We start from the raw sequence: 122,894 nt of genomic DNA on the forward strand, positions 1-122,894 counted from the left end.
AAAAATTTTAGGATCTGCTGAACGCGTAAATGATCTGGGATTCCACAAGTTTCTTCTATCATGGATGTATAAAAAATACAGTAGAATCAGATGTATTTGATAAGTTGACACGATTTGGAATATTCGAAGAAGGGTTAAAATTTTGGGACATGTGATTGAAATACAATGTCATAAAACGGGTTTGAGAATGAAGTTCGATTAACCTTTCAATATTTCCAATCACAAGATAGTTCAAAACTTCACATTTGATAAGAATACGAGAAGACAGGCTCCAGAAGCGGTTTTTCTATGGTAGAACTTCAGCTGAGACGTCCAAACTCATCGTATGGATCAACTGCATGCAACCTAAGGCGATACGCAAACAACGATATTGTATTCGCTCCAGTTTGATCAAATGTGTGTTTACTGCGGAGCGGAAGCAGAAACACCCGTACTCAATTATAGATAATATCGTTGTTTGGTAAAGCCTTATAAGTAGGGTACCCTTTTGGTCGGAGTTGAAAATCAGGATACCTTTTTTTCTGGCACAAATTTGATCTAAGCTATTTTCGTTTTTTGAGACATCAATAAATAAAACCACAATCTGAGATTTGCACTGCAACATACGTCAAAACACTCATTCATTTATTTAACGTATTTCTCAGACGATTCAATTCTGCAACTTTGATTCATCAGGCGTTAGTAGATACACATACATAAGACATACGTAACACTGGCGTTTTTTTTTCTAGAACACGTTGCCCCATAGAACTCCGTACCTCATCCTGTCCAACTGCTCGACAAACAATGAACAAAATGAATTTTCTTTTTGAAGTAGAATACTTCTCTCAGGAAGTTCGGCTACATAGGGATGTGAAATGAAAATCTAAAACTGAAAAAAGTGAAAAATATGTCCAATTTCAAATGCTAATAAATCGGTTAGTATTCGATGGATTTCCTTCGTTCTTGCAGCAATAGATTGGAAAATTTTCTAAGATTCTTCCCAAAATAAGATAATTGTAATTTTATTATTCACACTATTGTACTATTGAAAATAGTCAAGCATTGTCAAAACGAAAAATTCGACCTCTGATTGGTCGTTATATGCTTGCTTCCCAAGCACGGTCGACAGGATCATATACCTTGCAATTGAAAACATGCTATTTGGCCTATATAAGAGCCTGTTTCAGCCGGAGCCGCTCATAATAGTTCTAGACAGCGACAACAGCAGTCGTCCTTCCTTAGCAGCAGCACTAGCCCTGTGGTTGGTCACCACGTCTCAGGAGCAGCGCGGTTTTTCTCAAAGTGTGTCGCCAGACTGCCATTATTCCCCCACTGTCGGGGCAACATGAAGATTGCCATCAGGAAATCCAATTTTGGAAATCATAATGCCTTTTTCAAGGCAAATAAATAAGTCATTGAAAGTTAGTAATTTTTGTCAACGCAAGCAAGCATTCTGTGTTGCATCCTAGCAATTTAAATTTGTCGCACCCGTCGAATTTACTAATGTGAAATAGCTTCCACAGTGCATGTTGTCCGTGTATCTTAATTCCCCCAATGTTAGGGCAGCTCAAAGGTTGCAATTTGCAACCGATTTTGAACCGCAAAATGCTTTTTTCAAGGCAAATAAAATAATTGAAGGTTAATAATTCTCTGGCATCAACACAAGCAGACATTCTGTGCGGGATGCAATCAAATTCTGTTGTAGTTGTCTAATTTTTACTTTATTTAGTAAACCCCCCACTGTAGGGGCAGCACAAAGGCTGCGATCAGCATAACCGACATTGAATAATAAACTGCCCTGTTAGAACGCATTCACAAAAGCAGTTAGTTCGACTATGCAGAGCTAATATGAAGTCGATTCAATCAATCAGCATAAACAGAATTTCGTCGTCTCCCAGCTGCCAAGTTGCAACATGATGCAACACGCAACAGCGAGCAAACGAAATCGTTTGATGTTACAAACCGCAATAAGATACGGGTTAAAACCGTTGCGTGTGTGAGAGCACCATCGGTGTTTATTCGCTGGATACACTATCTACTGTCTACTGAACGCAATAATCTGCTTACATGCGACACGGGGACGGGAACATTTTCTTCAACCAAGCTGCACAACACGACACAAAACATGTTATTTTGTTGCTTCAATGAGAGTGCTATCGGTCCGGCTCGACAGAATGTTCACAAGAAATCATTTTTGTGCATCCGTGCTACGAAACTGAGGAAAAACTTTAGAAACTAAAAAAAGAGGAGGAGCTTGTCAAATGATCGCTCTGAGCCAGAATAAGTCACACATATTTTTCAAGTTATATCATTCCACCACGTACGAAAAATAATTCATTCCTATTTTCATCCCTATATAAGAGCCTGTTTTAGTCGAAGCCGCTCATAATAGTTCTGAACAGCGACGACAGAAGTCCTCCCTTAGCAGCAGCGGGAGCGAGCAGTGGGTACCATCGATAGCGGATAGCGGCCACAACTGTGGCATGGCTGCGGATAAGCGTAGCAGTTTCAGCGGATCTCATCATCGATAGCAGCAGGGCCAGCAGATGCAGGTATAGCGGATACCAATGGCGGCCACAACTGTGGCATGGCTACGGATAGCGTTGCAGTTGCAGTTGCTATGCATAGCGTAGCTGTTGCAGCGGGTATATCAGCATCGATAGTAGCAGGGTCAGCTGATGCAATGACACTCCCTTCACTAAAATGCTGTTTCAGTGTGGTAGCGGGAAGCATCAGCAGCAGGCTTGCATGAAGTGAATACATCAGCCAGCAACTTTCTCTAAGGCCTCTGCCATAGTAGACGCTTTAAGCGGCGCGAACCGATTCGCTCGGCCGTAGGTAAATGTGCAGCTCTACTGATGGCTGTACATTAACATACAGCCGAGCGAATCGGTTCGCGTCTATTATAGCAGAGGGCTTATGGGAAAGGTGTATCATTTTGTTCAGAAGAATATTATTGTCGGTAATATTACAGAGATGCGATTGCGTGAATCCGATTTTGAATTGAACAATTGTTCTTTTGAGAACTAATAACACACTTATTTGAAGAGTTAATAGCTAATAGCAGTAAAGTGACAGCCTCAGCGGTAGATGCAGATGCAGCCGGTACTTCCCTGAGGCCGATGTGGAAGTAAATGGGAGCAGCCGGCGAAACTGTTCGGGTAATGCTTAGACGCGCGTCATTTTTCGTTGTTGATATTCCCCACATGAAACGACGCGCTTTCGTATGATAGCGGTGGTATTAGTGGTAGATGCATTTGCCAACACTTCCTCCAGTAAAGCCGTGTCTAGTTTTCAATGTGAAAACACCTTTCTCATTGTGTTGACCGTGCGCCTTAGTCCTCACTATCAAGGTAACACAGAGATGTAAGATAAACACTACATCCTATGATAAATTGAACAATTGTCCTTATAAGGACAACAAATGAATTAATGAAGATTTAATTTTGAATTTGAATACTTCTCTCAGGAAGTTCGGCTACATAGGGATGTGAAATGAAAATCTAAAACTGAAAAAAATGAGAAAAATTACAAATGCTAATAAATCGGTTAGTTTTCGATGAATTTCCTTCGTTTTTGCAGCAATCGATTAGAAAATCTTCTAAGATTCCTACCAAATGCATGAAATTGCAATTTTATCATTCGAACTATTGTACTATTAAAAACTCTTAAGCCTTGTCAAAACACAAAATTCGACCTCTGATTGGTCGTTATACCGCAAGCTTTCCCAAGCACGGTCGGCAGAGTTATGGACCTAGTAAATTGGGAATGCATCATTTGGCCTATATAAGAGCTTCATCAGATAATAAACAAACATTTCATCGGATATTAAATTGAACAACTGAAATTTGAAGAACACAAATGATTATTTGAAGAGTTAATATTTTATCGTTCTGCGCTATAATCCAAAGTTAATTATCTTCATCTACATGCATACTCTGACTATTATTGCGTGTTTGCGTCGCTTAGTGTTTGGCTACGGTCATGCAGAACGCAAATAACGGCGCGATGCGATTCGGCAAGACGAAATCTGTTGAAATGTATAGCTCTACTTCGCCTTAAAAAGAGCTATACATTTCACCACGGTAAGGCGAATCGCATCGCGGCGGCATTCGCGTTCAGCATAACCGTAGCCTTTGTTCCGTTCCCGTTTAATGATGTCGCATTAAATGTGCATATTACAATTCGGCAGCACTTCAACTTCTCATTTGCACAAAATTCAAAAATATTCAATGAACTTCATTCAAAATATCAGACAAAAAGAAATTACAATACTGCCAATGAACGGTCAACGTTTATTTACTAGAAAAAATGACTGACACGCAAGCAGTTATTTTTCTTGTAAAAGTATTCTACTTCAACCTTGCGGTCGTGGCTTTGCATACAACCTTCTTGTGATTTTTTTTTCGGCTTTATCGAGTTCCAAAGAAAATCCCATAAAAAACTGTCAAAAAAATCTTTACAAAATCAATACAGCATTTTTCGAGTGGGAACGAGGTTCAACCAAAGAAAAAATTCGTTCAAAATGAGTCCGTTTCTATCCGGGGTCAAGATGAGTACTGAACAATCTTCACCATTTCTGAATATCTGGCATCATTCAGAAAAATCAGGACAAATGCAAAATATGAAAAATAAATCAGGACGCTCTAAACGGGTCTCAAAATCAGGACATGTCCTGCTAAATCAGGACGGATGGTATCCCTACTTATAAGGTCTCCTGAGCGGGCTTCCCAGCATGATCCGGTTATTGTACGAAGAAAATTTACTCTTTGTTGGCATTTTTTCATCGGGTACCTATGTTGACAACCCCAGGTGTCTTTAGAGTCGAACCAGACACCAAGATACTTGTGTACCAAAACCTGAGAAAAAGTTTAATTGCATTAATTGCGGCTGGAGCTGAGGTCCTTACAAATCAGCAGCGTTGGCTCCTGTAACAGAGACCACGCTGTCGTCTGCAAGTTGTCTTATCGTGCATTTACCAGAATTTCGTCGATGTCATTCACATAGAAGTTGTAAAGAAGGGGTACACACTTAGTTTTTTTTTACCGAACTCAGTAATATTTTTAACGAGTTCTCAACAGCTGAGCCATAAGCAATCTGTTCAGTAATTTATTTATTAGTAATTAGTGATGTCCGATTACTTCTCGATTAATCGAGTTAATCGATTATTTGCGAAAATATTCGATCAGTTTTTAATCGATTAACCGGCTTTCCGATTATTGAATAATCGAATAATTGACCCCGATTATTGTTCGATTATAGTTCAACTTTGTCCAAAAATGGGAAAATTGGTTATGCCAGCGGTGACGAAAATACAAGAGATTTCGAAACCTCTGTTCTCACTTATTTTATATTATCTATTTAGTTGAAAATTGTAGTTGTTGACTGGCGACAATTGATTTTACTCTCATGCCGCACATTATACCTTATGTCGCAAATAGTGCGCTGTATAGCGCATCTGATGTGCTATACAACGCACTACTTTCTATTTAAAGTCGCGATTTCGATTTAGTGCTGCGACGTTAATATTTCATACAAAATTATAAAAATGCGCGCACGAACGAAAACTAAACTTCGCGACTACGGAGTTGAAAAAAATTTTAAGGGCTGTTCGCACTTACGCGAACGCGAATAATTTTAGTTAATATTATGCAAAAAAATTACTAGGCAGTGTAGAGAGGAGCAACCTGAACCAGTCAACATCGGACCAAGCAATGACCTGTGGGCTGCCCACGGTACTCTTGCTAGAGAAGCATCAAAATACAAAAACATCGACCATATGGGTGAATTACCCGGGGAGTTACGGCAGTATTTGCATGGTGGTTTGGCACCAAGAAATTCTGACCCAATTTCAGTATGGAACCGAATTCGAGGACAGATTCCAACGCTTTTACCTAGAAATGTTCCTAATCTAACAGTCGATAGGAGAGAATGCATGGTTCCACTGTTCCAATGAATTATAAATATATTAAATAATGTGATTTCGAACCGAATGAGCATGAGCATGATTGACCGCCCGCGGTTGCTACTCCGTTATTGCCAGATCAGCTGTAATTACACAGAGAACCAATGGATGATGCTTGGGATTAACATTCATCCTCAATGTGTAAAAACTGGTGACCTTAATCTTTTTATTAGGCAATACCAGCGCCGGCCGCATCCGAATGCAGGTCAAAGAAGGAGTGTATATAGGAATATGTTGACGTGATACTCGCTTTATTGGAAGCCGAGAACACCTCTGCACTTCTACGAGAAATCACTGGGATGTTGGAGAAAAGGGTAAGGTTTGCAGCAGATTTCGTTTTGGTAAACGATGCGCTGAGTTCTAATACCAGGTTCATAATACCAAATATCGCGCGTACGAGTTCATTATATCTTTTACGGGAATCATAACGCGATCCGAACTCATTCCGGTTGATGATGTAACCCCGCAAAAATAAAGCGCACGCAAATAATGTGATTTCGAACCGAATAGCCATAAAGTCTCTTAGAGAAAGTTTTAATATGTTGTAAAATTGTACAATATTTTTTGCTGCAAAAAAGCAAAGTTTAGGTGTTACACTATTTTACACAGAATTTGCAGTAGAGATTCGATCATAGGCTTGTTCGATGAACCAACTTCGTACATCGAAATCAAGAGGTAGGCCACGGAATAATGCTAGAGCTTTCTGCCAGATTTGTCAGTAAATCTAGAGATCAAGTTTATTGGTAACTGACTGTTGGTCAGCACTATTGTGCATGCAGAAAAAAATCGTAAGCGACGAGTCGCTCGTCTGACAAGGATTTTCCAGCGAATTTCGTAGTACACTAAAGTCGCTTTTTACGCGGGGGCACCCGCGTAAAAAAACCGCGTAAATTCCGGAATCCGCGTAAAAAAACCGCGTGCATTCCGGAATCCGCGTAAATTCCGGAATCCGCGTAAAAACCGCGTAAATTCAGGAATCCGCGTAAAAAAGCGTGTAAATTCCGGAATCCGCGTAAAAGAAAACCGCGTTAAAAGCGACCTTGGTGTATTTTAATATAAAGTAGTCTTTTATTCAACATAAAGTGTCCCAAAATATGCGACTGTATTATTTTCTAATAGTTTTGATTGTTTTCTAGTCGCAAAACTATGTCAATTTTATCAAAGAACATTGAAACTGCATTGTACTGTGCGAGAAATAATCATGCAATATAACATCGCTAGAAATTTTCGCGTCGCTGGATTCACCAGCGAACTGCAGAGTAGCGCTGCAGCGACAATAACATTTTATTTTTGAACGCAGGGCTCACGCAATCAGATAATCGATTATCTCGATTAATCGAATATCTTTTGTCAGCTAATCGAGTCCGATTAGCGGACAGGAACAAAATAATCGATTAACAATTAATCGATTAGTTGAATAAATCGGACATCACTATAATTTTTCATTCTCGCTGAAACGTCAAAAAGTGAAAATTTACGAAGCGTCCATGAAAAATTGCTGCACACGCTCCTTTACTTTAACTCTAAACTGAGTTAAAAATCACTCCGTTTCGTTAAAAGTGGACGGACTCTAAATAGAGTATTTGTGCTATTACTCATTTTTGAGTAACATGTCTATTACAGACGGTGTTATGAACAGATACGCAAAGAGTGAGGTCGAAAACTCCAAGTGAACCGTCAAATCGAGGCTCCAAGTGTGCAGAGTAAACAAACTCAGGAGTGTTACTTTTCGTACAGAAAGTGTATTGCAATCAGTATAATTGTTGTGAACCACGTGCAATTATGGTTTGAACGGAAAATGTGTTTGTTATGCTTGTATTATGAGTGATGCATTGAAAATTAAAAAAATTTATAAACAAGCTTTGAAACTCAGTTATATATCCTTACAAAGTTTCGGAATTTTATTACACTTTCTAGTGCGTATGAAAAGTCATGCGAAATTAAATGTTGTTGCCAGAATTGCTTGGAAAAAATATTAGCAAAGGGTTGCCATATTTACTGCTTTTCTTTTTGCGTATCTCTTTATAACACAGTCTCTAATGTCTATCTGTCAGAAACTGAGTAAATTTTACTCTGTTGCTATTAATCACAAATCAACGAAACTTAGTGAAAGTTACCCAAGTAATTTAAATATTTTTAAAGGAATTATTTCTGATATCATTTGGAATGAAAAACCATTAATCAAACGCAAATCATCAATTGTTTATTCATAAATGATAAAAAGTAGTCCAATTCACATAGTTCAAACAACTTTATCATCTTTTGCCTTGGCGGCTTCTTTTAAAACAGCAGCGATACGATTAACAGTTGCTCGGGAACTTCTATGTAAGGTACTTGACATAAAGTCCATAATCATGTGCAAATCTGTTGAAATTTTGATTCCAAACATCGATTTTAAACTGGTACATTGAAGGAAATCTACCTGGTAACGACAACGAACATTCAACATGTTTCGAAAGGCCTTCCAATACAAGTAATGTGAGGTTGTTCTTTCTCGAGGGATGCCACGTACATTTTGAAATCTTCGACGCCGTCAGTGGTTCGGACTCTAACCAATTTAAAAACAACTGATAAAACGTCGAATATTAGCATCAGAATATCTACTGCTTTTACTACTTGAAAATTTTTGACATTCGCTTATATTACGCAAAAATGAGTGAATACGGCTATGGAGAGAATCTAAGTAAATATTACTCAGTTTAAAAAATCAGTGTTACTCAGTTTTTGACGTTTAACATAGAAATAGAAAACAGAGTAAATAATACTCAGTTTAGGGTAAAATTCAGGGAGCGTGCATGCACTCACTCTGGATAACCCAAAACTGAGTCAAAACCTAATCAGTTTCGCTAAAACCGTACACATAAATTGGGTAAATTTTGACTCAATTTCGTTAAAAGTGGATCTACCCTAAACAGAGTAACCATGTAGTTACTCATTTTTGAGAAGCATAGATAAATGTCAAAAACTGAGTACTACTTACTCATTTGAAAAAAAAAAGCATGAATTAGCCAAACTGAGTAACTGTTACTCAGTTTCGGTAATTTGACTTCCCTACGCAAAAGAAATTTTGAAAATTTGAAAACAACATAAGAAAAATCGTTAAAATGTTGTAGATTTATTTCCCATCAAGTTACCTAATTATCAATATTTTATATTATTACCATCTTTTGGATTGCTTCGCATAAAAAAGCTACAACTCAGTACAAGTATCATGGAGACAAAGCCCAAATGTGGATAAATCAGCGCTGTGTTTATTGTCCGGTGTTAGAGAGGTGCCCACGTATTTAACTTCAAGATTGCTTCCATCCGAGCTTCCATCGTACAAGGAACGAATTCCTTCTGGTATTATAAGGGCTGTTCCCACCAACAACCTAGCACAAAACATATACACATTTTTAGTTTTTCCTCTAACAGCATCACGGTTGAAAGTATACTTCCAGCTATACAGGAACCAACTAGTATTACAAAAAGAATTAGCATTACCGTCTCATCCATGATTCAAGAATATGGATCTGACCACTCAAATAGCTTGATCAATATGTTACAAAAACAATGTAACGAAAACAGAAGTTATTCGAAAAAGCGGACGTGTCCGATGTTTTTATGCACTCATTCTTCGCGTTTCGTTCCCTCACTACTGCAGCACACACTTATTTGACTTGTGGCTCATATATCAAAGAGCGGATTATTATTTTATTGTAAACTATTCGTTGCAGTACTTTCAAAACTAAATCCATGTACGAATAAGCGAAACAAACAGGGAACTGTTAAATGCCTAGCTTTTGTTTACAGCAAACTGATATAAAATGAACGGTTACCCAAAAGTGAGCAAAACAAAAAAAATACGCAAACTGGGTGGAAGTTACTCAGTTTCGTTAATCAGTATTACTCATTTTTTGACATTTTGAATCAAAATACGAAAGTGAGTACTTTCTAAACAATTTAGAGTAAAATTGAACGAGCGTGTATGTACTCTAAATTGAGTAGAAGTTGTTTTAGTCATTTTTGAGTACCACCGAATGTTATAAAAATTGAATAAATATTACCCATATTATACCTGATGCGCGATGCGTAAAAGTTACTCATTTCGACTCAAAAATGAATACTTTAAGCTTCAATGAGGGAATTTTGGAAAAATTATCATTATTGACTCGATATTATTATATTTTTCCTTTTCAATGAATTTTATTTTAAAAAAGGCTTATTTCAAGAAATTTACCGTTCTTCGCCGGGACACGGAGATCTTTGAATTGATTCGCCGTATATCCAACCAAAGAGTCCTGGTGAAAAAGAAAAATTGGCATTAGTTGCAGTCAATTATTTCAAATTATGAATTACCTACCGATAACAACTAACTTCAAACATTTATATTTCTTCCTTTTTTCAGACGGTTTGCTTAATTTGCTGTTTGCTTTTAATTGCTGAAAAAACATACAAAAACAACACGCAAGTACCAGTTACCCAATTTTGAGGAAATTTGCCACCATGATCAATTTAATTCTACTCATTTTTTGACGTCTTCGAACAACTGAAAAATATAATTAAAATTCAACTCAGTCGCTGAGTAGCCCAGAGTGAGCGTGTACTCAATTTTTGACGTTTTAATAGACAATGTAAAATTGAGTCAAAATTGCTCAATTTAGAGTAAAATTAACGGAGCGTGTACGCAATCGTCAATTTATGTGTGAAAACAAAAGCAAAAATAATTCCCTCCTTAACTTTCGAAAGTAAAAACCTAACCAATATCAACAGAGTCGTCAGGGCCAATATCCAAAACATGGCTCGATCTGGTAAATATAGGCTATCATTCTGGCTTTCATATAAAACACCATCATACGAAAGTATCGGAAATACTCATATCTCTTTTTGTACCAATCAATTCAAACTCTCGAATGTCCCCTTATTTATTTAATTGAAATAGAATTCTTTGAATCGAATCGATATTTTCTTTCGAATATTAGATATAGCCGTAAACGAGAATAGAGGCGATAGTGTATTAAACATGATATGTATTTTCTATTGTTTTGGTTTTGTTCCAGAGTATAACAACGTTCAGGTAAATGGAGCAACTGATTCATTTAGACAAATTCTCGTTGTTACCGACTCCGATGTAACCGATAATGAAATATGTGACTATAGCACAGGAACTAATTCGATTCGAGGTGTCGAAATAAACGAAAAGCCTCCAGATACAATCATGAAATCTAATTGCCGAATAACCGAACGTACTAAGGATAAAAATTCGTCACAACCAATGATTATTTCGCCAATGCAAGCGATTGAAACTAGTGAGGTGAGTAGACATGAAATTCAATAGTTCCTAGCATAATACGGAAAGCCTACATACAAGATTTGTTGGCAGATCGTCAAATCGCTCCAATGTTTCGAAACTTCCTCTAATAGAGCTAATGCAGGAGACTATCAATTAATGAAACTTCCGGTTGCCAAATCTCACAACAATGACACAAATTCAAAAAGGAACAATACAGGAGCAATAATTGCAAAAATAAACGTTAACATTCAAGTCGCACAAGCTAATTTTTTGTCAGATTCTGACTTAGAAACTGCAGATTCACACCAAAGGTCTATAGCACAAGATCAAAGTTTGTCTGATAATAATAATACCTTTATTGATAACGACATGATGATTATACTCTCGAATATTTATGGAGACGATTGGCGCTCAGCCAAAATGATAAGTTATTGTAAATTGAACTCTAAAGGTAAGTTTTAGAGATGTTTTTTTTGTATAGTACCAATCAATTTATGAAAAACTCATCAATCTTTTTATTTCAGTAGAAAGCTCAAGCGCATAATATTCGATTTTCTGTAAATCGTACTATTGATCAAGGTTGGAAACACAAATAGCAACCTTCAAGGTGAGAAAAAAATGTCTGAAAATCCAAATTTATACATTTAATCCATTTACAGATGAACCCGTGAACAATTTAAAAAGTACTCGGGCAAAAAATCGTGAACACTCGGTACAATCTACGTTTTTTTCACTGTGTTTAATTTTTCACATCGCTTGCAATCGAGGATGCCAGGTCAAATGTCTTCCGACTCCGCGGAAATATGTGACTTCACATTAGCAATTCTAGGAAAATTTTACCAAGTGAACACGTAAAAACAACGTAAATTTACGTAAACCTGGATGTTTATACTGTAAAAAATACGCATGAAAATTGGTAAAAACAACGCATCGTTCTGGTAAGTTACTTTACGATATATATGGTAGTTAGGTTCCCTCAAATTTAGGTGATTTTAGATTATGCATGATTATTCTTACCTAAAAGTTATAGTCACTGTATACTTTACTAGTCTGGCGGACTGGATTTCGGGAACCAGTGTGAACTGTCAAAACGGGAACCAGTCGATAGCGCGTCGATTTTCGCATTTGAAGTATTGTAATCGTGCCGTAAAAAGATACAGAATAAATTAGACTCAATAATTGGACTTATTGTGACAATTGCTATTTTTTTTGAGAATAGTTATTGTAATGAATTAATGATATCACAATAATGTTAAATTTATACATGTGAGAAAATCACAAGGAATATTTTCTTTCGTCGCATCAATAACGTGCTCTTTCAATAATTAATTGTTTATTGATAACATTATACTGCCATAGATTTGCTGTCCTGTCGCTTTTCACGCTGTACTATTGTACGGGAAATGCTCAATCGAAACAAAATGATTTTTTTCATAATTTTCTCTTTCAACGAATAAATGAATTATCAGGTAACTCGCAAAATTTTAGCCATTTTCCTCTAATCTCCGCATTCTTTGGAAACCGGAGTAAACTTGTTTGTTTCTTTGTCCTTCGCCAATTGCTGTTACATTTGTTATAAACGCACTTCATTTTCACCTCAAATGTTTACTTTCAAAGAAGTCATATGCAACATGAATTATATCCAGTGGTGTCAGGATTTTAATGTGAAAAAGTGGGTTGCCAGTTGCATGGTTCCCCACTCCGCCAGACTAGAGACTGTGTTATAAAGAGATACGCAAAGAGAAAAGCAGTAAATATGGCAACCCTTTGCTAATATATTATTTTAAACAATTCTGGCAACCACATTTATTTTCGCATGACTTTTCATACGCACTAGAAAGTGTAATGAAATTTCGAAACTTTGTAAGGATATATTACTGAGTTTCAGTGCTTGTTCATACAATTTTAATAATTTCCAATGCATCACTCATAACATGAGCATGACGAACACATTTTTCGTTGGAACCATAATTGCACGTGATTCACAGAATTTAAACTGATCGCAACATATATTCTGTACGAAAAGCAACACTCCTGAGTTTGTTTACTTTGCACACTTGGAGCCTCGATTTGACGGTTCACTTGGAGTTTTCGACCTCACTCTTTGCGTATCTGTTCATAACACCGTCTGTACGCCAGACTAGTAAAATACAGTGACTATACTAAAAGTGAGTGAAAATGTTTGACGGCTACATTTTGATTAGCAATACTCAGAGGGAGAGATATGCGAAGAGAATGTTGTGAGCCAAACGAACATGTCAAAATCCAATCCAAACGAACAAGAAAGGTTACACATTGAGAGGTATTGATACAATAATAGGTACAATAAAGAATATTTTTATTTTCACACGTTTTCATGTTCTTTTACTAAACAATGAATTGAGAATGCTCCAAAGTTGCTTTATCACAGTGATTTTTAACTGGTGGTTCACAAACCTTTTGTATGGTCAACAAACTAATGATCAATTATGGTCAAAGTATATAAAATTGAACCTAAATATAAAATTTAACACCTTCACGGCATTCGTGAGACACTTTATTATTCCCCAGGACTTCTCTGAGTATCTCTAATTTTGATTGTTGCCACGCATACTCTACACGCTAATTTAATTAAACTCTAAACTGAGTTAAATATCACTTTCTTTCGAAGTGGACGTACTCTAAATAGAGAAAGCAAAGCAAAGCCTTGGTGCTACATTCCGATTCGGAACTCGACGTTCTTTTTCTTATACACAGATAGTGTACAGGACAATTACGAGGCTAGCGCTACGATCCTACTGACACTAACAGTACCCCCCGAACCGCGACTCGAACCCACGACAACTGGCTTGTTCGACCAGCATCGTACCCCGAGACCAACTGGAGTATTTGTGCTATTCATCACTTTTGGGTAACATATCTATCTGTCAGAAACTGAGCAAATTTTACTCTGTTGCTATTAATCACAAATCAGCAAAACTGAGTGAAAGTTACCCACTTTTGCAATTCAAATATTTTTAAAAGAATTATTTCAGATTTCAATTGAAATGAAAAACCACCAATTAAACGCAAATCATCAATTGTTTATTCATAAATGATAAAAAGTAGTCCAATGAACATAGTCCAAACAACTTCAACGCCTTCTGCCTTGGCGGCTTCTTTTAAAACAGCAGCGATACGGTTAACAGTTGCTCGGGAACTGTTGTTTAATCTTTTATATAAGGTACTTGACATGAAGTCCGTAATCATGTGCAAATCTGTTGGAATTTTGATTCCAAACATTGATTTGGATCTGGTACATTTAAGGAAATCTACCTGGTATCTACCTGGTGTTTCGAAAGGCCTTCTAATACAAGCAATGTGAGATTGCTTTTTCTCGAGAGATGCCATTGTAAAATTGTAAAATTTCCGACGCCGTTAGTGGTTCGGGCTCGAAGCAATTTATTGAGTAACACTTTACAAATAACTGATAAAACGTCGAATATTAGCATCAGAGTATATACTGCTTTTACTACTTGAAAAGTTTTGACATTCGCACATATTACGCAAAAATGAGTAAATACGGCTATGGAGAGAATCTGAGTAAATATTACCCAATTCAAACAATCAGTGTTACTCAGTTTTTGACGTTTAGCATAGAAATATAAGACAGAGTAGATATTACTCAGTTAAGGGCAAAATTGAAGGAGCGTGTAGGCTACTCAGTGGGAGAGTTGATTTTACTTATTTTTATTCAGTTCCATTGACCCTGACACAAGTAAAAGAGATTTTTAAGGCTGTTCGCACTAGAGATATTGTCCTTTCACAAAAAAATTAGAATGTAGGGTATTTTCAAAAAAAGAAGAAGCAACACCCGCAACTGACAGACATCTCAAACACTGGTAAAAATGTGCTGTAAAAATAGCACTCGATACACGTTCAACTGGGGATAATGAAATGTTCATAATTGAAATACGAAAATATCCGAATAAGTTTAATTTTCTACACCTCATTAATTAATTATGGTCTATTTGTTTGTTCCTTAGGTTTTCGTTTGTCCTGATCGAGCAAAGAATACAGTCACCGTTCGATAACTGCAAAACTTTTAACTGCAAGACCGATAACTGCAACAGCAATCTGATGTTAAAGTCATATTTGACATTGAAGTGACAAATCTCGCGGGGGGATTCTAAATGCATTCGAAAATGAAAATTGTTGAATTTCTTGAAAAATTTTAATAGGACTCATTTCTCTCGACTTTTTTTTCGTCTTCGTTTACTTGTTGTCTCTCCATTCTAATTGAGATCCGTAATTATTATAAAAGAAAAAATATTTGTGCATTGTTTGGCTAGCTTTCAATACTCAGCGAGGCAGTGCATAGTAGATCACAAACAATATTTTGTGACCTAGCGTTAAATAGATCATTGATCCTGCTGACATTGATGTTGCTTTTACTTACGTTATGTAAGTGGTTCCGAGCTTTCTGTCAAATTTCATTCATGAATTGAGTTCAGAAACGTCAAGTGCACACACTTAATTTATCTCGGCAAACAGCTGATGGAGCTCGGCGAAATTTCTAACAAATGTCAGCAATATATTCCGACGAACATTCAGCAAATATATCGATCTACCGTAAACCAGCAGGTATTAAATTTCGTTTGCCGAAGTTCTTGAAAATTCTGCCGAAAACTTGTAGAACATTTCGCTGAATTTATCAGCTGTTGAGTTCTCGGCAATAAAATCTAAGTGTGCCTAGTAGATCATAAACAATATTTTGTGACCTAGCGTTAAATAGACCATTTTACGAACTGACAGGTGTCATGGATCCTGCTGACATTGATGTTGCTTTTACTTGCGTTGTGTCAGCGGTTCGAGCTTTCTGTCAAAATTTCATTCATGAATTGAGTTCAGAAACGTCTTGTAAAATGGTTGATTGTAGTGATGAACTTCATCTTCGCCTACATACTGGTTATGTGAAGTAGTTACTAAAACGCAATAAATTATGATGCGGAAATATGAATATCAAATTGATCAGTCGAAAAGCTTGCCTATTTAAGTTTTCTGTAATTTTTGGCCTCTATTCCATTAAAAAAATACATTTCGACATCATTGAAAACAAAAATGGTAGTGACGGACCCCCCTCTAAATTTTGGCATGTTTCAAGTATTGCAGTTATCGAACAGCATTCGATAACTGCAATGTAAACATGTTGCAGTTATCGAACGATGACTATCATATTCATCATCAAAGGCATGTACGATTTATTGCCATCAGTGATGGGCACCATTTCGCCTATTTTTAGATCGGTTAGCGAATATGATACGACAACATCGGGTACGGGTTTGTTAAAGTTCGCATGCATTTGGCGATTTGATGTATTTATCACAACAAAGCCATGATTTATAAAATTAAAGTCGTGGGACAACTATGTCTATAAAGCTCAACTTTGAAGATGCAGGAGACAGACATAGAAACGATGCGCTGTACACTTTTGCGGTACTGGAAAACATTTATGTTATCTCAGGAAACAAATTAAAAAAAAAAGATTTTCTGAAGCATAGAAATTCTCGAGCTGGAACCAACAGAAGTTTCGGGGAAATTAGGCCTTCGAATTTTGTTTAGCGGTAGAGCTCAGAAGCTTCGGTTTTTCGAAAAATGTCCTCAATGGTGAAACTAAATTAAAGCTGAGAGAGTTTCCCAGCTGAAAAATATATAAATATTTTTTTTACCACAAAAGATCAAAATAATGGTCGCAGTGGTCCAAATCTTACAAAAAAAAAAACACTATTTTAACGTTTATTGCATCTCTAAGAAATTTAGCATCACAATTTTTTTGTGCTATCGAACATTTTTCATTGGTAAAAAAGTATAATTTTACCCGCACGACTTCCCGAAGTTTGATTGTGTTGAAATTTAGAATAGTGACTTCTTTCGAGAAGACGAAACTTTTGAGCCGTTCATCTAAATCTCTGAACGAAATTCAGAATTCTTTTTCCCATATATCTCATTGATGCATTTTTTTGTTGAAGTTTTAACCGGCGGTCATTCACCAGTCAATGAAAACTATGTTATGTTGCATACTGTTTAAGCAACATCAAATAATGGATTATAACTAGTTTATTCGTAGAACATTCTGATTGCAAACCATATCAATGCGGCTCTGCTGCATAGTAGAGGGCAAGCAATCAAGGCGGCTTTAAGTCTATGCTATTCAATTTCAATTGAAGTAAATTAAGAGTGCATACGCTTTGACAAACAATTTCTTGAGTCGCATTTTTGTCAGTGCTGTCTGAAATTGTCATTTTCGGTTGTCAGTTAGAGCGCAAATTCCAATTTTTCTCTGAAATCACAATATTAAATATGAAAAATACAATAGGGGTCATCGAGGTGAGTGAGTAATAAGAGAAAGAAGCCAGATGTCTCCCCTTAGGTCAAATCGTTCGTTGCGAACTACATAAATCAGGGGAGTCAAAATTTTGTCTGCCGATCATGAATTCATCATGGTGTCGAAATTTCATTTAAAATGCGCACATAAAATATCTTATTCATTGAAAGTGCACATTGTATTAAAAACAAACGTTGAGTGTTGATTTTTCACATCTCTAAACGTATTTTTTCGAGAATAAGTAATGAACAATCATGGGACGTTGACTCTATTTCAACTGTTTTAGGGCAAACCAACCAAAAAGTGGGTACCAGAATCGCTAGTACCAGAATCAATGAGTGGTACACGCTCGTAAATAATAACTCATGAACTGAGCAACTCTGACTCAGTTTAGAACAATGTTCGTAGACGTCAAAAAATGAGTAGAAGTCCTTTTTGATTTTGAGTAACTTTGACTCACTTTTTGGGTTCCCTTCATATAACTTCTTTCTGAGTAACGTCGCATATAACGACGTCCATTTTGAAAGATGATTACGATGTGCTTCAGTTTGTGACATATGTCTTTTAATTGTGTGCGCCTCACAAGGCATTATAACTGTTTACTTTTATTATAAGGTAATTATTGATGAACATGTGGTGTCGTTTACTGGCCGTGGCGGATTTCTAGCCAATAATGAAACTGAACTGTACCCAAAAAATGAGTAATGTCGTACTCAAATTCTGAGTAATAACGACTCATTTTAAAGACGCCTAGTGTTACTCAGTTTTGAGTATTTGTGGAGCTACTCAATTTAAGAGTTGTTCCACTTTTTACGAAAATGCGTCAAATGTTACTCATTTTAGAGTTATTATTTACGAGCGTGTAGATGAAAAATGTATGAAGTTTGACAGCCACAAGAACCCCCTGACATAAATCGAAACAATAAAGAATGTTGTTCAGCAACACTGCCAGCAAGCCTGATGATAAATTTTAACGCACTCGGGGTTTTCAATTTCAACCAATCAGCGAGTGGTTCCCAAAGTGGATGCAAATCTATACCCATGTTGTCTCCCCTTAGGATTTGACAAGCCTGACTACACGCTCGGAAATAATAACTCTCAAATGAGTAACTTTTGACGCATTTTCGTAAAAAGTGGAACAACTCTTAAAATGAGTAACTCCACAAGTACTCAAAACTGAGTTACACAGGCGTCATTGAAAATGAGTGATTATTACTCAAAATTTGAGTACGATATTACTCATTTTTTGGGTAAAGTTCAGAGTCAGTACTGGATATAATCCGCCTTGGCCGAACCTTTGGCATCCCTATACCGAGCAACAGTGAATGACAATGAACTCATGTCCTGGGCTCAAATTAATTTGTGTCCGCTGTCAGCAGTAAGTGGTCCCCGTGGTTCTGTGGTTAGCGATGTCGGTCGGCTAGCTCTCCCACACGGTTGTGACATCGGGTTCGATTCCCGATCAGGTCGAGGATCTTTTCGAGCTGGAAATTTTCTCGACTCAGCACTGGGGCACGGTGTGTCGTTGTACTTATCCTACACATGCAAAATGTGCCAAAAAACAATATCGATAACGAATTCTCTCAACTAATCTAGTTGATCGAGACCACATAAGCCCCCCAGGCTTGCGTGCGTTATTGTTTGTTTTTGTGTTTGTCAGCAGTAAGATAAAGATGTAAGAGAAGAAGCGGTGATATGCTATCTCGTTTATATGTTGAGATGTTAGCCCTTGAAACATGGCGTGATGCCAAAGGGGTGACCTTGGCCAATGAACGACACTAAATAATCATCAATAATTATTGCGACTTTTGCGCCAGATTAGACTACCCCGAAATACATTGTACGATTGTCACGCAGTCGAATCTCGCACACGATTTCGCAGTTTGGGTGATAGGTATCGATACTAGCGATATCGAAACGCTTGACAGAAATATTTTATTATATAGACAAAAAAATCTCTGTCATGACTGCTACCTTGGTAGGTTAATAAGAAATCACTCCAGCAATGGTCAGTGCTTGATATTTACCTATATATATTAACAAAGTATACTTGAAACCGTGAGGTCTGGTATCGATACAATGACAATTGAGAAAGTATCGATACTCAGTATCACCCAATCAATCATAGAACACTTATAGCGAATTTCTTTATTCCAATTTGTGCAGGCAAAACTGCCGGAGAATAATTAAGACGCGGATAAAGAAGGGTTTTGACAGCATTTAGTGCGCTTCAAGGTCAAAACGAGGTGAGTTGGTGGAATAAAGAAATTTGCTATAAGTATATATTTTTGAGCAGCTTTAGTTGAAAATTAGGTTGAATATCAAAACAAAACTCCCCAGCTGGTCTCGAGCTAAGAGAAGAGTGGCCAAGATGATACCTCGTTTTGCTCCAGGTTTTTTCCCAAGAAATAATTTGGAAGCTGTTATGAGAGCAAATGTGGAACAAAAGCAGTGTTGAAGCAATCGATGCTGAATAAACAACACGTTGAACTATTTGTTGAACAAACGTTGCAGCATTCTTTGTTTATGTACTTATTCAACAGTGGAACTCTAGCTTAACAGAAGTTGTTCAAACGTTTGCAAGTGATTACTAGCAGCACTAAGGGCATCCTTAACAGTGCGCTTCTATACCCCGTTTGGCAGCGCTTTATCATCACTTCACACCGTACCGGTCGCTGCTAAACGCGCTAGAGAAATAGTAGCCGAGCATCCGGGAAGCATCGCGCTCTTAAATTCAGCAGCCCGATAACAGCGCTGCTAAATGTTTATGCTGGATGAAACGTCAAACTGAAACGATAGCAACGACCGGTGTGAAAACGGGTGAGTAAGCAAAATAGCCGCGCTGTACACAATCGCCATAACAACTTGAATAGTAGCGCACTGTTAAGGATGCCCTAATAAATATGTGCTGCGTTGAAGCGCTTTGGAGGTCTCCATTTATCAGTGGCGTTCTCGCCCAATAAAAGCAATTTGAACATTTCAAACGGCACCTCCCCAACTATTATTCTGCACGTGTTGTTCAAATGCTGCATACATGCGTTTGAAGTCTTTCAAAGAACATCTCTTTAGCTCTTATAGACGCGAACGCTAGATCACCGGTTTAATAAAACATCCTTCTGAACGCGTCGTATAGTTGATTTATTGCAGTATAAACATTTTTTTAAACCGCTCAAAGATTTAGCAACTTGTGGACTTTCAAATCAACGTCAGTGATGCCCCGAAAGATTTTTTTTTATTCTCGGAAACTGAGGAACTCTATGAAAATTTGAACAGCATTTTACAATTATTGAATAATTTTGATTAGACAACAGTCGAACAACAACCGAAATGGAAAATAAAAAATTTCTGTTCAATGGTTGTAATTTTCCGGCACACAGTTGCCTAGAAACGGCGAAGAGGGTTTTAAACAACATCAGAATATTTCATTTAACACTTGTTAAACCAGCGTTGAATAGATGCACCGCAAAAAAATTATTAGGCTACTGTTCTGTATGTGTTCGACCTGCCGAATAAAATATCAATGAAACATTTGCTACACACTTAGATAATATCACCGAGTTCGGTAAAATGAATTACCGTGATTTCAACAGCTGAGATCTCGGTGAAAATCTACCGAGATTCTGTAAAATCAACAATTGACAACTTGTCAAACTTCAACGAGATTCTCGGTAATATTTTACCGGGACTCAGAAATTTCGACTGTCGAATTATTACGAAAATTTCGGTAAAAATTACTCAAGTACGCATTTTGCGATTTCTAAGATAAATCCAGGAAATGATGAAAACGATCAATTATCCGTATAATTTTATTAATTATTATGTCAAATTATTCAACTTATTACAGCATTGGTAGAAACAGGAGAGTTGTGTTGCTTCCTGGAAATAAAACCACATCCATCACTGCAACTTCATCCTGCGAAGCGAGTGATTAATTTACAAAATTGAGTAAGGAAAGAATTAATCGTTTTCTTTTAGTATTATGTTTGCAATAAACACAAACAAGATCTGAGACATAAACACTTAAAACTGGATCTCGAGCTCGGCAAAAAAACATCCGAGTTCACTCGGCAACTTTGGATTCAACCGGTATTTCAGCAAAAAAATGCCGGTTGCCGACAGTTGTCAGATCATTTTGCCGAGACTTCGTCCAAAAAACTAAGATTGACGAATCTCGTCCCTATTTTTTGTCGAATTTATCGTTGAACACTGTTGATGCCGAGGTCAGCAAAAACATTACTGGTATCTCGGCACAAATTTTACTCGTTGCCGTGTTTCGGCAATACAGCTGTCATTCTCATGAACGAGCTGCCGCCTTTTTTCTTAATGCAAATTTATGCGTGTTACGGGTGAGCAAACAGGAATCGGATACAAGTTTGGCTGAAATTTGTGCAAATTACAAGTGTTTACAATCCGGTAGCCGAAAAAAATGTAGTACAGTTTGGTGGGAAGTGGCTGGAACTCAAAAAGTGTAGTTTCAAATCGTGTGAATACAATATTGTATTTGTTTTAGGGATAGGCATTAGACATAATTTTAGATTAGATGTTTAGCTCAATGCCCTACTGGCGAGCAAGGTAAAGATAAGTATTCAAGATTTAGTATGAATAAATTTCTTTACTTACTAAAACTCATCGAGCTTATAATTTATCTTTTGAAAGAAAACTACCTGATTCACAGAAAAACTGTTTTCTGCGATTGGATTCCTCTGTAAAAACGGCTCTTTACTGTGCGAAACATTCAGCTTATATAACCGAAAGGTCGTTAGACTGGTTTGCCGCTTCTCGGCTGGATTTGCCGAGAGCACAGTCAACTGTGTACCGCGATTCTCGGCATAAAATGACATCTGTCAAATATTGGTTTTCCGAAATTCTCGGCAAAAGAGATTCAGCCGAGATGGTTGCCGAGCACTCGGCTGTCCAAATCTCGGCACAAACAATACCGAGATTCGGCGAAATTTTTTAAGTGTGTAATATTGTATACTTACTCAACATTTTAGGTTAGTCTGAATATTACAGATTTCTCCAGAATGATGATTAACCGCGAAACCTGTTCCTTTCACATCCAAACCGAAACACGAACAAAACTGATAGTAAAGCCACAGACTAACAGACGTAACACTGGAACCTAGCTCCATCGCCACAAAAAACGATCATTTCAAATTTCCAATCGAATAACAGTCATCACGCGATAACGCCGTCTGGGGCGCTGTCATGCAGTCTCATACATATTTTGTGGTTCCCCATTTGACACATGCAGTAACGCTAGCGCTGATGTCCAAATACATGACGCAGCGCGAACATGACAGCAGATGGTGCTAGTGTTACTAACGTAAAGTACTGGTATCATCCGAACGATGACTTTATTGAAAATTTGTTCGAAATGTTATGTCTGTTAGTCTGTGGTGAAGCTTTCGTTATTTTGACAGTTCTATTTTTCGGAATCTCGGTGAGAGCTTTTTTGCTTCAACGAAATCTCGGTTAAATGATGTCAAGCTTCCGAGATTCGGTATTTTAGTTTACTGAACTCGGAAATTTGCAGTTTTACGGATTTTTTCGGCAAACAAATTTGCGGTATTCCGGTAAACCACATTCGGTTTCCGATTTCTCAGTAATTTTGTTACGGAACAACAGTAAACGAAAATGTTTTCAAGTAGTTCGGTATTTTACTTTACCGAGAAAAACATTATGCAGTTAAGTGTGTAAACCGTTGCTCGACTGTTGAAATGCTCTTGTTAAATGCGTGTTCAATAATAATGTTTGAAATCGTTTGTTTCGCGTATTAGAATATACTTATGCAGCTCACGCTGCACACAGGTCGAACACATACAGAACAGTAGGCTAATAAATGTTTTCTGGTGCATCTATTCAACGTAGGTTTAACAAGCGTTGAATACAATATTCTGCCGCTGTTGTTCAAAACCCTCTTCGCCGTTTCTAAACAACTGTGTGTCGGATAATTTCTCCAAATTCAACTGAACAATCATTTAACAGAAGTTTTTTATTTCCCATTTCGGTTATTGTTCAACTGTAGCCTAATAAAAGTGATCGAGTAAATGTTTAGGCAAAAATAATTGTTACTTAAGATTGCTCCAAACGTGATTGGCTGATTTTGACAGCACGCGTGTGTGACAATATTCAAAAGGGGTTCAGTTTGCCGTGTTGCCAAACAGCTGGTGTTAGACCCAATCATTAAGTAAGTAAAAGTGAAATATTGTGGACGCAAATTTGTTTTCGTTGCGTCAAAAAAGCAAAAAAGAATTTGAATGTACACACTTAACTGCATAATGTTTTCTCGGTAAAGTAAAATACCGAACTACTTGAAAACATTTTCGTTTACCGTTGTTCCGTAACAAAATTACTGAGAAATCGGAATGTGTTTACCGGAATACCGCAAATTTGTTTGCCGAAAAAATCCGTAAAACTGCAAATTTCCGAGTTCAGTAAACTAAAATACCGAATCTCGGAAGCTTGACATCATTTAACCGAGATTTCGTTGAAGCAAAAAAGCTCTTACCGAGATTCCGAAAAATAGAACTGTCAAAATAACGAAAGCTTCACTATTAGTTTTGTTCGTGTTTCGGTTTGGATGTAAAAGGAACAGGTTTCGCGGTTAATCATCATTCTGGAGAAATCTGTAATATTCAGACTAACCTAAAATGTTGAGTAAGTATACAATATTATGTCTCAGATCTTGTTTGTGTTTATTGCAAACATAATACTAAAAGAAGACGATTAATTCTTTCCTTACTCAATTTTGTAGGTTGATGACTCGCTTCGCAGGATGGAAGTTGCAGTGATGGATGTGGTTTTATTTCCAGGAAGCAACACAATTCTCCTGTTTCTACCAATGCTGTAATAAGTTGAATAATTTGACATAATAATTAATAAAATTATACAGATAATTGATCGTTTTCATCATTTCCTGGATTTATCTTAGAAATCGCAAAATGCGTACTTGAGTAATTTTTACCGAAATTTTCGTAATAATTCGACAGTCGAAATTTCTGAGTCGCGGTAAAATATTACCGAGAATCTCGTTGAAGTTTGACAAGTTGTCAATTGTTGATTTTACAGAATCTCGGTATTTTGATATATTACCGAGATTTTTACCGAGCTGTTGAAATCTCGGTAATTCATTTTACCGTACTCGGTGATATTATCTAAGTGTGTAGTGCCAAGAGTTTGGTTGTAAAATTTTATCGATTTCCCAAGGATGCGTAAAATCTATAAAAAGTCCGGAGAAGTCAGAAAAACAAAAAAAAAGTTTGGCAGTGGTAGTATGATGATATAAATATGGACGAAGTTTTGTTGTTTTGTTTTATATGTTGTTTGTAATCTAATTTTCATTGTTGTGTTTTTTGTTAAATAAAGATAGTTGATAAATTTTTCTGGTTGCACTGGATTTTGCGTGAGGCAGACGAAAACAATGTTCAACCGGGGATATGTTTCATAGCAAAGAAGAAGAGAAAGAAGTCACTTGGCCACTCTTCTCTTAGGTCTCGAGGTACGATGCTGGCCTTACATGCCAGTCGTCGTAGGTTGGAGTCTCGACTCGGGAGAGACTGTTAGTGTCAGTAGGATCGTAGCGCTAGCCCCGCAATTGTCCTGTACACTTAACGGTTGGCTGCGAAGTCTGTGTATAGTAAACAGAAGGTCAGATTCCGAAACGGTATGTTGCACCAAGGCTTTGCTTATCGAAACAAAACTAATAGCGAATTTCTTTATTCCACCAGCTCACCTCGTTTTGACCTGGAAGCGCACTAACTGCTGTCAAAATCCTTCTTTATTCGCTCGATTTTGACCCAGTTTTGACCTGCCATGCTGCCCGAAGCGCACTGTAAAATTTGTTAGCTTCAACCCACCACAGCACGTGCTAAGTTCGTTAACAATTATCTGGCATCTCTTTCTTACTTGCGTCTTAAATGCACATCCCTGTCACGAACGTCATCCCCATACATTTCGCTTGAAGCCGCTTTTCTCTGGCTCTCTGGCTTGATTATACGTCAAAAGGCTGTCAGTGCTTGCGAAACAACCAATTAAGCACCGTCCATTCCAGATCAATTGTTGCTGCTAGTGGTTTGAAGAAATACAGAAAGCGAAAAACGATTGTTTTGTTTTGAACGTTTCATGGATTTTCTGCAGGACATAAATGGTCACGTTCAAACATGTTTCAACACGTTCCGAATAGCCCTACATTCAATATATAGCGAATTTCTTTATTCCACCAGCGCACCTCGTTTTGACCTGGAAGCGCACTAACTGCTGTCAAAACCCTTTTTTATTCGCTCGATTTTGACCCAGTTTCGACCTGCCGTGCTGCCCGAAGCGCACTGTAAAATTTGTCAGCTTCAACCCACCACCGCACGTGCTATGTTAGTAAACAATTATTTGGCATCTCATTCTTACATGCGTCTTAAATGGCGATGACGTTTCATTATTCCTCGACAGTTTTGCCCGCACACAGTGTAATAAAGAAATTTGCTAATAGTTAGAAGCACGCAAAAAATCCGTACAGTAACACATGCGGCACAATGAACGGAGCTTATGACTATATTTTCAACAGTAGCGCCATCATCATTGGCGGTGGCTTCAGGAAACTGTTGCCATGACATCGGTCTGCTTAAATGGCGATGACGTTTTATAATTCCTCGGCAGTTTTGCCCGCACACAGTGGAATAAAGAAATTTGCTAGTGTTACATGATTGATTGGGTGATACTGAGTATCGATACTTTCTCAATTGTCATTTGTATTTGTATTTCTGTCGAACGTTTCGATATCGCTAGTATTGATACCCATCACTCAAACTGCGAAATCGTGTGCGAGATTCGACTGTGATAATCGTGTATTTCGGGGTAGTCCAATCTGGAGTCCCGCATAATCAATAGCCATAAAACGTGCCTAACAACTAGTTCGGGATATAGTCCCGACTGTATGGGGTATCGTGAAACAATATGGATTATCATCCGTTTATGGTTATTAATTATGCGGGGTAAAAGTCGCGATATCTTGTGGGTTATTGTTGTTGATTTCATTTAAATAAAACCCGGAAAACAGTCCCTCACAGTGTACAGAATCTTGAAATCAAACTTGCACTGAAAATTTTCTGTAGCTCTTATTCAAGTCAAAAACCGGAAACAGCGATGAAAGCCATCTGATATGACAGCTTAGCTGTCAAACGTGTTGAAAGCTCTCTTTCCGGCATCTTGTAAGGTTAGTGACGGAACGCATTGATTGTGCCGTGCGTGAATTTTTTAATTTATTCATTGTAACTACAACTTATGGTGAATTTGAATGCAGACAATTGAAAAAACGGTCGCATCTTGATATCGTAGAGATATATTTTTGCATAAAGAAGTGTTAGAATGGTCAAAATAACGCACTGAAAAATGATCACCAAACCAAACGTTACACGCAGAAGGAATACTAATAACAATCGCAAATCCGTTCCTTCACGAGAAATGAATTGTCCCAAAATATAATCTGCGATCCAGCTAAAGTTTATAAAGCGTCAAATTCACCTTAAATCAGTTCATTATTTTCATTTTGTTTTGAAAATCATAGGCTGTTAACCTGAATGCTGATGTTTACATTCGTTTTACTTTTAGGTTACAATTCAAGATGGGTCGTTACGCTAAGGAACCAGATAATCCCGCAAAGTCGTGTAAGGCTCGCGGATCAAACCTTCGTGTGCATTTCAAGGTAAGTTTTTGTTTTAGTCATCAAATTGTCAGTGTCGCTATAATGTTACAATCCTCTCACAGAACACTCGCGAAACGGCACTAGCGATCAAACGTATGCCTCTGCGTCGTGCCCAGAAGTTTCTCAAGAACGTCTGCGAGAAGAAGGAGTGCGTTCCGTTCCGTCGCTTCAACGGTGGAGTAGGTCGATGTGCCCAGGCCAAACACTGGAACACGTCGGTCGGTCGTTGGCCGAAAAAATCCGCCGAATTCCTGTTGCAGCTGCTTAAGAATGCTGAGGCAAACGCTGACTACCGAGGGCTGGATGTGGACCGGCTGGTCGTTGACCACATTCAGGTGAATCGAGCACCCTGCTTACGTCGTCGTACGTATCGTGCTCACGGTCGTATCAATCCCTACATGTCGTCGCCTTGCCACATCGAACTGACACTTACCGAGAAGGAAGATGTCGTGGCAAAGAGCGCCGAGGCTGAGCCAGCCAAGAAAAAGCTTTCCAAGAAGAAGCTCCAAAGGCAAAAGGAGAAGATGATGCGAAACGAGTAGTTTATTGCTTAAGTTGACGGGAAGTGTTAATGGAAAATCGAGAATATAAATTCAACGGGCGTATGAAAAGTAAGTTTTACTTTGCTGTGCTATCTTGAGAAATGTTCCTATAGGTTTAATGGTCGAGAAGTAATTCGAATTCTTAGCTGAGTGCGTAACCAATGTTTTGTTAAAGCTACTTATGGAACAGAATTTTTGACTGTTTTAGTTGTGTATAAAGCGTCCACCAGCTGTAATCATTGGATATCGAGTTCTACAAGGAAAAAGTTTATTGCTCAGAATAATTTAATGCACCAAATTTACTTTTTTCATCAAAATATTTTATAGTACACAAAAAAAACAGGAAGCGATTATTTTTTTTCGGTAAAAATTTAGATCTCATGGAAGTTGATGAGGAACTGTCCGTCAATTGTTGCTTCCAGATCAAATTTTAGAATACCCCTATGTTTTTATTTCGACGTGAATAAAAAAAATTTGGCAGCATTTGAATAGAAATAGTATATGGTTGAACAATGTTGAGTTACTTCAATCTATCGATTTTTGTCCCAAATCTGTTGTAAATACTCCAATTTTTACAGAGTATATTTGAATCGTTGACCAACAATTCTACATACGAAAAATACCGATGAGCGTCAAAAAGCTCAAACTGTAGGTCTTGAGTAGCCTGACAACCCAAAACAAAATCAAACGTTAGTCAACACAGCTTTCTTTCAGTTCATGATTGTCTAGATGTATGTTCTGCTGTGTTTTCGATTCTTCAAATCAAGGTTGTAAATTACCACTCGCGCTCTTTTATTTCGCTAGCCGATATCTCATTCAGGATTCCACTTCCAAACAACTTTGTATGACGAACTAGTAGTCCTCAAGTGGTACTAACTTTGTCGAAGAGAGTTATACTCGTATTCGAACACCAGAGCCGTGAGACCACTTTCTAATAAATTATCGCCATAATTATCACTTGCAGTCCTTTACTTGCATGTTTGCAATGTAAAGTTGTTCAGAATTGTGCTGTGACGGCAAGAATGGTACTGGTGAGCGAAGGGAGAAAGTAGGGCCCTCTTTATTACGATCCTAATGACACTAACAATACCTTCCGAGCCGAGACTCGAACCCACGACTGGCTTGTTCGACCAGCATCGTGCCCCGAGACCAACTAGGAGGTTTTTTTTTTAGTTTAAGATAGTTTATTTGACACGGCACGATACATCTTATGTTTTACTGAGCCAAATACAATTCTTATTATGTCTAAGTTAGCAGGAGAAAGAGGGAGGCACTTTTTTTACTTCTCGCGGCCGACTACGAGCTAGTGGGGATTGAAGGTGAGAGGAGGGGAGTACAATCTTGACTTAAAACTATTTTAATACTTTGTTTTTCAACTGGTAGAGCAGTAATAGTGATGTGGCGCAGTTTTGGAAGTGTTTGCGTAAACATAGATGTTGGTTCCGTTTTCGTGTCTCCAGCATAGTGGTATTCTGACAAGTAGACAAAATAATTTTAAATTTGAATGTCGGCAATTTTCAAAAAACAGTATAGCTGTGTCATGTACTGAAGATCACCGCTTCTCAGAATGTCTCTAAGGGGAACGTTCGGTTGTTTTCCTCGGGCCCGGAGGGAATCTATAAGCTCGGACCTAACATCACAGAATTCGGCACACGACCAAACAACATGCTCGATGTCATGGTAGCCATCGCCACAAACGCAGTGATTACTGTCTACAAGCCCTATACGAAAGAGGTGCGTGTTTAACGTGTAGTGATTGGACATAAGTCTGGACATCACGCGAATGAAGTCCCGACTTACATCCAACCCCTTGAACCATGCTTTCGTCGATACCTTAGGAAAAATGGAATGTAGCCACCGTCCCAGTTCATCTGAGTTCCATGATGATTGCCAACTGTTGAGTGTTCTCTGACGCAAAATGCTATAAAATTCATCATAAGCAATTGGTCTTACATAAATATCGCCAATAGCACCCACCTTAGCTAAAGCGTCAGCCTTTTCATTGCCCGGAATGGAACAATGAGAAGGGACCCACGCTAAGGTAACCCGGTAATTTTTATCTGTTAAAGCACTTAAAAATGCCGTATTTTCCCCAGGAAATACGGGGTGTGCTTCACAGTCTTCATCGATCGCAGAGCCTCAATGGCACTGAGACTGTCTGTGAAGATGAAGTAGTGGTCTATGGGCAGGGTTTCGATGATCCCAAGAGAGTACTGAATAGCATCAAGTTCTGCGACGTACACGGAAGCAGGAGCATCGAGTTTGTAGGAGGCGGTAAAATTTTCGTGAAAAACACCGAAGCCAGTGGACTCATCTAGATTAGATCCGTCAGTGTAAAACATTTTATCACAACTAACATGTTTAAACTTATTGGAAAAAATCTTAGGGATCTCTTGCGGTCGCAATAGATCCATGATACCAGAAATGTCTTCTTTCATGGTGGTGTCGAAGAATATAGCATTATAAGAAGTATCTAAAAGTGCGACATTGAAAGGAACGTATGAAGAAGGGTTAATATCTTGAGCCATATAGTCAAAATATAAAGTCATAAATCTCCCCAAACATGTGAAAAGGGCCCATGTGCCATATGTAAACAAGCCAAATTTTCTCGTTTTTTGATCAATACAAGCGAAATCTGCTCTTACCAATAAGATTTATTGATAAAAGAATTTACTCTTAATCAAACAATCTTATTTGTACGAGTAGATTAAGCTTGTATTCATTGAAAAACGTGAAATTGTGGCTTGTTTACATATGGCACTTGGGCCCTTTTCACATGTTCAGCGAGAAATCTGGATTGAGATTAAAGGTCGACCAACCTCTCGAAATTTTCAATTACTAATGGGCAGTGGTGGGCACCATTCCGTTAATTCGCTAATTAGCGACGCTAAAATTCAGTTAGCGATTTCGCTAATTTTTGAGCTGGTTAGCGAAACTGTTAGCGTCGCTAAAATTTTGGCCTTCGAAACGCTAATCGCTAATTCGCTAAATTTTGTAGAGAAGCGACAATAGAAATATTTAGAAAAACTGTGAATTGCTGATGGCGTACGTAAATTGCTTCGAAAGATGAACATACTTTATTGCGAAAGTTACTTTTGTCAGTTTTTTACCCTAGAATGGAGTTCCAGTTATCGTACAAGCCCCAGGAGCATTTTGAAGAACAAGCACAAAGTCTAGATTGAATTTTCGGCTCACCAAGAACTTTGGTAAATTGCAATGCGCTTGAAATTATGACAACTTTGGTTCTACTTTTTCGATTCAGATAATAATTGAATTTTTATGAGAACATTCCATTCCTTTGTTATTCTTGTTTTTACAAAACTAAATGTGAATACCGTTTCGTGAACCTCTTACTGTAAATAGCTTTAAAAAGTATTTGTTTTCGTTTGTTTAACCTAAAAAGATCAAAGTGGTCCAAATCTTACAAAACACGAGCAATCAATATAGCGATATGACTACATGTTAAAAAAATTAGCGATTAGCGAAAGTTCCGCTAATGTGGGTTTAGCGTTTAGCGATTATCGAGCTAAATTTTTCGGTTAGCAACTTAGCGATTAGCGTCGCTAAATTTTCGATTAGCGGTGCCCACCACTGCTAATGGGTTCACAACTGTGCATCTAATTAGCAACCGGTAAGAGAGATTCCAAAAACGATGTTTTAACGGAAGAATACCCGCTAGCACTTCAAGACTCATCGTATGGGTCGACTGCATGCAGCCCAGGGCAATACGCAAACAACGATATTGTATTCTTTCTAATTTTATAATGTGCGTGTTCGCGGCGGAGCAACAAAACAACCGTATTCAAGAACTGACAATATCGTTGTTTGGTATAACCTTAGAAGGTCTCCTGGGTGAGAACCCCACCAAGTTCCGGTAATCGTACGAAGAAAATTAATCCTCTGTTGGCATTTTTGTTTCAGATACCTAATATGGCAAGCCCAGGTGCCTTTAGAGTCGAACCAGACCCCGAGATATTTAGCGACTAAAACCTGAGTGATCGTTTTACCCGTTAATAGTAGCTGCAGCTGAGCTGGGTTGTGCTTCCTAGAAAAAACGACCAGCTCAGTTTTCTCCGGGAAGAATTCAATACCCAGCTTAAGAGCCCATTCAGACAAATTGTCTAAGGTATCTTGCAATGGTCCTTGCAGATCTTTAGCCTCGCTTCCAGTAATGGATACAACGCTATCGTCTGCAAGTTGCCGTAGCGTGCATGAATTTGCAAGACATTCTTCGATGTCATTGACGTTAAAATTATATAAGAGAGGGCTTAAACATGAGCTCTGGGGAAGACCCATGTAACTAATTCGGGAAGTTGTCGAATCACCATGTGAGAAATACATATGCTTTTCTGACAACAAATTGAGCAAAAAATTATTCAAATTCGGTGAAAGTGCCTCTGTTCAATCCGCACAGATGGAGGAATATATATCGAAGCAAGGCAAATGTCTTTTCCATTCATATTCGTTTGAATGGCAACGACTTCAATATTCGAGAGTGAGGGGAGGTCGATTCTGAAAAAGGAATAGCACTTTTTGATCCCTAAAAGTACCCCTCCACCGTGTGAGTTTCGGTCTCGACGGATTATGTTAAAATCGTGGAAATTGGGTTGGTCATTTGAATTAAGAAAAGTTTCACAGAGTGCAAACGCATCACAATTGCATGTGCTTATCAAATGTGAAAATAGATCGAATTTGGGGACGATACTTCTGCAATTCCACTGTAATACAATAATAGAATTCCTAGCTTCTTTCGATGTATTAGTCATCGAAAGATATGATAGCTGAAATGAGGGGCCAAGTTGCTGCTAGTTGCTTTAAAAAGGTTTTCACTGTAGGGAGAAGGGCAAGAAGAATGTTTTTAAGGGGATCTGTTATGTTGAATATTTTGAATATCCAGTCCACAATATCAGAGAAATTTATGAACCCTGTTTCTTTTTCATCATCTAATCGAAAAATGGGTGCACGAGGGGTTTTTGGTGCCCCGGGGAGCGGTGGATACACCTGGTTTGATTTGAAATTAAAACCGGGAGGTACTTGCTTCGGCTTTTCTTCACCGCTTCCTTTGTATGTTGATTTATTGGTCATTCCGCTAGGGGTTATCTAACGACCTTTGCGTGAAAGATTAGAAGAGTTGAGCATTCTCCTCTTCCTAGATCCTTCTGGCAAGGCATAAAAACACCCTTCGCCGGGATCGTCGGATGTCCCCTCATCGGTTGGCAGAAAGGAAAATATGCTTCCTGATGAGGGTGGCTCAGCCCTCTTAAGCATTTCTGCAAAAGAGCGCTTTGATCGTTCCTTGAGGGAACGCTTAATTTTCTCCTCGCGCTGTTTATACGCGGGACATGCCGAAAGTTCATGCCGGGGGCCCCCGCAATAAAGGCACTTTTCAGTGTCCTCACTGCAAGCGGTCTCGGCGTGATTCCCTCCGCATTTGCTGCAGCGTGCCTTGTTGCAGCAGTAGGTGGCTGTATGACCCAAGTGCTTGCAATTTTGGCAGTGCATAACCCGCGGGACAAACAGGCGTACAGGTAGACGAACCCTGTCCAAACGGATGTAGTTCGGCAGTGCGGATCCAGCAAATGTCACTCGAAAGGACTCCGAAGGAAAGAATTTCTTCTTCCCTTCTTCGATGGATACTGAATGCAATTGCTTGCAATCAAGTACCTTCACACTTTGCATCAGGGGGTTCTTGAAACAGCCAACCCCGTAACGCAAAATGTCTTCGACAGTGAGATTCCCTTCGGTAACCACACCGTCGATTTCTACATCCTTGGCAGGGATGTGCATACGATACTCTCTCGTGAAAAGCTCGTGGCAAGCAATTGCATTTGCTTGCTTCAAGCTATTCACGACAACTCGCAGTTTGTTCGGTCTCACATTCGTAATTTCAGTGACGTCCGAAAAATCTTTTGCCAGGTCCTTGCCGATTTGCGAAATATTCAATGGCTTTTTAATAGGCCTGAAAAAAACAACGTAAGGACCGCCAGCGGCATCTGGGTAAGCTTTAACCCGTACCGGGACCTTCGGTACTGGAATGGGTACAGGGGAAGGTACCGGGGAAGGTAGAGGAGAACTGAGAAGGGAGATATCAATCTCTTCCCCATTTGGACCAACATCCAGGAATAATCCCACCTGCATGTTGTCCATATTTCGCGGGAGCGTTTCGCTCTGCCGTGCGCAATCGATAAATTACGTATATGGGGGATCAAATAATGTATAACAAATTTTAAAACAATTTTCCAAAACAAAAGGGATCAAATAGAAAAAAAGACGATGGTATTTGAGATGAAAAAATATACTAATAATAAAAACGAATACTTCACCAGACTTCCTAAATTATTATCTATCTGTGCACAATACACAGCCTGCGACACTGCTGTAAACGGCAGGCGATAGCGCAGGGAATTCACTCCGGCTGCTGGATGTACAAACTATCGCAATACCAGCACCGAAAACACAAGCAACACACGCGTCGTCGAACAATGCGTATTGTTCTGAATCGTACGATAGATCTGTTCGGAGCGATGTTTGTTTGCTTCCTTTTGCAACGAAAGCAGAGAAGCGAATGAACTAGGAGGTGTAGCTGCATAGATTAATTATGAAAAAGATTTTCCAAAGTTTTCCAAAAAGCAACATCAAATTAGTCTAAATTCAAGAGAGCAATTATAAGTTGACCTATCGGGATAAAGAGGTTCTGTCAATACAGAGGACATCACAATAGACGGACATAAGTTCTTTCGAAACAAGTAAACTATTTCTATTCTCATTCGTTATTTCATTGTATCACCGTTTAATAATTCCCTTGTAATATGAACAAGATTAAGAGTGGCCTGGGGAACATCTCACTTGAAACGTAGCGAACTTTTCGGACGATTTGTAAAAACCCGGGCCAATTGAACAAATATAAGTACCGGAAGCGCACTAATTCCGTGCACATCGTATCAAAATTCTGAAAAAATATCAAATATAAAAAAAAGTTTCGAAAATTATGTTTGAAAATGATTTCCTGTATACTCTCTGCTATTCTGTGGTCGATCGAGATCGCGAGGCGATGGAGGAACTTTTCCGTGCGAATGACACGCGAAAGTTCTACGAGAAGCTGAACAGTTCCCGCAAAGGCTATGTGCTACAAGCCGACATGTGCAGGGACCTGGACGGCAACCTTCTTACGAACAAGTGTGAGGTGATCGAAAGGTGGAAGCAGTACTACGATGAGCACCTTAATGGCAATGTAGGAGAGGACGTCGACGGAGTGATAGTAGATCTCGCTGTACGCGCAAACGACGAGAGAATCCCAGCTCCTGACCTCCAGGAGGTTGAAGAGGATCAGGAGATCGGCCGGCTGAAAAACAACAAAGCCGCTGGAGCTTACCAACTCCCCAGCGAGCTGTTGAAACACGATGACAAATCACTAGTTAAGGCACTACACTGGGTTATCATCAAGATTTGGGAAGAGGAGGTACTACCGAAGGAGTGGATGGGGAGGTACAGTGTGCCCCATCTACAAAAAAGCGATAAGTTGGATTGCTGCAACTACCGTGCAATAACTCCGCTAAACGCCGCCTACAAGGTACTCTCTCAACTTCTGTGCCGTCCATGGGTGTCCGCGCCACCACGAACCAAATATTCACGGTACGGCAGGTCCTACAGAAATGCCGTGAATATAATGTGCCAACACATCATTTTTTATCAATTTCAAATGGGCGGATTACGGTTTCCCGGATAAACTGACACAGTTGGTCAAGTCGATGATGGATCGGGTGATGTGCGCAGTTCTAGCTTCGGGGACACTCTCGAGTCCCTTCGAATCTCGAAGAGGGTTACGGCAAGGTAATGGATTATCGTGCTTTCTATTAAACATCGCTTTGGAAGATGTGATACGTAGCGCTGGTATCAACACGAGTGGCACGATATTTAAGAGGTCTGTTCAGCTCTTTGGCTTTGCCGATGACAATGATATTGTAGCACGAACTCTTGAGAAGATGACGGAAACGTACATCGGACTGAAGCCGGACGAATTGGACTGGTCATAAACGCGTCGAACACTAAGTACATGAGAGGGAGAGGGTCCAGAGAAGACAGTGGTAACCTTATATCGCGAATTCATATTAGCGGTGATGAAATCGAGGTGATAGACGAGTTCTTATATCTAGGCTCACTGGTGACTGCTGACAAGGACACCAGTAGAGAAATTCGTCGACACCTTATTGACCATCTACAAAACACTGATCAGACCGGTAGTCCTCTACGGCCACGAAACCTGAACCATGATCGTGGAGGACCAACATTGGGGCTTTTGGACGGAAGGTGCTGCGCACCATTTTTGGTGGGCCTGGTGGGCCTGGTGCGGTTACAAAAATGAAACCCCCCACCCCCTCCCCCTCCCCCCATGAAAATGACTGGTGAGTTTTTTGACGTGGGACTACGTCTTTGTTCACTATACTGGGATGCATTCTGTAAAACTGGAAATGAAACTGGCAAATTTTGCGTCAGATTTCAAACGTTAATAACAGCATAACCAAATGATAGATAACAATAACCAATATTTTGTTGGATAGATAAAATGTATAATACTTTTTTAATATGCTAGTTATCACTCTAATTTCATTGCTAAGCAGTAAAACTGATAAAAAGTTCCAATGACAAATTTACGCGAACAATGAACCAATCACATGCGAACATTCCTAGCACAGACGACGTGAATGGACACCATCCGTTCCCTGTGATATTCTCTGTAACAATATCGAAATAAAAATTGACAGAGTTTCCCCGTCCCAATAGGTCAATTTGTTTTTGCTTCCATGAGGTTAGACTAATATGATGTCTCGAAGGTAAAGTTTTTCCGAAAAGTTTGAAACATTCCCCATCCTTGAAAAATTTTGGTGTTTGAGCTCCAATCTTGGGTTCTTATAGCTTGACAGAACCCTTCAAGATAGAGCCACAAAGTTGTTTCAGCTTTGACAGCCCAAGGGCGCGTGCTTCCGGGTGGCGGATGGGAGCTAAGGGAGATCATGAGAATCAGATACCTTTGTTGTAGCCTTCCTACTCTGATCTCGGCAGTCTCCTATGTGGGGAGGATTCATGACAATAATAATTGTTAATAGTTTTGGTGAATTCTCTTCGCACGTGGACCAGACCACATTGTGCAAGCTCTGTTCTCATCTAGAAAGTGATAATTACATACTTCTTAATTCTGTGCAGTTGTAGTAGCCGTAGTGGTAGAAACAAGTGTTGGTGTTAGGCGAGGTGCGCAAAGGGAAAAGCAGTAAACTCGGTAACCATTTGCTAATGTTTTATTTTATTTGGACAGTTCTGGTAATCAGATTTAACTTCGCAAGACTTCAAGTACGCACTGGAGGGTGTCATGAACTTTGTGATAATAAATAAATTTTGAGGTTTGTACTCGCAACGTTTGAGTTCCAATGCCTCTCTCACAATATTGAGGTCAACTTAAAGACATTTCGTTGAACTACAATTGTGTGTGATTCAAAATATGCATTCTAAGTACAACACATATTTTGTACGAAATATTAAGCTCGAGATTGTTTTCTTTGCAGCCTCAATTCAACAACAAGAGTTATTGATCTCACTCTTTGCACATCGCGTTTTGGTCTAGTATTTATGTGTCAGTTATATTCTTTCTTTCGTACAGGTGTTTATGCGGGTTTGTGGTGCGGGGGTGGGACCTATCGACTTCCGATGGGTTTGGGATTGTTTTTGGGCCCCGCATAAGGCGGGGAAAGCTTGGTTCTGGCTTTCTAATCAAGTTTGGTTTTTTTTCACAAATCAGCGCCCTACTCTTATGTATTTGTGTATGTTAGTGTTTCTTTTTATGTGTTTATGTATGTATGTATGTTCTAGGAAAGTCAATTCCGATGTTGTTTTTCTTGGCGATAAATACAGTGAGTAGAATTTTCTTTTGTCGTTCCGGTGTCTCAATGCCGAGGAGATGACAGCAAATCTAGAAATACTTTCTGCACACGTTCGGTGTATAGACTCCACACTAGCTAATGAGGGCACTGGAGAATCGTTATTGTTCAAAGGTCGTGCCAACGAGCAAAATAGTAGGAGGGTGGTATCCAAGACACGACCTTATAGTTGACGTAGGACTACAATAATTTTATATTTTTATTTTGAAGCTATGTTTGATTTGAGCTGTTTTTTGTAGTTTGTTTGATTTATTTTAACCAATTTAAACTCAACCACTTCCAAAGGGAGGTATTTTGGTTCGGGTGGTAATATAAAGTATCTAGGTCGTCAGCCCGAATTCATCAAGCGACACCTTAAACGACTTGGAACTAAAACTAGTTCATTGGTGGCCATTTCTACTGTTAAGGTCGTCTTTGACCACTTAAAAAGTCAAAAAAGTCATGAAAAAAGAACCGTTCATTTTTGGCATGGTTCGATTTTGGCAACAGAAAATATTCTGGCGTGTTGCCAAAATCGAACGGGGTCTGTATTTTGATTATTTCTTTGTACCACTCTATCTTAGAAGAAAAAATATTCTCCTCAACATTCACAATGGTCCAGAAACCAAATTTAGGGGAAAAATTTGGGTCTAGAGCTCTGTAGGAATGTTTTAGAGAAAATCTTTTTTTTTTACAAAGTTACTTAAAATTATTGGAGCTATAAAATTGTAGAACAAGGTTTTCTATCTACAAAAATAAAAAAGTAAGATACTTGATAGCATCGAAAATTTTGGTTACCTCAATTTTTGATACTTTTTCCATAAGCGCTTCATCATATGTAACAACTTTGTTGAAGAAAGTTTTTCTCTAAAATATTGCTGTAGAGCTCTAGACCCAAATTTCCCCCTAAATTTGATTTCTGGATTGATGAATACCTTTCATTCTTTTCTTTAATACGCGAAAAGGCAACCTTCTATAAAATATTTATCTGAGTACGATTTAGTAGAAATTAAACTTCTTCCTTCTATATCTATTTGTCTTGTTAAAGTTGGCTTACTCACCGATCACAAAGCGGCAAAGATGTCACATCAATTTTTTTCCTGCAGTTACAAGCTCGTGGAAAAAATATAGATAATGAATGACAGTTTTAGTAGAAAATGTATATTCACAGAAAATTTGAAGTTGACATAGAATTTTATGAACATGTTAAAATTCAATTCAGGTCAATTTAAACATTTTATCAGTATACACATACAGTATACAGTGTCTGTTATTTTCGAAAATAAACTGGGCAAGAGTGATGCACAACATTAGCCTCGGCAATTAATGTTTGCCTAGCGTTGTTCAATTACAAGTAAGGTTATGGAAAGTAATATTTTCTTGTAAATGCAAATTCAAAAAAAAAAATTCAATTGAAAAATAAAAATACTAATGTCGGAACTCTAATATCAAGATGAAATGAATTTGGTTTTCCTCTTTACCGCCACCGCGGGATGCAACTAATATTGTCATATTGGACTAAATTCATTTAGCCAGTAAAATATAATCATCAGTACAGCTCGTTTAACTAACTATTCAAAGATATGTACGGAGCATTTTTGTTTTCTATTGTCTTTAAAATACCCTATATTCAGTTATTCAAATAAATCTGAAAAAAAAGTAGAATGTAGAGTTCAAAAATAAACAACGCATTTTGTTGTCCCCGGCGGCGCAGCGTATTTTGCGGTACCCGAAAAATCAAATTTAATTCTGATATTTGCTGCTATACGAAACAAGAAGAAGAAGAAGAAGACAATTCAAACAGCAATTCGATTGTGTTCCACGCCCCACTGTGCGTCAACAGCGGCAATGTAGTTTTCACTTGGCTTGGCTGCACACAAATGAATATCGAGTTCTACTGCACTGATAGACGACGAGTGACCAGCGCTCTATTCATACAATGCTCGGTGCAGTACTGTTGCCTGTGCCAGTGTTTTCCTTCAAGACATCAGTTTTATTAACATTAACATATTTATTAACAGCAGAACGTAAAACTGTCTAATAGTGGAGGTGGTTACGAACTTTCCGAAAAAGCTTCACCTTCAAGACATCAAAATAGTCTAGGCTCATGGAAACTAACATTAGTTGACCTATTGGGACGGGGAGATTCTGTCAAATTTTTTTTTGCCACTGCTATACAGGATATCACAGCAGGCAGTTGGTGTCTATTCATGAAGTCTGTGCTAGGCGTGCTCGCATATGATTGGTACATTGTTGGTGAAATTTCGACCTTGAAACTTTTATTCAATTTTCACTGTTTAACAATGAAGTAATAATGACAATTGAAGAATCACAAAATTGTCCATTATTTTATCAATCCAACGACATATTGATTATTGTGATCCATCATGTGGTTACATCAGTATAGCCGTTTAAAATCTTTCATTCCGGCGTTACATCTTGGTTTTAGTTTTCGCGGAATGTATCTCGATATAGTGCGGTTAGACGTAGTCCTACGTCAAAAGGATTTTCAAACAGTGGAGTAATTAAAGTCTTGAGCAATTTTTTGTGATAAATCCAAGTTGATGTTGAAGCTCTAGAGAAAACAGCCCAACATTGCGGATTAAAAGTGAGTTTAGCATCACCAAGTAGAACACCAAGGTTGCACAACAGTTGATCCACTGTCTTGAGAGCATGCCCATCGATTTGGTAATTGAAAACTAAGGACAAATCAATTTTATCGACAGACATCAATCAATAAAGGTAACCAAAATCGCTTGTAAATGTGAGCATCATCGAGTCATCGATTAAAAGTTAAAGTATAGTATGAACAACCGAGCTCCTAAATTGCTAGACTGAGAAACACCGAAGATGTTGGTGAACTGGGACGAGAAGCATGAATCAATCTGCTCCCAAAAAACTCTATAGCACAAATGAGCACCAATTACGCTTTCTGTTTCATGTGAAAAATGCAGGTTGATGTGAAGTGCAGTAGATTTATACAACCAAATCGGCCAGGCAAAATAGAATTTATCTGAAATTCAATATTCAACTAAATTGACTACAATCCGATTTACGATTTATACTTACCCATATTTCACAACTACCCTTGAAAATGACATTATCTAGAATTTATACGCAATTATATTATGACTGTTAGTGCTATTGAACCAAAAAAAAAACACATTTTTCTAGTCTGCCCAGCATCTTGTAAATAACCCAAGGAGCTTTCCCAAAGTAAATTTGCTTTGCCTCCGCGATTAAGTTTAGAGTTTACAACCTTTCAACCATGGTCTACCACACACTCGATGCTCTTAACACGAACCAAAACAAAAATCGCTCTCTCTTTTCGCTTATGACCAACAAAACTCGCACATCCCCTCATTCCGGTAAGGTTTGCTTACACTGACGAACTTTTTGTTCTACAATTTCATTCGTGTATGTGTTAGTGCACCAGCTAACACGTCCTTTCGGATTCGAATCATATGATGATCTCGCAGCCAGCGTTGAAAATAGTTCTGTCGACGGTGTTGTAAAGATTGTACAAGTGAAAACTAGCAGTCAAGACTCAGTCAAGATTGTGTATTGTAAGCGAAGTGCAAGGACTTTTCATAAGAACAAGAGTCGATCGCATAACGAGAAGCAATTATTGACAGATTTGTATATCGCTTAGCTGAAGAACTCTTCAAGATCAAGAATTTCAGAAGTATACTTCAAGGCGTCATTACATTAACGGAACTTATTAACAAAGAGATGGCCTTTCTTCAGTAACTCTAGAAATTACAATGGAATTGAAGCTTATCAGAAATCAAAAGTGTTACGTATCAGCCACACAAAGTGGATAATAAAAGTAGTATGCTGATTATTGCTATCCGCGTGAAGGTGCGTGAGGAATCCAAGCCGAGAGAGAAAGTGAAAAGCTAGATTCGCCTGTTTGCGTGCTACCGGAGAAGCACACATTTATCTAAACGTCGCGTTCATACAGGCGATATTTTGCAATCTCTACCGCGAGAGGGAATAGTAGCGCTCGCGTTCATTCGGATACTCTCGCCCGTAAACCGGTGATAATCGGCCTTGCATCTCTCCATTTAGTGCAATTCGTGTAAAGTAGCATGTGACGTGGTGAATCCTAAAAAGCAGCAGCGTGTTTCCGTTATTCGCGGAATATAAAATACATCCTGCAGTAGAAGTGTATGCGTGCTACTGCCGGGGTTAAAACTCCCCATACCGTCCCGTGCATTCTTGTTCACTTTTGACCTTTTCGGCTTGTTATCTGTCTGCTTTCTAGTATATAAACCAACAAGGTAAGTTTCAAATTTGAATCAGAGCTCAATTATAACTATTTGCATAGCTGAAACAAACTATCTACCTATTCAAACTTTCTTATCCTTGCTGTGGTGTATCGCGTTTTCACACGATTGCATATAAGGCTAGTTTAAGAACAATGCTTGTACATATATTTAGGCGTTTGTCAGACAGATTCTGTATCGTTCACACCGCTATATTAGTTCCGCTTCCTGCTTTAGTACCTACTGTCTGATAATTTGAATATCAGCCAAATATAAGTCATTCTCAGTGGGATTTTTTTTACGACGGCATAAAATTTATTGCTGCCGTATTTGTAGTTCTTTTCTCCCAAGCATACCTTCAGACAATAGCGAACGGGAGGACCTCATGGTATCTACACTTTATTTTTAGATTATGAGAGAAACGCAAACCTCTCGTTCTGTTGCTCAAATGCGGCATGCCGCGCGACGTTATTTTATTTAATCGATTCAACTGTATGTTACTTCCATTAGTTATGCATTAAAAAGTTTAATATAATTTGAGCAGAACAGGCTCTATCCGTACCAACGAATTAGCGTGACACTGTTGAAATTTGACCCATAAACGCCAGATTCACAAACAACGGTTTAAATGTAGCTGTTTTTAAAATTACAAGTAGATGGGGCTAGTATTGTTCACATAAATAAATAGTCAAAATTTTACATACAACATTCGGATTTTTTGTTTGGACATCAGTTAATTGTTTTTTTTTTTAACCGATGATAAATGAAGAACGGGGCATAAAGGAGCAAAAAACTCAATTAGAAATATAAAGAAGGAAAAGTTTTTCAAAACAATGTGGATAGAACAACATGGTTTGTTGTTCAAGTGTGGGATCATGCCTAATTTAGTTTGGTTTGTTTTTCAAGACTACAAAGGTGCTGATATTTGTTTGGTTTTAACATGAGAAAAAAAAAAGAAGGAAGTGTTTTTGCTTTTTCTTATACTAATCGATCACCGACCTTTCAGTAGGCAATGTGTAATTTTTCTTAGATCTTCATGAGAATTCTTTGACTTTTTAATGGAAAAATTATTTTTTTTACTTCGAATTCTTACTAACTGGCAAGTTATTTTCGTTGCTGGCCTGTGGAGAATATAACCCTGGTAGTCAGAGTTGCCAATAAAATTTTCGATTTAACTGGAATAAGGCTGAAGAAAAAACTGGAAAAATCTGGATCCCAAATAAATTTAGAGAAAAGGAAAAAAAGATTGTGAAGGAGCTTTCCTGTTACGGGGATTGAACCCAGTCAGTATCAGTTTTGGATCTCAAGAGATAACTCTTCGCAGAAAAATTACTCATTTTAATCAGAACTGTCTTGTTTTGTTACATTTTGTTGAAATTATGGACTGAAAAATTCCCTCTAACAGCAACAAAATTTGAAATTACGCAATCAATCTATCTCAAAATTTAGATATAGAGCTTTTCCATTTACTTTTATATTTAAGAAAAGTGTTAACGCAACATTTCCTTCCGTTACATCAGTGAAGTTTAAATTTCAATTATTTCTGACTTCGCTACCTTTTGGTATTTAAGTCCTCTAACATTTTTTTCACTGCTACGCAACAGAAAATAAATAGAAGATTTTTTTAATGGTCTGGTAAAATCTATTTGTTTGGTTTTATCTCAACCATGTCATGCCGTCTTTTATTTGACCGTGTTTCGTGCGAGAAGATGTTATACTAAAAATGCTGTTACAGGCTGTCGAAAACCTGGTAAAAACCTGAAAAATCATAGAATGTTAGGGAATTCATTTTTTGATCAGGGAAATCAGAGAACTGATAAATATTCAGGGAAAATTTTTCAAACCAAGACGCGATTTTTTTGAGCGGCTTTTAGTGCAAAAACTGATTTTTCTCACCGCAAAAGATTAATTCGGGACATCTACTGTTGGGTTTCATATCCGATTATACTTTATTCACTGTGATTTCAGATTTGCGTTGATCTACGTTGTACTTTTTTGTGCCGAATGCTGAAAAATATCAGGGAAATTGATGTTAAATTTCAGGGAAAATCAGGGAATTATATTTTGAAAATTTATTCGCCACCCTGTGTTAAGAATTGTTATAATAATTTATCAATCTACAAAATTTCCGTTTTAAAAATATTTCCGAAAACCAATCGGAGCTTGAGTGAATAAAAAACTGGATAAAACTGGCAAATATCTGAAAAAACTGGAAGATTTTAGGAATAAACTGTTTGACTGGATCACTTGAAAAAAACTGGAGGAGTCCAGTTTAAACTGGAACATTGGCAACCCTGCTGGTAGTGCACAAAGTGACACTGAACCAAGTATTCACTTATTTGTTATTGGAAACGTCACATAACTTTACTAATTTCATAATCAAGATGGCGAATGTTGCAGATAGTTTGCTGGAAAATTTGGGTTTGCCAAGGATTCCTTGGAAGTTTTACTACGTAAGTTTATTAAAATTATAAAGATTAAAAAATAAATTGATACTATTTTTGATAGTGTGGAATTCAGCTGTATGAACTCCTGACGTTTTCGTTGGACAACTTCAAGAACAGTTTGGAGCAAAGTTACGTTGAATGAAATTAAGTTTTATTTGTAATGCAAGTTTTATTTACAATTATGTTTATTCATTATTTGAAATATACCTCAAACATTGAAATAAATGGACAAATCCAATCTCTTACATTTAATCTTTTAATTTCGGAAAAATGTGACACTTCAAACTACCAGATCGAACATTACATGTACAAGCACATGAAGTGTATTGAATGAAACCAATAATTCTTATCGTAGTAAAATACATACAAGACATGTGATTATTCCAATGAATATAACTAAAACCGTAATGTGAGTTTCTAAGTGACATGCACATAAATGCTATTGGAAAACCTACATGGAAAAGAACTATATATGTTTTCCAATAACTTTTACATGATTACTAGGCTCAGTGTGCTGCTGCGGTTAGGAAAAAAAACCATTAATGGGTACTTTTTCAACCATTTCGCCAAAAAGTGAGCCATCCCATTTAATGGGTAAACTCGATTTACCCATTAACAGGTATACCGATCAAACGTCAAAAACTGGGTATAACTTCACTTATTTTGAGAAATGATTTTTTTTAAGAAAATGGGAGAATCCATGCAGAAACGAAAATTTTGTGATTATCACTCAAAAAAGTGAAAAGAAGTGAAAGGGAATTCGATTATATTTATTTATTTGCAAATGTATAGAAATGACTCTTATTTACGAATACAGGAGTATTTTATCTGCTATCATCAATTGTCAGAATCGCAATTCTCTGCAACAAAGGAATTGCAGCCAGATAGTGGATATTCTAGACCTAATATAAGAAACTCTCACACTGTTAATTTTAATACTTGATATTACCTACTGTTTACCTTGCAACTTCTCAAACGACGCAGCATCGAGTCTCATTTTTAGTTCTTCCATGCCAATTATTGACAAATAGTGAGCAAAACAGATCGTAGAAGTAACGCGTGCGAACAAATCGACAGAGCAAACTAAAATGACACTTGAAGTATTTTTTCACCCATTAATATTTTTTTTTCTAAGAATATGTCTTCCTAATGCATACAATTTTACCAATTTCACATTTTAAATTTACCCATTTTTTACGGCCGCATATGACAGTAAAAAATGGGTACAGAATTATCCTTTACAGTCATACCACATACATCTTATGTATGTGGTCATACCTCGATATAACGTAACTCGATATAACATAACTTTTTTAAATGTATTGAAATTAAAAATGAATGATACAGCAACTGTTTTTGGGGTACAAATTGCTTCAAAAAATGTTTGTGGAATGCTTTGAAACCAATGAAACTACAGTCAAACTTGTTTTAGTGCGAAATTTGTTTTGTGCGACTTTTTTTATGCGATTAGTTTTTTTGTGCGACTATTTTTGTGCGATTTTTATTTGTGCGGTATATGAAAAAGGACACATTTTCAGTTGTAAGCTATTTATTCGTGAGTGAATCTACACTCAAAATATTTTTCACGTTATTGTTACGTGAAAGTTCCTATACCTGTTCATTTTCTGTCATTTCGCTTGATCTATGTGACAAACATAGAATCTACGTGAAAAGCATATGCATATTATGGTTTATCACGTACCATCTACGTGAAATTGACAACGTCAAGCAGAATGTATCGCGTAAATTCTCTGTGTGAAAATATCCAGAAATCATAATGGCAAAGCTGTTGTCTGATTCAGTGTCAGAATATAAAATAAAATTTCTAAAATAAAATTTTCTTTTCAGCTTTCGTCGGCGAATGTCGTAAGATTTATCAGTTTTATGTCGTTTTATTCATATACGAATTGACGAATATACCCGATAGATTTACTGCGCTTGTTGCTTGTTTCGATATTTTATGAAAACCATTTCCTGCCTCTTAAACAATGAAGAAATAATTGAAAATTTTATTTTCCATGAAACGTGATAGCTATCAGATACTCGAAAGCTTTTCACTTTACCAGTAGATGAATTCTACGTGAAACTCACATGGAATGCATATGTCTTCTGAATAAGATTCAAAGGATAACTCATCTCACCAGATCATGATGAACTCAAATGACAATCACATAAAATCTACGTGAAAATGACAGTGGAAAATATTCACGTAACTTTTCCGGTAAGTATAACGTGAACAATATTTTGAGTGTAATGATGTATTTCCAAAGTATCTGTATGTTAAGGTAGTACAAAGTAATAACTATACAAAGGTTGTAGATGAAGGTTACACATATGTTACATCAGCCATTTACACTCAAAATAATTTTCACGTTACAGTTACCGGAAAAGTTATGTGAATATTTTCCACTGCCATTTTCACGTAGATTTTACGTGATTGTCATTTGAGTTCATCATGATCTGGTGAGATGATTTATCCTGTGAATATTATTCAGTAGACATATGCGTTTCATGTGATTTTCACGTAGAATTTAACTACCGGTAAAGTGAAAAGCATTTGACTAACGGATAGCTACTACGTTTTATCAAACGTATAAATTTCGATTGTGGTTTCCCAAATTCTTAAGAGAGAAATTAGATTTCAGAATTTTTCGAAATATGTTGCTAGATAAATCACACGGGCATACAAAATTTCCAATTCGAAAAATGATTGAACGACATAAAAAATGACAAATATTAAGACATTTACCGTCGATAATTACTGTTAGCTGCTACTGTTTATGTTCAGGTAACTCCTGGATCTTTGAACTGAATCTGTGCTAAATCTGTAAGCTAAAGATTCCATGTCGAATTCTTATGGTTTTTCTTAATCTCACTCGTTGGCAAGCCATCGATGAAATCAATTTTATGTTCAGAGACCGAATTACACAACAGCTTCGCCATTTTGATTCTTGTATATTTTCGCACAGAGAGTTCATTCTGTTTGACGTTGCCAAGTTCACGTAGATACTACGTGATAAAACATAGTATGCATGTGATTTTCACGTAGATGTTATGTTTGTCACATAAATCATGAAAAATGACAGAAAATGAATAAGTACAGGAAATTTCACGTAACAATAACGTGAAAAATATTTTGAGTGTAGTTTTTCCGATTCTTGGAATGAATTGTAACGCATTACATAAGTGTTACGTCGAAAAATTACTATTTGTGCCAGTTTTACGTAGGAATCGTCACGAATCGCTAGTCTACGAAGGAAACCGGTTGAAAGGATTAGTGAGTTTAATAAAGTTACGTTTATCAATCTGATGTTTTCAAATTCTTCTAAAGGTATTCTAAATCATATGATATGCATCACTAATGCTGATTTGGAGCACCCATGAGATTTATCTTTTCTGACATGTGAGTTAAGAAAATAAACTAAAAAAATTAGAACCTTAATTATTTGGTGTCTGGAACGAATGCAAAAAAATATTCAGAAGTAATACACATGGTTTATTTTGTGCATGTGTTCTTCCTCAACATCGTTTGAAATTCAACAGGGACTTTTTTTCATCTTCTGATATTCACGGTTCAGAAACCACGAGCCCAGGAGATGTAGATCCTGGATCCAACTCACTAGTTTGCAATTGTTTTATATTGGGTATTTCGGAAAGTTTCATGCTTTCATACACCCGAACTTTGCGTCGGAAATTCTCACTCCTTAAAGCTTTTTTTTCATTTACGTGGAGTATCCATGTTCCATCTATTTTTAATTGACCACTCGATATCGCGCGTTATTGGCACTTACGAAAAAATGTAATGCGTTTTCTATATGCATTTAAAACACTACATCGTAGCACTTACGGTAGCCCTTTAAGCGCATATTTTGCTCTCAGAAATACTAGTTTAGCATAATGCCCTAAACATTAAAAAACGTGATATAAAGCTATTTGGCGTTAACAAGGATGAATTAGTGTCAATAAAATGACCTCTCCTAATGTTTATAGTTACTTGGGTTTTGTGCGGTCCCTATCCCTCGCACAAAAACAGGTTTGACTGTAATGCGAAAATTGTCCTAAATCGCCATTAGAAAGGTTTAAAAATACTAATAGGTGATGGGAGATAGGTTTACACGCATCCTTTAGTAACAATTCACAGTCTTGCATCAATAAAAAATTTTTTTTTTGCTTATTGAAATTTTCTCTAAATGGGCATAAGAAAGGTTTAAAAATACTGATAGGTGATTGGAAATAGGTTTTCGTACATCTTTGAGTAACATCAACAGTCTTGCATCAATTAATTTTTTTTTGCTTGTTAAATTGTCCTATTGTGTCTGCGATCGAGCAGTTTCGTAACTCAACTGTCACCAGCCAAGTTTTACTTGTATGCTCGCCTCGTGACTGGAGGTGAGGCGAGTTGCTCGCCTCGTCTTCTGTTAGGGAGTCCTATAATGACTCATTTGCAGCCCTAGCACTCTTTCCACGGCATCCATCTTTTCTCCGGAAATCCACCTCTGATAGTTTTTAAAATGTTTAAAATGGTAAAAATTTAAACAAAAAGGGTAAAACACAATAAGTTTGTGTTCGATCCGACGGGGTGAAATATGAATTTTTCAGCTACTCATTTGTTTCAAAAATTTGTATGTGGATAAGTTTTAAGCATTAAAAGACATCGTTAGAACGAATACAAATTTTTGACGTATATTTCTATTAAAGTCACAGTATTAAAGCCTGTATTACACTCTTTGACCGAGCATCAAATATTTGTCATTTTTTGACAGATAAAAATTTGGTCAAATATAATTGTTTGTCACTCTCCAATTTTAACATGGGGCAAACACGGACAAACAACAACCATGATGTCAAATAAATTTGACCATTATGTCAGAAGGTCAAATATTTGACCATTAGACAAAGAGTGTACTACAGGTTTAACACTCCTCAGCTGTAGAATCAATTTGCTTAAGTTTCACGTCTTCTTACCTTTTGTAACAATACTTATGTTAGAAGAAGTTTATACCTCCCAGCTGGTCTCGAGGTACGATGCCGATCTAACAAGCCAGTCGTCGTGTTTTTGAAACCCGATTCAGGAAAGGGACTGTTTGTGTCAACTGGATCGTAGCGCTAGCCCCGGAATTGGGTTGTTTAGCTATGCCAGTTTTTTGTATCATTTGAGAGAGCTGCATTTTCTAAGCAAAACGTGATTTTTGAAAAAAAACATTATATCGTTGTCCTTCGGTTTTAAAATCACGAATTAAATCTGCTCGAAACCTACTCGAAACATCACGTTTTGCTCAGAAAAATTATACTCTTTCAGCTGATAAATATATAAAAATCTGAAATCCTTAAATAGCTGAACAACCCAATTGTCCTGTATAACGGTTGGCTGCGAAGTCTGTGTCGAATGAACAGAAGGTCAAATTCCGAAACGGAAGTACTCAATTGCTTTGCTTTGCTTATGTTTGAAGAAAAGTGTCCCCGTGAAATAAAATAATTGTCAATTTTTATTCCAGGATACAATGGTATTAAATAATTCAAGATACCGTACGGTGACTTTTCGCTATATACTATCAAAACAATAAGTTTTTGTAAGTTAGTTGTATTGGGATATTCACACCTAACGGTACCATTATATAGTTGAATATGTTCTTTGCCAGATTTCTAATTGCGTGCCAGACAAACAAACAAATTCCGCAATTTTCCTCAGTACTTTTGTTCGTAAGAATGACTTATTGCCAAACTTTTTATTTGCATTTTATCAGATAATATTTGAAACCTAGAGGCATTTCTGTTCACACCAAAACTCTATATAAAATTTAGTTTAACTAATTTGTATTTTTTTTTTCGTGCCGTTTCCAGTTAACATTGGAATGGTCTTCCGTTACGGCTGTGTTTGTTATCGAATTTTATCACTGCAGTGAAAAATATGACTTCATGAGCAATACCGTCAAGGCAACCTTCTCCGAACACATCAAGATCAAAATTCGCTGGTAAGTATGTGTCATTTCTATTAGTTCAACAATCAGAATAAAAAAATGACATGACATTGTTTTGAAATAAATAATTGAAAATTTGAAAAACTGACAAAACTTCAGACTAAAGAAAAGCTTCTGCCACACTCGAACATGTTTACAATGATAACTACACCACAATAGTTGTAAGCTAAGACAAGACGTGACAGCTGGTCACCGTTACATTCAACCAATTTGAACCGGCTGCTGATTGGCTGAATTCGATAACGCAATCGTCACGTAGAAAATACAACCAGGTTACTTTTCACTGTAAAGCAGTGATGCTGGAGAGTCATAATTTAGCTATTATAATTGTTCATAAATAATGATGCAAAAGTATGCAAGGTACATGATATTACCGAGTAATGTATTTCACTGTTAGAACTTTAAAAATGCATTGATTAATCGTTTATTACTATTTCGGTTGAAGTCTAAGAAATTTAGGAAGAAAAAATTTGGGTACCAAGAAAATTAGGAAGAAAAAATTTGATAGTTGAAGTATGCTTTATTGAACATAAAAAAATAAATAAGAATTGAGTTTTATTCGCCTATATATTGCAATTTTAATTTGTTTTATTTTCATTGACCTGCAGAAGTTGTTAAAAATAATCAGTCTGGCATCAACGGTATGGAACGTTAAAAAAAATTTCGACGGGGATGACGGCCGTTACGAAAAGAAAAATAAGAAGCCAGCTGTCGCGTCTTGTCTTAGGTTATAAGTACTGGTCGCAGTGGTACAATCCCGAAAAAAACATCAGAACAACCTTAAAAGTTACTGTAATTGTACATAGTTATACCATAATTTAACTATATTTTTGCATTGTAAATACATAAATTTGACATTAAATATCATTGTCCAGAATAATAAAAAAACATGGTTTTTGCTATTTTTACCATGAAAAAGAGGGGTTATTATGTATCTTAACAGCGTTTTTTCAGGAATTTTTCACATACATTTAGAAGTCACTGACAATGTTTTTCATGGTAAAGTTATTGTCGGTGGAAAATTCAACAACAAAAAACGTTGTTAAAACTTGGTAATGACAAAAATCGTTTGCAGGCTTAAGTAAAAATACAATGTTTTTTATGGTTGCAATAAAAAACATTGGCCATTTACTGTTCCCACCGCAAAATACATCGTAATTTTTTTTTCGGGATGCCCCCAAGAAGGAAACATCAATATCCTAATATTTATATGTCTTAGACAACGAAAACAGTTATTGACATATCAAAAAAAGACTTCTGATGTATGAATTCTACAGCATTGAGAAAAGATAGAAATTTGTTTGACGTTTGAGATTGTGTTATTTTTTCTGTAATCTCGCAAAACTAGCTGTTTATTCTTTAAACGTCTCCGTTATTCGAATTTAAATAAAACGATATATCTTTTTATTTCAATGAACTGTCACTTATGTGCTGTATAAGAAATAATTTCGAATTTCATCTTAAGTTTTTACGCTACTTACTAATATAGCGTAATTACCAAAAGCACAAATAAAATAGCCCGCGCACCATACAGTGAAATTACTTGGAATGCTCTTGAAACGCTAAAACCCAAATTTTAATCTGTTTGTAAGTAGTTTGGAAGGAATCATAAATCAACAAGGAGATGCAAAAACAAGCCGAATATGTTTATAAATTTAGGTTTGTGCGCTTCAAGAGAATTTACCTATTTTTTCATACGTTGTTTTGATGTCTTTCAACCGTACAACTAAAGACTGCACAATCAGCATGATTTCGCTTTCTTTTAATTTTTCTCAAGCAAAATTTTGTCGTGCACACATCTTCCCTGCAGTGTTGCAGCATCGACAAACAGTAGCGCAACATAAATGTTCGGCTTTCTGAGCAGTTCGTCTCGCATGCTCCAATACCGGTTTGTTCGGTGTTTGGTGCCCTGTACCGTTTGCTGTTTTCGCATGCACGCGACATTCGGCTGCCAGAAACCGCCTGCCAGAAACGACCTGCAGTGAAAACAGCATAGCAAAGGAGGATCAAAAGTGTTCAAGTTTCGCAGTAGAACAGAAGCAGTGTTCAACGGCAGAAGAAAATTTTTAGCAAAAGTGTGTTATTTTGTGAGATCCTGGCAGGCGACGAATTCAATTACGATTGCTTCTATCGTGGCGGTACGGAAAGTATTCGGTCGTTTTAAAAATTTTGGAAAATACGGGTGAAATTTCTGCCGGAACTTCTGTTGGTCCTAAGTGGAAATCGAGGTGTAAAGGAGCTGTGAAATTGTGGATTATAGGAATAGACACACTCGTTTAGTGGAACCACATTTGCGGCAGGTAAGGATAACCAGAGAAACGTTCAGGGCGGCTTGTGGAAGTGGAAAAACTAAGTAGAACTGGGGCTCTGGGAATTCTTTCGTGCAACGGAATAATCATATAGGTTCCTCTCGAAAATGCTAGAAACATGGTTCAGCTTTGAGATATACTGGTATTTGCTGTTGCGGTTCACCATCGAGGTTGATAACGCTTGCATAGTTTTTCGGGAATAGCGCCTCTTGAGAGTCCCAGGATTTTGCGAAGGCTTTCAGCTTAATTCATCTACTAATACATTCAAGGTCATTCCCGGCATGACTGTCGTTCTCGCGGTTAGCAGCAGATCATGGTTGCCAGAAAGTTAAGGTCGCTTACTGTTCCTTTTAAAAATAATCGAAAAAATAAGGAACTGGTAAAATGTTTAATTTACGTTGAAATTATTGTGGCTAAATATGGCCATATCCAGTATTATTTATTTACTTGTACTTATCAAAAAACTGGAAATTGTTTAAATAATTTTTAAATTGAATACGTGTGTTCTCAGTTTCAATAAAAAATCGATTCACGGGTCCTGGGTCACTAGTTCGGTTGTACACTGTGATAAAACCAATGATCATTACCTTTGATCGTTTCCCATAAGCCTTACAAGCTACAATTAGCCTGAACTGACTAAGCAGTTTTTTTTTGTTTCCTTTCGACGTGTTTGTCCGATCCAGCTATATTCGATATTCTGTAATAACTTTAATTGATTGTCGAAAACATCGACGATAGAGTTTCAAGCTAAAAATACTACAACTGATAAAAAAGATTGGTTGCATTTTGAAGACTGTTTTAACTGAAAATTCTATAACTAAGATTCCACTCCTATTCAATAAACTATGCGATTGGTCGTTTCTTTATCGCCATTACCCTACGTTTGATCGTAAAATCCTCGTAACGAACTTTTTTACTTCGGTTTTATTCGATAGACGCAATCCGGGTATTCCCAACATGAATCGGTAATTGACTTTGAACACGCAAAACTAATTTACCGTCAGTTGTTTGGCTTTGTGGGAACTGATAAATGTTCTCCGAATCCATCGTGTGAATGAGAGCGAAAGTTTGCTTAGTGGGAGTTGCCAGCTGTGCTGTAAATTGGAGTGGAAGAGTTTTCTCTAGTGAATCTTCACTTTCATCCGGCACTGTTATTTTCTAGTTGATCTACTTACTGTGCATTCTCGCTAGCGATATAAAAATGTTTTTATAAAAATATCCATATCTGTGTAAATTTGAAGCTCCAGAAAAAAAAATCTTACAGTGTTGATAACTTTGCGGTGATATTCATAATCTTATTGGCATATCGCGTATCGTTTCAGGTCATCACCTTCCACATCGTCCCCTAGCAGTAGATCGAACAGCAAAACTCGGGCTACCAAAATGAGTGATCGCAAGGCAGTGATTAAGAACGCCGACATGGGCGAAGAAATGCAGCAGGATGCGGTGGATTGTGCGACACAAGCCCTGGAAAAATATAACATCGAGAAGGTACGTATATCCCCTACTTTCTATTGAGGAGAAGCCATCATCAATCACTTATCAATTAGTGCTCTAATGGGTGGTAATGCACCACGTTTCTCACAGAACAAGGTTTTGATGTCAGGGTAAATTAACAAACTGTATAATTGCAATCTAATAACAGTTATCATAAAGTTTTGCGTTATTGTGCATGGCATTGTAAACAAGGTACAAGCCGATCGTCACTGGGGGCAGTGTGACTGAGTTGGATGCTGGATTCTGTCAACACAGCGGGAAAGTCTGTCTCCGTTCCCCTTTTATACAACAAAAATTCATACTACCGAGTTGCCCACGCAAGTGCCGAAGAGGAAATTGCGTTATTTTTTTTTCCTCTAGCATATCCTTTCTGTTCTATTAAAATAGATCGCTTATGCAAGCAAGGTCAGCAACCATCAACCATCAGCGGTACGGCTGAAACAGATGGAAAATGCTGACGGGATGCGCTTGTAATAAATTTAAATTATTTTTAGCCCCTTTATTTCATCACCCGGCCCCGGTTCTTTTCTTTCATCGTGTTGCTTTCTCTCAGTGTATTATGTTGTGGGTTATACGGCTTTTGTGCTAAAACACCATTGATAAAAAAACAATACAGTAACGAAGTAACACCTGTGGTAGGTGGCAAGTGCTCCTTTAACAGTACGCTCCATCTGATCAGGTGTTAGACACCTGTAAGCCGCACCTTGACATTCTGTTTCAGGGACTATGCACAATTCACATGTCCCACACGTTAAGGATGGACCGGGATATTTTTTTTTTCGAGACATAGAACAAGGGCAGTACGTTTTTTGTAATAACATAATAAATATAATAATGAAGTAAATTTGGAAATGTTAAGCTTGAAAACATGAACAAATAATTTAGTTTGGTGGTTCATTGCTTAGTATTACATATTTCACTACAGCAGTTTGTGGCCAGAAAACGTTGGGAAACTGGTATTTATGCTCGGTTTTGCTTCGTTCTGTAAGACTGAAGCTTATACCGAGTTGTGTGCTGGAGAATCTAAACTATTAATAGATCTTTTTGTGTAGTCCATTCAACTAATTTCACCGATGACCGATGTTCGTTTTCGGTTGCCACTGCAAGGAAACCGTTTTCGTAGGGTAGAGCGTAAAGTCTGTTATCGAACAGAAAGCATTAAAATTCCTGTTTTTATTTTTGAAGTGGATACCTTATTTGAGTGAGTTACATCAGCTGAAATCTGTAGCTCAGTTAATCGCATCGAATGTTGTTTTGCTATTCACTCGCTTTTAATTGCTTCAATTCTGGCGGAGAAAGGTGACCGAATGAATTCATCTAAAACAATCTTGATAAATCTGCAGCTGCCGCAATAGAGATGTACGCGAAGGATGCCAACGTTTATTCTTCTCTTAGCACGCCGTTCTGTCGCTAGGACTAGTGTTTTTAGCCTGAAGCTTTTTGTTTTGAAAGAAAGAAAAAGGGCAATGAAAAATCGGATGCCCAGCAATAGTGTTTGCTGTTAATGTCACTGATATTATGGATGGCATTTCTATATACTCTTCTTGTACTCACATTCATTTTACTACGTGTGGTTATATAAGATATACTGTGGTACGGATTCTTACGTTCCAGATAGGGCTTTTGTGAGCCTTTATTTGACACCAAATGTCCTATAAAGTGAATGCTTAAGCTGTTCTCTTGATAGTGATGCATGCACACAAGAAAAAAAAGAAGATTACTGAACTGTGATGTAAATTTTTATAAATTATAAGATTTTTGTCTGATAGAGTCAAATTTAACAATCTATCTTTTTGATATATTTTACTAATTAACAGTGTCGCTTTCTAGTTCAAAATTAACTCAAGAAAAGAGAGAGAGACAGTGTGAGTGTTGATTGAAGGCCCTCACTCAATGCTAAAGCTATTTAAATGTGTGCTCATTTTTCTCGACAGATCGGCATTTATTGCTGGAAAATGGTCGCGGTGCCGGCCGACTACCGGGGGACATGTAAAAAAGATGTTGCCGCTGTATGTCGTAATGGTGGAAATGGCACCGGTTACGGTACTGTGCTGAATGTTTTTTTTTTACATCAGCTTATTTATTTCAACCCAGCTGGGCTTGTCCGTTTATGATTTAAAATAACAGAAGGAAATTGTGGGCAATTTCCTTTTTTATGAAAATCTTCTATATTTGAAACCTCACAGGCTAGACTGCTGTTTTATGATTGAATTGTTGATTTGGTACGATTTAGGTTGTGTTTTTTGCGGTTTTCTCTATGTTGGTTCGCTTTTTACTCATGTCAAAGCACTCAATATCAATATGAATTCTATTCAAAAGGGGGATGAACATTAACTTAACATTTTTCTGAATAAACATTCATTAGAATTTATGTTTTTTTCTGTTCTCTTACCCTAGCGTATATTCGTTTTAACATCGACGGTGTAATTCTCTAGGGTTTTATTAGAAACAAATGTAGAAATCCATCTGCTTAATATTCTTTAAACCTTCGATTGTCAACCTTACGTAAGACCTCGCTACAAGCTGAAATATTTGGTTGACTGAGATAGAACTTAAAGGACTGAATTTGTTGAGATTGTTGTAAAGGTTGTAAACGATGATTTTGCTGCTAAGAAAGATTGCTTGTGGTATTCGTTTTTCATGTTCTGTTCTATGATGTTAACAAACAAAGTTTGACACACTCATTATTTTGCAAACAAAGCGAGAATATGTTGTGTCAAATTTTCTCGTATTCGTTTCCGTTTGTAGCAAACAGCTTTGGTCAGGTAATGACTGAAAGAATAGACGATAAACCGTTCACTCAGTAGCGGTGTATCTTTTATCAAAGTGATAAATCATCAGATAAGAGAAACGATGATTGTTTATTTTCAGATTGCTTTCTCAAACTTTAGACTTAAGAAGGTCATTGTTCTTCTGCGTAGTACCCCAGTTATATATCAGCATGTAACACCGTGGCGACGTTTGGATGCTGAAAAACAAGTACACTCAACGTAGTTGAGATTATAAATAGACTTGATTTTGTTTTTTTGGAAAAATAGAGACAGATTATTAGATACTTGCCAGCTTCTGTTATCAATCAATCCAAATTGGCGTTCAAATCAATACACAACAGTTAATCAATGCTGATGCTATTAAGTTTCTGTCTTGATTAACACATTCGATGGGATGATTACTGAGTTTACGTCAATGTATACCCATTCGCCTACCGAATCGAACAGGTGGTGAAGTGAGATTTCTTGTTCGAAAAGATTCTTCGCAAGCTAGTTCGCGGAAAGTATCCCTTTCCGTGAAAGTCAGCTTTATTATAATGGCGTCGTCTGCTAGCTGACAGGAGCGCTTATTGATGACGTAGCGGATATGATTCTGAGAGAAATTCATCAATCACCAGCGCAAATGTGATGATGAGGAAAATGGTTACCAAACTACGAGGTCCGTAGCCAAGGTAAGATTACTATGAAATTCAATAATTCAAGTGCTTTATCATGGTTGCTGTCGAGCCGTACCAGTAGCAGTGATGAATGCTGTTCATGCAAATGTATGTAAATTTAAGTGCTCTCACAAAGATATGTACCGATTCATAGATGTGCGACACCTCTTTGAAGTAGTTAAGAAAGACTTGGTTTCACGGTTCAAGATAATATTCCAAATCGCTCAACGAAATTTAAAAAAATAAAATATTTTGAAAACAAGGCACACGAACTTGTTGGTGGTGTTGCACAAATTTACGTTAAATAGATAACGTTTGATGGTTGAAGTGATTTTTGAAAGTTGATTGAACCTGACAATGTACTTGTTCGAGTCTAAATCTTATTGTTTTAAATCACTTTTATTCCTCTGCTGGATTTGTTAGAAAAAATGTTTTGGAAAAGGTTCGAGGAACAGAAACGTAGAAAATCATTTTGTAATGTCAAGCTATTAAACGCAATCATTTATCAACAGTCATGGTTTGCGTTTTTTCCGCTACAACAATTTCTAGTTAGAATACCTATACATATCTATGCATTTTCCCTCTAACGACCCACTGGGGTGAAGCCACGCGCTTGGATCGATAATAGAATTTCACGACCAGCATAATTCAAGACCGAATTGCAGCAGTAAACCGTCTTTGAATATATCTATTTGATTTCTCCTTCAAGTTCGAGTCGACCTGCCTGGCAGTCGCGAAAGCAACGAGCGACCCTTTCTAACTGCGCTGTTACGAAAAAGAAGTAGACCACCACAGTCCACAGGAGGAAAAGGCGGTTTATTGGAAGGGGAGGTGCACTAATACGGGAGGCATCCGAAGTACCTTGTACCGATACAGCCGCCTTTCGAAGATAGTAAAAACCTAACAACCAGTATGCTTTTGTTTGGTTCCCATAAACAAATAAATTGCACAACTCATTCGCTAAGTTTTGAGGTAAAATTTTCCTTAGTCCCGTTTCTCCAGAAATGAAGAGGTACGAGGCGTATCCAGGCAGTTAGTTTGTTTATTACCAGAAAGAGCACAAGGGTGTTTTAGGTGGGGTGTGGTATTATTATCCATGCTGTGACATATTGGGAGCGCTTGATACGAAAGTTAAATACAGAACGTGGACAAATGATTAAATCGCATGGCTGCTACTACAAAACCATAATGCTCTACCCAACACACTGAAAATAATTTCGTTGGACTGAATGGAATGGTTCGTAAAGAAAATCAGAAAATTTCAGTATGTAAATGAGCACTAGAACATAATGCTCCAGTGTCGAGCCATTTACATAATAAACCAATTCGTCGAGACTTCCAGTTGCGCAAGGATACACATGGAGCGCTTTTGATAAACTTATTTACTCGCCCAATGGGTCAATGGTATGTGAGTCAAGGACGGATCAAAGAGGTACAACATCGGCTGATGAAAGGTTCACTGCAGTTGGAATGTGTCTGGATGTAAATTTTCTTTCTCCATCGTCTCCGGTGTCGAACTCTATAGATTTTCCGTGACCGGAAGGGGAAAAGTATATAGCATCGATTTTTTGTTGTTGTTTCTTTGCTTCCTTCATTAGCATGGATAGAGTTTCGCAGGAAATTAGCTCTTATTTTATTTTGCTTTATTTTCTTCTTTAAGAAAATACGATAAGATTCTAAATGTATAATTTAAAGCTATATATTTTGGTCCTATCAGTCATCTAAAATATAATCCTCATCAGTTTCAGAACGAACAATACTCTATTCTACAACCAGATTACCGTTTGACGTTTCTCAAGCGCAATCGATCAAGCCACCGAATACTTTAGCGCTGACTAACAATAGAGCAGTTTCAGTGGCACTTCGCTTTCATGCAAATTAGGCGTTTTCAATTTTTCCGAGTGGGTGGCATCCTTTCACGATCGATTTCCTACAGAAGAAAGTAGAAACGGCACCAACTTGACGTAAATGTGCGATACACCATCAAAGAACTAACAAACTTAATATTCACGCTTGCGAGTAGATCTTTCGTGAACAGTAACGTTTTGAACTTTAGCTTTGTCATTTGATAAAGAAAATCGAGTTAAAAGTGTTAGAAAACAAAATGAGCAACATCACAGTAAAAGTGTTAACAAGCATGGGTTCGTTTTCACATGCAAACCGTAAAGTTTTCCTCACCAGTTATATTCCCATACCATACGTACTCACCTGTTGGCAGATACATTTTCTGTTGTAGCCGTGTCTGAAAGGAGAAATTTTCTGCGCACATGGGGTCGACATGTTTGTGCAGTTTTCCACATTTAATTTGCAAAAGTGTCAACTGGAGCAGACTGTGCGTCTAAAGAGCTGCAGTAGCCAATTAAAACTAATAACCTGGGCCGGGGATGTCTCGACGGTAGAATGCTGGCAAGCACCGGTAGAAGTCACGCATGTTTTGATGCGGTTTTATTATTGTTACCACAGCCAAGGCGCTGCCAATCCCGTGCGAGACCTGTAGTTATAGTTTTCTAAAGGGGAGTAAAACTTTCACACAGCATACTTTGGCAGCAATCGCATGTGTACGATCCGTGCTAGTTACGGCTTCACTGTTCTTCTTGCTTGGCGACGAAAGTTATGACTCTGGCGTTTGCCTACCAAACAGAAATACGTTTGCTAAGAATCAAGAGTGTCGTGAAACAAGCAAATTCTTTGGTTGAAGAGTTTCGCACAAAAGTTTGCAGAATTTGTTGAATTGTTAACGGCATACAAAATTCACGCTATCCAGTAGATTCCGTTTCAATTCAACGAATAATTGCATGTATACTTGAGTTTTGCTGTAATATATAGGATGAAAAATTCCAAAAAATTAAATAAAAAACGTCGTACAAAGCAGGGTATTTCCATTTTTTTTTTGTTCATCTATAATTTATTTGACACGGCACAAATACAATTTAATGTTTAACGGCGCCAATTATATCTGGTAGCTTACTTTCTAAAGTATCTTAAAAACTAAAAGCAAATTTTTTATCCTCGCTGCCGACTACGAGCTGAAACTAAATGTAACTTAAAGCTATAATATATTGCATTAAAAGCACTGGTTTGCTGTATGATGGTTTTCATTGCCATAGGTAAGCACATGTTCCGCTGCTGGGCCAAGATATTACGGACTGGCATATTGGGTTGTCTCCCTCGGGACCTGAGAGTATCGTGCGGGTCTAGTTGCTGTTTCCGGATCCGGGGTCTTAATGTGTTCTTGTCGTTTGGTTGGATGTAGGCGGAAGGGAATAAGTATTCCCACTTGGAACTGATGAAAAAAATGTAAATTATGAGAATATTGAGGAGAAAAGCTCAAATCAATTACTGTTATGTACCAAAACAAGTTTAAAGAAACAGTGGTTTAGCATGCGCGACGAGTTCGTGTACCTGGGCTCACTGGTAACTGCCGACAACAATACTAGCAAAGAAATTCATTGGAGGAAATTGCGCATCCTTTGGGCTCCGGCGCCCTTGTGTTCTTCTAGAGGAAGGTGTAGCGTACCATCATTGGTGCAGATGTAGAACGGGACGGAACGAAGAACGAATAACGAACTGCAGGAGCTGGTAGAGGAGCCATCTATCGTCCATATCGCTAAGATTTACGGATTGCGGTGTGCTGGGCATGTCGTAAGTATGTCGGCCGACAGCCCGGTAAAAATGATTCTTGAAATCAGTCCGCCAACAACGAGACGAAGAGGTGCACAGAGTAAAGTTTTTCGACCGATATAAAAAGCATGAAACTTCCGATGTCTGAACCAATTATGACACCAATTGTCCTTAAAACTAACGAAACTGGGAGATCTGCTGTTGTTTCTGAAAAAAAAATTGTTTCAAAGATCGCCTTTCCTGGCTGTCAAAAAATTTTCGAGCTTTGAAACTATTCCAGAATGTCAATTTAAAATAATTTTTTTTGAGCAACACCATACCTTGAATTTTTATGCATTTCATTGACATTTGGCTTCAATAAATTTTGATTTTGGTTATTTCATGAGAAATAGTTGATCTGTATGAAATTTTTGTGTGTATATTTTCATCAAAAAAGTGAAACTTTGACCGCTTTAAGGTATGTGGACTCGATGTTCGATTGAGCTGAAATTTTTATGGTGACTTTTTTGGAGAATACGATGCACGGCGTGTCCGAAGGGGCAAACTTAAATGCACCTCGGGTTTCTCTTCACCAAAAGTGAGATCAGAATCTAAGCCAGGTTTCTGAAAATGACTGTCTTTCCGTGACAGCAAATTTTAAACTAATTGCACAGCTCTTCCTGCACCCCAAACGTTCGGTACACAGTCCAACAGCCACTGATGACAGCACACACATGCAATGCCAAAGGGGCTGTTATCAGTAATGCCACATATACAGATTTATTTTTTGCGTATTGCATACAAATATCTGTATATACAGATTACGGATTTTCTGAAAATAATACTGAATTATACAGATTTTTCTGGTTTTCATGAGGTCGCGAATCGAACTTCTTGATTTATTTGAAACACGAAAATGAACTCAAATGATATTGAGCGTGTTGAAGGTTCTATTATATTTCTGTGTTACGCTTAAGCGTGTGCATAAAAAAGTCACTGGATAAATGTTAAACATACTATATTGCGTTTTTTCTATACAGGAATATGTCCAGTGCATATGCAGATTTTTATACAGATTTTTTGAAATTTCACCAAGGTGATAAGATTTTCTGAACTTCGAAATACAGATAAAAATGTGGCATCCCTGGCAGTTATTTTTCATCTCCTTATGAATGTTGGTTCTTCCAAGCTATCGTTAATGACAGCGTTTACAGCGCGAAATTCTTCGGCACAAATCCAAGCGGGCTGTCAGATGATTATGATTCACGAGAGTAAGGCCGATACTATAATGTAAGCGGGGCAGTGTGAAACACGTTTTTTCTCGTATCAACAATGGGAAAATATATAAATAATTTGTTTCGTGTTCACAATGGCATCGGCCTATGAAAAATAAGAAAAGCGAGTGCGTGTCCAATATAATCGATGACAGTCAACAGCGCAGGCCAAACCAACAGGACATCCTCAAAATGAACAAAACTAGGCTATCATGTTTGAACGAACCAAATACATGCGTAAGAATAGGCTGTTATGTGCACTACAACCTGTGCTACAACACAGCTTCGTTGCCTGTGTAAGCTTGAGCTGTATGTGAGCTCTCATGAATATCTTTTTCGTGAGGCTGTTAGAATAAAAAGAGAACAGTCGTCAGTATATTGTCACCCCGCAGTCCTTTTCCGAAGCCTGGTCTAAGGTTTTAAATAAAAGGTGTTGAAAATATTCTTTAAGGTAACTTGAATGAACTGAGTTTGAAATTTTTTTTCATAATTTTTGTCCATTTATGGAGACGCTAGGTACATAAAAAAATGGTTTGGTAACGATATAAACAATGGTTATGTGAAAAAGATATGATTATGATAATGGAATTTTCTTTATTATGGTTTCATATGTGGCTGCTATGAGGCAACGCGTGTCAGGAACTTAAAGATTCATCCATGTTTTAGGAAAATCTTGGTGAAAAATTTCAATAGTTTTTTCAGAACATCGTCCCAGTTCTTCATTTAGTGTAAAGCGACACTCCATCACTTAAAATTTTATAATGTGAAACTTCGGACTTTTGGATATCCTGAAGCGGACCAGCTTTCGCAAAAACCATCGATAGATTTATGATATCTATTTATAAGCTTTGTTCCGAAGAACAACAATAAAAAAGACAGTAGGTTTAGTCGAACTATTTTGTTTTTATCTATGACTATAATGGTTTTACTATACTATACTGGTTCTGTAGTAACAATGAACGTAAATTGCTATTCCGGTTGAAGACGGGGTTATCAGGGATGGGCGAAAGGCTCACGAAAATAAGCCACGGTTTGAGTGCCCCAAAACAGACCTCAATTCTAATTCGATATATTCTGATTTCGATCTATGTTAATGTTATCATAATACAAATCTTGCGTTACGCATTTTACACTTTTGTTGAGCGAATCAGTTTGAAATGAGAAGACACATTGATTGATCCCCTCAAATTAATAAAACTTACCTTGACTATTGGTGAAACTTAACTTGATCTTTTGTTGACTTGTTTCGAATGGCTTTCAAGACCAAAAATGATGTTGAAAATTTCCAGGCTGCATCGGAAGATTGTACTTGCCTTGTGTTCAACCGCTTTTCTAGGTCATACTGGAGTCAAACAATCATTGCAAGTTTTGACAAACGAGTGTTCCTTTGTCTGTCCCTCTCATGCATTGTTTGTATCGTTACCTTATTACAGTCATACCTCGATATAAGGTATCCTCGATATAACGTAACTCGATATAACGTAACTTTTACCTCGATATAACGTAACTTTTTTCAATTTCCCAAAATTGAAGCACAAAAATTATTTTTGAGGTGTATAGTGTTCCGAATAAATGTTTTAAGTAAGTTTTGAAACCAATAAGTACCGTAAAATGGGGTAAAATTGACATTTATTTTTCCAATCTTTTGTGACTGGTTATATTGGTCTACGAAAATTGTCTTAAAGGGACATAAGAAGGGTTTATATATACTTTTAGTTGAAGGGAAATAAGTTTTTGTGCACTTTCGAGTAACCATAAAGAATTTTGCAGCAATAAAAAAATATTTATTTCGTGCTTCGATATAACGTTACTCAATATAACGTAACGAAAATAAAAATAAAGTTGCCTTATATCGAGGTATGACTGTATTTGTTTCAATGTATCTAGCGTTACCATAAATAATAAAAAATGGTCAAAAATAAAAAAAAACTTATTCTATTTAAGTTTTACTGGGTAGAATAATTTCAAACAGCTCTAATTTGAAAGCTTATACCCTAAACTAACTTTTGGCGAAGCGAAACCCGAGGTGCATTAGAGCTACATAATATGCCGATTCTGCCACTGCGTACGATGCTTTTGATGTCTACTGCCAAGCGAAATTCGAAGGTTAAATTTCTGCACTTATAACCAGTAATGCCGAGCCCTAATTTCGGAAAAAAGGTTAAGATCAAAGGCGCAGGCGAGGGGGGGGGGGACCTAAGCCCTTACCCCTTTCCGTCTGGTTTGTATGCTTAAGTGTCGACTGTGCTGGGAAAGAAATGTCTAATTGACTGATGCCAAAAACCTCGAGGGTTGCACTGCTAGATTTTCAATTCGCGCCACTAACGTCCAGAGAGACGTAGTCGTACGTCAAAAATGTGAAACTTTGACCGCTCTGAGGCACGACTTGTCGAAGTCCGACGCCCTACTGCTACACGAAATTCGAAAGTGAAAATTTTCCCATATCTATATTTCATTGTCTCCAAGCACAAAAATTTTCAAATCTTCAAGATAGCTCATGATCTTGATGTTTCATACATTTCGAAAACATTTGGTACGAAATTCGAGAAGTCTCCTTCTAGTCATTCGAGTCATTGTGAAATTACGTAACCTAAGTTCCAAATCATTATGGGTATTCATGTCGCTTGACATGAAGACCCCTATTATCTTAAATCGACTGTATCTTGTTTCTCCGGGTTGAAGGGTATAAATCGAGGTTATATTTCGCATTGTCGTGTGTGGGCCTCAATACTATACTGTATACTGTACAAGTAAAAATTCAAAACCTATTAAAAAAACCAAATCAGTTATTCTGCATCCTATGTTCTAAACGCATATTTTGCGCTTGAGCTCGACGACCGCACATTTCGTACTTGCTCTTCCGTGATGGATCTGAGCACACAGAACCACGTATATGGCAACTTGGGATTAGTTAACTCTCTTCAATGGACAACAATTCAGTAACTTCCGCTTTGTATAGATCCATAACGGCGCCAGCCACGTCCTTATTACGAAGGCAAGCGAAATTATATATTGCGTAGTCGTTAGATTAATCACGATATTTATCGACAAAACGAAACCTACTCCGATTTGCACCCTATGTTCTAAACACGTATTTGTATAAAATACTCAAAATTACACAATGAATTTGAAAGCCCTATACTATTTACTTTTAGTTACTATTTGAATGAAAAAGTCACTTATGTCACTATTATTTTACTCCGAGTACGCTACTAGTCCTGGATTTGTGAATTATATAACCAGCCAGATTTACTTCGTCTTACCGTATTATATTTTTCACTTTTGTTAGTTCTAGAGAAACATTTCAAAAGGTCCTATCTGCTTTAATCGATTTTTTGATCGATCACTTTCATTCAATCACCACAACTTATTAAATACCTTTTATGACATGTTATTTGCACAAGTTGATAGCGGAGGGATCACTCTAGCATTCTGAATGAAAACCACGGATAGGAAAGTAACTAGAGCTGAAATATTACCAATTGAAAAGACGTTCAGGAAAAACGATGAAAACATATAGGACCTTTTGAAATGTTTATCTAGAGTTGTGTTCTCGAGAAATTTGTGGACAAGCACTGCCGAATTCGACAGTAGAAAATCTGGAGCTAATGGAATCAAAGCATCACTATGTCAAGTTTCAGTATTAGGTCTCCAACAAAAAATGTTTTCAATCGTGTTCAACCAGGTACACAGGCACTCCATTTAAATGCAACAAAGAGACGGTGCAGCTGGTGCTGAAAATATCCAGCTCTCTGCGTCCAGATAGCACACATTTGCCTTGTTCTTGAGACTTGTTATATGTGATGTAACACTGCTCTACGTACATTAATTGAAAACCTCACTTTTGAGGAAAATTTATAATCTTTTCCTGGCGACAAAAGCAAACAGAAGAAATTATGAAAAATTTAAGTGACAAAAAATACAATGTATTGATTTAAATAGGGAAGTTCACTCAATTCCTTGAAAAAAAAATCAATCAATCTTTCTTAGTAGGACCTCGCGACACTGGTTTTTGAAGCATACTTTTTTCAAAAAAATTCTTGCACTCATCTGGTTTACATGATTTTCTTGATTGTTAGCAAGTAGCATTTGTGTATCGTGGAATATGGCACAAAAAATCAGAGCAATTCCTTTTAAATTAAATTTTCTAGAATGGGTGATATTAAAAGCGTAAATAAACCGAAACCCTGATGGAATGTATGTGCTTTTTATGGTAGAAGCTTTTTAGGTTGAGGCGAGTTATAAAAAATCGTTCGATTACGTTAGGTTTGGGCCACAAAGGTATGGTATGTGAATCGCAATGTATTCTAATTTTCAGTGAGTACTGTTGTGTTTCTCAGCATATCATTAGCGCGTTCGAATTGGGTCAACGTCGAACGTATGCGGGTTTTATCGGCGGTTTGACCTCTATGAGTAATGTTTATAGGTTGTAATCGATGATCGTAATCACACTCGGGCTTGTAGTTTTTTTTTTGTTTCTTGCAACGCACTCTAAAACATACGTAGAAGAAAAAAAAAGTAGGAGGGTGGTATTCAAGACACGACCGCATGACGTTGGACTACGGTATTCTTATATTCCATTAAAACAATTAATAGAAACAATTGCAACTCTGGTATTTGCTGCAATTTTATCTAACAGTGCATTTCTGAATGCTGAGACGTTGAAACGTTATAAATAATGATATATACTAAAAGAATGGATATCTTTCATTTAATCGCTGTCATTTCATACATATCCGAATCAACCCTTTGTTTGCTGCACTACCAAGACAATCATTTAATTGAGCGAATTGGTAAAATTTTCCTATCTAAGCAAAAAGCAAACTTTACGAAACTATCTGAAATTGGAGCCCAGAACGATTCAACCGAAAGTTTTAAATTTGAAAATTGTTTGACATTTAATCGATAAAACTCATGCTAGGTTAGTTCCAGCCCAGCATATAACTTCATGTATTTGAAAATAAAAACGTTTGGTTCAATAACTCAATATAGCAAGAGCTCAATCACACGTTTTTCGGTAGTTGTTATCAAGGTTTGGGCGAGTGACTCTTTTTACCAATAATTTATGATACTCAAAAGAACCCGTTTTGATCTAAATCAAATTTCTAGTAAATAAGTGTTGATCATTCATAGGTAGTAATTTTTCCTCGATGAATAAAGACTGGCTGAAGAAGTTAAAACCGCTGCTGTAAAATCAAATTCACAACTGTGTTCGTTAAGACGTTTTAATATTTTCAATGACAATAATAATCTTCGATAAACACCCGCTATAGTTATTCACACACATGCTATAACTATCTAAACACGCGTTAAAACTATTCATACACACGCTGTAGCTATAGCTATCCATACACACGCTATTCCTTTCCATACATCCGATACAACTATCTATACACACGCATAAGCTATCCAACCATGTGCTATTACTATCCATACATACGCTATAACTAATCATTACACACGCAGCAGCTATCCATACACAAGCTATAACTATCCGTACACACGCTGAAGATATACACGCAATAGCCATAATATGCTACACATGCTAGTGTCTTACACACGCTATAGCTAGCCATACACACGCAACAGCGCCATCCCTATCATCGCAAATGTCATAGCAATACAGATGCACATACGCTATATGTGCACACTGCACACACACTAAATGGCGGTAGCTTTCCTAGTGGCGGTGCTGGCTCGTGCAGTTTCTGGCTGTTTTCATCCAACGATATCTGAATTGGATTACCGCTGGTGGGGTCCAACTCAGATCGAAGGAGCACCGAACTGAATGAAGAAATGCAGCTTCCCACTACCTCCGCCGCTGCTGCCTGATACCACCGCTCTGGTTCTGCTGCAGCTCAGTTTGGCCGCTGGAATCAGCCACCGCTGCTGATTATACAAGACCGGCCTGGTGGCTTCTCACTTGTTAACTGATGACTGCTATGAGACGACACAGGCTATTATATAGCCCAAAGCAAAAATCCATCCGCGAGCAAACAAGAAGCGAGCTTGTGATTGGTTGAATGTGCACGACTTTTAACACAACTTTTAACTAGTTTAGTATCGAAAACATATTTAAACTATTATATGACAATCTTGCGCAATATTTCCCCTATCAATCAAGCCATTGGTGTTTAGAATCTGTTCAGTGGTAATGATAAAAGAAGCATTTTAAAATAGTGTTGAAACACCTGTTGCAGCTACCGAAAGCGAGCTCGTTATTGGTTGAAAGCTGTGAGACTGTTTACAAAGTCAGATCGGTTGTATCCGTTAGTGTCGACTGTGCTTGTGAAGAGAGGTGGTGATTGGTTGCTCGGTATGATTTAGACAATCGATGTGATTTATCAATTTTTCAATAGTGTATCTCGAACAATAGGTTATTTTTGTTACATAAATTCAACCGTAAAAGAATTTCTGATCGGTTGATGCCAAAACCTCGAAATTCTGAAAAGAAATGACTGATATATAAGCGCTCAAAACCTGACCACTTTTCCCTGGTTTTCCCCGGTTGAATTACTAGATTTTCAAATTCAGGTGCCTAACTTCGATATAGACGTTAGTCCAACGTCAAAAATCACAAGAAGGTTGTATGCAAAGCCACGACCGCAAGTTGAAGTAGAATACTTTTACAAGAGAGATAACCTGGCTGCTTGCGTGTCAGTCATTTTTTCTAGTAAATAAACGTTGACCGTTCATTGGCAGTATTGTAATTTTTTTTGTCTGATATTTTGAATGAAGTTCATTGAATATTTTTAAATTTTGTGCAAATGAGAAGTTGAAGTGCTGCCGAATTGTAATATGCACATTTAATACGACATCATTAAACGGGAACGGAACAAAGGCTACGGTTATGCAGAACGCGAATGCCGGCGCGATGCGATTCGCCTTACCGTGGTGAAATGTACAGCTCTTTTTAAGGCGGAGTAGAGCTATACATTTCAACACATTTCGTCTTGCCGAATCGCATTGCGCCGTTATTTGCGTTCTGCATGACCGTAGCCAAACACTAAGCGACGCAAACACGTAATAATAATCAGAGTATGCATGTAGATGAAGATAATTAACTTTGGATTATAGCGCAAAACGAGAAAATATTAACTCTTCAAATAATCATTTGTGTTCTTCAAATTTCAGTTGTTCAGTTTAATATCCGATGAAATGTTTGTTTATTATCTGATGAAGCTCTTATATAGGCCAAATAATGCATTCCCAATTTACTAGGTCCATAACTCTGCCGACCGTGCTTGGGAAAGCGCGGTATAACGACCAATCAGAGGTTGAATTTTGTGTTTTGACAAGGCTTAAGAGTTTTCAATAGTACAATAGTTTGAATGATAAAATTGCAATTTCATGCATTTGGTAGGAATCTTAGAAGATTTTCTAATCGATTGCTGCAAAAACGAAGGAAATCCATCGAAAACTAACCGATTTATTAGCATTTGAAATTTTTCTCACTTTTTTCAGTTTTAGATTTTCATTTTACATCCCTATGTAGCCGAACTTCCTGAGAGAAGTATTCTAATTCAAAATTAAATCTTCATTAATTCATTTGTTGTCCTTATAAGGACAATTGTTCAATTTATCATTGAAAGTGAGGACTAAGGCGCACGGTCAACACAATGAGAAAGGTGTTTTCACATTGAAAACTAGACACGGCTTTACTGGAGGAAGTGTTGGCAAATGCATCTACCGCTAATACCACCGCTATCATACGAAAGCGCGTCGTTCCATGTGGGGAATATCAACAACGAAAAATGACGCGCGTCTAAGCATAACCCGAACTGTTTCGCCGTGCTGCTCCCATTTACCTTTACATCGGCCTCAGGGAAGTAGCGGCTGCATCTGCATCTACCGCTGAGGCTGTCACTATACTGCTATTGGTACCAAAAGCTGTTAACTCTTCAAATAAGTGTTTTATTTGTTCTCAAAAGAACAATTGTTCAATTCGAAATCGGATTTACGCAATCGCATCTCTGTAATATTACCGACAATAATATTCTTCTGAACAAACTGATACAACTTTCCCATTAGGCCTCTGCCATAATAGACGCGAAAAGCGACGCGAACCGATTCGCTCAGCTGTAGGTTAATGTACAGCCATCAGTAGAGCTGTGCATAAACCTACGGCCGAGCGAATCGGTTCGCGCCGCTTTTCGCGTCTACTATGGCAGAGGCCTTAGAGAAAGTTGCTGGCTGATGTATTCACTTCATGCAAGCCTGCTGCTGATGCTTCCCGCTACCACACTGAAACAGCATTTTAGTGAAGGGAGTGTCGTTTCAGCTGACCCTGCTACTATCGATGCTGATATACCCGCTGCAACAGCTACGCCATGCATAGCCATGCCACAGTTGTGGCCGCTATACGCTGGCCCAACTGCTGAGCAACTGTAACGCTATCCGTAGCCATGCCACAGTTGTGGCCGCCATTGGTATCCGCTGTACCTGCATCTGCTGGCCCTGCTGCTATCGATGGTGAGATCCGCTGAAACTGCTACGCTTATTCGCAGCCATGCCACAGTTGTGGCCGCTATCCGCTATCGATGGTACCCACTGCTCGCTCCCGCTGCTGCTAAGGGAGGACTGCTGTCGTCGCTGTTCAGAACTACTATGAGCGGCTTCGACTAAAACAGGCTATTATAGGGCTATTATAGGGATGAAAATAGGAATGAATTATTTTACGTACGTGGTGGAATGATATAACTTGAAAAATATGTGTGACTTCATTCTGGTTCAGAGCGATCATTTGATAAGCTCCACCTCTTTTTTCAGTTTCTAAAGTTTTTCCTCAGTTTCGTAGCACGGATGCACAAAAATGATTTCTTGTGAACATTCTGTCGAGCAGGACCGATAGCACTCTCATTAAAGCAACAAAATAACATGTTTTGTGTCGTGTTGTGCAGCTTGGTTGAAGAAAATGTTCCCGTCCCCATGTCGCATGTAAGCAGATTATTGCGTTCAGTAGACAGTAGATAGTGTATCCAGCGAATAAACACCGATGGTGCTCTCACACACGCAACGGTTTTAACCCGTATCTTATTGCGGTTTGTAACATCAAGCGATTTCGTTTGCTCGCTGTTGCGTGTTGCATCATGTTGCAATTTGGCAACTGGGAGACGACGAAATTCTGTTTACGCTGATTGATTGAATCGTCTTCATATTAGCTCTGCATAGTCGAACTGACTGCTTTTGTGAATGCGGGTCTAACAGGGCAGTTTATTATTCAATGTCGGTTATGCTGATCGCAGCGTCTGCGCTGCCCCTACAGTGGGGAGTTCACTAAAGAAAGTAAAAATTAGACAACTACAACAGAATTTGATTGCATCCCGCACAGAATATCTGCTTGTGTTGATGCCAGAAAACTATTAACCTTCAATTATTTTTTTATTTGCCTTCAAAAAAGCATTTTGCTGTTCAAAATCGGTTGCTAATTACAATCTTTGAGCTGCCCTAACATTGGGGGAATTAAGATACACGGACAACATGCACTGTGGAAGCTATTTCACATTCAGTAAATTAGACGGGTGCGACAAATTTAAATTGCTAGGATGCAACACAGAATACTTGCTGGCGTTGACAAAAATTATTAACTTTCAATGACTTGTTTATTTGCCTTCAAAAAGGCGTTTTGATTTCCAAAATTGGATTTCCTGATGGCAATCTTCATGCTGCCCCGACACGGGGGGAATAATGGCTGTCTGGCGACACACGCTGAGAAAAACCGCGCTGCTCCTGAGACGTGGTGACCAACCACAGGGCTAGTGCTGCTGCTAAGGAAGGACGACTGCTGTTGTCGCTGTCTAGAACTATTATGAGCGGCTCCGGCTGAAACAGGCTCTTATATAGGCCAAATAGCATGTTTTCAATTGCAAGGTATATGATCCTGTCGACCGTGCTTGGGAAGCAAGCATATAACGACCAATCAGAGGTCGAATTTTTCGTTTTGACAAGGCTTGACTATTTTCAATAGTACAATAGTGTGAATAATAAAATTACAATTATCTTATTTTGGAAAGAATCTTAGAAGATTTTCCAATCTTTTGCTGCAAGAACGAAGGAAATCCATCGAATACTAACCGATTTATTAGCATTTGAAATTGGACATATTTTTCACTTTTTTCGGTTTTAGATTTTCATTTCACATCCCTATGTAGCCGAACTTCCTGAGAGAAGTATTCTACTTCAAAAATACTAAGTCTCAACTCAGCACGTCTCAGTAAACACGTAATCATCTCCTGCTATGGGATTTTATTTTTTTATTGCATGTGTCTCACATTATAATAATGGTAACTGCAGTAAAAAACGAAATTCCTGCAACACAAATGAGAGGCAGGGAAATTATTTTACGGATCCACACGATGAACGGCGGAAGTGCAGTGATATTTAATACATTGAATACAGCGGTGAAATTAATTTCTGGCAGTAGCCGAGCGTTTTATTGAAGGGAACCCAAAATAGCTACAGTCAGGGCTTTGTTTCGATTTTATCGATTTGAATTCACGATGATCGGTATAATAGTAAAAACAAATTTCAGAATGTCAACTCAAGTGAATGAGTAGAGAAAATGCCAATGTGCAAATCGGCTCAATAGTACTTCTGCTTTGCAATCTCTCGGTATTGTAGACTAAAATCACTTGAGAGGTTTTGCTGAGTTCTCTCTCAAAACATTTTATCCACGATTGATGAATTTCGAAAACAAAAGTGTATTCGAAATAATTCGCAGAATCAATAAATATCGTAATCGTGATTTTGATGCATATCAGCGACTGACTTTTCATTGTCAGGACTTAAAACCGAACGAAATGTTCCGCTCGGTCTAGTGCGAAAATTAAAGAATAGACCGCTAAACGAGTTTAACAGTTTCACCGTTGGTTTCGGATGAATAAAACGGACGACGTGTGGACTGTTCTACAGTAGTCCGCCACACAGTGGATAATTGATCGAAAATTCTAACTGTCGGTCAATTATATATGGTATTCGAAGAGTTAAAATTTGAAAAATCTGTGTTCCAAAAACATGATTCTTCAATTTAAAATTATACTTCTGCTTGGCCCGCATTTATGTGAAGCAGTCCCGCTGTGCGTCGTCAATCCACGCTAAATTGAAAGGTACGAACTGCTCTTGCCTACTGTCTCCGCATAGTATACGGAAATGGATGAGCCTTTCCTTTGAAACGTTTTTTTCCTAACGTTATGTTGCCATCAGACGCGCACGTCCTTGTAGGACTGTGTCAAACCTGCACCTGCACAAATGGTTCGGTCATCAGAGCAGCGTGCGTTGTTATATGCTGGCAGATCTCGAATTTTTGACATGTACATTGTCATCTAGGGGTAAACAACTATATTGTGTTGAATACTTGAAAGATGTAGCTGTAGTGCAGTTTTTGCATGTAGTGTTATACTATTGTGTTTTTTGTTACTTGAGTTTAAACTGTCCTAAGCAATTTTGATAATGCAAAATAACATTGCAACGATTGGATGATCGAAAATAGGATAATGCGGAAATAAGGCTGTAAGGAATAAACGCCAACGCTCATCGTACTAAGGATCATCGCGACTTTTGAATTAACAGGCGTCTCCCAACAACAGGAAGGAAAACACTTGACAACAAAGCAACGCCATGGTTTCGCTTTTTGCGCTTCGTTTCATTGAAAAGTGTACCACAGCGTGTTTCTTTGATGATTGCTATTAAAGTCATAATCACGATTCACTGTGCTTCTCCATCTCCCGCCAGCTATAAGTGTGTCGTTCACTTTTCGTCGTCTGTTTTGAAGTGGGACGAGTCGGGTAAGACAGTGCCACTGTATCGGTTACAATGTTGCAGGTTACAATGTTTTTACTGTCTCATTTATAATTTAAAGGTTTCATTCATATTCCGTTAGTATTAACTAACTTTTTTTGAATCAGTGAAAAAAGAAAATTACCCAACAATAGTCTGTTTTCCATTGCCGAATGGTATCATCCCATCATGATGCTATTCGTTTGCTGCCTTTCATCACAAGTGATAAAAGCTGCCGCGGTCAAGGGGGCTGCTATTCTCGGTTAAAGTACAGGTACAAAATTGTCGGTTTCTACGAACAACACAGCGTTGGTAGATTTTTTTCTACTAATTTTTATAATCCTGAGTAACTGACAAAGAATGGCTCGTAGTTCTCCTAACCTAGACTAATATGAATACAGTTAATAGCATTACTAAGCTCGGCTTTTGTCTTGCAGGATATTGCGGCGTACATCAAGAAGGAGTTCGACAAGAAGTACAATCCCACCTGGCACTGCATCGTCGGACGGAACTTTGGTTCCTACGTTACGCACGAAACGCGTCACTTTATTTATTTCTACCTGGGACAAGTTGCCATCCTTTTATTTAAGAGCGGTTAAGAACGAGACTAGAATCTTTATTTCAGGAGTAGTGCGAAATTGTTGTATACAGAGCGAAACCAGAGGGATAAGATAGCAGGAAACAAATCGATCAGCAGCAGCAGCAGAGCAGTGACAGACAACCGCAAAGCAGGAACACATTCTATTTACTATTACTTCTACTATTAACGATAATTATTATAACCATTTGCCCAACAACCAAAACCGACGATGTCGATAGGTGACACCTGGATTGCGAAGGAATGGGCAGCTGGCAACCGGGTACGGCTGTGTGAATATGTTCGTTAACAAAGCTACCATGCAGTCCAGGTTTACTAAAATAACAAGCCAGCGTTAGTAGAGCAGTGTACCGGCACTTCGAGAAGATGTTCGATTTGTAGTTATATTCACTTTCCGAACCATTTATAGCAAACAACAAAACCATTTAAGACGCTAGATCTTTGGAAACAGAACGATTTAGAAGCACTTTATCAAATAGAACATTAGATAATTGATGATAAATTGATTCCAACCAATTTTTGATTGAATTCCCAAATTTAACCTGATTAGAGCAAATTAGCCTTGTTTGTAAACTTACCTACAAATTAAAAAAAATGCGTTAAAATGTTTGTTCTTTTGTTTTAGATACTTTTTATTCAGTGAATGAACCCAACTTGAACTGATGAAGAAACAGTGAGTTCAATAAATAGCGTTAACTGTGAAAGCTGGTGAGCGCACGGTCGTGCAAATTTCATTTTATAATGGGTAATGAGCATTTTTGTCGCACCATTCAGCTACTCATAACGGGCGTACTTGTTATGTGAATATTAATGAAAAACTTTCTCTCCTATATTTTTTGCCCAATTCAATATGTTTGAACTTCCTACTCGTCGTTGTTTGAGACCAATATGTAACGTCAGAATATTCATCGATCCTTACCAATCGTGCTGTGTGTACTCCCCGTGAAGCGCAGTTAGACATTCTGCCGTATCGTCAATGTGTATGTACGTGTGATTACTTCCAAAAAAAAAAAAAAACAAGATAAAAAAAAATACTCGAGATAAATTTTTGAAATTTTTAATGAATCATACAATGTATAACTTCTCAGAAAGTTTCGTCACAAAAACGAACGTTTAACCTACACGTTCTCCACTTTGCTCATACAACTTACCAACTTGCTAATAGTTAATTAGGTTCGAACCTTATCGTTGGTTAACGAAGCAAAAAAGGCAACTGGCAGATTATTTATAGGTACGGTTTTACTTGACAGAGAACAAGAAATGATTTTGCACAATGGCTAACCCAGACAGCATGAAATGTCGAAAGAAATACCTTGCTGGAATTATTCACTCCACGGTTTGTTTCCATCCGTTACATATGCAGCCGACCACGTATTAAACATTTAAAAAGGGTGAAAAATATTGCACATGCCGAAGTTCAAAACAATTAATTTATTATCAGACACACAAACAGCGTGAGGAAGATACCAACAGATTTAAATTTACCGAGTCAAATCGATTTATGTATTTCTCATTAGCTATTATATGAATGGAAATATTACAGTATTTTTGTGTAAAGAAAAACAAATTGCAGAGAAGAAAAAAACAAAAACATGCCGAACACTCATTGGAGATAGAAGCTATTAAAACTGAATCGTATAAATGAAAAAAATAAAACAGGAAAACACATTTCGAACCAAATGTAAGAAGATCAACCGAGTTTTACTTTGCTAATACACATTCCTTCTCGGTTCTCGTCACCGCCAGTTATAATGGTTCTTAGATCTCTAAATGCTTGCGTGTAAAAAACCTACAGCTACTGGCTTGATTTCATTTTATGTGTCCATCAAGAAACGGTCATTCGAAACTCATTCTTGCAACGCTATTTTTGCCGGAACGATTGAATTTAAGAAGTTTGCTCGTCTGCCGTAATCTCGCAGACTGACGTAAGCGCCATTTTTTCAAATATGGGGTTCTTATGCCAATTTGTTCGTTATTCGAAGACCCATCTTTTGGTATCTTTCTTTTAGTTGTTACTTATTCGTACGTTGCATAAAATCTAGAAAACAAAATGACGTATGTACCATTTCAATACAAAAGTGACAAGTAACCCGTTCGTTTTTGGGCCGTATTGAAAAACTGATCAAATTGATGTACGTCATAACGTTGTATCACGGCAGTCGTGGTATCCCATGTTAACGAGTGGTGCTAAATATGACTGTGCGACAAAAAAGCTAGAGAAAAATCAAAAACTTACATAAAACTATTACTTCTGGTTTATTTAAAAAGTATCTTCTTAGTGTTTTTAAACATTTATAAGTTATGGCTTACATACTTAAATACAAGCGACTACGTGGACGGATCACGTCTAGCACTTTGATGTTGTACGATTCTGCTATACAATAACAAACACGAAAGATTACGCTTCTAAAGCACTTATCGCTAGAAGAGATTCTTTTGCAACAAAGCAAAAGTCTTCATATCTTGAAAACACCTAAAACTATATATCATTCAGATCCCTGTTCGATAGATTCGATTGTTGAGTCCCATTTTACGACTATACGTCAGTATCCGATTGTTTGTTGAAAATTTTTTTCGATAAAACTAGCCTAGCATAACTCTGCTCCACACTTTGTTACAGTCTACTGCTCTCGGCTGGTCGTTTTCCAACCGCGCCATATCCGTTCGGCTTTGGTCCACCAACGCCGTTGATGAAATCGTCCGGCTGGAATGTGTTATTTTCGTGGCCCATCTCGACCTGACTGCGCCCTTCATCGACTGAGACCGGTTTTGGGCCCTCCATGAAGAACATCGTCAATAGAAACAGCAAACTGCTGATTCCGTAGAAACCGGCATAGAAGAACATCACTGAACCCCGGTAGCCGATTGCCTTGGCCAGAGGATCCACCAAAATTGGCAGGTTACCACCAATGTTGTTCATCACAAACAGAAACACTCCGATGGTTGTGGAGCGAACCTGCAGAGGCACAATCTCCACCAAAACGGCGAACACGATACCGAACCACATTTCGGCTGGAATGAAAAAAGAAATTTTGTCAATACATAAATCATTTAGTCATAAAAAACCATGCGTTTTCAGTAATCAACTAATGTGGAGACGCTTGGTTTCGATCCTTCTATACTCACCGAAGAAGTAACTGATGCCTAGGGTGATCATCGCCCACAGTGGTTCATAGTACACGGAACCGAAAGCGAACGGTGTGGCAATCAATTGGCTGATAGCGAGGCAAGCCACCCGGGAACGGATGCCCATTTTGGCAACGAATTTGTCCGATACAATGCCACCAATCACCACTCCTATGCTGCCGATACCGATAGTAACGGCAAACAGCCACCAACCGAGATCAACATCCGGGAAGTAGATGTTGTAGTACAGATCCGCATTGTACGCAAAGGTCATACCTCCGCAGTGTCGAATGGAGGCGGCAATCATCAGCAGAATGACACGCGGTTGCAGTAAAACTTTTACGAGAGGAACCTTTGCTTTGTTCGTCGATTCCTCGCCAATGCTTTTCCGTTCTGGTTCTTTCAACGTTGTTCCAGTCAGAATGGCCATAAGGACCGCCAGTGCTCCGGTTCCGTAGTAGCAAACACGCCATCCAAGATCCCACAGATTCAGCTTGGTAATGTAGCGTCCCACCGGAAAAGCAATGCCGTACCCTCCGTAGATACCCCAGTTAAAGATTGCCATCACCAGCGCTCGTTTGCTTTCGGGGAAAATGTCCGACATGATTCCGGTAGCCAACGGATTACAGCCAGCTTCTCCAGCAGCCATAAGCATACGCAGCAGAATCAACTGCCAGTAGCCTTTAACCGTGCCCTGAAAGACGATTGCCACCGCAAACACCGCCGTACATAAAGTCAGTAGCCGAACTCGGTTGAATCTGTCGGCAGCAAAACCGAGAACGACACCCATCACCGTGAATACGGCAATAAAACTGGGCCCGGCTAGCAGCTGATACTCTAGGCCCAATCCATTGTAGTTCCATTCGCAGTAAACGGTCCCGTTCAGATGTAGTCGGTGGCAGCTGTAATAAAGAAAGCAACAGTTGCTCTATTAGTGCGGCACGAATAGCAGTATGCAAATACTAGATAAGCTTTTATAGCAAAGCTCTACTGAGATAAAAGCTTCGATATTGTGCTCTAAATAGACTATAGTGAATAAGGGCTGTAGCTACTTCTATAGAGGGTTTAATGTTGGTTTCCGATCCAATAAAAGATCAAATATAAAACATATTTTGACCATAATCAGATCTACTATAATAAAATAAAATTGAGGTTTATAGCAAATAGCGTGTTTTAGAGAACTTACTCATGCTCGACGTCGATTTCTGCGCACTGCTGTGGCAGCATGTGACGATGGACCTCCGTATGGTTCTGCTGGCAGGCATGGTCACCGTAGTCCAGCTCGATGGCGGTTGCCTTCGAGGTAACTCCAATCAGGTAGTGGCCAAGTTCTCCCGCAATGTATCCAATAGTCAGCACCGCCAGGACGTACGGTTTGTAGAGAAATCGCAATTTTTCCACCACGGTTTGCATTGTTGCTACCTTCGGTGTTTCTTTGTGTCTGTGGCTCTATCACTGCAAAAACAGAAGGTGTGAGAGTTTTGTATCAGTTTCTCTGTAATTTTGGGTAATTAAACAATCTTTATGTTTACGTATAAAAATAAAACCTGAGTGCAAACTTCGAACAATTCCAATCAATATTAAAATCTAAAGGAAAAATCCTGAACTTTCGAGACACGTGCCAGTAAATACATCGAAACATCATCCATCGCGTCATTGACTTTAATGATTAGGTCAAAAGATAACCGCCATAAGACAAAGTAAGTAGTGAATAATGTACCTACTACACAACTTCATCAAATCGAATTACATTAAAAAAATCGTGACCAATAAATTATTAATGATTGGGTATTGCAACCCAGCCTGGACGCCACCGCAGTAAAGAGTCAATCCTCCCAATCCACCTGATTTGCATTCTGTGAGGGGGATTGTTGATTTGCCGCGGGCAGATGCATTCGACACCAGATGTGATGCTCAACTAATCGCTGCCTGCCATTATTACTCACTAGGGGCAGAGCAGTTGAGGTTTATTTCACACGCTATACTGAATTGCGCCAAGTGACAATCGGCACCTTATTGTCCCATTCGAATTGATTTTATTGAATTGTTTTATGACCCGTGATTTGCACTTTATCGCAGCAGTTAGTAATGATTGAGCTCTGGATGTAAATTTTGATACCATGCGCTTTATTGGAGTATTTTATTGTGCATTTTTATTACAGTATAGAACTAAGTACCCATTAAAAAGGGTTGTGTATACTGTAAGTAACAGTGAAAAGGTAGGACCTAAATGTAAAACTAATTCCTCCGGATATTTTCAACAAAATAGGTAAATCTGGAAAAATGACAAAAAAAAAGGTTATTCAAAATTTTACTCTAGGTATTGCTTAATTCCATCCTTTTTAGTTGACAGTTTCACTATGCAGAAGATGATGGGTGGCATAAAACGAAAAGTGCGTGAATTCATCCGAAACTAAGAGGAATACTTTTTTCTGTATCTTTCCTTTCAAGCTCTCCAACTTACTATTCAATCGCCCTTGAAGGTGCAGTACAAGGATCAAACGTGCAAAGAAACAGTGCGATCATTGGTCAATGGTATCGACCGACCGTAGGGTCGTCAAGAAGGCCTTCAGGCCGTTTAGAAGGGAAGCGCCGAGGTTAGGACTTATCATTGCTCTTCGAAGATTTTTGGACATACAAAGAAAACACAATTTTTGCATAACTCGAGAACTAATCAAGCGAATAGAACAATATTTGGCATGTGGATGTTTGTAAGGGTAATAAATTTTCAAACGGTGTTTCGACACACCTTCCTTCTCTGAATTGTTGGGGGGGGGGCTTCTTCTGAAAAACTGCAGCAAAGCCTTGGTGCTACATTCCGATTCGGAACTTGACCTTCTGTTTATTATACACAGACTTCGCAGCCAACTGTTAAGTATACAGGATAATTGCGAGGCTAGCTCTACGATCCTACTGACACTAACAGTCTCTCTCGAGCCAGCCGAGAGTTGAACCTACGACAACTGGCTTGTTAGGCCAGCATCGTATCTCGAGACCAACTGGGAGGCTATATTATATGTCTTTATAATGAATAACTTCATAACATTCATTAAAAAGAGTAATCATACTATTAACTAGCCTGGTCATAGCATATTATGTTCTATAAGAATTCAATACAAAAATTTTTCCTGATGAGCTTGTAGGAGCATAGAAGATGAGTTTTTTCTAGCAAATTTTCCGAACATATGCGTTGTGAAACTAAATCGTTAACAAGGGTGATCTAAGCAATTTCTCTTCTTTTTCTAAGCATTTCTTTATTAATAAGCATGCAACGCGATTCATAACAAGAGAGAGGTAATCAATTCCAATCTAGTTTTCTAGTGCATATAACAAAAACTGTTTTTGTACGGATTCGATTCTATTGCATGCAAGAGATGTCTGGATAGGGCAACCGAACAACACTACACTATTCTTAAATAGATCTAACATATGCAACGAAGAGAGTTTTTATAGTGTAGGTACGGGTCTACGAAATGGTAACTGAACCTTTTTATAAAACTTATCATGCTGTTGGATCATATTGTAGTGTCCAATACGTGATACCTCAGAATTCATAATCACTCCTAAATCTCTAATTCAATAACACCTTGCTACAGTGTGCTGTCCAAGAATGCAACTGGAATGTTCAGGACTACTTTTTATTGTGTACGTTGAGATCAAGAAGTCTTATTTCACACCATATTTATCAATACTTTGAGACGCTTCAACACAAGGGTAACGTCGTTAACAAATAAAATGAAGAGCAAAAAGGCCTTAATGGGAGCCTTGTGGAACTCCAGATGTCACATTAACCGGTACAAAAAAATTGTCCCTTAAACCTAACCGTTTGTGTCCTATTCGTCAAATAAGATTCAATAATCCATCTGAGTAGACTTGACTCCAACCTCAGTTTTTTTTTAATTTGAGCATAGGCATGGGAATATCTACACTGTCAAAAGCTTTACTAAAATCCATGTGCCTTTGTCCATAGACGCAAGAGAGAGATCAACAATGCCTCGGTTATTTTTGATACCAGATCTCTAACCTGACTTAAAAATCGGTATAAGAAAAGATTGTTTCCAGACTGATGTAAGTTGTCCAGACGTAAGGGATAAGTTAAAAAGCCAAAACAAGGGTTTTAAGAAAGTTGAAGCTAGATTTTCCCTAAGTGAGGGTGGAATTCCATCTGGACCTGGATCTTTTAAGGTATCCAGTTTTTTGAGCGTTGCGAGGATTTCTTGAACAGTTATTTGTTTGACAGATATTATTTATTTGTTCGTTATTTATTTGTTCATGTAAGTGCGAAAAGTACTCAAAGTCCCTGACTTCGTCGCTATTTTTATATACAGTTTGAAACAAAGCGAGTTTGTTGCAAATTTGCTTTGAGTCAGTATTGACAAAGTCTTCATATTGCATGCGAGATGGGAAGTTATTAGACTTCATTTTATTATTTGCAAATCTAATAAACTGTTTTGGGTCTTATTTTTATTTGCTAGTAGCAAATTGCTACCCTTGTGTTGTAACTCGCATACGCTAGAAATTTTAGTATTCAGTTTATTATATATGTTCGATGTCAGTAAATGTACGATTCATAAGTTTAAAATTTGCTTTAGAGAAAAATAAATAAAATAAATTTAATGTTTCACCCATAGTGTCATATGAGATACTTTTGAGATTATTTATAACACATACGTCACTTATGAAAAGATTTGCTTTAGGGATGATTTACATTCCTTCACTGAGAATCGTCAAATTTGAGTTTTGTTCTGCAGTCCCAAAAATTCAATACCAAAGAAAATTTGTTGCGTAATTTATGGACAACCCATTAACCAAGTGCAACCAAGTAGAGGTAGAAAAATAAAGAACTAGGTGTTAGACTGTTCCTTATGAAAATGTAGAAGAAAGATGCGATAAACAATGGATATCGACTGATTCATATTTTCGTGACGTTACAACGCAGCGAGATTGAAGTTTCTCAAAAATAGATGTTACCAGTTAACGGCACTCTAAACATGGCAAAATGTTCTATTTTTTTTTCACCAATTGTTATAAAATTCACACAGAGCAGAGTTTTTGACTTTTCGAAGAAAAGGCCCGACACCTCAATTTCTCGCGCGTTGTAACGTCACGGTACATTTTTTTTTTTTTTCCTTCACATAACATTTATTTGACACGGCACAAATACAATTTAATGTTTAACGGCGCCAATTATATCTGATGACTTAAAAACTAAAGCAAATTTTTTATCCTCGCTGCCGACTACGAGCTGAAATTAAGTCTAACTTAAAACTAGCATGGGATTTCCAATCGGTGTTTTGTTGTTCAATGGTCGTCTGATAATCGTCGAATGGCATGTATGGATTCGTTCTGCTGAGCCACGATGTCGTGAGTTGGGACAGAGGCTCGTAGTCCTTGGGTCCTGGTTCTATTGTGCGGGGTCTGGTTGCTGGTTTTGTGCTTAAGGTTCAAACGTGTTCTTGTCGTTTTGTTGGGTGTAGACGGAGGGGAACGGGACTAGACTGGGGCGTGGATGGATTTCAGGAAAACGTATATAAGGGACATGTAGGATAGGTCACGGCTCGCCAAGACATCACGAACAGGAACAGCCGGCTGTCTACCCTCGGCCTGCAGGGAAGCTATTAATTTAGACCTGGCGTCACGGTGTACAGGGCATGACCAAACCACATGCTCTATGTCGTGATAACCTTCACCACAGGCACAGATACCACTTTCCCCGAGCCCAACACGACGGAGATGCGCGTCAAATCTATAGTGATTTGACATAAGCCGGGACATCACGCAAATGAAATCCCGACCTACATCCAACCCCTTGAACCACGGGTTCGTCGATACTTTGGGGATTATGGAATGTAACCACCTTCCCAATTCCCCTCTGGTCCAAGCATTTTGCCAACTGATGATCGTATTCTGACGTACAAGTGCGAAAAATTCATTAAAGGCAATTGGTCTTTCATAAATATCACCGTTTGTTGCGCCCACCTTAGCCAAAGAGTCCGCTTTCTCATTACCCGGTATCGAGCAGTGAGAAGGGACCCACGCTAAGGTAATCTGAGTAGATTTTTCGGATAAAGCACTCAGATGTTCCCGTATTTTCCCCAGGAAATACGGAGAGTGCTTAACATCTTTCATCGATCGGAGAGCCTCAATGGAACTGAGACTGTCCGTAAAGATGAAATAATGGTCCGTGGGCATTTTTTCGATAATCCCTAGGGTGTACTGAATTGCAGCTAATCCTGCGACGTAAACAGAAGCAGGATTATCGAGCTTATGGGAGACGGTTAAATTGTTATTGAAGATACCGAAGCCAGTGGACCCATCAAGAAGTGATCCGTCAGTGTAGTACATATTGTCGCAGTTGATGTTTCGATATTTATTGGAAAAAATTTTAGGGATCTGCTGCACGCGTAAATGATCCGGGATTCCACGAGTTTCTTCTATCATGGATGTATCGAAAAACACAGTAGAATCAGAAGTATTTGATAAGTCGACACGATTTGGAATATTCGAAGAAGGGTTAATATTTTGGGACATGTGATTGAAATACAATGTCATAAAACGGGTTTGAGAATTAAGTTCGATTAACCTTTCAAAATTTTCAATCACGGGACGGTTCAAGACCTCACATTTGATTAGAATACGAAAAGACAGGCTCCAGAAGCGGTTTTTCAATGGTAGTACTCCAGCTAAAACCTCCAAACTCATCGTATGGGTCGACTGCATGCAACCTAAGGCGATACGCAAACAACGATATTGTATTCGCTCCAGTTTGATCAAATGTGTGTTTGCTGCGGAGCGGAAGCAGAAACACCCGTATTCAATAACAGACAATATCGTTGTTTGGTAAAGCCTTATAAGGTCTCCTGGATGGGCTCCCCACCATTGTCCGGTTATTGTACGAAGAAAATTCACTCTTTGTTGACATTTTTTCATCAGATACCTCACGTGACAACCCCAGGTGCCTTTAGAGTCGAACCAGATACCAAGATATTTGTGTACCAAAACCTGAGAAATCGTTTTACCCATTAATTGTGTTTGAAGCTGAGCAGGTTCATGCTTCCTAGAAAAAACTACTATCTCAGTCTTCTCCGGAGAGAATTCGATACCTAGCTGTAAAGCCCAAGCAGACAAATTGTCCAAGGTATCTTGCAATGGTCCTTGCAAATCGGCAGCTTTGGCTCCTGTAACAGAGATTACACTGTCGTCTGCAAGTTGTCTTATCGTGCATGAATTTGCCAGACATTCGTCGATGTCATTTACATAAAAGTTGTAAAGAAGGGGGCTTAAACATGAGCCCTGGGGAAGACCCATGTAGCTAATGCGAAAAGTTGCCAAATCGCCATGCGTAAAATGCATGTGCTTTTCGGACAACAAATTGTGCAAAAAATTGTTCAAAATTGGAGAAAATCCTTGTCGGTGAAGTTTACCCGAAAGAATGTCAATAGAAACGGAATCAAAAGCCCCCTTAATGTCCAAGAACGCAGACGCCATTTGTTCTTTACGAGCATACGCCAGCTGAATATCTGTTGAAAGCAACGCAAGACAATCATTCGTCCCTTTGGCACGGCGGAAGCCAAATTGAGTTTCTGATAGTAGACCATTTGATTCGACCCAGTGGTCTAAACGACGGAGTATCATTTTTTCCATCAATTTCCGGATACAGGATAGCATTGCAATCGGCCTATAAGAGTTGTGATTAGAAGCTGGTTTCCCTGGTTTTTGGATGGCGATCACCTTCACTTGCCTCCAATCCTCCGGTACAATGTTTTGCTCCAGGAACTTATTGAACAAGTTCAACAAGCGCCTCTTGGCATTGCCGGGTAGATTCTTCAACAAGTTGAATTTGATTCTATCTAATCCAGGCGCGTTATTGTTACAGGACAGGAGGGCAACTGAAAGTTCTGCCATCGTAAAAGGTGATTCTATCGCGTCGTGGCCCGGAGACGCATCGCGAACAATATTTTGCTCAGGAACAGAGTCCGGACATACTTTCCTGGCAAAATCAAATATCCACCTACTTGAAGACTCCTCGCTTTCGTTGACCGTTACGCGATTCCGCATTCTTCGGGCTGTGTTCCAAAGAGTGCTCATCGATGTCTCCCTCGACGTCTCGTTCACGAACCGACGCCAATATCCACGTTTCTTTGCTTTAGCCAAGCTTTTAAGCTTGGTATCAAGCTCCGAATACCGTAAATAGTCGCCAGGTATACCTCCCGTCTGGTAGGCCTTAAACGCGTCGGATCTTTGCGTGTAGACATCGGAGCACTCTTGGTCCCACCACGGAGTGGGAGGCCGTTCTTTGATCGTTACGCCGGGATATTTCTTCGTTTGGGCTTGCAACGCGGCGTCGAGAATCAAGCCCGCGAGGAGGTTGTATTCTTCAAGTGGTGAATGATGTTGAATCGACTCGACCGCTTTTGAAATCATTTCCTCGTATAACTTCCAATCGACATTTCGTGTGAGGTCATACGGAATGTCAATTGGTCGCATGCGAGTTGACCCGTTAGTAATTGAAATAAGAATAGGCAGATGGTCGCTACCGTGAGGATCGAGGATTACCTTCCATGTGCAATCCAACCGTAGCGACGTCGAACATAAGGATAGATCCAAAGCGCTTGGGCGCGCTGGAGGTTTCGGGATACGTGTCATTTCACCGTTGTTTAAAATAGTCATGTCGAAGTCATCGCAAAGGTTATAGTTTAAAGAGGAGCGGTTATCATTGTATGGGGAACCCCAAGCCACGCCATGAGAGTTGAAGTCTCCCAAAATCAAACGTGGCGAGGGAAGAAGTTCTATTAAATCAAAGAGCAGCCGTTGCCCAACCTGTGCTCTGGGGGGAATATATATTGAGGCAATACAAAGCTCTTTACCTTGTATTGTCATTTGACATGCGACAACTTCGATGCCTGGAATCGAGGGGAGGTTAATACGATAGAAAGAATAGCACTTTTTAATCCCTAAAAGTACTCCTCCATATGGGGTGTCTCGATCAAGGCGAATAATATTAAAATCATGGAAGTTGAGATCAATATTTGAAGTAAGCCAAGTTTCACAAAGGGAAAATGCATCGCATTTGTTTTTATTTATCAAAACTTTAAACGAATCAATTTTTGGTAAAATACTTCTACAATTCCACTGTAAGACAGAGATAGAATCCTTCATATACGCAGTTGAATTAGGCATCGAAGGATACAATCGCTGCAAGGAGAGGCCATTGGGCAGTCAACTGCTTCAAAAATGATCTAACTGTTGGGAGGAATGCTGTAAGAAAAATTTTAATTGGATCGGGTACATTGAAAGTTTCAAAAATCCAGTCCACAATGTCAGAAAATTTCACTAATCCAGAGTTTGTTTCATCAACTGGGAGTGTAAAAGGAGCAACTGGGGTTTTAGATGTTCCTGGCAGTGCTGGGAACTCCTTCTGGGACTTTAAATTTGCCAGCCCAGGAGGAGTTTGCTTCGGTTTTTCCGCAGCACTGTTTGGTTTGTTTGTAACTTTCATTTCACTTTGAGAAATCTTAGGACCTTTTCTGGGAAGTTTAGGAGAGGAAATATTTTTCCTCTTTCTAGACTCCCCAGGATTGGCGTAAGATGCTCCCGCTGGTGAATCGTCAGAATCGGTTTCCTCAGAGGGCAACAGATCGAAGGGGTTCGAAGTAACGGGAGAAGTGGTAACGGTCTTCTTCAGCATGTCAGCGTAGGAACGCTTTGAACGCTCTTTGAGAGACCGTTTTATTTTATCCCTGCGCTGCATGTACACCGCACATGTCGAGAGCTCATGCAGATTTTCTCCGCAGTGAATACACTTTTCAGCGTTAACACTGCAAGAATCTTCCGCATGAGACTCCCCACACTTGCCACAACGTGCCTTATTGCAGCAGTAGGCGGCTGTATGGCCTAACTGCTTGCAATTCAGGCAGTTCATGACGCGGGGCACGTAGAGCCTCACAGGGAGACGAACCCGGTGGATCGAGACGTGGCTTGGTAGTGCAGACCCGGCGAACGTAACTCGAAACGAGTCTGACGGAGTGTATACTGTTTTGCCACCGATGATCGATGCTGACCGCAATTGCTTGCAGTCGAGCACCTTTACTTCGGGACACGTTTTGTTCTTAAAGCACCCTTTGGCACTTTGCAGTATACACTCGACGGACAGACTCGAATCGGTTATGACACCGTCGATCTCCACGTCTCGTGCGGGTATGTAAACGCGATACTCGCGTGTGAAGAGCTCAGAGCAAGCTATATCGTTGGCCTCTTTCAGGTTACCGACCACGACACGGAGCTTGTTAGGCCGGACCTTGGAAATTTCGGTCACGCCCTTGTACTCCTTCGTCAGGTCTTTAGAAATCTGCAAGAGGTTCAACTTTTTCGATTTCGGTCCTGCCTTTGGCCGAAAATAAACAGTAAAGCTGCCCTGGGCTCCGTCTGGGTAAAGCCTGGGGCGAGGGGGGACTGAAGAATGAACAGGGGAGGGGGTAACAGAAGGGTCAGGGTCAGAGGGGTTCGGGGATGGTGGCGCGGGAGGCGAGGGATCTACATCCATCGCGCTATGTTTAGCGCACTAGCGCTGACAAGAACACGTACCTTTTTATTTCTCCCTTCCAGTAAGGTTGGTTGTCCGATCGTTCGAAGTAGCAGCCGTTACAGCCAGCAGCACCAATACAGCAGCACCAAACAGCCACCAGCAGCGAGCCAGGTGTGAGATCACTCCACACAGCGATACGACTCGCTGACACTGATGGCTTCTTCTTTTTCCTCGTTTGTGTCTCGTCCACTGCTGTAGCACAATCCAGCCAGCAGCCAAATCGGCTTACGCACCAGCTGGCAGTCACGATGCGAAACAGTTGCACAAAGGAACGACCTTGAACCCGGATTTATTTCACTCGACCAGGCAAACAATGCCAACACTTGTTCACACGTCTTTTGTTTTATACTCTATCGGACCGATCACCAAACACGTCCAGTACTGATGATCACGGTACATTATCACTCCCCAAAATGATATAAACAAAGTAAACGAAATTGGGAAATTTTGTGTACTTTCCGAATCTGTAAAAATATTGAAGGGTTTCTCGTCACGGTAGGTTGAGTAAACCGGATTTAATCCAAGCTGACTAAATCTGTCAAAAACCAACTGCAGGCTTTCGTTTTCTCTAACTACAAACAGAAAAAGTGATTCATTATCATCATTGACAATAAAATCAGCATCATTTTGATTAAAACACCAATTACTACCATATTGGATTGTAGGGGTACTGGAGATAAGCCCGGCACTGAGGGTAAGACCGTTACCCCTAGGATTTTATTCAGGGTCCGAATACACACACGGCGTAATAATGCCTTCTCCATGCAAATTAGAAGGCGTAATTGCGCCTTCCGATGGGACGCCTTCCAGCCAGAACCTTCTAGCTGTGCCTTCTAGTGGAGAAGGTAGTCGTTCGCCTCCTTCGGCTGCGTACAGAGTTGCCAATGAAATTTTCGATTTAACTGGAAAAAGGCTGAAGAAAAAACTGAAAAAAAACTGGATTCCAAATAAATTAAAAAAGTAGGAGGTTGCATCCAAGACACGACCGCATAACTGACGTAGAACTACGCACACTATTAACAAATGCATTGTTGTGAGTGTTTCATTAATGAGTCATAAAGTCTCCAAACACTTGCTTTGTGCTGCCTCAACAGTGGGGGAACAAAGCCACTGAAAACACGAGCTGTAAAAGCTGTTTCACATTCAGTAAATTGCTAGTATCCAGCACAGATTGCTCGCTTGATTTGTCAAAAAATGATTAACCTTCAAATACTTGTTTATTTGCGTTAAGCTGCCTCAGTAGTGGGGCAATAAGGGCAGTCTGACGACACACGCTGAGAAGTGAGAAGAACCGCTCTGCTCCTGAGACATGGTGACCAACCACAGGGCAAGTGATTTGTTTGATTTAAACACAGCCACAGGCGCAACCCGCTGCAATCCGCTATTACTGCTGAGTGCTAATATCTGCTGCTACTGCTGTCAACGTTGTGGGCGGTCCAGCCAGCTTATCTTCCGACTAATGAATGTAGCTGATTTTACCAAAAACACTCTTTTATTCCCGAAGGTTGCTACAAAATAGGCCACGCCTTTCTGTTTAGGTTTACCATTCTATAATGTTTTTCAGACGAATTATTCCACAATTCGCATTTGATTTTTGTATACAGCGAATAAACACCGATGGTGCTCTCACACACGCAACGATTTTAACCCGTATCGTGTTGCGGTTTGTAACATCAAGCGATTTCGTTTGCTCGCTGTTGCGTGTTGCATCATGTTGCAACTGAGCAGCTGGGAGACGACGAAATTCTGTTCATGTTGATTAATTGAATCGACTTCAATTTATTCCTGTAAAGTCGAATTAATCACCTCTTTTTAGGGCGTTCTAACAGAACAGGGCAGTTTATTGTTCAAAATCGGTTTTGTTGATTGCAGCTTTTGTGCTGCCCCAATAGTGGGGGGCATAAGGTAAATAAATCAAGTAAATTTTTTGATCGCTACAGAATTTGATTGCTAGAACCCAGCACAGAATGCTTGTGTTATTGCCAAAAAATTATTAACCTGCATTTACTTGTTTATTCGCCTTGAGAAAGATATTTTGCTGTTCAAAATTTGTAAAGGCTGTTTTCGCATTCAGTAAATAATACGGCCGCGACATATTGTATTTTCTTGTATTCAGCACTGAATGTGTTGTTGCCAACATAAAGCAAAACTTTATCGCGGGAAGAATATCGAAGCCCTTAACTGGCATATCGAGACGATTGGTGCTACCTCGCTGCTGCTTAGATACGTAATGTGATTTGTTTACTGGCGTAACCCGCTGCTGCAACTACCGCAATTCGCGGCTAACTAGTTATACTGTTCTGTCGACCTTTTTAGGGAAAGGCAGCAAGCGACCAATAAGAGGATGTTATTTTCGTTTCAACAAGGCTTGACAATTTTCAATAGTACAATAGTTCGCATAATCAATCAACGCTTTTCTACATTTGGGTGGATGCGTGTACAATTTTCCAATCAATTGCTGCAAGAATCAAGGAAATCGGTTGAAAACAAACCGATTTATAAGTAGGCTGACCAGATTTTCTCGGGATAAAAACGGGACAAATAGGTTCACAAAACGGGACACATGATAAAATTGATTTTTTGAAAAATTTTACCTTCCAAAGCATACAAACAATTATTTATTGCTTTGATGAACTTGCCCGATCCTGAAGAGTAGAGTGTGATTTTTTGCAATAAGGTCCTGAAATTTGTCACATGATGATCGAGATTTTGATTTATCATGGTCTCAACTTCCAATCGCGACTTTCTCATCAATTCACAATAGGGGATGTCCTTTCAGTGGTGTGGTACTGTCAGGAAGGCACAAAACGTGCTCAGTCATATTAGAAATTCCTGGCTGCTTGGAAACTTATTTTCCATTTAGGAAAGTTTCAATGCAAAGCTCTATTTAGGTTTTTTTTTCAAGGAGTATCCGAAAACGGTACAAAATGGCAAAAAGACAGGACGGTTAAAAACAGTCGAGAAAACGGTACTGTCCCGTTCAAAACGGTACGTCTGGTCAGCCTATTTATAAGCATTTAGAAAGGGACATTTTTCGTCCCCTTTTCGTTAATAGTTTTCCTATTTACATCCCTATGTGGTGGGCTAAAGAAAAACGTAGTTCTTCGTCAAAAAAAGCAAAAAAATGTTTTTGAGAATGCTTTTCTGTTATGGGGACTGGATCCAGTGTCAGTTTTTTTTACAGCAACTTAAGAGATAACTCGTCGCAAAAAATTACTCATTTTAATCAGAACTGTTTTGTTTCGGGCTTACATTTTGGTTAAATTATGAACTGAACAAAATTCCTCTAACAGCAGCAAAATTCAAAAATTATGCAATCAATCTATCTCAAAATTAAGAAAACAGAGCAACATTTTTTTCCGTTACATCAGTAAAGTTTCAACAGACCGATGTCATGTCAACTATTTCCTGAATTCCTGATATTTGCGTGCTTCTAAGTATATTGAATGTAGGGCTCTCCAGAACGTGTTAAAATATGTTCGAACGCGACCATTTATGTCCTGTACAAAATCCATAAAACGTTCAAAACGAAAAAGTCGTTCTTCGCTTTTTGCATTTTTACACACCACTTGCAACAACAGTTGATCTCGCATGGACAGAGCTTATTCGGCTGTTTCGCAAGTATTGACAGCCTTTTGACGTATAATCGAGCCAGAGAGCCAGAGAAAAACGGCTTCCAGCAAAATGTATGGGGATGACGTTCGTGACAGGGATGTGAGTTTAAATTTCAATTATTTCTGACTTCGCTATCTTTTGGTATTTAATTCTTCTAACCATTTTTCAACTGTTACTTAAATAGAATTTTTTTCATGGTCTGGTAAATTCTATTTGTTTGGTTTTATCTCAACCATGCCATGCAGTCTTCAATTTGACCATGTTTCGTGCGAGAAGAGAGAATACTGAAAATGGTGTTAAGAATTGTCAACAGAATTTATCAATTTGCAAAATTTACTTTTCAAAAATATTTCCGAAAATCAATCGGAGCTTCAGTGAATGAAAAACTGGATATAACGGGCAAATATCTGAAAAAACTGGAAGATTTTGGGAATAAACTGTTTGACTGGATCACTTGAAAAAACTGGAGGAATTCAGTTTAAACTGGAACATTGGCAACCCTGGCTGCGTACATGGTTGCCTTCCGTGTAGACGCATCGTGCATTCCACCCGGTCTTGTGTCGCCTTCTTCAGGCGAAGGCGCTGGCAACGCCGTGTTGTATCATTTTTCGCCTGCTGGTGATTCTAGAAGTGTGCTGCTTTATTTTTTCATTAAACAAATATAAACAAACACAAATTGAGGGGCAAGACAACAAGAAGGTTAGCACTCGGCGGGGTTCGAGACGGCGTGATTGTGCTTTCCGTGCAGACGAGTGAAAGGCGGCAGATGCTAGAAGGCACATTAGAAGGTTTCAAGAAGGTACTGACAATTTTCGTAAGGAAAGCGTTGTCACGCCGTGTGTGTATTCGGGCCTATGTATGAGGCTGGGATTTTACTAGAAAACACTAAAGGCCCGAATACACACACGGCGTAATGATGCCTTCTCCATACAAATTAGAAGGCGTAATCGCGCCTTACGTTGGGACGCCTTTCAACCAGAACCTTCTAGCTGTGCCTTCTAGTGAAGAAGGTAGCAGTTCGCCGCCTTCGGCTGCGTACTTGGCTGCTTTCCGTGTATACGCATCGTGCCTTCCACACGGTCTTGTGTTGCCTTCTTTTGGCGAAGGCGCTGGCATCGCCGTGTTGTATCATTTTCCGCCTGCTGGTGATTCTGGTGCTGGTGTTGCCTTATTTTTTCTTCCAACAAACATAAACAAACATGAATTGGGTGGCATGGCGACAAGATAGTTAGCACACGGTGGGGTTTGAGACGGCGTGATTGCGCCTTCCGTGTAGACGAGCGGAAGGTGGCAGATGCTAGAAGGCACATTAGACGGTTTCAAGAAGGTACTGACAATTTTCGTCAGGAAGGCGTTGTCACGCCGTGTGTGTATTCGGGCCTTAATTAACTGTGTTTTGGAATATGTGATGTGTTGTTATTTAATATTTTAGACATTTTAAGACACATCGAATCCACCGTGGAACGTTAAACATCAAAATAAAAGAAAAAACATACGCTACTGCAGTTGATGCGTAAACGGATTTAATTTTTCGTGAGTGGAACTTTATTCTTTTATTCATTTGAAAAGACTAAAATAATTTTTCGTTGCTCTACAATTTATTGCCTGTATTGTTAGGAATCACAGGAATTCGATCTGAGGTAAATTGAAGCAATAAATTTGTAGAAATACTCTTCTTAAAAAAATGTGTGCTGTCGGGGTAACACCGTCACCCAGTGAATGGGGTAAGCACGAAATGATCTGAGGCTAGTTAGATGTTAATGATTTATGAATAATGTCAAGGGTTATTAGAGGTGTCAAATGTACTGAATCAAGTCACAAAACTGACCGCTTTCCCGATGGTATTTGGAATATGCTCTGGTGTGGTCAATGTGATCCTGGCTTGGTTAAACTAGTTAATAATATGATTTAAAGTGTCACATGATAGGCTTGCCGAGTATCAAATTCTTTCATTGTTTATAAATAATGTTCACCGGAACTTGTTCCTGCAATCTCCCCTGAACCAGCTAACCGACAACAACTAAATTCAACAGTAACATACAGAAATGTAAGATCTCTCATTTGGTGGTTTCCGAATTCAAATTGGTTCAGTTAATTCGAGTAAATTCATGAACAAACTTAGGTGCCGGTGTTATCCCCAAGCGGTGCTGGTGTTATCCCCAAGCGGTGCCGGTTTCACCCGCACTGATTGCTAAACGTCGTTTTTATTTCAGTTTCAAATCTTCACTATTCATTGTAAAATAACAGTTTAAAAGTACTGAAAACCTTCATATCTTGTAGAAAACAATCTGGGCAATGATTTTGTGAAAGAATTATAATACTATTCGCCATCAAGTGCTGTGGCCCGGGTCATTTGCCCCCCCCCCCTCAAATCCGGGCCTGGGGCCGGGCTTACCCCCAGTACCCCTACCGGAAGCAAAATGTTTAAACTCATTGTAATTAACATGTTTTAAAAAATGTTGAAATTACAATTTTTTTTAAACTCCACCTACTATAAAAAATTGTTTCTTTTTTCTGATCCTGGACTTTTTATCAAAGAGGTTTGTTATGACTTCAAGTTTCTTCAGAAGAACTGAAAAAAATCCACTCTTTTTAAATTAAAATTTATTGTTAATTTTCACGAATTTATAAATTGGTCGGGGATGATTGTACGAAATTATCAGCTTAAAATAAACATCCCTGATGATTGCAACTGTTTAGATGATTTGACGTGGAAGGCTTTATTGAATGCATTAGAAAAATCAAAGAACTTTTTTTTTCTCCAAAATTTTTTGTAAATCTGCCTGAACCTTGAGCAGTACTGAAATAGTACTGTGCTCAAATCTAAAACCAGACTAATCAGAAGGAGATTAAACCGTTGGCTTAAATCTGACACTTTAATATTTTCTCGAAAACTTTGAATTATGAGCTACGGAATGGACGAAGGTTCTTCAAGTCAGGAAGGAAAGTTAAAAAAATAGATACCGTTTGGCTTTTTACTAACCTTATTCTGAAGACAATTGCTTCTACTAACTGTCCGAAGCGGAGAAATTAAGAAATGATTAAAATATATTGGAGAATCTTGTTTTCAAAATTAAGCAAAAATTTTCTTCGAAAGCAATTTTGAAATTTACGCAGTCTACTACGGAGAATTTCCTAATAGCACCCCTCAGAACTGTTCAAATGATTTTTAGATTTGATCAAAGTTAGATTCTAATTCACGTCCACTTGTGTAATTGTGTACTTATTGGCTATTGAGAAGTGACATGCTTATTATTATTGTTTTATCCGTGCTTGTGTAATGTGATTTTACCCTTCTTTATACACGCTATCGGCTACTACCGAGCCTCCTTCCTCCTGTTAAATATTACCAAATATAATTCTCTGGAGAAGTTTCGTCCTACATTCTTTTGACTAGTTTTATTGAAAAGAGGGACTTATTTTTGTTAGGAGGAATTCACGCAAAGGTATTATAGAATGCAGCGTAAAGGAAGGGTAAATGGTAGGGGAGCCTGAGAATGAACCCATGCTCAAGTCCTATTCTGACATCGAATGGCCTGATTCTACTAATATTGGAACCCACGACCATCCGCTTGGCAAAGCGGACCCTATAACCTTGCGGCCACGCAGTTCCCCAACCATTTGCTTATAAGCTCAAAAAAACAACGTCATCAAACAACGTCTAATTATTTTGGACTAAACGGCTGGAGTTCCTGAAATATTGACTAATTATAGTATATCATAGAACATTCATATCAGCTGCCAATACATTGCTTCGAGAGTTCCTAGATAACCAAGGACATCTATCAATCGCAGCGAAAGCATGCGAATTGAGTGTTACTTTACCTAAAATATTATTGTTACATATACAATTTGGGCTATCTGTAGTTCGGTAATTAGGATTACGTTAACCTTAAAAATTTTTTAGCCAACTCAATTTCCATTTTTTTCTGTCGAATTCGTTTTTGCGGTGTAATTACACCAGGACTACATTTTTGCACTGTAGCTGTTTTTTTTTTTCATTACACCAAAGCTACATTTTTTCTGTCCCGGACTACACTCGAAAGAGGTAGGGTGTAGTTTGAAAATACCAACAACAAAAACAAATGCTGTCAAATGCCATACGAAAGAAATGTCAGCTTAGTGTAGTTTCTTTTGTCTGTTCGTTTTTGAGCTGCAAAACGAACCGGGACTGTAAAGCACTGTCGCAAAAAATACCGATTTGGTTTAACCCGGGTTAGTGTGTAATAGGAGATTCTTGTGACTTTGTAACAACAAGCACGAACTTCACTGTATCCTTACAGATTGTAATAGATACTGTCACTTCCTCAAACAATACACAGTGCGAGAGGGCAGAATAAAAACGAACATGAGAAAACACATTGACCGAGAGTATCTAATATCAATCGCTAATTTTTCCTACGAGGTGTAGTTGTAAAATGTCAATAAATCGCATACCATACAAATTATTATACACTGATATCTGTTGCCGCAGTACAATATGCAAAAACTAAAGTAACTGAGATTGGCGCAAGAATATGCATATCACAAGGAAACCTTGTTCGGTAGAGCGAGAGAAAAACCAGAAGCCGGGTGGCAACTGCAAGCCCATGAGTTGGCAAAATAAACGCCACCCACTCAAGAGCAGCATTTAGTACAAAAGCATTGCACTAGTCAGTGTTACCTACATGTTGAACTAATGAAACAGGTGTATGGTCAAGTGCAAGGTAACTTGATGCTAAATTGAAAAACGATTCGGAAACTGGCTCGCGTTGGAGTTGAAGTTGAGTAGCCACACCTGTGTTGTCAGGCTATTCAGTAGGTCCGGAGCTGGTTAGAACGTTCGGAGGATCTGGAATAACGTCTAGGCATCGGCGATCTAAGATCAAGCCTAGAAAATGACAGCTCACTTTTGCAGAATGAACGTTATACGGACAGAATAGCCACCTGGCACCCACAGGCTTGGATAGGGTTAAGGTGTGCGTGTTAGAATAATTTACACCAGATGTGAAATACGGTATGAGCGGAATTATATGACACCAGTAGTAAAGGCCTGTTACTAATAAGCAGCAGTCGTTATTTGACTAAGGCATTGTGACAGGCGACAATCAGAAACGGTCAGTTTTTGCTACGATGTGCGCATGAAGTTCGCGTTAATCGAAGGTAATAAATCATTTGACTGTTTACTTTAGCAACCTTATAGTCATTAAAATCAGTGCCCGCTGTTCTAATTTACTATATTTATACATATAGCAGAGATTGTGGTCGCACGCACGCATGCGAAGGCACAAACCGCAATAAGAAATTAGACTGTGGAAATCGGATGAGGAAGGAATGCGTGTGGTTTGGCGTTATCGCTGCAATTAAAACATATGACATGGCATTGCAGGGGACAAAATGAGTCGGTATCTACATTGAAATGATGAATCGTGTGTTTTCATATTAACGCGTTGAAAATAATAGTTTCATTCGAGACTAACAACGTCCTTGCAACACAATACCGGGAATGTTATTGACACAGTTTAGTAGCTGTTCCTTAATCATGTGGACAAGATTTTGATCAATTATTCAATTTATTCTCCCTCTTTTTTATCATGCTATGCTCATGAAAATGTACTACCCAAAGGAAAAAATATTCTTAGACAAGAAAGACAAACGAAAACGACTCTAAATGAATTTAGTGTACTAATAAAACCGATCCCGTCAGACTAACTAGATTATATTACACTATACTCACGATTACGATTAACTTCGTGAACCCAAAAAAATTCCACATTTAAATATGACTAGATCAATCTAAAAACATGCATCGCTAGAGGCGTGCCGCTATTATAAGCCACACGTAATTTGATTCATTTGATCCGGGATGATTGTACTTGCAGATTGCATCTCTTATTCAATTACAGAAAATAGCTGACACGGCTACAGTGGTGCTTTTATTACGTATAGACCTGTCAATAATTAATGCGGCGGCTGTGACAATTTAAAACATTTTATTGATCAATCAGAAGTGTGCGGTGTCTATTAGCGGCGGCGTTCGGGTATCAAACAGGACAGTGCGATTATCGACCAGATGGAACCAGCCAGTGGAGTCCAGATGGCAAGCAACTGACAGCCGGGAAATGCATTTAAGTTGCTAATTCATGCAAAATTACGATCCGTAGCTTGGCCCGACAGGTAATATTCAAAGTGTATTTAACAACACATGCAAAATCAAGTGCAGCAGCTTTGCTTGGGTATAATGCTACTGTTGGATACTTTTAATTCCGAGTAAATAAAGCCCGAATTCAAGACCAAATGAATCGGATTGTATTTTATTCCAGCTTATAGAATAAGAACTATCCTTAAAAGTTTACTATCCGGAAGTATACAAGTGTGGCATTGTCAGCCGATAACCACTGTTGCTATGCCCTGTTCTGAACGCGGGATAGGAACAAGACAATTCTGTGTAGGATCAGGTTTTTATGATCGGTTCAAAAGTGAAGGGGGAGGCTTGCCAATTGCTTGAGCATTTGTTTGTACTCATGAGAACATTGATTGGATTGAGCAAAAAAAAAAATTGACCTTAGTGGAATGGGTTGGGTAACAGGGTGTCGGATTTGCTTTTCGGAAGCGTTGTGCCTGCAGACTCGTGATTCAGCATAAAATATTATTGATAGTCATATGACAGTATTCAGCTTTCCACAAGCGGTAGTGGCGGGTATATTTGACATTTCATTGAGGTTTTCAAACAATCAATGAAAATATTGAACTAGTAGTTTGACAAACTCTTTTATATGTCAAATCTGTCCGACATTACCGTTCGTGGAAAGCTGGATTGATTATTTTTTACGAAATTCTTATTCTTTCGCCGTCTGGAAAAAAAATGATTTGTGCAGATTTTGTGTTGTGTTGTAGCGACAACAACCGATTTTCGAACCAATTTATGTTCGGAAATCAATTATTCCTCAATACAGGATTTTAAATTGAATTTTTGCATTATTTAAAAAAATACTGAAAATCATTTTTGACATTTTTATCTCCAACTCTTGTCAATATTTAGATATGTCGATATTTAAAAAAAAAGGTTCAAAGTTGGTCTCAATAAATTTTCGAAAAAAGGTATGCGAAGTCGCTCAGTTCATTAACTGCCGGTACCCGCATAACTGTCCCATACTGCTTTTGGTCACTTTTGAGTTATTATCGGGGATCGACTTAACTGTTATCATATTTTCTGGAAAAAAAATCAAAATTGATACTTTTGTATGGAAAAACATGAAAAAAATACCAAGTTGTTTTTGTGCCATATTGAAAGTACCCGCATTGCAGTCTCATAGTGGTGCAAACTGCAAACATATAATTTTGCTCCAGACTAGTGTATATCGGATTATTTTAGGCATATAGAATTATGCCATTTAATTAACTAGACTAGTGTTGTTTTTCTGTAGTACAATCTACGTTGCCAATGATACTGCCGGTTGCTGGTTGAATTTATATGTGATGGGACAAAATATGCGAGTACTTTCGAAATGTACCTGCATATTTTGTCCCATTTTGTCTTTTTTACAAGTTATGTAACGTAAAACCAGTTCCATCCATGGTTTTTTGTTCTCAACAATAAACTTGTGCTGCCATGAAACTGTTATGGTCGTTGGTTCTGGATGTAATTGCTGGAAATCCGAAAATTCACGGATAATGTTAAATCGCCGTTTTCTCAACATGTTGTTTTTCATTATGGGACAGTTATCCGAGTACCGGCAGTTAAGGCCTACAAAGTGTTTTAAAATTCTAAGAGAGCGTTGTTAGCCCCTCAGTCATGTTGGTTCGAAATTCGTCTATAATTGAGTGCAACGAAGTGTGAAATGAAACGCATGACGATGTATAACAGAAACAGATACAATAAAATAAAGTGCGAGGAAGTATAAAAGTGAGCGATTGATCATGTTGAAGTATAATTGATTGTGATAGAATGCGATGGAGCATGATGAAATGTGAAATAATAGTGTAAAAGTGATGATTGATGAATTACTATGAAGTTTAACAAATTATAACAATCTTCATTGATATAAAATAACCTAAGACTTTGTTCAACAGTACAGAAAACAAAACATTTCTTGAAACAGACATAGCTATTCCTCTCCTAAATAGAAGTATACCATCAACAAAACTGTGCTTTTATTCTTTTTTTCAAACGCACCGATCTACCAGTAATTGAATACACTTCCAACTGAATTTTTTTTTTACACTATAATACTAAGCGAAAGCTTTATATCCTTCGCCCACGGTCAATATCAAAAGCGCATTATCTTTTTCCAATGGCTTGCAAATTTTACTAACAGCACTTACTATAATCATTACGCATGTAAATTCAATGCGCGCGAAGTGCTGCTGTTGCCAGCAGCAATAACCTCCGCCCTGCAGGCCCCTTCCATTTTACGCACATTACCTGCCCCACAATACCGCCCAGACTCATCCCATCAGACCGACGCGTGCTCGTTTGCATAAATTTCGCATGTGAAAAGTGGTGTAGGATTTATAATTGTTAGCCCTCCTCGTTAGTGACTGCACTATTTTAGTAGCTGCGGCTGCAAGCAACGTGCCCATCGATACACGAGTTATAGTACCTTTTCGACTTACTGTCTCACAACATATCAACAGCGTTGTTTACGGTCGGTGTGGAGTAACTAAACTGACATCTGTATGGAATGCGAATGACGACAGCCGTGTGAGCATTAGGTGATTGCTTGTTTATGAATTGCATTGCATATGGATTAGAAGTACCTAACACGATTTCAACCTGCCGTGCGATCCTTAGATCGTCCAGGTCAGAGGTAGAGGCATGTAACTAATATATGGTACAGATTACTAACGAGGTATATTGTAGCATTTGTGAAAGTTGAGGGGTTTTGGTCATGCTTCTTTATTCTTGGAAAAAATGACAGTTTCGGTTGAAAAGATATCTTAAAATAAGTAACGCTTTGAATATTCCTGAATCTCATCTTAGCTTTTCAGTTTTAATACCCTTGAAATTTTGGTAGACATTCCTGCTAGTTTGGTCTTTTAACCAGGATTTACTGTTTTTAAATGATACATTTACAATTCAAAATGAGCACTGCGTCGTACATCGGTGGCTAATTTTCTAATACATAACTCTTTTACGTTTTTCTAGGATGTTTACACCATTCATTGATAAGGATCGTGATTGTCAGTTTTTTTTCTTTTCATATCTTTCATAGCCTTTAAGAGTTGACACAGTTAATGATATAACCCTTGACGAAACTTTGGCTTCCTTAAATGTGCTGGATGTATCAAAAGGTGCGGGATCAGACGGGTCATCACCACTATTTGTCAAATCAGTTTTTAAAGAGCTGGCAGAACCTCTGGTTGGGCTGTTCAACTCTTCTTTAGAAAGCGGCACGATCCCAGCAATTTGGAAGGAGTAACATTTGATCCCTATTTTCAAAAGTAGAATGAAATACTTGAATAACGTAGCATTTTTTTCATGATTTTCAAATCTTCCCTCCCCCTCGTAGCATTTGGTCACAAAACTTTAACCCTCCCGTAAAAAAACGTAGCATTTGATTAACCCCCCCCCCCTCCGACTCTGCGAAAAACGTGCAAAAATACAAGTGGTAACTAACTACAAAAAGTTGAAGAGGTTGTTTATAAGACACGACCGCAGAGGTAACGTAGAATACGACATCCTGTCTTATGCCAATGTATTTCTTGGAATAGGTTTAGGAATACACTGAATTGGGGTTAATTCTTCAGATAAACTTTGAGGTTAATTGTGTTTGTCAATGCCATTTATTGACAAGTGAATATTTTTTCAACATGGCAAATTTTTTATTTAGTTTTGAATGATTCACAGTGATAATCAAATTCTACATGAGGTGATTTGTTAGCAATTACACTACCCGTCATAAGTTTGGAATCGCTTTACTGAGTATTGCAATACCCAGTTTGAATATTGCAACGCCTCCCGAAAAGTTAAGCATCACCTGAAATAGGCGGATATCTCGTGTTTTTGACAACCTAGAAAGTTGCGGTTTTCAGCAAACTTGTTCCGAAGGTCAAAGGCTACTGTATGGTGGCCAATTCAGTGTGAAATTTTACCGGTGCTAGTGGGCACACAATGAGTCGTATTTTGAACTTAACTAATCTCACAATTCCGACCTGCCAGAAAGTTGCGGTGTTCTGCAAACTTGTTCAGAAGGTTGAAGGCTTCTACATGGTAGACAATTTAATACTGAATTACCCCGCTATGCGGCGCTAGGGTGCATGAAGTTTTTCATATTTAGACTTCAACTTATCGCGTGATCATTACTACCCACAAAGTTGCGGTGTTCGGCTTGTGCCACCAGTTCTGGTCAAGCATATTACAGTTACAGTTACAGAAATTTGCCTATTTTGAGTGATGCTAAACTTTTCGGGGTGTTGCAATGTTCAAACTGGGTGTTGCAATACTCAGCCGAACACACACGCTTTAAAGCAAGTCACACACGCTAGCCACACACCTTATATATTAGGGACACACGCTTCAAATATTCACACACGTCATGTGCATACACCCTGTATATACATACGCTGGATGATGGTGGCTTCTCAAATCACCTGGCCGTGCGAGTCTCTTTCAGTTTCGGGTTGTATTTGCCCAACGATATCTGAATCCGATTACCGCTGGTGGGGTCTAACTCAGATCGAAGGGGAGCCGAACTGAAAGAGGTAGGACTGCAGCTAACCACTACCACCGCCGCTGTTGCTCGCTGCTGATCCACGTTGCCTTCGCCTACTGCCATCGGTGTTGATGTCCGATGCTGCTGCCTGCTGCTAGTAAACTGATTTGCTTGAGGAGAAACAGTCTCTTATATAGCCCAAAGAGTGCATTCCCGGCTAACTAGGTACTCCATTCTGTCGTCCTTTTTAGGGAAAGGCAGCAAGCGACCAATCAAAAATCGACATTTGCGTTTCGACATTGTTCAACAATTTTCAATATTACAATAGTTTGAACAATCAGATTACAATATTCAGCATTTGGACGGGTGCTTAAATGATTTTCCAATCGATTGCTGCAAAAATGACAGAAATCGGTTGGAAACTGACTGGGTTTAAAACGTTTGAAATTGGACATTTTTTGTGACGCTCTCGATGTTTTCGGTTTTGAAATTGTATCCCTGTATTGAAATTGGGTCCCTGTAATTGTTGCCGTAAGACGTATTCTACGTCAAAAAAAATTACTTGAAAAAAATCACCATGTCTAATTCAATTTATTTATCACTCATACACTTGTGAAAGCATTTAATATGATGTTATCTTCGCTCTAGGTTAATGTCTTCTGTTTGGAATGGTTTGTGTTTTGGTACGAGAAGGAAAGACGTTTATGCAACTTCGCGTGATCTATGTCTGTAGGAAACACAGAAAATGTTCCGGAGTTCGCAAAAAAACTAATTCCTGTACTTATCAGCTTTAAAAAGACCCTAGTATCTTGTAATTTTCAGTATTAAAAGTCCCAAAGAAACAACGATTTTTGTTTTCAAAACAGATTGTGTATTTGGAAATCCAAGCGATTGTTTATGTAGCAGAGCTTTCAGAAGATTTCAGAATACCATAGATAAGAAGATTTCGACAGCTCTCGCTGCAAAACTTTGTGCAATGTTTTAATGTATCTTTAGTATACACGCAAAAAAACGATCATTCAAAATAAATGCTACGTCGATTTTAATCCAACCCCTCCCCCTGCTTATCACAGCTTGTCAGAAAACGATGATATCCCCCCTCCCCCCAAGAATGCTACGTCATTTAAATATGATCCCAAAGCTATCGCGGAGTCGCTATTGTGACGCTAGCACTAAATTAATGTTGCGTATTGATCCGGCCCTGCATGAGACAATAACTATAGGTATGAAAATAGTTGAAAGGAGCAGTCAACTTAGAGATCTAGGGGTTACACTCTACTCCAAATTAATGGGTTATATACCTTTTTAGTTTCCAAAAAATCAAATTTTTTTTTATTGCATTATCTTAAAGTACAATGAAGATCTGAGCAATAAGGAGATAGTTAGAGCGATCTGCAGCGCGCCTCGCCACGGCCGCAGAAGCTAAACTTGAAACTTTATACGCGTTTATTTCAGAATGGTGTCTCTTAAAAATGACTTTGCCGTGATCCGTGATGCGGGAAAACTACTGAACCGATTTCCTTCATCTTTTTTTTTATTTTCGTTATTAAATTCGCCGGTCCTTGAACGATCGCTTTTTGAAACATACAGTTACATTTTTCCGCAAAAAAATATGTAATGCAATTTTTAGCATTCAAAACGTGCATTTTTTGGGAAAAACGTTCCCGTTTGCACTGATAACAAAATACTCATAAAAGCGATCGTTCAAGGACACGGCACACTTCTAAACTAATGAAATAATATGAGTATTTTGATTTCAGTTGACCTGCTGAGTCTCTATCAGGATAACCGCAAGGCTCTGCAACAAAAAAGAGTTTCGGAGAAACGGTCATTACTCCAATAATTGGTATATCTAAAAATCAAACGTATTTTTCTATTGTTGATGAACTGTACTTTTAGAAAAATACCACTTTGATGCAATAAAAATGGTGCTATGCACTTTAAAATAAATTCACACTTCCCTCATTTTTCTCGATCAAAAAAGTATATAACCCTTTAAGCTTTGATCATCACAATAACGTCTAATTTATAAAAAGATTTAGTTTGCACTTAAAAGATCCATACACAATCAAAACATTGTACATTGCCCACAATAGGTCCCTGCTTGAATATTGTATTATGGATTGGTCGCCATATCATGATACACATATAAATCGTATTGATTCAGTACCTTTACTTCCTTTGAAGCACGTTGCATGTTAATAAATTTAGATGGACTGAAAAAGTGACGAGAATTCGCAATGGTAGCTTTTTAAACGATATAATTGCATAAAGAGTAGAGGTTCCTTGGGTAAAACGCCCCAGTTAACGGAAGTAGAGTATACTCTTTTGAGAGATAAAACGAATATTATGTACTGATCAAAATATAAAAACCCTTATTTATTTGTTCAAACTCGCATTTGATGCTAAAATATTATAGAAAATGCATAACACATATTTTTAAGGTGAATGTAATATTTTATAAAAGTCGTCAATCGAGGCAAAATGCACCCTTGCAAGGCCTTGCTGGGGTAGAATGCACCCCGTCCACGGGGTAGGATACACCACCATATTGGTCACCTAATTGTCATGTCATCTCATGTCATGTCACAAATTGTAAACAATATTGTCTACTTATGATTGACGTGTTAAACATTAAGTTTCTTTAATAAATGTTTTGCAGTAGTAAGTGGTAGTAATATGTATTTCAATAACACTGGTCGTCAAAATTAAAAAAAAAATAACTAATGTCTGCACGAGTTCAGGATTTCTTCATGGATTATGTCATTTAACTTGATTAGCATTTGGAATGTCATCTGCTTTCTCAACGTTACGCTTAACAGAATGTGCCACAGTATAGCGAATAACGGTGTAATCTTACGCCGAAAAGTATTATGAAACCTTTACGAAACATTGAAATAGTCTCTAATTTACAACGTACATATTTCATTATAATTTAACTAATCTAATACTTGTTACGAATCAAGGGCAGATTCTTCAATTACAATCTGATAAACGTATGCACATCACAAGAAAAATGCTTTTGACTATGATTTGTATATCTTGGATTTGCTTGGATTCCTGGTTCATCAGTATCAATAAAACGAAGTACTGCTACTTATTTGCTTGGAACTGTTTCTGGAACTAGTGGAATTCTTTCATCGTCTTCAAATTTGATGAACGGTATTTCAAACACATTTTTGGCACAGCTATGGGCAATCCACTTTCGCCAATCGTAGCGAATCTTGTCACAGAAACATTGCTTAATTGGGTACTCAAACAACTGAAAATTAAATTGCAGTTCAATAAAATACATAAGTGGATGACTTAGTCATTGTCATTGTTAGCTTGACTCCGTGTTCCAGACCAGCCTTAGAAAATGTACAGTACTACGACAGCCGTTAGACGACAGGAGGGCTTCTTCCTGAGCAACAGTAGTAACACCAGCAAAAACGTAACAGTCCATGGAAACAAAATTGTGCGACTTGCAGCGTTGCCGTTGCGTTCGCCATGGACTTCAGTGATTATACTACTGTTATGCTTCTTGCCTGAGCGCGATGCAAAGCATGCCTTTTTGTAGCGTTTCATTTGAACTTAGATACATGCATTGTGATACAGCGAATTTGTCAATGATTTTTCTTTTCATCATAGCATACCTGTCGTTATCATTAAGCGTTGTAAAAGCTTATGTTAGCGATGGGTAAGATGAATCAATTGCAAGCGGCTGTGTATTTATTCGCAAGAGCACATAGAAGAATTTAATGTGCGCCACTTCGCCGAGTTTCCCCTGAAGTCAATACAAGCCTTCCCACTGTCTACTCTTGACAATCTCTGGGCAAGATATTCTTGTAAAGTGGCCACCGTAGCTTCCAATTACAATTTGAAACGGCGAGAAAATGAAAATGAAACAACAATAATTACGGTAATTTCCTTATACCTTGGTTTAAAGGATGTGTCAGCTTGTTTTATGATCAAGAATCCACAATTTGCACCTATTCAATCGATATAAATTAAACACATGACAGTTCATAACAGCCGCTCATGACAGTCGTCTATCGACAAATCGAAGGATGTTATCATAGCAAAACGGCTGTTACCGCTACATACTGATTATGGAAGAAGATATACAGAATTTAGAATGTAACAGTAGCAAAGGGTTTACAACGATCGGTGTACGGACACGCTTTGAATTAAATATCGAAAAAGAAGGCGTTGAACAGTGTTAGCATGTTTATCAACTTCTCCAATGCCAATATGCTTTGCACAGTTTCGTAACAGCTAACTTTGATGGATGTAGAGTTTAGTCACCAGCAGTCAATACTCGTTTAAAATGACAGTAGGAAAAAAGCAGTACTTTTTCGTAGGCTGCTCCAGACTTTCAATAAACATTAGGTTTACCTGTGAAATAGGAGTAAACAACCGGCTACCATTTCTGGACATGCTACTCATGTAGATACGACTATCAACATATGAGCCGTTGCGGACGCATCTGTTCATAAAGCAGAAGTCAGGATATTTATTAGTTTGGATTTTTATGAGCTTGTCAATAGAACATATAGACGGTACATAAACAGTTTTAGAAATGCCTCAGACCAAACGTTATTGATGTGCTGTCCTGAGGCCATGCGTCGAATCAGATCGATTTGCCGGCTGACCAGCGTATACAAACCGAGCACTTCGGAGAGGATACGGTTGGATATCTAGAGGTCATCAGCTGACGAATTTGCTGCTAAATGCACTCGGATAGGTGTTGAGCACATTGGTGAACCGGTTGAAGACCTTAACAGTGGTGTCAAACAGTGGTGGCACATCCGCGATACAGTCAGTAATACGCGAGAGGTGTTGGGCACGACGTGGTTTGATGCGGAGTATCTAAAGGAGGCGGATGATAAGAACAGGGCCTGTGCTTACACCATGATGGCAGCAAATCTTGTCACACTCCAGATGAGGGAATATATCAAGAGGCTAAAGCAGCTGAGAAGAGACATTTCGATAGAACCGTTCACAGAAACAGGAGAGAAATCGGGGAGGATGGACGAGAGGCGAAGTTAAGAATGTCATCTGCTGGGAAGGTTGGCCTCGGAGCGGAGCTTATCTTACCAAACAGGCCCAAAGCGTGGTGTAGCCTTTCCCCCCGGTCCATGGCTGCAGTTCGCCAGCTCTTGTCTGCGTAGGGTCTGCAGGTCGCCTTCCACCTGATCGATCCACCTTGCCCGCTGTGCACCTCTACATCTCGTCCCTGACGGATTAGTTTCAAGAACCATCTTTACCAGGCTGTCGTCCAACATCCTTACAACATGCCCAGCCCACCGCAACCTGCTAATCTTAGCGGTGTGGACGATAGATGGCTCCCCAAGCAGCTCCTGCAGTTCGTGGTTCATTCGCCTTCTCCACGCTCCGTTTTCCATCTGCAGTCCACTGAAGATAGTTCAGCAGAGTGATTGCCCGGTAATTGCAGCACTCCAGCTTGACGCTCTTTTTGTAGTTGGGACACATAATACCCTCCATCCACTCCTCCGGTACTCGTTCTTCCTCCCAAACCGTGTCAATGACCCAGTGCACGGCTCTAGCCAGTGTTTCTTCACTGTATGTCCATAGCTCGCTGGGAAGTTAGTCCACTCCAGTAGCTTTTTTGTTTTTAAGCCGGCCAATCTCCTCCTCCACCTCCAGGAGATCGGGTGCTGGAATCTTGATATCTTCTGTTCGTGCACCAAGATCAGTTGCCATACCGCCCTCGCGCTCCACTGCATCGCCGTTTAGATGCTCGTCAAAGTGCTGCTTCCACCTTTTGATCACCTTAGACTCGTCTGTGAGGAGGTTGCTGTCCAAGCTCCTGCACATATCGGCTCTTTCATCCCTACGCGATCTCGGTCATCGTGCTGGCGGTTCTTATTCCGGAGGAACGAGTTTTGGCTGTTCCGTGCCTCTCGGTGTCGTTCCACGTTCGCTTTCGTACGATGTTGCAGTATTCCTGCCCGTGCTGCGTTCTTCTCCTCGACTAACCGTTTGCATTCGCTGTCAAACCATCCATTTCTATGATTTCGTAGCCCTTATACCTAGTAGCGCTACAGCAGTGCTACCTATGGCGAATGGAAGCTCCTCCAGCCATTCTCAAGAGTACCTGCGCCAAGCTGCTCCACCGTGAGTAGCGCTGCCTTCAGCTGCTGCTAGTTTTCCTGTGCAGCCTCGGCGTCGTCGCAGTTGCTCAATATTTGGTCACAGCGTTCAACTACGGCGGGTGTTATACACCGTCGATAGTTTTGAGCGCGTGCACACAGCTACTAGGTAGTGGTCCGAATCTTTATTTGCACTGCAGTAGGTGCGAGTGTTGATGATGTCGGAGAAGAACCTGCCGTCGGGTAATCTTCAGGTGGAGCGGAGCTGGCCACCTGTTTGCACCGGCTGATCGCAAGAATTTGGGATATAGAACAGCAACCGGCGGAATGGAAGGATGGGGTAATCTACCCTTTCTACAACAGAAAGGCGACAAATTGGGCTGTGGGAGCTGCGGTCAGTGGGAGTGCTTTCCCAAATCATTTTCTGCCGGCTCTCACCGCTAGCCAACAGATTTGTAGGAACTTACGAGGTCGGCTTCGTGGGAGAACGGTCTACGACAGACCAAATCTTTTCCATACGGCAGATCCTCCAGAAATGCCGTGAATACAGAACCCTCTCGCACCACCTGTTTACCGTATTCAAAGCCGCGCATAACACTATCGACCGAAAAGAGCAATGGAGCGTCATGGATGAAAACAGCTTTCCGGGGAAGCTGATTAGATTGATAAAGGCTACGGTGGATGGGACGCAGTGCTGTGTACGGATTTCAGGTGGAGTTTTTTAGAAGTGGATTGCTTGCAAGCTGATCAAAAGCGCCAGTTCTTTTAAGAGCGATCAAAAGATGTCGTTCTTTCGGAGCATTGAGTATTCTGATCAGCTCGCGAGCGGTTTGCATGCATCTAAATAGATTCAGAAGATCAGTGAACCAGTTCTCTCGCTCTTTTCGTTCTACTTTTGGCTGCCATCCATTCTTGTGCGTACTCGGCATTAGCCAGCCTGTGTGTGAACTATAGCAAGTTACTTTTTTTGCTTGCATTCGCGGTTGGTGGCTGGGTTATGCATAGGAGAGCAGACAGCTGGTGTCAGGTTGCTGGAATTCCGTGATTAGAAGGGGTGTAAAGTTTTCACATGGCTCTCGCTTGCGAAGGCTCATGTACCAAGCATGCGAACATGCGGATTTTATCAATAACTGATAGAAATGAGGATGGTTACAGTACGCTGGCCGCTTGGCACGAATGTCGGGGGAGGTACCAGCAAGGATGATATTCAGCAAAGAGCCCAACAGAAGTCGGCGAAAACATTATGTAAATTGGCACCAAAATTTGTGCATAATTGTTCTGTTGTATTATGACATTTTCTAGCATCACTTTAAGGCTCTCATTACTTCGTTTTCTGAAGTAGCACATTCAAAAACGATTAACAGAAGAAATTGACTGAACTGACCGAAACGGCCCGAATCTACTAACACTATTGTTGAAGTTTTTCCAAAAATAAACCTTATCGAAATAAAAATGCGGTATGTTGAAGCTCACCTCAAATTTATTCACTGCACTATTTTTAGATATCACAGGCATACTTAAGCGGAACCGATTGGTGAGCTTACTTCGTAAATGGTTTCACTATCGTTGACAGTAAACGAATAAATCACGAGCACTCAAATAACCTTGTATCAACTCAGCCGTTAAGCGGTATAAAGCAGCAGATTAAAATTATGCAACAACAACAAAAAAACTTTTCTGCAAAGATACGCCTATTCCGTGCCGGTAGTGGATGTGACCGGTGCGTCTAGCTAATAGCTAGATGTAATTGTCTATTTAGCGCTAACATTTTCTGTCCCGTTGCTGGTGGCAAACACAAGCACCTATTATCAACGACGGTGTCATTCTGCTGTTCTACTTTTAACTTCCGCTTCAAAAGTGCCGACATGCCGAGCAGACCATATCGAAGCAAAATTCTATAAAAGACGGGGTATGTTTTGATAATGAGTGCGACACACATTGAAAAATATTCATTTTTCAAAAACAATGCGTCGGATTGATTGCAGATATTAAATTTGATACCACTTGTCCATGTTAACATTTTGTTCAGTTCCGCTCTGGTATCCGATAAGCTCAAGCTATATCATCGCAAAGTAGAGGCCGCAAAAGTAAACCGTTTATTATACACATTTTTTTACATTACCGAGGGAGACGAACAAGAAACGAACCTTAACCCGCGATGTTAAGTGAATCAAAGAACAATTGCCACAGAGAAAGCATTAACTGCACATTATCCTTCATTATGTCCGCCATTAGATAACAATCGAAGCTATCTGACGTTGCATTAGCATAGAGAGACAGCCTTATGCACACCAAAACCGCATTAAGACGGTGAAGGTAAGAATTGCCGACCCTTCTATCTACTTGTACCCAGCCTTTAGAAAATTAACCCGCTAAAGGTCACTACCTGAGGGTAAAACGATTGCTCAGAAGTGTGTAAAACTTATAAGATTGGCTAGTGTATTGGGTACGCATTTATTTCCCGGCAGTGTAAAGTTTAAGAATTAAAGGATTACAAATGCAAAGTCATAAGCCCTCCCGGTTAATGGTGCAAACACAAATACCATAACCGAATCCGCCAGCGCTTAATGAAATTAATTTAATAACCGCACAAGGTTTATGATTATGGTAATATTTAACGTTCAATTCGGTGAATAATCCAAAATTGTAGAAGTAAAAACCCGGACACGTGTTTGGATGGGGCGTGGAAACTCCCGAATATTTCGTCTCAACGATTAATCATCCGGCAATAGCCAGCGGAGGCATGAGTACTACTAGCGTTTTTTTTCGGTGCGCCCAGACTGTTTGCTGTGGATGCTGCGTTGCTATGAAGCTGTGTACCTGCCTCTGCGATGATGCCGCGCACGCCGGTGCGGTAATAAACCGGAGCGATTGCCGCTAAATGGGATCGCTAACGCACAATGATGGCGATGGACGGTGATTTTGATTTTGAACCGATTGTTCTGACGGTGGTGCGTGACAATTTGCGGGAAATAAGTTTTAAAGATAGGAAGTCTTTGTTTTGGGCTTGGCAGAGTTTTTCTTCATTCGCTGTGTGGGCAGTGCGAATGACACCTGCTGAAGGTCAGTCGGCAGCGGGGAAGATTGATTGTTCCGACATAGAGTTTGGACACCGGAAACGACGTAGGGTTATGTTGTTGAAAATCTACAGTTTTTATTGGCATCCGCTAGTTTCTTTTAAATTTTTTTTTCTTTTTCATTTTAGTTTAGGAAACTTTATCTACTTAAACTTGAGTACCGTTTACGAAAATAGAGGGTTTGTCATAATATGCAATCATAATCCTGTTTTTTAGTGAATGAGTTTAAATTTAAAAATCTAGGAATTTATACGAAACAACATTTGATGAATACGCACCGGATGATAATCTTCCAATTTTAGGGAGAATTACTTATCAGAAGCGTGGGAAAGGTAAAGTTCAAGCCACTTTAGGGATGCAGATTTCGAATAATGTGTGAGTAATAACACCGCACCAAATTCGGAAAAAATGAGAGTAGAAGTAAACATAGTAAGAAAATCAATTTTAAAGTGCAGTGTCTTCAGTAAAGTTGTTTCATAAATTACAGTGGTCGATCAAAGCAAAAGAGCGGCATGCATTTCTATCTTTGTAAGAAACACTTAAACTCACAATCATTTTGTCTACAACAATCTACGTTGTTCAGTTAAGCCGTGGCACATTTTTCAAGAAACAATTTTGTCGAAGACACCAGACAACGCCCCTCAAGATTAATGTTTCAATATAACTTTTTATAGTGATTTTCTACAATGTTTCAATATTCTACAATGTTGTTCGCTATAATAAAACCAATAAATCACCAGAGAAAGTTTCTTTTTATCTCTAATATTACTTAAGTTTTTGAAGATTTCCATTAAAATCATGCATTAATTAACTAACAGATATCTACAAAAACCGCAAATATCCGCAAGTTAAAAAATAAGTCATACATCATTCAATCAAGATATAGTCATTTGCCTCTCTTTGTAAATATTTGTTAGTAAATTAGAGCATTATTTTTATAGAATTCTTCAATAAGGCTGATACAAATTTCGAACTCTTTTTATGTCCAAGGTTATCAAAGTAAGCCAAGGGGAGGGCGAAGAATAAATAACACCGAGATGAAAAAAAGAATGTCTTTAATAAAAGCTTGTATACAAGTTACGACGTTCGTAACTTGCACTCAAATAAATGATGAAAAATAACCCTTTATTGATGTTATTAATCATTTTCCTTGCCTTTTGACGACACTCTCGCTGTCACTGGACTTGTTTGTTGCTAAATTTAGCTTTTATGCTGTCGAAAAACCAATCATATTAACAAAACGGTTTGAACCTTTTTTTCTTCCTCTTCCAAATTTCCAAGATTTTCGAAGGGGGGGGGGGGGTGTAATAAAATAAAAATAAAATTTGTAACGGCTTAACTAAAAAAAATGAAAAAAAATGTAGCTTCCTTAAAATGGAGAATAACTAATGGAACAACTTTTTTGAATACTTTACGTCTCTCAAATCAACTTTTCTGCACTAAAAAAAATTTAATCACATGTTTGCAGCTTTGACAACAGTGTGCGCAATTTTGCTATTTTTTATGGCATTTCTACAGTACTACAATAGTATAAACATAATTTTGGAATGACGGAAAGGAAACGCTACGATCAATTCTATTTCTCTACTTGGAATAATCTTTGATGTCTAATTAAGGAAATTTACTTATAAAAGCCTTCAAGAGAGATTGTTCCTAATTTTCTTTGTGACGAAAAAAAGCGACATATAGATATAATCTTTTGTATTTATTTGAAGGCAAGATTGGATATGAGAAAATAAATTTTGACCGAAAAAACAAAATGATAGACTTATCAACAATCTCTTATTCCCTAACAAATTAAATGGTGTATACAGTTTTCCCCTTCCTGCTTCTATACAAAATACATAATTGAATTCAGTACACTATTTTTGCTACTTTTTTGCAGCTAAACTGTCAAAATACATTAAAAATACAAAACCAAAAATAAATAAAACTAATTGATTACCTCATAGCAAACACAATTTGTAATATTTTTTGACGTAGAACAACGTCTCTCAGAAAGTTCGGCTACATAGGGTAAAATGAAAACTTAAAAACGGAACTGGTGAAAAAATGTCTAATTTTATATGCTTTTAAGGCGTCGTACACAAATTACGTAACGCTAAAAGCTAGATTTTAGACCCTTCTTCTTATGTAACTTATGTAACAATAAATAACGTTCGATATGCTTCCCCCTGGAATTACGTAACGTTGAACAAACTACGTACGAAACAAATCACTACACAAGCATATAGTAAGACACTGACGGCCGCTTCCTTTGATGAAGCTTTGACACAAGCATTGAGGATCCTGGCAAACAAATTATACCGGGCGTCTAAATGTCAGTGTGAAAACAGTTTGCCACTGTGTTGTTGGAGTGCTTTAATCCCCACCATCGGGATAGCACAGAGATGCGATCAGCATTATATTCGATATTAAATTGAACAACAAATTGTTATTTTAAGGACAAAACAAATGCGTGATTGAATATTCAATATTATCTCGTTTCAAGGTAGAATTTAAAGTAATTTACAAGCAAAATAACAGAAGAATTGCGTACAAAGCCACGACCCTAAGGTTGACGTAGAATTACTCAAAAAATTTCAACAGTCGGACTGCAACGCTAGCACAAAGCCAGTAAAGAAAAAATTTGCCATATGTAGTTAGATTTCAATCATGCGGTCGTTGCTTTGCACACAACCCATCTGTTATTTTGTAATCCAGCACGCTAATTCGAAAAACATGCTTCTAAGAAAATAGGTTTTATTGTTTTCAGGTGGTAAAAAATTCCCTGGTCCTCGGGCCCGTATCTCCAAAACCACTTTCAGTTAGGCTTTAGAATTATTACACAACATTCTTTGATACTAAACCTAACGATTGCAGTAAAAATATATTCAAGAGGTTGTGTATAAGACACAACCGCAAGATTTACATAGAATTACGACAGACTGTCTTATGTCGATGTGTTTCATGCAATTGGCTAAATATTACACTTGATTGGGGTTAATCAATTTGATGGTCTGAAGCGGTATATTTCAATTAAAATTCTCTTATTTTCAATGTTTAGTATCCCCGAAAAAAACTGGATTTAAGTACTTCGAAAATATTTTTGAAGGTTACTGAAGCACAGTTGGTAGAGCACCTTTTCACTGTTTAAAAAAAGAAGAGTTGTGTGCAATACCTTCATCCAACACCTAATAAAATAACTCTCCGGAAATAACGTGGTGGCCTTAAAAAGATTCAAAACGACATCTGGGGTCGATTTACGGCCTCTGAGTATCATCCGTTCCGTAAATACTCAGACTAGATGATATTCGGCCATTTTTGGCTGTTTCTCAGAAACCACCTTGGATTTTATAATAGCGTCTGAAGTTGATTTCAGGTCTCTGGGTATATCTATCTCGAAAATACTCATATAACGTGGTATTCGGCCATTTAAGGTGTTTTCCACAAAACCGAAAGATGCAACCATCGGTTTTATAATTAGGTCTCTTGGCATCATCACAAATCTGGAAGTAAAGTACTCATATGGGATAGTATTTGATAATTTTAGACTGTTCTCTAGAAACCAGAACTTTATCTTGAAATTCAAAATGATCTTGATTCTCGAAATCATCTCGATTCCAAGAATGAAAGGCAATCCACAATACAGTTGCGATCAGCGTGAAAAACAAATGTTATCCGATCGGTAGCTCTAGTATCACGAGTGCCAATACTTATACAACAATAAAAAATCACTTTTGATATTATTGCCGACATCGTTTTTGGTTGTGTTTTGGTTTTGCAGCTTGAAAAATAACAACAATAACAAACGTACATGCAGCGGAACGTCACCCGTGGATTGCCTTATTGGATGATAATTGGCCTAGGTTTTCAACTCTAAATGTCCCAAGCTGCATTCAAAACAAAACTCTACATTCAATAGTACAAACGTTAGCATCATAAAATAACAATTTTCTGAATTTTGATGGACGCGTAGCCAATTTTATAATCGATTGCTGCAAAAATGAAGGAAAACCGAAAAAACTGGCTTAGTTATAAGCATTTAAACCTGGACAATTTCCGTGGCGCTCTCGATGTTCTCGTTATTTCAATTTGCACCTCTATTCTTGAATGTTGCCGTAAGACGTAATTCTACGTCAAAAAATCGATTTTGGGAAGCCGACTAACGAGAAAGTCTCGTTAATACTGGAAACTTGATTTTTAATGACAAGGAAATTATAATCTTGGTTCTACTCATGTTGATACTGGTTCTTAGCATTCATGGTCTTGGTTTGACTCAATAAAATATTATGCAGTGGTGGGCACCGCTAACCGAAAATTTAGAGACGCTAATCGCTAAGTCGCTAGTCGCAAAGTTTAGCTCGATAATCGCTAAACGCTTACCGCTAAACCCACATTAGCGGAATTTTCGCTACTCGCTAATCGCTAACTTATTAATATGTAAAAAGTCATATCGCTATATTTATTGCTCGTGCTTTGTAAGAATTGGACCACTTTGATTTTTCGTTGTAAAACAAACGAAAACAAATACTTTTAAGAGCTATTTACAATAGGAGGTTCACAATACGGTGTTCATACTTGATTTTGAAAAACAAGGAGTAACAAAAGTTATTCAGCTTGCATAAAAAATAAATATCTTGGAATATTTTCATAAAAATTCCATTATTATCTGAATCGAAAAGGTAAAACCTAAGTTGTCATAATTTCAAGCCGGAATACAAAAGTTCTTGGTTGCCGAAAATTCAATCTAGACCTTGAGCTTGTTCTCCTGTGGCTTGTACGATAACTGGAACTCCATTCTAGTGTAAAAAGACTGACTTGCACTTGTGTCGTACAGAGAAGGACTCTAGACAATTGAGACAATTGAACGTTGTTTGAATGGAATATTCGTTCCAAAAGTCAATTTCGCAGTAAAGTATGTTCATCTTTCGAAGCAATGTACGTACGCCATCAGCAATTCACAGTCTTTCTAAATAGTTATATCGTCACTTCTCTTCAAAATTTAGCGGATTAGCGATTAGCGTTTCGAAGGCCAAAATTCTAGCGACGCTAACAGTTTCGCTAACCAGTTCAAAAATTAGCGAAATCGCTAAACCGCTAGCTGAATATTAGCGTCGCTAATTAGCGAATTAGCGGAATGGTGCCCACCACTAATATTATGTGATATGAAAGATGAAAAGAATTGTAAATTCTGAAAGATTGTAAATTCTGAAAACACAATGTTGATGCCAAATATAGTATTTGTCTTCATCTTATTCACCTACAAGTTTTGAATGACTCTGTATATTGCCAATATTCTGATGATTTTATCATAAAAAATGTGCCAATCGCGTTATTTTCTGGCAGGACCTCAAAATTGCTGCGCAGGATACCATTGTTCATTGTTGAACAGAAAAAAACATTTTAGCGGCGAGGTTACAATTTTGCTTAAACACATTAAGTTATACAATTGTTATTTTTAAATTATCATTTTCCATTAGTTAGTAGTAACCGAGCTTTACATTAATTTTTATCGTTTTTTAATTTTTATCGTACTTTCCTACAGTGATTCACATTAACTTTATTGGGAAAGGTCACGAAAAGTTAGAACGAGTTTTCAAATCTAATTGTGTAAAGTTACCGCCTTAAATCAATCATCGACTGATCCATTTAAAGTCTCGTCAATATTTAGTTTTCTTCTAGGATCGCAAAGTATACGAAACGATCCTCATTTCATAGAGATTTATTTATAAATCGAAATAACACATACTCCATTACACCGTCATTCTAAGCATGTTTGGAATCCAAAAGTCATCGGTTCCACATTCTCCAAGGCAAAATAGAACCAACGATGTCAGGGAATCATGTTCTATCTTGTTATGGTTTACAAGTTGTCACAATTCTGTTTGGTGAGAACAACAGGGAGAAAGATATTCGCCCACGAGCAGGGCTCCCATATATGTCGCAAAACATTTTTGAGCTGTCAAATCGATCACTTTATTTACACGCAGAGAAAATAACTATTGAGTTCCATAAGAACCCCTTATGATTTTGCGCCACAAGGATTTCTTATAAAAGACATAAGTTTGACTTATGAATTGGAGGAAAAGTTTTGTTCTCGACTGCTAACGATTTTCATAAGTCATACTTATAAAATTTATTGGTCGTAGGTATGCATGTTATAAGAACAGACATATCAAAATCATAGCTTTTCAATATGAATTTCATGAACAGATTGATATAAATATCATTAGTTTGATGTTATAAAGCTTATAATTGCTGCCATGAAATTCATAATACTAGGGTATGTCAACATGTTTTGTTAAAAAAAACTTTTTTACACTAGTTCTTACTTATTCTTTACTCGCAAATATTACAAATATATAGTTAAGAGTACAAGTAAATGGAGATTAAAATTCGGGAAACAAGTTCGCCTTTGATTCCTCTTGCCGAATGTCGTCAGCGTTGTCCTTTTTAACGATCACAAAATTTAATAGTTGCTAGAATAAACATAGATGACATTATGTATACCATATACCTATAGGATTTGAAAAGAGGTACTTAAAGTTTTTTGCTCCAATTTTCACCAGCTGACACCAGCTGTGCAAATTTCAGCTTAGCTTTATCCAAAAACTTCTAACACTTATCTGACGGTGCACAAATCAACAATTCTGGTCTGCCATTTTGCTGATTTTACAAGATATAACTATGGAATTTTCACAATTTTGCCGTTTATGAAAATCATAAGTTACGCGTATGGGATGCAGATAACGTTCATATGAAAATCCTTGAGTCTACTTATGAAATTTATAAGCTTGATATGCAATGCATAAGTGTCTAATGAAATCAAAATTATGCATGTTCATAAGTTTTAACTTATGAAATTCTTGACTGCTTTTCTCTCAGTGTACATGACTTATTGTGTGATCTTTCTGCGTGGGAATATAAGTTTTTGTAATTTAATTAACATCAAAACATGGCCTAACATGGTATAAATACGGATAATGAGAGATTAATGAGAATGTTGCAACAAAAAAAACTTTCGTTTGGTATTAGCAACGAGCAGCTATCTATATGCAAAGACGAAAGAAACCTGAAAGCTATTTTAGCTGAAATTTATTCTAGTATTTTCCCCGTAGCTCTTGTTGTTCCTGAGTTTTTAAGATGCCTGAAACATTTGCTGCATTTGGTGTAACGAAACTAGTGCTGTTCGAAGGTAAACATTCTCGATCAGAAGAGCATAACTAAAAACTTACAAAATTCTATCAACAATTGATACAAATAACATACTTTGATACGATTTTGTATTTTTTCAAATGTTGAAACGAATTGAGTTATAATAACAAATCCTGGAATAAAGTTGTTTTGAAAAATCTAACAAATTTTTCGACTCCATCAAAAGCTGTTGTTTCTGACAATGGTTGTTATTATACTGTTAAATATGCTATTTTATTCTGATACGTCAGTAACAAAGTTGGATATGGGTTTGATACTGGCAGAATCATTTTATAATAATTTTTGTTATTTTAACAACTTATTGAAAACACAACCTGAAAGGTTTTTCGCATAACAAACGAATGGCTTCTGGTAAATTTTTGTATTGTCTTTCTGATTGGGTTAGTATTTATTTAGAGTTAATGGTTATCACATATCGCGAACTAAGGTTTTTTTCTGCAATATGAAAGATCTGAATGAGTTAAAGTCGGAATGCATTTTTGGTTAAACAAAAAAAAAACAAATTATATGTTGAGTTTTGAATGGAATGATACATTCATGCGAATGAAGAAAACTTCAAGGTTCAAGATAAGATAGATTATATTCGGTTTCTGAGTGAACTAAAAACCAAAGTTCAAACCAAACTTCGCATTTTCTAAAATAATTTGGACTTTTATTCGTTATTGCTTTTAACTTTATTTTTTTGTCAAAGAAAAATTTTGAAAAATCTAGCTGGCCAACGACAACATTATAATTTTAAATATAACGTTCATTCCTTCTCATGTTTCAATCGTAATGAATATGTTTAACGACATAGCATATACCGATCTCTTTTCAGTCGTCGAACAAATCCCTCGCACCTAACTAATGATTGGGAAAACCAAACAAGTTGTCGTAATTTCAAATGCTTCCACTTTAGAACTAAAAACAGCGTTTCTATAAATACTATAACAAAAACAACTATGAAATTGTACTGTCGGTGGCAGCCATCCCAATTATCTTTTCCTCATAATAATGAGTTTTCTGTTTTGAATTTGATTTCACAAAAACAATAAAAATTGCATCCATGCTGTTTCATCCAGGCTTGGGATGGTTACTAATTTTATTCTAGAGTTTATTCGAATCAAACTTTTTAATCACACTAAAATATAACCGGTTTTTTTTTGCCGACACATTAGCATTCACACATTTCCGGTTCATTATTAGAAATGATCAATCTTCAAAATCTGCTGATTGTTGTCGTACTTACAGCTTCTATTCACCAATGTTGTAGCCTCTTCTATTGGCGTAAGGCACTGATACGCACTGATACACACTGATTATCACTAATTAAAACTTTAAACTTAAAACTGGAGCAATTCGTTGACACTCGCGTGTTACGCGCGCGTTCGAGCTTTCCCACTGTCTAGTTTTTTTTGTTCACCTTTTTGCACCTTTCCGCGGTCAAATGCTACCGATCACCAGTCCCGTCCAGTGACCGCTTAGTATGTTGTCAATAGTTAGGGCAAGGATATCCCCCTGACCTACGCGGGGAAGGTATGGTGAGTAAACCTTTAGGACACACAACCGAATCTACCGTCGATCAGCCACTGACTAAGCTGGGAGCAGTCCCGAGCACTGCAATAAATAACAAAAGTGATTTTTTTCTGCTTCACGCTCCGATCGACCGGCCGATCGTCCAGTGCAATGCAATAAAGGTGGCTACGGAAAGTTGTGCTATTATAGCACACCGTCTCGCTGTTGACTGGTTGAACCCACGGGTTACGTCGGCAACGCCCCCTGGAGCACCCCGCCGCTGCATGACGGGGCCCTATCGAAGGAAAGTCGACGGACATGCATGTATATGGGTAAGGTAGGGGCCTCTGATGAAAAAGTGGTTGTTCCCCGATTTGCTGATCTTCGTAAAGTTTGTTCTTGGTCATTCTGTTCTTGGATGTTTGCTGCTTCTGTCGTTCTTGCGGCACATTCTAACCAAACTGCCGCTCGAAGGCTGCGTACGGTGAGTTGAATAAGTGATGAATTTCAATAAAAATAATTATGCGCTAGTAACAGTAGGCTACTTTGCAAGGCTGTAAAAAAGAACAAATTTATTCAACAGGTCAGGTATCATTGATATGAACTGACGTCCAGTCGATAGTCAAAAAAGAAACGCGTAAGAAGTAATCGATAATCGAACGATTTGCTGGAGCGTACGTGAATCGAGCAATGCCGGTGTGCAGGGTCAACTGTCGCTTCGCGTAAATCGATGAGATTGCAACATCAGTACGATATCTTCAATGATAAATGCACAGAATAGTGTGTTTAACGAATAGAAACTTAAGGTTTCTAAATAATAATAAATAGTCTATATTTTTTTTTCTGTGTGGACTCATCACTGCGACCAGAGCTTAGATCTATTGTGACATTGTCCAGGTGTTTTTTGTACTCCGCACTTCATATTATTAGCAGTAACACTATTGAAGTAAGTGATACGCTTATCATTCATATCAGTGCTTGTGTGTAATTACCTTTCCGTTTTAAGCTTACTGCTCTACTATACCGAGCCTCTGTCCTTCCCAACAATATCGCCTAGTTACGTTTCCCTGGAGAGAACTTTCATATGTTACTCACACCAGTTTTATTATAATAGGGACTTATTTTTGTTAGAAGGAGAGTCAACAGGGATACTTTAGAATCCAGATTTAAGGAAGGGTACGTGGTGGGGAGCCTGAGAATTAACCCATGCTAGTCCTTTGACAACCAAATGGCCTGATTCTACTTAGATTCGAACCCACGACCACCCGCTTACCAAAGCGGACTGTGTAACCTTGCGGCTACGGAGCTTCCCTATAGTCTATAATAAATGGATTAAGTAACTTTCTAGGGTTAAACTTTTCACCTAATTTCAAAGTTTAAATAATGTGCTGTACAGTCTATTCAAGATTAGTTAACCTTCCATTTGTATTCTTTTTTTCTATTTGATAAAACATATGGGTTTTGAAGAGAGAGGCAGGTTGAGAAAGAATAACTTAAATGACTGTTATTTAGTAAAAGCGTGATTAGAAAAACAGTGGCTTGGCGCGCTCACATCACGTACTCTCAATACGATTTGCGTCGTAGTGAGGATATGAGTTCGGGAGAACCTTAAGAGAGGGAGAGAATGAGTAAAAAACAGCGTAAAAGTTCATTAAAGCAGGCAGTGTTAAAGTTGGAGAAGCAGGAATAAGCGAACTGAAAATTATGACACAGACTTGGAAAAATATACCGCATCCAAATGGGACTTGAACCCGCAATCTCCTCGTTTCTGGCATGTTGTTTTATCCAATTAAAACACTTGGATAGTGGTACTCTTCAAAATCTATAATCCTAACACATTTAATTGCCACCTATTCTATTGCTCACCTCTTTTTTTTTTTTGTTTTTGTAAGATTTGGACCACTGCGACCATTATTTTGATCTTTTGTGGTATACCTCTTCTTTAGTCTAGGTACTCGTGGCAGACATATCACTATTGATGGAAGTGATCGTCGTTGTCCTATCGCACCCTTTCTCCCAATTAGGCACTGTATTTCGTATGAAATGTATTACCTCATTAGGATTCGCAGACCAGACCTCAAAAGGCTCCAAAGTTCCTTTTCCAAAGGCTCTTATTCTGCGCTGTTTTAGTGCACTGCAGTGCAGAGCAAATGTTCTGCGGTTTCACATTCGAACCCGCAGAGACGACA

The 122,894-nt window shown here is 38.4% G+C and overlaps 4 protein-coding genes across 9 annotated transcripts; 3 read left to right on the forward strand and 1 right to left on the reverse strand.

Moving 5' to 3' along the window:
• Positions 1-10,585: 10,585 nt before the first annotated feature.
• Positions 10,586-13,572, forward strand: LOC129730937 (uncharacterized). 3 transcript variants are annotated; one of them, XM_055690601.1, is made up of 6 exons: positions 10,586-10,737; positions 10,987-11,240; positions 11,310-11,670; positions 11,744-11,826; positions 11,879-12,157; positions 12,216-13,572. In XM_055690601.1, exons 1-4 carry the CDS (start codon positions 10,725-10,727, stop codon positions 11,761-11,763), a joined length of 648 nt encoding a protein of 215 aa, XP_055546576.1. In that variant the 5' UTR covers positions 10,586-10,724; the 3' UTR covers positions 11,764-11,826; positions 11,879-12,157; positions 12,216-13,572. The 3 variants fall into 3 exon arrangements, with proteins under 3 accessions (XP_055546576.1, XP_055546575.1, XP_055546578.1); XM_055690600.1 differs by having other exon boundaries at positions 11,879-13,572; XM_055690603.1 differs by having other exon boundaries at positions 11,747-11,826; positions 11,879-13,572.
• A 13,170-nt stretch (positions 13,573-26,742) lies between these two features.
• Positions 26,743-27,874, forward strand: LOC129730940 (60S ribosomal protein L17). 2 transcript variants are annotated; one of them, XM_055690607.1, is made up of 3 exons: positions 26,743-26,798; positions 27,166-27,259; positions 27,322-27,874. In XM_055690607.1, the coding sequence occupies exons 2-3, from the start codon at positions 27,179-27,181 to the stop codon at positions 27,799-27,801; spliced, it is 561 nt and encodes a 186-aa protein (XP_055546582.1). In that variant the 5' UTR covers positions 26,743-26,798; positions 27,166-27,178; the 3' UTR covers positions 27,802-27,874. The 2 variants fall into 2 exon arrangements, with proteins under 2 accessions (XP_055546582.1, XP_055546581.1); XM_055690606.1 differs by having other exon boundaries at positions 26,747-26,770.
• A 13,296-nt stretch (positions 27,875-41,170) lies between these two features.
• On the forward strand, positions 41,171-76,570 carry LOC129730941 (dynein light chain 1, cytoplasmic). 3 transcript variants are annotated; one of them, XM_055690609.1, is made up of 4 exons: positions 41,171-41,992; positions 50,266-50,396; positions 54,034-54,202; positions 74,722-76,570. In XM_055690609.1, the coding sequence occupies exons 2-4, from the start codon at positions 50,341-50,343 to the stop codon at positions 74,881-74,883; spliced, it is 387 nt and encodes a 128-aa protein (XP_055546584.1). In that variant the 5' UTR covers positions 41,171-41,992; positions 50,266-50,340; the 3' UTR covers positions 74,884-76,570. The 3 variants fall into 3 exon arrangements, with proteins under 3 accessions (XP_055546584.1, XP_055546583.1, XP_055546585.1); XM_055690608.1 differs by lacking the exon at positions 41,171-41,992 and adding an exon at positions 46,464-46,645; XM_055690610.1 differs by lacking the exons at positions 41,171-41,992; positions 50,266-50,396 and adding an exon at positions 52,369-52,702.
• A 549-nt stretch (positions 76,571-77,119) lies between these two features.
• Positions 77,120-120,797, reverse strand: LOC129730926 (putative metabolite transport protein HI_1104). Its single transcript, XM_055690575.1, has 4 exons — positions 120,440-120,797; positions 79,195-79,463; positions 78,009-78,910; positions 77,120-77,894 (listed from the first exon to the last, which is right to left on the reverse strand). Exons 2-4 carry the CDS (start codon positions 79,419-79,421, stop codon positions 77,497-77,499), a joined length of 1,527 nt encoding a protein of 508 aa, XP_055546550.1. The 5' UTR covers positions 79,422-79,463; positions 120,440-120,797; the 3' UTR covers positions 77,120-77,496.
• Between the last annotated feature and the right edge of the window lie 2,097 nt (positions 120,798-122,894).

Source organism: Wyeomyia smithii, chromosome 3, assembly GCF_029784165.1.
Source record: "Wyeomyia smithii strain HCP4-BCI-WySm-NY-G18 chromosome 3, ASM2978416v1, whole genome shotgun sequence".
NCBI lineage: Eukaryota > Metazoa > Arthropoda > Insecta > Diptera > Culicidae > Wyeomyia > Wyeomyia smithii.

Coding starts and splice junctions, on each gene's coding strand:
- LOC129730937 (XM_055690600.1), top strand. Junction 11,241..11,309: donor AAGCGATTGAAACTAGTGAG/GTGAGTAGACAT, acceptor ATTTGTTGGCAG/ATCGTCAAATCGCTCCAATG. Junction 11,671..11,743: donor TTGTAAATTGAACTCTAAAG/GTAAGTTTTAGA, acceptor TTTTTATTTCAG/TAGAAAGCTCAAGCGCATAA.
- LOC129730940 (XM_055690607.1), top strand. CDS start 27,179: ATGGGTCGTTACGCTAAGGAACCAGATAATCCCGCAAAGTCGTGTAAG. Junction 27,260..27,321: donor ACCTTCGTGTGCATTTCAAG/GTAAGTTTTTGT, acceptor ATCCTCTCACAG/AACACTCGCGAAACGGCACT.
- LOC129730941 (XM_055690608.1), top strand. CDS start 46,613: ATGACAGTGGAAAATATTCACGTAACTTTTCCG. Junction 46,646..50,265: donor ATATTCACGTAACTTTTCCG/GTAAGTATAACG, acceptor TGCCGTTTCCAG/TTAACATTGGAATGGTCTTC. Junction 50,397..54,033: donor ATCAAGATCAAAATTCGCTG/GTAAGTATGTGT, acceptor GTATCGTTTCAG/GTCATCACCTTCCACATCGT.
- LOC129730926 (XM_055690575.1), bottom strand. CDS start 79,421: ATGCAAACCGTGGTGGAAAAATTGCGATTTCTCTACAAACCGTACGTC. Junction 78,911..79,194: donor GAAATCGACGTCGAGCATGA/GTAAGTTCTCTA, acceptor TCTTTATTACAG/CTGCCACCGACTACATCTGA. Junction 77,895..78,008: donor AGGCATCAGTTACTTCTTCG/GTGAGTATAGAA, acceptor TTTTCATTCCAG/CCGAAATGTGGTTCGGTATC.